General features: G+C 48.3%; 1 protein-coding gene across 1 annotated transcript; it reads left to right on the forward strand.

Annotated features, from left to right (window-relative positions):
- Positions 1-9,513: 9,513 nt before the first annotated feature.
- Positions 9,514-91,720, forward strand: ONECUT3 (one cut homeobox 3). The gene is made up of 2 exons (XM_037885761.1): positions 9,514-10,546; positions 91,356-91,720. The coding sequence occupies exons 1-2, from the start codon at positions 9,514-9,516 to the stop codon at positions 91,646-91,648; spliced, it is 1,326 nt and encodes a 441-aa protein (XP_037741689.1). The 3' UTR covers positions 91,649-91,720.
- Positions 91,721-111,211: the final 19,491 nt, after the last annotated feature.

The raw sequence follows: 111,211 nt of genomic DNA on the forward strand, positions 1-111,211 counted from the left end.
ATCCCCATCCACCCCCTTTATCTGTCTATCCCCATCCGCCTCTTCTATCTATCCCCATCCACCCCTTTATCTGTCTGTCCCTATCCACCCCTTATATCTATCTATCTATCTATCTATCTATCTACCTATCTATCTATCTATCTATCCCTATACACACACTTCTATCTATCTATCTATCTATCTATCTATCTATCTATCTATCTATCTATCTATCTATCCCCATCCACCCCTTCTATCTATCTATCTATCTATCTATCTATCTATCTATCTATCTATCTATCTATCTATCTATCCCCATCCACTCCCTCTCTCTCTCTCTCTCTCTCGTAAAAAAAGCTCCACAATACTGTTGCATTTTCTTTCCCAGGTGTTGGGCAGTATCCACGTTACATTATTTGACGCCGACTGTAGGGTTTCCTTCCGTGCGTTAACCGGGTTTTTGAAATATACTTATTTAAAAAATCTGTGGCTCAGAGGCACATGAGCTGTACATGGGAACACAGCTGCCTGGGCGTTGCAGACTGGAAAGGGTTTCCAATGAAACCTGTTTGCAGCAGGGAAATCGAATTAGCTGGAATCCATTCGAGCTGGGAGGGCCGGAGGGTTAGATTGTCCGGGTCACTGGCTGGAATACACCGTTCAAAGAGATCCCTTACACGGGGCCTGATCCTGGGGGAGTCTGGCTACAGGGAGCAGCCACAGTCTGGCCCACCCTGCCAAATGCTCAAGTGCTGTTAACGCGAGGCAGGGCTCGGGCACAGGAGAAGAAGTGGGGAGCCAGCGTCCACCGGGGGGGCCTGAGCAGCAAACAAGGTTCTAATCAACACTCCCCCCGCCCAACCCAGCCTGCTTCCCCTGGGCCCTGAGACGAAGGGCAGGAAGAAACATCGGCCCAACCTGCTCAGAGCCAGTCTCTCTCCCACCACCCCGACCCCTGAGCATTGTGCAGGGTCCGCAGCCTTTGAACAGCTACTCTCAGCCCAAGGGTCTCCGGACCACGACATCTCTGTCCCATGAAACACGGCCCTGAGCTTTCGGCCCCACGAGCCCAGCCGCATCCGTCTCTTGCAGCGGATCCGGCTCCAGGAAGGGGTCTCTGGGCTCCGCTTGGTGGGAGGCAGCCCCCTGTGGTTCACCAGGCGATCGCCTCTGGTCCAAGGTACAGGACAAGGCCCCACTGTCTGGGAGGGAGGAGAGGGGGGAGTCGTGTGTGACCGCGGACGTGTTTCAGAAACTGACAGAGTTTTCCGAGGCACATTCAAGCCCCCCAACCCAAAGGAGAGCAGCGCCGGATGAATTAGCTGTTCCCAGCAAGGCGGAAGTGGGGAGGACTCTCCCCCCTCACCCTGCCTTGGAGCCAGGCTGTGAACGGCGGGGGAACCGGCCTGTGCCCCGCAGAGGAGGGAGGGAAGGGCAGTCGGGGCGGATTTCTGGATTTCTGTTATGAAAAAATGCTCCTTTAACCAAAACCCCACAGGCTGATCACCCCAGACTTTCCAGCGCCCTGGACAACTTCTGGTGATCGTTTTAATGACTCCAACCCCACCCCCCCAGGTTACCAAAGTAGAACTCCCCCAGACTCGGGCACCCCCTGTGACACACACCCCAGCCCGCGTTCCGCCTCTCCTGGGTTGCCTTTCGGGGGGGAGGATTTCACGGTGTTGCAGAAATCCTGCTTCTTCCTAAAGTTCCCCTCTCTCTCCTCCCCATACGTCTGAGAACATTTGCCAGCCTTTCGCCTAATGAGATTGTATTGATTGTGAAGGCGCGATGGGGTGTCTTGCAGAGTGGAGAGACGCGCTAGCATTGCTCAATTATATTTTACTAATTACTAAAAGTCCTCTTGTGAAGCTCCAGCAGGGGACAGATCCTTGACGAGCAGTCCCAGAGTAAAATGAAGAGGTTTATTGCGCAGAAGAGAAGCTCCCGATTTCTGGCTTCCCAAGAGACCAGGAATTTGCAGGAGTCTGTTTGCAGCACTCCAGGGAGACTCTCCAGGCGATTAATTAAACAAGCCGTGTGTCCCGTTGCGTGCCACCATGCCTAGCCACGCACGTCCAGACGCATAAAACACACACACGAGATGTTTAGGGCCAGATCCTCCTGTGGTTACTCAAACAAAACTCCCATTGAAGTCCATGGAAATTTTGCAGGAGTAAGACTGCAGGTTTGAACCCGTGCTAGACAGAGACAGAGATTTGTTATTGCTGTTGTATGATACTCCATGTTTTCAAAACACTGATAGGTTTCGTTTTTTGTAAAGTTTAATAAAACCCTCCTTCCGGAGCTGCTCTTGAATTAGGTTTTGGATCGTTATGTGTCTTGCGTTTATTCCGATTTCCCTTTCCCTCCCTCCTCGTTTCTCACTCCTGTCTCTAGCTCTCTTGCATGCTTGCTAGGAATTCATTAGGCTTCCAATCAAAGTTTGCCATCTCCCTGGCTAAGGGGTGTAATTACGCTGCTTGGGAAAGGTTTTTCTTTCACGGGAAAAATCTCTGTAACTAGCCCTGAATGAAAAGGGGGGAGGGCTGTCAAAAATATTTGCATAATAAATAGAGAACCTGTAACAACTCTCAATCTCGCGGGCCACTCTCCTCACCCCCACCCCCACCCCCATATTCACACAATGGCCCGAGACTCAGTACTGGGTTTTGTCCCATATTCCTTCTCGTTGGGGTGAGGATACCCCCAACTCCCCAGATCTACCCTCCTCCCTTCCCGTCTCTGAATCACAAGCCGGCCGTTTGGAAAATCTTTCTGTCTGAAATCCATTTCAAGATCAAAAAGTGATCTCAGTATGTGTGTGTGTGTGGGGGGGGGGGGGGGGGTGTATTCCTTTATGCTACAAATCCTCCGTGTTGTCTCCTTAAAGCAAACACCATTTCATGCCGGATCCACGGGATACAAGCGGCATTTCTCTGAGGACCTGGTACTCCCTTTGATAACAACCGCACACCTCTTCTACAGGGCAACCTTCAAACGCATCTGAGATGCTTCCGTTGTTCCTACAAGAGTCAGAACCTTTTGTATCCAGCCCCTACCCCCTTGCTAACAAGGATGCCCACGGGACTCTCCTTGCATTAATAAAAAAGTAAATAATTGATTGATGAGATAAATAAATAAAAAGGAAAGTGAAATTGACGATAAACAAATGGAAATTGACCAGCCTCATACCCCAGTTGAGAAACCAGAAGACTGAGAATTACAGATGACTGGGAACAAGTTGGGACAAGGCTGAGGAAAGGGACTGGGGGTTTTCAAATGAAATTTACAGACTAAAAGTAAAGCTTGCAGGTGGCATGAAAAGGGGAAAGAGATCGGTGGCCTTGCAACATGGTGATGGGAGGCAATGAGAGTTATTCATTGATTATTATTAGTAGTTTTATCTCATGCACCAGCGTGACAATCTTGCATTCTGCATGGTCTCCAGCTAGCCCGGGACCTGCCAACCTACGGCAAGCTTCGCAAGTGTTTTCTTTCTTTCCTCTTCTCTTTTAAACGATGCTTTATTGGCGAGAGGAGGAAACATCAAAGCAACTGTCCAACGAGCCCTCTGTCAGCGTCTAGAAAAGACGGGGTTGGTTTGACCTTACTGCGTTTGCTGGGTGGCTCTGCTCCACCAGAAGGGAGCTTCAGAGAACAACAGGGAGAGCGCGCTGCTCTGATTTGGGGCACACTGGTGTCAATCCGCATTTAGACCAGTAACGGAACAGAATTCGGTCCAGACCCCTCTCAGCCCCACAGAGCTATGCGCGGAGTGCTCCTTGTGCGAGACACACTCATTAGAAAGTAGTCCCTCCTCAGGTCTCCCACCGCCAAGATGTCTCACCGCCGTTCATTTCCCTTTTGCTCCGAAACGGGGAAGAAACGCCCAGACCTGCTGGCGGAAAGGCTTAAACTGCTACCCTGAGACCACGTGAAAGCCTGAATAAAGATCCGGGGCGGAATGATCCGTTCTCTGTGCCCAGCAGGTAGGAGCGGGGCATTTTGCGCGGCGGGGCACACGCTGGCTGCGAACTTTGCAGCGTGCGGGGGATGGTTCTGGGTCTCACGGGCATTGAGGGGCCCTGGACTCTCCCACACAGGCTCCTTCAATAGGAGGGCAGCTCTCCTGCTTCTTCTGCTCCTCCCCCAGACTTCGGAGGGACGATGGGAGCTTTCCCTAGAGCAGTGTTTCTCCAGCTGGGGTCCTGACCCAAAAAGGGGGCCACAAGACTGTTGTGGGGGGGTTGCGAGAGCGGCAGCTGCTGGCTGGGTGTCCAGGTCTGAAGGCAGCGCTGCTTCCAGGAGCAGCACTGAAGTAAGGGGGCATGGTATGGGGGGGTCATCACTTGCGGGGGGGGGGCTGAAATATTTACAAAGGGTGTTTCAGCAAAAAAAGTTTGAGAACCCCTGTTCTAGAGTTATGACGTGGGGAGAGCGAGCCCAGACATCAGTGACCACCTGCTTGTGACCACCCAGACAAGGGCCTTGGGAGGCCTGTGGGTCTAGGTGGGGCCTACATGCCTTGCCTTGCAGGCTGGAGAATTGTGGGGAGAGGTGGCATGCGCTTCCAGGACTGTAGACCTCTCTGCTAGATCTTGGGGACTTTTCAAATGCCCTTCTGTTCACACACCTGGTGCTTCAGTGTCATGACCCTGACATGTTCTCCAAGACTTCAACACTCCCATTTCCTGGGCGGGTGGGAGAGAAGAAAGTCCAAATCCTTGAGTCCCTGTTTCATGATGTCTCTCTGGGCCACCATTGACATCCTTGCTCTGGATGGAGAAAGGATGCAAGAGTTGTTCCACACACCCTTCCCTTGTCCACAACCAGTTCTAGGGCACGGCGGGGTTCGGCCACCTATTAGGTTCACACCAGTGGAGCGGGAGGGGTCTTGGCAGTTGGTGGGTTGTAGGGAAACCATCCTTCCTTGATGCCTGGTCTCAAGGACACTTCAAATGCTTTAGGGACACCTACAATGGGGGTGGGGAAAGGGATGCAAAATCATGCTCTGAAATGACTAGCCTCTTGTTTGCCAGAAGCTTGGAATGGGCTACAGGGGATGGATCACTTGATGATTCCCTGTTCTGTTCATTCCCTCTGGGGCACCTGACATTGGCCACTGTTGGAAGACAGGACACTGGGCTAGATGGACCTTTGGTCTGACCCAGCATGGCTGTTCTTATGTTCTTATGTTCATTCTACAGGACAAGAAGTTACCACTTCAGTAATGGGGGGCGGGGTGGGGGGAGTGCATGAACCAGTATCTCCTTTGCCCTTTGAGGGCATCTCCTGCCCAGCTGAAGAGTAGAAATTGATGGTACAATCCATCTCAGGTTTCTTCCTTCTCAATGAGGTCTGGAAAACAATGAGCCTCCCTACCACTTCCCTCCAGGTTGCTGCTGTTGTTTTGCAAGTAAGTGGCCTACCAAGGACTAAGAAAATGGCTGGCTCTGGGATTGATTTTATATTGCAATCTCAAAGAAAAAGAAAAGAAAGAGTTGTATTCAATCTCACAGGTTCTATAGTGAAAGCAAAAGTATTTCCAGATGACAATTTTTAGCAAGAAGGCTTTTCCCTTTTCTCTCTACAGGGAAAAAAATAAAGCCAGAGTCTATTCATACTTTCAGTTTTGAATATTTTGCCTAGAAAGTTTGGTATAAAGTAGTAATTGAATATTCATGGAGCTTGTGGAGTGGCTGCACTGAAGCAGAGGTTAATTTTATTATTATTTATTATTATTATTATTAATAAGATGAAGACTCCCTTTGCCATTTCTGACCAACACTTGCATGCCATAGATCAGCTCTTACATGAATTCAGTCATTTCCTGCTGTGGAAGATGAAATGTCCCTGCAGCTCAGATGTGTCTGGAGATCTCTGGCATCCCGAAGTCCAAAGCGAAGGATGCAGGACCCGCAGCAGGTGCAGGCAGGAAACGTGCCGTTTGGAGCTTTTTGTCAAGGTATTGTGGCGACAGTACTGCGACATGGCCGGCGTATTACCAAAATCGCTGCAGGGATATGCACCTTAGATGAACGCAAGGATATCTGGGGGCTCACAGTCACATAGGTGCTTTCAGTGGACATGTCTGGGGGATTCTGAAGCTCACGAAACATGCGATCGACACAATGTAACCCCTAACCTCTGGGTGCTTGCTTATCTTCTTTTCACTTCTCAGAGGGTTGCCTTCCAGAGAGAAACTGACCAGGGATTCCAAGGAAAAGGACTGGATCAAATGAGAAAAACTGGCAATGATGAAAATAAAATACTGCCTGTCAAAATGACTTTTCTCCTACATAAATTGCATTTGTGGTGTTGGTTTGGGAGGGCAGTTGGTGCACTGCATCTGGGTCAATAGCAGCTAAATGGAGACCTCTATTCCCCCCTCCCCCCAACTCATTACAATGATTTGGTCTCATGCAGGCTACGGTAATAGATTTAGAGGGTTGGAGGATGATTTCCAAAGGAATAGGCGTGTTCTTTATTGATGGCGCTTATTAAATCCAAAGCTTCAGAAGAGTTAGTAATGCTTTAAAAATGGTAAGCCAGAGATTTTTTTTACCTCTTCCAATGAAGCTTTGGAAACCAGCATGTATTGACCCGAAAGGACTCAGAACAGACTGAAAATACTGGAACTGTCTCAATATCAATTTAAATATTAACCAGAGGCTCCATGGAAGCTAAATTCTCTGTTCTTTTTTTTATCTGCTCTTTCTCTCTTTTTAGCCAAAGAATGTTCTCAGATTTCATTATTGCTTTTTCCCTAGAAAGGCGAGAGATGATATGTTGTTGTCTGCCCGTCTGGCTAGAGCTAAATGTCTGTGTTTTATTGTCTCTCACCCACTGTCTCCCTCTCTCTAAGATTCTATTTAATGCATGTGTCTGATCTGAATGTAAAGATCAGGAGTTTTTAAAGGGAGAGGGGTGTGGGTGTTATTGCAATGTCTGTACAGTCCGTTGGTTCCTTCCAGTCTTTGATTTCCAGAGAGCAGTCTAGTTCTGCGGCGGAAATATTGTATTTTTAATTTTGCCAGCTTTCGTGCTGTTGGCAGGGGTCACACATAAGAGTCTGTAATATTTTGCAAGTAAGTTTTAAAGATGATCAAAACACTGATTGGATCCGGAAAACCAATTGCCAGCCTTTCTTTCTTTCTTTCTTTCTTTCTTTCTTTCTTTCTTTCTTTCTTTCTTTCTTTCTCCACACACCCACTCTATCTATCTATCTATCTATCTATCTATCTATCTATCTATCTATCTATCTATCCTCCCACACACCCACTCTATCTATCTATCTATCTATCTATCTATCTATCTATCTATCTATCTATCTATCTATCTATCCTTCCACACACCATCTATCTATCTATCTATCTATCTATCTATCTATCTATCTATCTATCTATCTATCTATCTATCCTTCCACACACCATCTATCTGTCTATCTATCTATCTATCTATCTATCTATCTATCTATCTATCTATCCTTCCACACACCATCTATCTGTCTATCTATCTATCTATCTATCCTCCCACACACCATCTATCTATCTATCTATCTATCTATCTATCTATCTATCTATCTATCTATCTATCTATCTATCTATCTATTCTCCCACACATCCACTCTATCTATCTATCTATCTATCTATCTATCTATCTATCTATCTATCTATCTATTCTCCCACACACCCACTCTATCTATCTATCTATCTATCTATCTATCTATCTATCTATCTATCTTCTCTTTCTTTCGTACAAGGCCAAAAACCCGATTACCCCTTGGATTCTGTGGCGCAAACGCGTCAGGAACTCTGTCTGTGAGTGGTCTTGCGGAAGTCCGTAGGAATACTCACCTGAGTAAAGTCACTGCTGTTTGCAGGTCGCCTGATGGTATGTGTGATATGCATGCACATTATACATGTGCGTGTCTGTCTATACATGTGCGTGCGTTGCAATCTCACACACAGACACACACCCCTGTGCAGTCGCCGGGCGCTTCCAGGTGAGCCTATGCCATGGCAGTCACCAGGGATTTCCTGACAGCCACATCCCAGTGCGGGTCACCACGTTCCCTAGCCGGTGCCCTGGGAGTGTGAACACCCCTTTCTGCCTCGGAGCGAAGCGGAGTGGCGCTAATTGGCAGGCCAGCCCGAAGAAGAATCCGGTGCCCAGAGAACCGGAGCTGACCCGCTCCTTTCCCCCTGGCTTTCCCCAGGAAGCCTTTGGAGCTAACGACTCAGATAGCCAGGAGGTATTTCTCCTCCCCTCTTCATCTGTAGCGATCGATACCTTTAGGGATCAGACCGGTTATGGGGACAGAGCCGAGATTGCCCGCGAGCCTGCAATCCCCAGAGGGCGAGCTGTAAGGGGGTGAATCTCTCTGCAGAAAAGCCCAGGTGGGACAATCCCGTTAGCCTGGGGTTGTCAGAGGGCACCACGGTGCGTGTTTTTCAACGCCTCCCCTTCCGCAACAGAGCCCCGCCCGCCTCCCCAGGAACACACGCAGGGAAAGAGACCATGAATGCATGTAGACACAGACACACACACTGACAAACACACACACAAACGCACACACACTCTGGCACACTCACACACATCTCTATGTAATTGCCTGCATACGCAGCTATCGATCGATCGATCGATTTAGAAATTAGCTAACGTAAAAGCTATATATGTGATATCCAGTTGAGTCTGTATGGTCTATAACAAACAGGGAACGACGCTAACTAAAACCGTGTCCACAATTGTCAGCTGGCTTTCTCCCGTGCACATCCCTTTAGAATTAATTTTCCCTCCACCCCCCTTTGCTTCCGGGCATTAACCATCGATTAATCGTGTGTGTGTGTGTGTGTTACACCAACGCAGCACGTGTGCAAACGGTCTCTTGGCGATCTACATTTTTCTATACATTTCAAAGCCGATCAGTTCTCCTCTTTGACACACGGCTCTGGGCTTGCACTCAGACACGCCTGGGCTTTGTTGCACACGGCGGCGGGGCGGGAGGCGAGGCAGGTTGCACTGAAGTGTGCACGGCTGGGGGGAGGAAGGGCAGAGCGCTAGGTGTCCAGGAAAGCAGAAGTTCATTTATTTTCCCATTGCACGTTGCCACCAAGTTATAGTTTCACCGGATGAGCTGGGAGGGAGAGAGGGGGCGGGGGTGGGGGGGTTGGGGGTGGGGGGGCTGTGTGGCGAGCCAGGAGCTGCTGACGTCAGGCCCGGCTGGCTGTGAGATTGAGGCTGGCTGGGGCTCGGGGATTCAATGCGATCCGCAGCTTTCCCGGCGCCGGCCGCAGAGCGCGGAGAGCCCGGGCTGCCACAGCCAGCGGCCGGGGGAGAGCCCGGGCGAGCGGCGCGCACCCACTGAGGCCGGGCGTTGTATGGCGAGGGGGTGGGGGCGGGAGGGGGGGCAGCCCGGCGCGCGGGAGGGAGGCCAGGCGCCCCAGCAAACCATGCTGGATTGACTGCGAGCGGGGGGCGGATCGATGGCTCTGAATTAAGCCGGGCAGCGCGGGCGGCGGGGGGGCCAGCATGGAACTTACCATGGAGAGCCTGGGCAGCCTGCACGGGGTGCCCCACTCGCAGGCCGGGGAGCTGATGAGCCCTGCCCACGGCCGGCCGGCCGCCCACCGGAACCTGGTCCCCCACGGCCGGCCGGCCGTGGTGCCCAGCATGGCCTCGATCCTGGAAGGCGCCGGGGACTACCGGCCGGAGCACAGCCTGGGGGGTCCCCTGCACCCGGCCATGAGCATGGCGTGCGAGTCCCCCTCGGGCATGAGCCTGAGCAGCACCTACACCACCCTGACCCCGCTGCAGCACCTGCCCCCCATCTCCACCGTCTCGGACAAGTTCCACCACCACCACCCGCACCACCACCCGCACCACCCGCACCAGCGCCTGCCCGCCAGCGTCAGCGGCAGCTTCACCCTCATGCGGGACGAGAGGAGCCTCTCCTCCATGGGCAACCTCTACGGCCACTACCCCAAGGACATGCCGGCCATGGGGCAGCCGCTCTCCCCGCTGCCCAACGGCCTGGGCCCCTTGCACAATGCGCAGCAGCCGCTGGCCCCCTACGGCCCCGGGGGGCACCTGGCCAACGAGAAGATGCTCTCCCCCAGCGGCTTCGACTCCCACGCGGCCATGCTCTCCCGGAGCGAGGAACACCTAGCCCGCGGGCTGGGGGCTGGGGGCGCCGGCATGATGCCCCCCCTGAACGGCATGCACCCGCACGGGCACCACCACGGCCAGCCCAACGGCTCCCTGCTGGGCGAGCGGGAGAGGCAGGCGTCCGCCTCGGGCTCGCAGGCCGGCAGCTCCGGGCAGGTGGAGGAGATCAACACCAAGGAGGTGGCGCAGAGGATCACGGCGGAGCTGAAGCGGTACAGCATCCCCCAGGCCATCTTTGCCCAGAGGATCTTGTGCAGGTCTCAGGGCACCCTGTCCGACCTCCTGAGGAACCCCAAACCCTGGAGTAAGCTCAAGTCCGGCCGGGAGACCTTCCGGAGGATGTGGAAGTGGCTGCAGGAGCCTGAGTTTCAGAGGATGTCGGCGCTGAGGCTCGCAGGTAGGGGGGCAGAGGGGGCGGGGGTGTTAGAGGCATGGGTCTGTGCAGGGGGGATGGCTGGCGGCGCTAGAAACCCCGAAGGACCGGTGCGGGTCTGCACGGGCACCCTCTGCACGAGCAGCAGTGTGTGACACATCGGTACATATTGCAAAAATCCAATCAGTGCTTCTCTTTGGACACACACACACACACACACGGTGTGCTCTCCTTTCATGGCTCTGCACTGGGTAGCTGTATCCTTATTTTTTCCTCTCTCTCTCTCTCTCTCTGTGTGTGTGTTACCGGTTGTTTCAAGTCTTTAACAGATCGCATGAAAAGGAAATCATATTTATCATAAACCTCATCCTTTCCCCCTCCTCAAAATCCCCCCCTCCGACCAGTCTGAAATATAAAGATCCTAGGTCAAAGCCATCAGGGGTGTAGATGCTATAGGTTACTTAGACTCCTCTCTATCTATCTATCTATCTATCTATCTATCTATCTATCTATCTATCTATCTATCTATCTATCTATCTATCTATTCACATACACCCCTTCTATTTATCTATCTATCTATCTATCTATCTATCTACCTATCTATCCCCATACACCCCTCTCATCTATCTATCTATCTATCTATCTATCTATCTATCTATCTATCTATTCACATACACCCCTTCTATTTATCTATCTATCTATCTATCTATCTATCTATCTATCCCCATACACCCCTCTCATCTATCTATCTATTCACATACACCCCTTCTATCTATCTATCTATCTATCTATCTATCTATCTATCTATCTATTCACATACACCCCTTCTATTTATCTATCTACCTATCTATCTATTCACATACACCCCTTCTATCTATCTATCTATCTATCTATCTATCTATCTATCTATCTATCTATCTATCTATCCTCAGACACCCTCTCTCTCTGTCTATCTGTCTGTCTATCTATCTCTACCCAGCTATTTAGCTACCTACCTGCTTTTCTCAGCTTTTTTTGCTCCATTGGAAGGGCTTAATACTGAGCTGGATTCGCCACCCTAAATACATAGCGGTAAATCAGTTACCCCAGCCAGGTCTAAACGGTCTGTATGCACAGAAACCCCCAAGGCCTGCTTCTTCATGCTGCTGAAGGAGTCAAAACTCAGCTGTTCCCCTCCTCCCTCTCCTTCCCAATGGATCAATATGATAGCTCCTTCATTTTACAAATGGCACCGCCAATCAATTCTCTATCGCCCGGGCAATGATTTGCATTTGGGATCTATCTGACGCGGTCCTCTCCCAGTCTGGTTTTCTTTTGCAAGCAAAGGGGGCTTTGCTAGCAGGGAGACGCTGCTGTCTGGCTCTGAAACCGAGGGTACGCAAACCATCACGGCTCAGATGCTGACTCAGTCCTGACTGTATTTGAAATGAATGGACAGTCACCGAAAAATAAATGCACCCACGCGGAAGCGGGAGGAAAAGGCCTGGTTTTAGGACGGGGGGACAGGACACTTTGCCTCTTGCGCTCCAGGGCACAATAGCGCTGAGCAGAGAGACCCCAGAGACCGAACTGTAAACTCTGAAGCAGGTCTGTGCACCCTGGGAGAGGTGGGGTCTGGTTCTCTGTGTTAAGATTTAGGTTAAAAATTACGCTGATAGAATTTCTCCGCATTCCCCTCCCCACCACCACCCCGGCGAGAGTGAAACTCAGGCGTCCAGTCTAAAGCCCGGTGTGAATTTCATGATTATAAATATGGCTGTCTAGAAAAATACATACACACCTTCTGTATAATATATATCATACCTGATGCATAGAGCAAAACATACAGTCCCATGAAACGTGTATTATAACTATATATACATATTTATATGCATCATGTGTTATGTACATTATAAAGAATGTGTGTGTGTATATATACATATATATATGTATACACACACATTCTGTATACACACACACACACATTCTGTATACACACACACACACACTCACTCATAGTCATAGTCTTTGTGTGTTTATAAATGATACAGTATGAAGGCAAAGTGTGGCTAAGTTCCTCTCTGTTCTGCATACACATACATGTCTCCTTAGATATGTCAAGACAGAGACAGTTTCTTTCTCTTCTGCTTGTGTGTCTGCACAACAGAACCGTGGGTTTTATGCTGTGTGATCATTTATAATGCCACGTAAGCACAGATGCAATTCTCCTGTAGTTCGCATAGAATACAAGGTGAAATATATTTACCCAGATCGATTTCCTACATATGGAAACACAGTGATCTCTTCCATATATCCATAAGTAAGATGAAAACCTCCATGTGTATCATCGACTTTCGCTTTCTCTACTCGTTGTGTGGAGAGAACATTTTCCACAGGGGCTCGGGGTTCTCTGCAGTCTCAGGAGTATTTCTAGACATGCTGAAATAAGATGCCCTCGGCTGTGGCAGCCATGGGGATGCTATACACACCTGCACTCACCCCCCCGCACCCCCCCTCCCCCAGTTCTGTATACTCAATCTTGCTTCTGACCATTTTATTTCCCCGTGCCCTGTAACCCACCTGCCTTGCTGCTAAGGGAACAGGGTTGCTTCATAGACTAAATGACAAGCAAGTCCTCTGGTTTGGACTTCAGAACCGCCAGACGCTGGGACTGGACTACAGGGGGGATAAATCATTGGAAACTGCCCGGTTTTGTTAGTTCCCTCTGAAGCACCTGGCACTGGCCACGGCCAGACAGGAGACTGGGCTAGATGGACCATGGGTCTGACCCAGTAGGGCCGTTCTTATGGATATTTTGTGTCTGGTGGGCTCAAAGGGGGTGGATTGGGCTATTGAAACAAAATTCCACATGACCTGTGGGCCATCTAGTGTCAGTGTATCTGAGCTCCAAGCAGATCCTAACAGAGCCTGGGCGAATGGGATGAAGCACTCCCCACCTATAGCAAGATGTCTGGGGTTATTTATGGGGGGATAGTAGTATTCATATGTATTTAGTGTAATTCAGTTGCTCTTTAATTAGGGCAAGATAGTGGCATCCTTTAGTTCCAGTCGATGCCCTATTGAAAAGCAGTTAATAGAATGCAAATTGTTCCTGCCTTTACAAGGTTCTGGTAAATAAAGATTTAAACACGGCCACAATTGGCTTTTTAAGTACCCCCGTTGTTCAGTCTAATTGAGCAGTTGGTTGTTTTATTTCTGACTCACCAAAATAAAAAAAAAAACAACAACTTCAAAGCTGGAAGATTCAAGGGGAATCTGTGAGTAGATATATGGCCCTGGATTTTACCTAAAAGACTCAACAAAAACCCTCCACTAAATGAACTCACACTATTGTTGGAACATGGTCACTCTTTAGTATTGTGTTCTGAAACCCTTTGCTGAATTTTGAGTTGAAATGAGGTTTCGAGTTCCTCTATAAACTTTTTGGGGGGAACTAGGAGGTCATTTGCCCTGGGTGATTTTGACTGATTTAAATCAAAATCTGTTGGATACTCGTTTAACGACCGTCTCTGTTGCATATATTAGAATATAGTCCTGCTCAAAGGAAAAGTTGTGGTGCGAGATATGCAAAATGTTGCACTGGATTTTAAAATACCAGGTATGTTACATATATAATACAGCGAGAGGAAATGAGCACGTCTGTATTGCATGACACAGAAATATCAAACATTTAAATATCAGGTATGTTACATACCTAAAATAAAACACACGAAAGAAGGGGGATTACAACCAAAATGCTTTGCTTTGAGCAGGGGGTGGGACTAGATGACCTCCTGAGGTCCCTTCCAACCCTGATATTCTATGAAAATCCTGCATCATAGTAAATGCCCTGCATTGTAAATATACACGACAATTCTAAGAAAGGGTTTTTGTTTGTTTGTTTGTTTTTTTCGGGAAGGTTTTGGTTTGTTTCCAAATTAGCAGGAACATGCCATGTCGTTTAAGCAAACAAGTAAAACTCACTGGGTGTTTCTGGAAACTAGAATATGAAAATCGCAACCCAAAGGCGAAATGAAATGGCTCTCTTGCAAATGGCATTTGTCGATCAGCTAGGGAAGGGATTGTCTGTCTGCGTTTGGGGACACTCTGCCAGTGGATTTGGGGATGTGCAAGGGATCTGGGGAGAGCTTATTAACCAGTACTAAAGAGGGTGAGACACGGAGTCGCTGAAAATGGCAGCCAGCGCGCGGCAGAGGCATTGTGTACTTAAAGGGCGAGGGCGTAATTTCAAAGGGCACCTTTCCCCTGCGCCTGATTTCAAAACGATGTTGGAAGAATTGTCGGGCTCAAGAAAGGAAGGACTGAAAGAGAGTTACTGCTTTGGTACTTGTTTGGGGTGGGGGGGGGGGGAAGAGAACCCAAGTTCCTATATGTCAAACGCTCGCTAGGCAGATTAGATGGGTACCCGTGCACCAGGTAGGGGGGGAAAGGGGGGGTCATAAAAGCACACACCCATCTAGAGCTTCATTCTGCATTCCTAGCACTGCCAAAGTTCCCATGGAGGCCAGTGGGGCCTAGTGTGACTACCTATGCGTGTATGTTACGGGCACACGAGTGTGCAAAGGCAGGAGCAGGGATCGTGCCCGCTGAGCGGGAGATCGACCTGCTGTGGAGAAGCACGCACCCCCAGGGGTTGTTTCTGTTTCTACGGATTTCCCCCGTGTTTTCTGGTCGGTCGGTCGGTTGTTTTATTCTTTTGTTCAGCAGTAGTGACTTTTGTCCCTCCTGGCTTTGCTTCCCCCGAGGCTGATCTGCATATCGTCTGCATGCGCCTGGAGCGCATTACCCTGATTGCCTCTGAAAAGCGCCATTATATAGCAGGAGGACTTGGGCTGGGGGCTGGGGGCGCGGGGGCGGCACGCCGATCGACGCCTTCGAGTTACTGTCCCCAGTTCATCACCGGCACCCCCACCCCACTGCGCTTTTTTAATGGCCTTCAAATATTGTTTAAATCGCCGCTCCAGAGCACACCTATACGGAGGGGGGGAGGGAGACGGGCTGTGACATTGAATCACACGTGGCTGAGAGCTGCGAGCTACAGGGTATAGAAAATCAACAGCGGAGCCAAAGTACAAAGCAACAGACATTGCACCGGGCTGGGGAAACTGCAAACAGGGGATCGAAATATTCCAGATCCCGGGGGTAGGCAGCGAGGCCCCTTCGAGCCGGGACACATGAGGCGCTTGGGAATCTCTATTTCCCCTCTGCCCCGGGCCAGAGCTCAGCGCGACCCGACAGCCTCCCCCTCGCCCCCCCCCCCCGCCCCGGGGTGGGCGCGGACCCCGGGCCGAGAGGCGAGCCGGGTGCTTGGGGCGGGACCCGCAATCCGGGCAGGGCCGGAAGCCAGCAAGGAACGAGTCTGGCGGGGTCCAGGCACCGATCTGTCGCCTGCCACTTGTAGCTAAAGGGAAGAAAGACCCAGCTGAGCAGAGCAACCCAAGGAGAAAGGAGGGAGTTCGATGTGGGCGGAGAGTGGGAGGCGGAAGGAAAGAAGGGTAGATGGAGAGTTGGGGTGTATCTTGGTGGTGACAGAGGGAGGCAGGGTTGGTGTGCATTGGTGGTGACAGACATGCAGGGTGGGGTGTGTTCTGCTGGTGACAGAGGGTGGCACAGGGGGTGTATTCGTGGTGTGAGAAAGACAAAGTGGGGTGTGTGTTGGTGGTGACAGAGGGTGGCACAGGGGGTGTATTGGTGGTGACAGAGAGAGGCAGGGTTGGTGTGCATTGGTGGTGGTGACAGAAGCGCAGTGGGGGGTATATTGGTGGTGACAGAGGGAGGCCCAGTGGGGTGTGTTGGTGGCAGTGACAGAGGGAGGCACAGTGGGGTATATGTTAGTGGTGGTCACAGAGGGGTGCCTAGAAGGGTGTGTTTTGGTGGTGTGACGGAGGGAGGCAGAGTGGGGTGTGTATTGGTGACAGATGGAAGAACAGTAGGGTGTGTCTTGGTGGTGACAGAGGGATGCACAGTGGGTTGTCTATTGGTTGTGACAGGCACATGCAGGGGGTTGTCTATTGGTGGTGACAGACAGGTGCAAAGTGGTGTGTATTTTGGGGGTAACAGAGGGAAGCACAGTGGGGTGTGTCTTGGTGCTGACAGGGAGGCAAAGCGGGGTGTGTACTGGTGGTGACAGGGGGAGGCGCAGTTGAGGGTGTAAGGGTGGTGACAGAGACAGGTGTAGCGGGGTGTGTGTTGGTGATGACTGACAGAGGCGCAGTAGGATGCGTATTGATGGTGACACCCTGAGGCACAATGGGATGTGTATTGGTGGTGACAGATGCAGTCACAGTGAGATGTTTATTGGTTGTGACGGAGGGAGGCACAGGGGGTGTGTGTGGTGGTGACAGAGGGAAGCACATTGGGATCTATGTTGGTGGTAACAAAGGGAGCCACAGTGGGGTGTGTATTGGTGACAGGGGGAGACACAACGGGGTCTGGGGTGTGTTGGTGTTGATCGCTATACAAGGGGCCGTATGGAGATAGTTGTAGAGGACAGTTTGGAGATAGATAGATAGATAGATAGATAGATAGATAGATAGATTAGATGGGAGGAGACAATTTACCTAATACAAATAGTGAAGGAAGGGGAAGGACGGGCCAGCCGGACACAGACCCTGGGGGTCACCCCGCCCCGGGGAAGTGCGTGAAACCGGCCCCTTAACGCCTCCCCAGCAGGAGGAAGCTGCGCGGGGTGTTTCCATCTACCAGGCCTCTCCCTCCAGACCTGCCCCGCGCCCGCCGCCGGGGGACCGTCCCCGGGAAGGGAAGGGGGCTCTGCCATTTGGGGGAGCGGGAGCTTTGCAGCGAGCGGGGCAGGCCCTGGGCCGGGTTCAGGGGTCCATCCTGGTGTATGAGTTAGAGTCAGTAAATAGAAGATCAATAAACAAGCTGGGCCCCCTATAAAATGTCTGTTGGTGCCTTTCTCTTCTTTCCACTCCAGTTCCCCCTTCAGGCCGCAGCGCCTGGCCAATGTGCAGAGGAACCATTAATTATCCAGCTGGGCTCGAACACACCCCGGTCACAGCCGCGGCTCCGAGCGCCAGCCGGCGGGTTTGTTTGGCTTGCGGGGGAGCCAGCTTGCCAGGTTCGTCTCCACTGCCAAAGCAGGTCGGACTCCTTGCCAGAGCGACTGGAGGAGAGGTGGCTCGGGGGGGGTGTGTGCCTAGCTGCGGCTGTTCCCCCCCGCCCCATGGGGTGGTCGGTTTCTTTTAGCCCGATGGACACTTCGCTCGCCTGCCCACCCATCTCTACCTCTGCCTGTCTCGTGGAAATCTTCCCCCCGAAAGACCCCTTTCAAACTTCTGTCTTCTCTACCTCTCCGCACTTCCTTGCCTCGGTCAGATTCAGACTCTGCTTAGGAAGAGAGGGGTGGGGGATAAGGGGAGAGTGGGGCCCTGGGGGTAGTCCCGGGGGTAGGTGCATGTGTTCTGGGCATGGATGCCTTGGGTGTACCCCCACACAGCCACCCTGGCACTCACCTGCCTCGGGGCACACAGAGAGAAACACACATGCACAAACAGCAGGGCTCCCAGATACAGCCGCCCGAGCGCTCACACGCAGGTATAGTGCAGTTCCACAGAGACACAAGTCCACCCCCCTCCTCCAGAGGCAGATTCACTTACAACAGACCCACAAAGACGCGGAGCCTAAGACCCAAGGATACAGACACACACAGAGGCTGAGCAACGTGGAAGTTCTCTCTGTTGTGCATACGTGTGTACTTTGTGAGTGTGCACATATGGATGTGTATGTGAATACGTGTGCATGTGTGTGTGTGTAAGAGAGAAAAGGTGGGTGTGGTAATACCCTTTTATTGGACCAGCTTCTGTTGGTGAAAGAGACAAGCTGCAGGGCTTGAGGAAGATTTAATCTCTGTCGCCAACAGAAGTTGGTCCAGTAAAGACATGCCATGCCCCGCCTTGTCTCTCTCATATCCTGGGACCAACACTGCGAACAACGTGAGTCGAGATTGTAAGAAGAAACCTTACCGTAAGTGTAAACTAAATGTGAACATTCGTGCAGGCCAGCACAGAACAGACACGGAGAAGAATGTTACACACAGAGAACATGTGTGTGTGTGTATGTGCGTGCCTTTGTGTGTGCACTTGCACGTGTGAATCTGAGTTGTGCAGCATGGCAGTTGTAGGATGGTTTCATCAGGGTACATTTGGAAATGTATTTTGTGGGAAAACCTCAAGTGAATTTTCCAGGTCATTCTTAATGAACGTCCAGACGACATGGCATTTTCTCTGTGCATTTGTTTAGATCCTTCGAACCCAAATGTCAAGCTCTGGGGGCCCCTTCTAATGTTTAAAACAATCCGAAAATCAAGTTAGGCGGAACCACCAAAATCCACAGCTGGCTCCCGGTATGATCATAATTCACTCCCACCCCGTCCCTTCATTACACCACCCCTATGAAATTAACAACCCTCCTCATCCCGTCCGCTCCTCGAATGCTATCCTGTCATGTATGTTCTATGTGTCACTCGTGTTACAGGAAAATATATTTTAGAGCGGAGATTACTTTATACTGAGATCAGGCCTTGTACCCCTCTGCCCCACGGAGCCGGCTGTTTTAGAGATGGTCAGTTGGACTGTATGGGCGTGGCAGGAGGGAAACAAGTAAAGGTAGTTATTGGGCTAGATCCGCACCTGGTGTGAGCTAACAGACTTATTCTGGTTTACACGGCCTGAGGCTCTGGCAGGAAATAGCTACGTCCCCTCTCAAAAGGGCCCCACCCCATCTGTCTGGACACACTGATGATACCGATGTCCAGCATCCCCCCCCAAGGGATCCGATCTTACACGGAGAGTGACTCGAACCCAGCATGCCCTGGGCAATAGATTCCTTGGGGAGGGGCCCTTCTGCATTGGGATGGAAAGGAAGAAAACCCGGCCCCTGGCCGATGGATTAATTTGCTTTGAAGCTGCTCAGAGGTTCGGGGTGAGGAGCTAAGTCCCAGGAGATGGATGGGTGAGCAGAGGGTGGGAGCTCTGATGCTGTGACGAACCAGAATGAGAGGAGATGTTCACACGTGCTCACCACAGTCTGTCTGAACCCCCTTCTCCGGGGATCGCCTTAGGGGCGCAGCTCTGCACGGGGCCCAGGGCAGGAGGCAGGGCCCCAGCTCCTGTAACCGAGCCTCCAAAGGCGAACTGGAGAACTGGGGCCCCTGTGCGCTGGAGATTAGCAGTGGCGGGCAGGTCGCCTAACTAAGGTGCCAGGGGAGGGGGCTTTCCAACAGCCCAAGGGTGGGGGGGGGGGAGGGGGTGGAAAAGGTCTCGCAGTTGAAAGCACCCGTAGGGCCGAAGCCGAAGCCCATGGAAGTAACTGGGGCTCTGTCAGGACATCCGCACAGAGGGCAGTGGCCAGTGTTAACCTCCGTGTGGGTGGACGCCTGTGCCCACAGATGACTGTGTAGGTCGGGCAGTGTGCCTCGAATAACCCGGGGCCTCTGCTCCCCTCCGCCCGTCACAGGCACACAGAGGCAGGCCCTTAGCTGCTCGTCTTTTGTCCTGTAGGTCTTCGCTACAGCTGCTTTTCCCAGTCACACACCTCCCCCCACGTGGCCCCTCTGGGGGCAGGGGGTGGGGGGTAGGGTGCTCAGCAGGAAGGCCAGAAGCAGCCCCCGGCCCATAAGAACCACCAGTGGTTCCTTAAAGAGCAAGGAAGCTTCTGCCTTTGTCTGACCTCAGCTACAGATGCCTTCCCACTTGTCTGTTTCAGTGCCCAGTAGAGAGCTAGGCAGGGCCGAAGCCTGTAAATAGCCATAAGCAGTGTGGAGGAGCGGCCTAATCGACACTGGGGTGTTTTCCATGCAGCATATTTAACATTTCAGAAAAAAATATCTTCCCCCCCATACACACTTTATGTATCATCTGTCTGTCCACTTACACATCGATCAGTCGATCTCTCTAGCCCCATACACATCTATCTATCTATCTATCTATCTATCTATCTATCTATCTATCTATCTATCTATCTATCTGTCTGTCTGTCTATCTATCCCCATCCACCCCTTCTATCTATCTATCTATCTATCTATCTATCTATCTATCTATCCCCATCCACCCCTTCTATCTATCTATCTATCTATCTATCTATCTATCTATCTATCTATCTATCCCCATCCACCCCTTCTATCTATCTATCTATCTATCTATCTATCTATCTATCTATCTATCTATCTATCTATCAGTTACTTACTCATTTAGTTGACCCGCTCAACGCCTCAGTGGTCTTAGCTGGACCCTGTTGAAAACCCCAAATCTAATAATTCGCCTTCATCTCTTTCTCTCCCCCCTCTGGGATCGATCTCATTGTGTGTCCGCAGAAGTGCTAATGTAGCAGTCCGTGGTCACACCAGCTCCCCCGGGCCCAGTTAGGTATTTACAAGTAAGTTCAGGGCGTGGGCTGGGCTGGGCTGGGCGGGGGGCAGCGGAGAAAGGCACCCACGAGCTTGTTGCCCCCCGGCGCTGGAGCCGGGGCTGGTCTCCGGTTCGGCTGGCGCTGGGTGCCGGTGGCTTCCATTGGCCGACCCAGCCCTGGCCGCACTGTGCGTTGCGGGGGAGCGGATCACAGAGCTGGTTTGAACTGACTCTGTATCGATTCCCAGCCCGGGCTTTGCCTTTCTGTTGGTAAGGCAGCTTCTCCCGCCCCCTCTCCACTCCCTGCCCCAAACCACCCCAGCCTCAACTGGCACCAAAAGGCCTGAAGTCCCAAACCACTGCTCATTACACAGCTAGCCCGGGATGTCACACATCACAATACAGACAGGCCAGGGAAGTGTATAGACCCCTGCAGTGGACTCATTAAGGAATGTGGGATTCCTTTGCCTTGGGAGGGGGGAAATAACAGAGGTCAGTAACACAGAGAGAGAGATTTACATTTATGTCTCTATTAAAATTTAGCTGGTGAGGGTTGATAGACCGCCATGTATATGTATCATTACATATAGATATGGATTGTATGTGCTGAGGTGTTATTCGTTTGTAAGCGTCCTATAACGAAAGATCTAGGCATGTGAGAAGGATTGTTTCATATCAAACGACAGGTCGCTGATCTCCCCTCTCCCTCCCCCTATTGCTCAGAAGCCAAAGTGTCGCAAGTTTAAAAGCAGAAGCGATTTCTCTCCCCAGGTAGGGATGTTTCCCCGCCACCGCTCTCTAGCAAAGAGCAAAAGCCTCTCCGCGGTGGGTTGGTTTGTAAGCCACGCAAAATGAAACGACGAGTGGCGGAACCTAAGCGCTGGCAGGACTCCGAGTTGGGCGCCGAGCCGCAGGAGCAGATATGGACAGACACCCCTTCGAGCCCACACACACCTGGGAGTGGAGGAAGGAAAACGCTGGTTTAACAGGGCAAGTAAATCCGTAGCTGAAAAGGGGGGAATAAGGAGCCAGGCAGAGAGAGATTATACGTCAGGGTGTCTACCATTTTACGGGGGGGGGGGGCACAATTTTAAAGCAAACTCATAAATCAAATACATTTCCAATTCAATATCTCTCCGTCAGCGCCCCCCCTCTCTGCATATGCATATATGGAGCGAGAGAATTGGAAATGTGTTTTACCTCTGCGTTATAGTTTACATTTGGCCTTCCTCGTAAAATTAGAATCTGCTCCGCATTCTGTCTGTACGCCTGTTCACACATACCCATTCATGTCTAGGGAGAGCCATGCCGATGTTACTGTCTCTGCAATTTGATGTGGAAGGATAGTTTTGAAGTACAATAGGTCAATACAATACATTTCCGATGCCATCACGGTTCCTGTCATTTCCACTTTCTCTGGGGTGTGTTTGGTTTGTTTTTCTGTGGGCAGGTTTGGTCGTTACAGGCGGGTATCGGTCATGTCACGGCGGCCCTTTGCTTCTCTGCGATAGGGAGTTTCAGGGGGGCTGGAACAATTTGTAGCGTGGGGGTGCTGAGAGCCACTGAACCCTGGGTGTGATAGAAACCATTTCAAGCCAGGAGGTGCGGCAGCACCCCCGGGACCCCGAGTTCCAGCACCTCTGGGTGATTTACCAGAAAAGCATCAAACCCATTCTGGCTAAAGATTTATTAATAGACCCAGAAATAGAAAATTCACTTGCGATTATTATTGCGAGGGGGGAAAAGTCAATAACACGGTTGTTTCCTTTGAGCTACCCAATCAGTCCACCATCTCCTTATTTATTTGTCCTTAACTTGAATTAGCGCTCAGCTAATAAATCATCGGGCGTTTTCTCTCCTGCTCCTATGAGATGCACTTGCATGCAAGAAATCAAAAAAGGCTTTCTAAACCGTTTGATCTGCAGATCGGATTTATGAGCAAGTCAATAGGGTTTTTTGTTAAAATGCCAGCGCTGGAAAGAGATAGTCCGGGCTTGTTATTGGGTTCTCTTTATTGTCCCGGTTTCTCTTTAAGAGGGTGGTTTTGAAGTTGATGATACTGAATAATACTTGAAAAAAATTAAATTCGATATATTGACAGGTCATATTCGCAAATCATTAGCGAGCCATCGAAATGCGCGTATTTTAGAAATATACACTGGCGGTGTGCGTTTATACAAAACTTAGATCTCCTGCTTACATGCAGCATAGTTCCTTCTCATCTATGCATGTGAGTTGTATTCCATGGTATGGTGCAGGCATCTATGAAAGCGAAGTGCTGTGTAAATATTAAAAAGGTGCGTGTACAAACTATGTAATTATATCTAGGTAACTATATATTAAACTCACACACTGTGAAGTATATATAATTATATATGACACATGCCATTAAATCATGTATATACCCATACACGTATATACTCTCTCTGTGTGTGTGTGTTTTATACTCTCGGGAATGGCATTGATTTTGTTTATGTGTACCTATTCCTTCCGTAGCGTAGGGTACATTCATGCGCGTTTACCATAAAATAGACATAGCCAGGGGAAGCGGTTAGGCTGTCTAGGGAGAGAAGCCTGCTTCTATTAAAGGAAATACTTTACATAGCATATTTCAAAGAAAGAACGTGGAAAACATGAGTTAAGGAAGAAAGAAAGAAAGAAAGAAAGAAAGAAAGAAAGAAAGAAAGAAAGAAAGAAAGAAAAGCCAGCCATATTCACGGACCTCCCTCTGGTAACATTCTGATCCGTGTTTTCTTCCTGCCTCCCTTCAGCCCAGCGGGATCTTTACCCGAGCTCACGAATGATATATACTACGACATAATCACCCCCTTTTCAAAATGCTCCGTTCACCTCTGGGCTTGCCGCAGCAACGCCGTGGGAGGGAGGTGGGCGATTGTCAGCACCGCAAAGCAACACACACGCACAGCGCGGGGGGAAAAAACCCAACAACTCCCAGCCAGGAAAAGCCGGTACTTGGGGAAACTGAGTAACGTTAACACGAGCCTATTGCGCGCACAGTCACACGCGCCAGGTGGGCACGCGTGTGCGCACAGACAGACAGACCGCCGCCACCTCGACCCAGCCCACGACCAGGCTCCCCCAGGAAACACGAGCGAGGCTCTCGACCCCAGCGGGCTTCCCACCGGAAACACTTGTGTGTCCGCAGTTGAAAGTTGTGGCGCGGTTGGCTAACAGAATTCTAGGCAATCCCTGAGCGAGCCCGCCTTTCGCACACGTGTGTGTAAGAGCTGGGGACGCGGGGGGCGTTTGCACGGGAATTGAAAAGATAGATGTGTGCGTGTGATCTGTGTGTGTGATACATAGATTTAGATCAAATATTCCACATGACCAGTTATTGCACACACGAGAGTGCGTGTGTGTGTGTGCGTGTGTGTGTGTGTGTGTGAGGGGGACGAGCTAATGCACGCAGACCGATACATATTTCGAATTTCGCTTTTAATTAACGGTGGCCTCCGATCAATATTTCCAAAAGGGCGTCAATTTCTGTGCTGTATCTTACAGGCTCCGCCAGCTGGGAGAGGAGGGGGAGCCCCGAGGGGCTCTGCCCGCTTTGACAGACCAGGGGGGTTGCCTGCACTTTCCCACCGGGAAGACTGGCAAAAAAGACTGACCCTGCAGCTGAAAAACTCCCAGCACACCCTGTTGGCGTGTGTCCTCCGGCTTACACACCAACAAACCAGCACACAGAGTAAGAAAGGAATAAGCAGCTACTCCGATTACCGTGTGAACCCAACTACTCCTGAAATATTGGAGTCGATGGCTCTAAAGAGCGCCCCCCCCCCCCCCATACACCACTTCCTGTGCTCTAGGAGGGTAATGTTCACTCCTATTTTCTCTAATCCAGTCCCTTTTGGGTTTGGGATTTCACCAGCCGAGCCCCAGAAAGCCCCTCTTACAATTCCTGCCCCGGAGCCCCTTCCCGCTGCGCTGTTTTTGAAAAGATATTTGACTTATTGAAAATGGAGAAAAACACCTGTTTTGATCGAACGCCGGTGTAAACGAGTCTCCCAGTATCATCCGGATAGCGAGGGCGCAGTTACCCAATTCGTGTGTATGGAAATCTCGGATTGCTACCGGCTGGCCAAGCAAAACGTAAACGGTCGGGTTGCAACAGATTTTCAAATACCAAGCGCTTCTGTATGTTAGATATTTTAGTTTGAGATGGGGCGTGTATATATGTAAAACACAGACCACAGACCATTCAGTGGGTTGAAAATATATATCTCACATATACACACACACGTTTATATATATATAAACTATAATATATATATATTTATATATTTATTTATATATATTATAGTTTATATTTATATTTATTTATATATATTTATATATTTATAAATATATATATAATTATATATAAATTATAAATATATATATAAATTATATATATACATAAATTACATATATATAATTTTATATATATCTCACATATACACACATATTTTAATATATATATGTAAACGTGTGTGTGTGTGTATGTGATATATATATTAAAATATATAATTTTATATATACACACACACGTTTTAATATATATATATGTAAACGTGTGTGTGTATATGTGAGATATATATTATATATTTGCAACCCATTATATATATGGCATTTATATAGATCTAGACATACACGTTTTTTTTATCGTAACAGGTCCATTACCCCAGAAATATATTCTTGTCCTTTTATAGATTTTTATTATAATTCTCTATTATTGAAATATGGGCTTGATCGCCCAGGTGTGTAAAAATGTGATCGCTATATGTAAACGGATTAAGGTATTCTATAATATAATTCTAATTAATATAATTCATGCCATTTTCATATTTCCCGGTGCAATTCTTTATGCATCACACCCCCCCCCCACAGCCCCCCGAGCTATGTCGCAGGGTACCCCGGTAGCCCCAGAACTGTGTTCCGACTCCGGATCATTCCACCCCGCCGCTGAACTTTTGATCGAAATACGCTCAGGCAAAAAGGAACCGGGCTCTTCGGGAATGGCGTCATTAGGCCTTTTCTTCACTAGCTGACGCGGCACTGGAGAGCCCAAGGTTTTATGCGCCCCTAATAAACGCAAACCCGGGTCCTGGGCTGATGGCGGGATTTTCCCCGGCTTTCTGGACCTTTTAATTTGGCGGCTCTGGAGGGAAAAGGTCGCTGGGCGGCGTGAAATATTTAATCCACTTTCCAAAAAAGAAAGGAAGGCGAGATTTGCCAAAGCGAAGCGGAGGTAACCGGGGCGCGGGGATCTGGTGCTGAGCCGCAGCAAGCGCGCACGGTGGGAAACGTTTCGCTCCTGTTTCCTCGCTCGTGCAATTTACAAGATGCCGGAATAAGCCCCCAAGATTTTAAATCTGCCGATTGCAAACCCGAGAGTCCCCGAGCCTGAAAAAACCAATTCACCCACATCGCACTTTTCTATGTTCTTTCTTTCTTTCACCCACTCCCCTTGCAGCTGGGGTGGCTGATTTCTTCAGGGAAATAATAACGAGCAATACTCGCTGTTGTTTTTTTTTAAACGATTTTCAAGCGGACATGGATCCATTTCGCCCCGATGCCGGTCTCGGAAGAATAAAACACTGAAATCTGCTTCTTTTCCTGCCCACTGCTGTGGAAATAGACCGATCAGACCCGTAGAAATGTTGGAACATAATTCACCATAACTGATAAATAATTAAGAGCGAAACCTCTTTATTTAGCCTGGGTCAGTCTCGCCGGAGGATTCGCCCTACATTTCCCTTCAAGTAAACACACCGTAGGTCGGATCCAGAGCAGCGAGTCTGCCCCCCATGTTTTTCTGTACATTTTATCTTGTTAGTTTCAAACTCCCGTCTTCCAGGGCCAAAGTATTTTCTGTTTGCTGATCACAGTGGCCAGAAGGAGCCCAGTAAAAGCTACTGTGAGTTAAATATTAAATCTTTTCCCCCCCTCTCTACAAGGAAATCGGCTCAATCCCCCTAAAAATAATCTGATCTCAAGCCTTTTCTTCCCCTCAGCCTGATGTGTGTTGGTTTAAATTAGAATCCACACTATGCTTTTTCAAATGTCGTTGTTTCCTGAGAAGACTCGTGGTTTTCCCCTGCTTTGGTATTAATCTGAAAACCCAAATATTCCACCCAAAACGTTCATCTCGTTGGTCACATTTATTTGAAGCAGCCCTTTCATTTACTGCTTGTCTCAAAAAGGAAACACATTCCCAAAATGTGCCAGAAAAGTGGATCCGAATTCTCCACATTGTATTAAAGTCAATGCAGATTGTTTTGTGCTGTGTCATTTTGGGGTGCAGATTTTTACAGGTTGTTTGGCTTTGTGTGGTTGTGAGGTTTATTTTATTTTATTTTATTTTATTTATTTTCGCCGATTGCCACTGAAACCTTAAGGGAGAGATAACAGAGAAGAGAAAATTCTCTGAGTGACCTTTGAATCAATTTGAAAAAGCTCATTTAACTGATAAGTCTTGAAAGCCCCAGAACTAATTTGAAAATACGTCTATTAAAACCCCATTGCTGGTGCCTAAGTACTGGTGTGGAGGAGTTGCAAGGCAGACTTCCTGGGGTCTGGGGATATCTGTGAACAGCTCTAAGCAATGGTCAACAAAGAAATTGCTTCATGGCATGACAAATTATGAGGCTTAAAAAGAATAGTCCCTCCCCACCCCGGCTATCATGGAAAGGGAGGTAGATTTGCAGGGCGAGGAGCATTTCCCTAGCATAACCTTCGAATCAAAAGCGACAGAGGCTGGAATCGCAGACAGAATATTGGATTTTTCTCTTGAAAACAAATCCAATATTTTCTCGTTTTGTTCAGTTCAAACGGCGAGGCAGGAGAGTCTGAGGTTCTCAGTATGGGAAGCCGTGGCCTGAAGAAGAGGTGGAGGCTCTGGGTTGGAGCTTTTCGTTATTTTCAGATGGCTTTATCTCGCATGATCCGGGTTTGGCTGGAAAACGTGGCTACCCGAGCAGCAGGGGATAACTGACAAAACAGGGTTATGTTGTCGTTATGTTTCCTGCATGGTGCCAGCCCTGACTGCGCAAACAGGTTTTACTCATGCGAGCAGCCTCCTGGACTTTAACAGCAATTGTCAAATTCAGGTCGGTTGTTAACTCTTAGGACCAGGGACTGTCTCACACTGTGTCTGTGCGGCACTTGGCATAATGGGCCCCTGATCCTGACTGCAATCCACTGTCATCCAAATAACACATAGGGATAAAGGTTGCGGGATGGCATCTGTCTGCTGCAAGAGGAAAATGCAGGACTTTTGCCAAGACCAGCCCTTTGATCCTGGCCTGCGGGTGGTTTGCTGGTCAAAATGCCCTTTTAGTTTTGGTCTGGCAGGAGAAGTGATATGGCGGGGCAGTGCTATGGACGGGACTGCAAGAAGGAGTTTTGGTCCTTGTCGATTTCGAAACACCCACTACAGTAGTGAGCTGGGAGGGAGATAAGGACTTGAGACAACAGGAGAGGACCAGGAGATGAAGCTTTCTCAGGACAGGCCCAAGACTGTGCAATGAACTCCCCCAGGAACTAAGGATCATCACAAACCTCAGCACCTTCTGCTCCACAGGCCAGACCTTTGTTTGATCTTGCCTTTTCTAACATAAATATATAGCAACGTGTATGCACACACCTATCCACCTACCTATAGATATATATAATCCAAACCAAAACACTGCCCGGCAAACACTTGTCCCCCTGGGGAGAGGAGGAGAGAACAAACATGTGACAGATCTGAGGCACATTGCTTTTTGTTATGGCTCAGATACTATGTGTGATGAGCGTGGTATAAGAACTGACAGAATAGACTAGAACTAGGAGGGGGCGGCCTACTGAGCCGCGCACAGGTTTCTTGCGGGTCCAGGAGCCGGTGAACCGGCCCGGATGGACACACTGCTTGTTGCACGGGGACAAGGGCCATTTTCCTGTCCTGTCCTGTCCTGTCCTGTCCATGGGCAGAGAGGAATCTGGCCCATGACCCGTGCGCACAGGTGGTACCTTAATGCAAATAATAAATGACAATATAAGGACCATGTTATATGGCCTGATCCAACACCCCATGATGTCAGTAGGCATCTACCCAGGGAGCCACCAGAAATTTTTCACATGGTATAAACCCCCTTGTGCCTGCCCAGGCTGGTTCCCCCACGCGGGTGCTCACCGCAGCTCCCCTCCTGTTCCGTGAGCAAGTCAGGCTGGCACAGCAGAGGAGACATGGGCTGGCAGAAGCGGGACAAGGCCAGGCAGGCCCTCGGGGCGGGGGAGCCTTGATGCAGGAGCTGGCCCCAGGGCAACAGCAAGGAGGAGCAGTGCTGGCCCCTGCACTGGCCACTCAGATTTGGCCCAGCCCCTCCCTTGTGATGGGTGGGTGGGGCCAAAACTGAGTGAGTGGCATTGCAAACTGGTGCACGGGGGTCCCAGCACCTCGCAGGTCTGGTCCTGCGGCCCCTCTGTCGTGACTATTCTCAGTGGTAGAAGAGGACAGGACAAGGAGTAATGGTCTCAAGTTGCAGTGGGGGAGGTTTAGGTTGGATATTAGGAAAAACTTTTTCACTAAGAGGGTGGTGAAACACTGGAATGCGTTACCTAGGGAGGTGGTAGAATCTCCTTCCTTGGAAGTTTTTAAGGTCAGGCTTGACAAAGCCTTGGCTGGGATGATTTGATTGGGGATTGGTCCTGCTTTGAGCAGGGGGTTGGACTAGATGACCTCCTGAGGTCCCTTCCAACCCTGATATTCTATGATTCTATGACCCGGGGCCCAGGCTGAGTGAGCAGTCGGGTGGCCAACGCTGCTCCTCCTCGACTTGCCAGTGGTACGCATCTTGTATACTGTGCGGTGCCCCCGAGTCTTGCCAGTAACTTCAGTGGGTTTTGGATCAGGTCAATAAGAACTAGCTTTGGTAGCTTCCATAACTCTCTATATTCTTTTTTTCCCTGGGATTAGTCACAACACCAGAAGACTGTGGAGTAGCTCATGTTAACCTCTGTCTTTAAACAGTGGGGTGTGGGGGAAGGTGCGAGAAAGGAAATGATGAGCAAGTTGGTCTGTCTGCAGTCGCAGGTAAAATTCTAGGCCACCATCATGGATAGATCTATTGAATGGTGTGAAGGTGTACACAGGAGTAATGACGGGGAACCAGCTGGGATTCGTGTGAAATAGATCATGCCAGAGACTCTTGCCTGCCTTGAAAATATTGGGTTTTCAGCTCCTTCCAGGAAGCAGGATTAATCCCAAAGGCAATTCAGAGGATATTTTGCAGCTAGACATCAGTAAAGGTCTTTCCAGCAAAGTACAGAATCATAGAATCATAGAATATCAGGGTTGAAAGGGACCTCAGGAGGTCATCTAGTCCCACCCCCTGCTCAAAGCAGGACCAATCCCCAACTAAATCATCCCAGCCAGGGCTTTGTCAAGCCTGACCTTAAAAACTTCTAAGGAAGGAGATTCTACCACCTCCCTAGGTAACACATTCCAGTGTTTCACCACCCTCTTGGTGAAAAAGTTTTTCCTAATATCCAACCTAAACATCCCCCACTGCAACTTGAGTACCACCTAAGCACTTGGTTCTGAGGCTGGGCAGTTTGGGACACAAGTCTATACGTTTGTTAGCAGACTGGCTAAGCCAAAACAAGCAACAACTGAAAAAAACTTGTATATGGCAATGGGCTGCAGTGAGAAGGAGTCACTAGAAGGGTATTTTAATGGTCACTGCTTTTCAGCGCATTCGTTAATGACTTCATGCAGGGCTGTCCCAACAGAGGGGCAGGATTTGCTGATGAAATGGAAATTGGAAATCTTGTTAATAACTCAAGTGATACAGCTCATCTCCGGAAAGATTTAAATCCAGCCAGGCAGTGGCCTGCACAACGGATGATGGATTTTTTAACACGTGTTGGGTCTTTTTTAAAAAAGAAAGAAGATAAAGTGGGATGCTGTCGTGTCTAGGAATTGGGTAGTGCCCCTTTAAATAGACAGGGGACCCCAGAGAAAGAAACAATATTAAAAGTAGGAAGAAACCACGCTGACTCATCGCTACAAATAGACATGGCCGCTCCGATAGGTTCTGGGGGCTTGCGCAATAGAAGACAGGGTTGCCCACTAGAGGGCTCCCAAATTATTTAAAGGGATGTTACCCAATTCCTAGACCCTAGAGAGGTGCATTGCGAGGTGGAGTGCACTAACAACAGAAGGAATTCATTGTCAGCTGCAACAGAGGAGGGGCCTTGAGGGCATCCGAAGAACATGGCAAGGAATATTGTTCTGCCTTTGCCCAAAGCCACGCCATAGCCTGGCCTACTGGACTGTGTCCAGTTTGGGGCACTGCACATCTGAGAAGGTGTACAAATTGGGGAGAAGATCCATGGAGAGCTACCAAATGGATCCGAAGTGCAGAGGGGATCTTAGGTTTGTTGATAGGCCAAAGCACTTATGTCTGGGTGTTTCTGAGAAGAAGACATAGCTCTTTGATCTCAAAGCGTGTGATGTGATACAGCCAGGAGTAGGACCCAGGTCTGCTTAATCCCCATGCAGTGCTAATCACAAGGCTACACTGCCCGGAGGCTAGCTGGTAGCTTCTTGTGGCATACCAGTTCTTTAAAGAGAGACAGCTTCACTGGGGTACTACAGAGCTCCAGTGAGGCAAAGCAGCCGTAAACCCAGCTTAGCTGGCCAACGTACTGGTGAAAACAGTCATCCTCCTAATCAAGCTAAAAAGGGAGAGTAAGGATGGTGTCGTAAAAATCATTAGCATGAGGAAAAGGATGGCCATGTAGTTAAAGCACGGGCTAGTGTATCACAGAGCTAGGCTCAATTCTCAGCTCTGCTGAAGGCTGGTGGTGTGAACGTTGCCAAGTCACTTACATTACTCACTTTCCCATCCAGTAAATGGAGGGAACGGCCCAGGGTTTCAAAGTGACTAGCGACTGAAGAGGGAGGGTGCTCAAAGAGGGAGGGTGCTCAGCACTTTCTGAAAATCAGGTCTCAAAACGGGCACCCAAAATCAATAGTTGCTTTTTGAAACTTTGGTCAATTACCCCTGCTTTCTCCCATCCTTGTCTGTGTTGTCTGTTTAGACTGTAAACTCTGCAGGGCAGGGACTCCTGCTCACTATGTAGCTATGCAGCTCCTGGCACAAGAGGGCTCCGATCTCAGCTGGGGATTTTGTACTCAGATTGTAAGCTCCTTGGGGCAGTGACTGTCTTTTTGTTCTGTGTTTGCACAGCACCTAGCCCAGTGGGGACTCGGTCCATGGCTACGGCTCCTCATTGCTTTGTGCTCACAAAACTAACTCAGAACTTCAAAACACACATAAATCACCAGGCCCCAATAGCTAGCATCCTAAGATACTGTACACTTTGAGGAGGAATTAACCACATCAGCAGATACCTTCCCCTGGTAGCAGGGAGAGCACCTGCGGTTTGGGGAATGGTTCATGTTACTCCCCATTTTAAACAGGGGGAAAGATGTGAGCCAGGAAATTATAATCCAGTGAGTCTGCCAGCAATCACAAGAAAAATTCTGGAGATTGCCATGGATTCATAGATTCCAAGGCCCGTGGTGATCATCTGTATAACACAGGACAGAGAATGTCCAGATAATTCCTAGAGCAGATCTTTTAGAAAAACAGCCAATTTTGGTTTAACAATTGAGAATCCACTATGACCCTTGGTAAATTGTTCCAATGGTTAATCACGCTCACTGTTAAAGGATAGATAAGTTTATTATTAGTGGTGCTAGACTATTATTATTTACTAGAGCTGCTTGATTATTTCTGAGTTTCAAAGTATTGAAGACAAATTTAATAGATGCTTCATCAAAAATAAAACAGGGTGAATTTTTCAAGCAGGGATTGTTATTTATGCAGTAATTGTGTTTATAGAGGCCCTAGCCAAGATCAAGGCCCCATTGTGTCAGGTGCTGTACATGCAAACCCCTAAAGAGCTTACAGTCTAAATAAACAAGAAGGACAAAGAGCAGGAAGAGAAGAGGAGTGACTTGCCAGAAGTCATGCAGCAGGACAGTGGCAGAGATGGGAATTGTATCCTGGCTGCCCTATCTCCTAATCTAATATGATTGTCCTAGAATAGCCTCATAGTACAGGGGTTATAAATGAGAAATAGCAGAAGAAGAAACAGATCATGCAAGAAAAGGGGAAGACAGCAGTTGACCAAAGGAACAGGTACAATATCGCTACAAAGGGCTCATCTATGAAGACACAGGTTTTTCCATCCTGAGAATATTTTTGAGACTTTGGAAATTCTTCCTCCAAATTGCAACAGAAATTAGAAAAATTGAGAAAACTGAATATTTTCTGGTTCAGTCGATAATTTTGATACCTCTTGGTTTGATTTTGACCGTTATAAAATATTATTTAAAAAAATTGTACTGTGATTAGCTTACCTTTAGAAACACAAAGTTGTTTTGAACCAGAAAACTGCAATTTTTTGTGTTTCAAAACTGTCAGAATGGGGCATTTCAACAATTTTTCTTTTTTTTTTTTAATTTCAAAATGTTTTCAAGTGGAGAAATTTGTCAAAACCAACCCTTTCCCCCATGGAGTTTTGGTTTTGACAAATCAGCATTTTTTCAACAAAAAACATTCTGTCAAAAAATTCCTGCCCAGGTCTAATTTATGTGTAGCATCCAAGCACTTCACCAGCATAAATGAATTTATCCTCACAGGAGGTAGGGAAGTATTATCCCCATTTGGGGAAACAGGCGTGACATAATTAAGTGATTTGCCCGGGGTGACACAGAGAGTCTGTGGCAGAGGCAAGAACTGAAGCTAGATCTCTTAGCTCTTAGCCTGAGGCACAAGACCATCTCAGCACCATCTCCCTACCAAACACCACTGCAGCGGTATCTAGTATATCTATCCCTGGAGAGGTATCTAATATCCACTTCCCATGTAGAGACACGAAGTACCCTCCCTCGCTCAGTCCCTCTGGCTGGGAATGGCTATTTTGGCAGCAGCAGGAAGGGGTGTCTCTCTTTACAACCGTGGGGCTTCCAGTCCCAGGAGAACGTGGCTTCTGGCTGCTCGGCTCATCAATGGCAATCACAATAATAGATCCCAAGAGAAAAATTTAAAGGGCAAGGCTCCCCTTTCTTCATGCCTCTCCTGAAACTTCTCCCCCTGCCCTCACAAAAGAACTGCATAAAGGGCCTGAGCCAGAGCCCATAGAACAATACGGCCTAGTGGAGAAAGCCCTGGAGATCTGTGTTCTGTTCCCAGCTCTGCTCCTGGCTGGCTGGGTAACTGTGGGCAAGTCACTTCCCTGCCCCTTGCCTCAGTTTCCCATCTGCAAATTGGGGATCATGACACTAACCTCCTTTGTAAAATGAATTGCTAAAACCACTGACAAAAAGGATGATTACTGGAAGACAATTGACTTCAGCGTACTTTGAACCAGGCTCAAAGTTCCTAGCCCTGGATTCCCCCCTTGGTCAATTCACCTTTGTGTGAAGCAGCCCAACACCAAACAGATTGTCTGTTGTGGGTCCTGAATGCATGGGAGTGAATAGCAATACGCAGGTGCCCAGGAGTGCGTGTGTGTGAGATATGCTATAGACCTAGCTATCCTGCTCGATTCTTTTCTTTTAATCATTCATAGTACAGCCACGGTGGCATCAGGATGCATCACACACAAACGTCAATGTATAAAAGTCCGCCAAGGGCAGGAATGACTATTCATGGTTAGTATTTATTTATTACTTGTATTATAGCAGCACCTTGAGGCCCCCGTCAGGTCCAGGTCTCTCTGTGCCAGGTGCTGTACAAACACATAATAAGAGACAGTTCCTGTGTTGAGAGCGTACAGTCTAGGTGGAATTGGGGAGGGGGAGAAGTCGTCTCTTCATAGCCAGGTGCCAGAGCACCATAGCGGTGGGTAAATTAATCTAAACACCTGGGAAGCAGATGGGGGTGCCACTGGGTTTCATGGAGCACAGGTCTGACATGCCCAGACTGCCTAGTTCTGCTGAGCAGCGGGGCTGCCATCTTCTGCTCCAGAGGCAGCTGCTGAGTGCGGTCAAAGGCGGTCCCCGGCCAGGTGCAGATCACCAGTGCATCCAGCTGGCTGCAGTGAGGTCTCCTTCCGCAAAGAAGGCCTGACCCCTCCAAGGGGACATTGCCCGTGGCCACCGATTGTGGCTCTTTGTCGCCCTCTAGCGGCTCAGGCACATGTCAATATTTAAGCACGCTACTACCTCCGTAGCAGTGGACCTTCGCCATTCAGCTCGAGCAGCAGTGGTCCGAGCTGTTAAAGCCGGAGGTCTGGGGCTTAGTCTTCACAAGTGACCTAACCACAGTTCCCACTGAATAATTATGGTTGGGGGAAAAAAGCCCATGAGAGCCATCGCTTCGCTGTGGGCATCCAAGAGGCCTCAGACTGCCCTGAGACTGAGCATGTGTGTGGGGGTGGGGGGTGCTTCCCAGGGTGTGGAATGGGGTGAGCCCATTTTAGGGTGAACTTGAAAGGCAGCCATGTGTATTAAGTACAAGACCCCACGCCTACAAGTCACCAGTGGGCACTGAAGCTGGGACCTTCAACCAGCTAGGCCCTGATTCAGCAAAGCACTTCGAGGAACATTTTCAAACGTACCTAGTGACTTAGGCACCTAAGTCCCATTTAAAAAAATAACTCAGACACGTAAAAACCTAAGGGAGTTAGTTGCCTATATATCTTTGAGGCCCTACGTGTCTGAGCCCCTTTTGACAACGGGGCTTAGGTTCCTAAGAGGCTTAGAGTATCTCTACACCACGCACTAAGCCAGCCTCTGACTCAGTTAAGTTAGGCGCTGGAAAAAAATTGCCTAAGGAGACTGTGGAATCTCCATTGGAGGATTTTAAGACCAGGTTAGAAAAACACTGCCAGGGATGGTCTAGTTATGACGTAGTCCTGCCGTGAGGGCAGGGGATGGGACTAGATGATCTCTTGAGGTCCCTTTCTGTCCTACACTTCTATGATTCTATGACTCAAGTTTGAGCCCAAACCCCTCTTCTGTCCACACACAAATCAGTCTGACTTTGGTTGGCAAGCACTCAGGACCTGGGTCCTAGCACCCTCTTGGGGGTGCAGGGGGTCAGAGCCTGAGTCCCGCTGTTACTCAGGGCCAAGCCCCATCATTTTGCAGTGTGGACACAGATCAAGCTACAGAACTGAGTCAGAAGGTCTGCCTAGTGCAGTATGCATTCATTAGCACAGCGGTGGGACCCAGGTTTAGTCATTGTAAACCCAGGTTTACAATGCAGCATGGATGCTCAAGCCGTGGTCTTGGCACTATCGAGTCCACAAGCCCGGGTCCCATAGACCCTGGCACGGTGTGCAGTGCAGACACACCCATAGGCACTCCTGAAAATGTCACCCTTAAGCAATGCTTGCTTTAAGCACGTGATTAACCCAACCCCCATTGAGCAAAACACTGAAGTATGTATTTAAGCCCCATTGAAATCAATAGGAATCTATTTAATTTCAGTGGGCCTTTTACACATACTTAAGTTCTTTGCTGAATCAGGGCTTAAAAGCACAGTGCTATACCAGTTGAGCTAAAGAAATAACCCAAGTAGCCAGCAGCAGTAGGAGGCTGTTATCCTCTGTGTGGACCAGCCACTAGAGGGGGACATGACCCACACTTTGCCATTGAGTCAAAATTCTGCTCACCCACTTGCCAGGAGAGTAAATGTTTCAGCTGGGTGAGTAAGAAACCATTAATATTCATCACTGTCATCTTGGGAAAGGGTGCACAAGAGGATTTTGTTTCTGTGGACTGGATAACATTCATGGCAATTTTACAAGGGCTCCTGTGGTTTCCAGCACAATCTGCTTTGCCAGTTGGCTGAAGGTCACCTCTGCTGGGTGACTGATATTCGCTCCAGTGGTGAGTGGTCCCTTAAAAGAGATTTACTGTATATACAGTAGTATTAGCCCCATGGTGAGTGGGTAGCATGTGGGGTTTGACTAGGAAGAATTCCCCAGTTGAGTTTGTTAGCATCACTAAACCAATGTTGCCATTCAGCTGGCAGTTACCATTGTGAGTGAAATCTGATGAAAGGATGGATTGGAAATGACAGTGGTGTTTGAGGAACACTCCCGTGTAATTCACATTGTCTTTGAAAGGAAGGACATCCCAGTGGTTAGAGGCTAGCCTGTGGCTTGGTGTGGAGTACTGAAAAATATTGTGATCTATCACTTTAAATTCTCAGGGTTTTCCTGGGCCTGCTCGCAGGCAAGGGGCTCTGTGGACAGGCATGCGGTATGAGCCCAGCAGTGGCTGCAGTCAGTTCTGCAGCCAGCCAGCTTACAGTTGGGGCGGGTTGTGCCGCTGTTTGAGGGAGCAGCCTGCTTTGTCTGTCTCTGATTTGGGGTTCATATGTGTTACTGCTCTCAGTGCTAAGAAATAAAGTGGTTATGATGTAACCGCCCAGCAAGAGTATTTGATGTTTTTTATCTACCGTCTCTGCATCATGAACAGTTGGGGAGCCTGGGTTCAATTCCCTGCTCTCAACAAACTTCCTGCCATGGCCTTGAGCAAGTCACTTCATCTCTCTGTGTCTCAGTTGCCCATCTGTAAAATGGGGACCTTCCTTCCCCACAGGGATGCTGTGAGGGATGGGGGCTGTCTGAGCCCCAAGGCGATGCACGATAAGGGAGTGGAAATTTTCAAACTGGGGTGCAAAAAGTGAGTCCCCCAAATCCATAGTGACACTGCCAAGGAAATGGTTCATTTTAAAAAGGCCCTGAGTACCCACCAATCCCACTGATTGTAATGGGACCCTGGCAATGACTCTTCACGATGTCCATAGCCCACTGCAGGGTGACGGCTATTTTCAGTTGGGCCCCCTTTCCTGGCTAGAGGGTGCAATGGATTCGGGGTGCCGGTTCCAGGAAGTCACTGGGGCTTATGCCGGAATGGCCAGGGGAGCCACGCCTTGTACCTGCCTATTCCCATTGCAGCAAGGGGGCTTTGAACTTGTGTGGTGTGGGCTCACAACATGCCCTCTGCTGTACCGGTTTGGGGGCGGGGCGGGGGGGGATAAGCACATGAATGTGAGAAAATAATGGCCCCCACTCTGCACCCAGTCTAATGAAGGTGGGTGCTGATGCACCCCAGTCCTGAGCTATAGCCTTCTCCCCTCCCGCTCACTCTCCCAGTCCTGGGCCCCCTCCCACACACAGTTCTGCCAATGCCCCTCAATCCCAACCTGCAGCCCCTTTGCTCTGCCAGTCCTGGGCTCAGACAGGCGTGCACACACACGCACATCCCTCTGACGGCTGAGGCCCTCAATCCTGAGCTGCAGGGCTCCTTCCTGGCAGTCCTGGAAGCCTCAAAGAGCTGACGATGTGCACGAGGCCTCCCTTGTGACACTCCATTATATTCTGACCCTGAGTTTCCTTTGAGTCGTGACCACCAGCACCAATCAAAACCAACGGCAAGAACTGTTCTGAGAGATGAGACCCACCCACCCTCTGACAGTTCCTTCCTTGCGGACCTGTCCCAGGACACCTGTTCCCACGTGCAATCTTTCCTTTGCCGCCCCCTGCCCCACAGCATCAGCAGTATTTATATCGCAGTAGCACCTAGAGGCTCCAACAGAGACTGAGCCCCCCATTGTGACCCCAGGGCCTTACACTCTAAATGGACAAGGCAGACAAAGGAGGGGAGAGGAAGCCAATTGCCCAGGATTACCGATGGTAGACCTGGGACCAGATCCCAGCTTTTCTAAGTACTATGCTGCTGGCTTCTCCCCCCGACAACAGGATGTTGGGAATCATTAAGAAAGGGATAGATAATAAGACAGAAAATATCATATTGCCTGTATATAAATCCATGGTAGGCCCACACCTTGAATACTGCGTGCAGATGTGGTCGCCCCATCTCAAAAAAGATACATTGAAATTGGAAAAGGTTCAGAAAAGGGCAACAAAAATGATTAGGGGGATGGAACGGCTTCTGTATGAGGAGAGGTTAATAAGACTGGGACTTTTCAGCTTGGAAAAGAGACTACTAAGGGGGGATATGATCGAGGTCTAAGAAATCATGACTGGTGTGGAGAAAGTAAATAAGGAAGTGTTATTTTCTCCTTCTCATAACACAAGAACTAGGGGCCACCAAATGAAAGTAACAGGCAGGAGGTTTAAAACACAAGGAAGTATTTTTTCTCACAATGCACAGTCAACCTGTGGAACTCCTTGCCAGAGAATGTTGTGAAGGCCAAGACTATAACAGCATTCAAAAAAAGAACTAGATAAGTTCATGGAGGATAGGTCCTTCAATGGCTATTAGCCAGGATGGGCAGGGATGGTGTCCCTAGCCTCTGTTTGCCAGAAGCTGGGAATGGGCAACAGGATGGATCACTTGGTGATTCCCTGTTCCGTTGATTCCCTCTGGGGCACCTGGCACTGGCCACTGTCGGGCGATACTGGGCTAGATGGACCTTTGGTCTGACCCAGTCTGGCCGTTCTGATGTTTTTATGTAAGACCATGCTGCTTCTAGATTTGCCTTTAAGCTTCTCATCCTCACCTTCAAGGCCATGCGCTGCTCCGCCCTGGCCTGCACCTTAGCTCTTGTTTCCCGTCCCTGACTTCGGCTTCCATGCCAGGCACAATGACAGGACCCACCACCCCAGTGGTTTCCCTCTCTTGCTCAGGTGTTCACCCGAGGGCAGGGAGCCGGGCTCCAATTCAAGGACGCTCTCCCTTTAGCTCAAGTGGCAGGGCCCTGTGCTCCTGGAAATGGGCGTCTAGGCTTATCCTTTGTGACGTGATGTTCTGAGTGGTGGTCGGGCATGAGCTGGTGTCTCATGCGTAACTCCTAGATATTTGTGAGACTGTTAGGGAATGCTTTGCTATTGCAGATCTCTCCCCCGCCACGAGCACCTTTCATTGAACCACAAGGCTGTAAAGGGTCCTAAGCTGAATGAGCCAGAGACATGCCAGGGGTGAGCTCCCTGGGTGTGGCTGTGCCCCGGGGCATCTGGAATGGCACAAAGTCCAGATGTGCACTGACTGTGTCTGCTGCACAGATGTTGCTGTTCTCTTGTATTCAGGCAATGTGGTGGTGGGGGGGATATTCTGATTCCATGGTAACATTTATAGAGACAGACATTTGAAGGGGATGATGCTGATGGTTCCTTTATTTATTTGGATTGCGGTAGCTTCCAGGAGCCCCATCATGGACCTGGATTTCATAGTGCTGGGTGCTCTACAAACACAGAACAAAGAGACAGTCCCTGCCCCGGAGAGCTCACCAAGCATAAGGATGGGTGGGCGCTGGTTGGAGAGAGACAAACAGAGGAATCACCACCTCCCTCCTAGCCTGCCTCAGTTCCTGAATCAGTCCGTGATGCATTCTTATCACTGGTAGACTACTCTGCCCTGCATTTCCTCTCTCCTGCATGTGCCAGGGAGAGAGACAAGGGGAGAGAATCTGCTTCCTGTTGTTATCCCACTTCAAGGAGCCACCAGCTGCTTGCAGGAGCTTCTGTAGCACGGAGAGCAGCAGATTCCAGTGCATCAGAGCCAGCAGCCGTGCTCTGAGACGTTCCAGTGGGGAAGGCAGAGCATACAGGGGTATCGGATGCTCCCCTGTCTGTAGGGCTGCCGTCACTACAGTAGCTGAGAGCCTCATTGGGTGCTGATGAGGCAGCTTGGTCCATTAGAAAGGCACTAAGAAAAGGAGTACTTGTGGCACCTTAGAGACTAACCAATTTATTTGATTAATATTTGGTTAGTCTCTAAGGTGCCACAAGTACTCCTTTTCTTTTTGCAAATACAGACTAACACGGCTGCTACTCTGAAACCTAGAAGGGCACTGGGCTGGGATTCAAGAGACTAGAGCACTCTGACCCTGTGACCTTGGCCAACCACTTCTCTCTGTGCCTCTGATTTCCCGCCTGTCCCTATTTCAGTCTGTGAGCTCTTCACAGCGGAAGCTCTCTCTCACCATGTGTCCTTGCAGCGCCTACCACAATGGGCCCGGATCTTGAAGGGGCTACCGTAAGGCAGTCAGTGCAGCTTGTGAGGCAGGGAAGTAATATCCCCCACACCTTACAGTTGAGGAAACTGAGGCATGGGGAAGGAAGCTGGCAAAACTCCAGATCCCAGCCCACATCTACTAGTTCAGGTCTGGGTCAGACACAAACCCAGAGAGGATCTGTTTTACAGAGATGGTTCAGCTGCCGTTACCCTCTCTTTTTCCATACACATCTCTCTCTATCCCCGTACACATCTGTCTGTCTGTCTAGCCTCTCACTCAGCACCGTGGTGTCTGAGCTGCCCTGGAGGTTGGAAATCTCATGACAGCAGCTCACGAAGTTTCAGCCGGGTTACTCTCCGCTCCCCAGCCCTGGTGCAGCCTCAGACCTGGCCCCCAGTGTCTGCCTGTTCCCACTCCAAATGCTGCTTTCTCCATCCATGTCCATTAATGAGAAAATAATTGTGATCTCAACTGGAAGGGAGGGATAAGGCTAGATGGGACTAAGCCTGTAGTACGTTATGGAGGTAGGAGTTTTCTTTGAGTTAGGGCTTGCATTGTTTCGTGTGTGTGTGTGTGTGTGTTGGCATCATGTTTGTGAGAGTATCTGCATGTGTGCTTGAATGCCCCAGCATGTTGATATGTGGGTCACATGCATGTGTATCTGCACGGGTCTTTGTACGGGAAGGGTGGGAGTAGTATTCGCATGCATGTCGGCATATGCATGTAGATGTCTTTCTCCATACGGGTTTCTGCCCGCTTGTCTGTGCGTACACGCTTGTGCATGAGCGTGCCTGCATGCATGCGTATTGAGAGGGTGGGAACTGGGTTTGCATGTGTGCATCAGCATGTGTCTTTCTGCATGTGTCACGTGTCGGCATGTGTGGGCGAGACTTGGGGTCCGGTTTCTTAAACAAGGGGACGTGGGCTGCTCAAGGTGACTCAGCTGGGGCCATTTATAACGTCACAGAATACTGCCCACTTTGTTATTTTTCTAAAAATTGTCAATGAAATCTGTGAAAGAAAGAAAGAAAGAAAGAAAGAAAGAAAGAAAGAAATGCCATGGGTCAAACTATTGCCTTGGAGTAACAGGTGACTTCAACGCAGTGACACCATGGCTGGTTCTGGCCCCTGATGTGTCAGTGCCCTGAGTCTATCATTCTGAAACTGCAGGAAGGAGCGGTATCTCTCCCTTTTTTCACACTAGAAGTGGCTGCTAATCGATAGAGTCAGGGAATTGATCTTTAATCATGTGTTCTGCATTCCAAGCAGTGTGATTTCTCTTGGAAAAGTGATGTCTGGAGGAACATTTTCCCAGTCTGGAGCCTCAAATTTTCCCCTCGAAATGTTCTGCTTGGGGATCTTTTTGAGAGCACTTTATTTGCCCTTTATATGATCTCTTTGAGATCGGTCTGGGTGGCGCTCGATCTACAAGAGGCTACATCCTGTTGGGATTTGCCATGATCGTGATGATAATTTGATGATGTTCTAATTCTTTCGGGTTAGTCTCATTTGTGTGTCTTCTCCTAGCACCTCAGTGCAGAGGAATGGGGAGATTTAGAGATAATAGGGAATATACCAGTCAACAGTAATGTTACTTGCTTAGTGAGGGAAGGGTCTGAGAGTCAGGACACCTGGGTTACATTTCTGGCCCTGCTGCTAACCCTCTGCAAGGCCTTGGAATCATTTCACTTCAGTGTGCCTCAGTTTCTCTGGAAAAATAGATTTTGGGTTTGTGTTTTTTTCCCCTTCTGTTTTACTTTCCTTTTCCCTTTTCCTGTAAAAAAAAGTGAGAGGAGGACAAAAAGAGATGGGATAAGAAAAGAAGAGAAAGCGAGGAGGAAATAACCCCAAAACACTGAAAACCAAGAGCCAAAATTTCTTACATTTTTTAGTAAAAAAACCCACAAAACCCTGAAAATTTCTACCAAAATGAAAACATTTCATTTTGGTTGAAAACCCTCTTTTCTTTTCTTTTCTTTCCTTTTCTTTTCTTCAAAAAATGTTTCAAGGGAAAAACTTCCAACCAGCGGTAGATTTTGGTGCACTACTTTCTCCACCCTTTGGGGGAGCTGTGAGGAGAGTGGGGAGCCCCCAGGGCAGAGCCAACAGGATCTTTATACGCAATCATAATGGAGCCGCTCCCCTTCCACTCCTGGCCTCAGCCGCCCCCCATCCCCTACGCATGCCGCATGCATCCCATCCGACTCCATCGTTCAGACAGAAATACCCATCCCTAGAAGCCACTTTTCTCTGCCTGCCTCGTTACAAACCTTGCTGCCCGCTTTACAGCCAGTCACGTAACTATCAAACCAGTGTGCCAGCAACGTCCAACACGTAGTTAAAGCTACTCAAGGAGGTGTTCAACAAATTCAACAGGCTCAGGGATCAATGAGCCGCCCCAGCTTCTCCCTGCCCCCAATACACACAGAGCATGAAGCAGAGGGGAGCAGGAAAAATACAGCCAGGCCTGCGAAATGCATGCCGTGGGAAGGGAGGCAGGCTAGAGATCTGATTACAAATCTATCACAAACTTCCCATGATTAATTGCTTCTTTACCGGAAAAAACAGTGTGCACGGGGGTCATTTTTTAAAGGTAGTGTCGGGCTGGAAGTTTCTTTCCAAGCTGCATTTACGACCCCGATTCAATAAAACATATATCACCCGCAGGTGAGACAGAGAGAGAGCCAACCAAACAGAGAGGGAGGGGAAATGAGAGGCTGCATGGAAAAACAAAAGAGAAGGAGAGTGGTTCTGAGACCATTGTAACTCGGAATTATTCTGGATATATGCCTGTGTAAATAAACTCGGAGAAGGCGAGCAACTGCGGAATACCAAGATAACTCTAATGGCAGGTCCACTCCTGAGAGTTTTGCTGATTTAACTACACAGGCATAATACGTAAGGTGACCATCCGTCCCATTTTTAAAGGGACAGTCCTGTTTTTTGGGACTTTTTCTTATATAGGCACCTATTACCACCCACCCCCTGTCCCGTTTTTTCACAGTTGCTATCTGGTCACCCTAATAATATGCCATCAAAACCCTCCTCGGGTAGACACAGTTATATTGTCAGATAGGTTGGTTCTACCCGTGTTGTTTATTTCAGTTCAGGAAGTGGAATAACCTGTGCCAGTATAAGCACTGGTACAGATGTATTCACACTAGAGCTTTTATGGATGGACAGAGCTATGTCAGCGCAAATAGTCGTGTCCCTCACTGGCATAGTGAGAGCAGGAAAACTTTCAAGTGCAAAGCAAGCCTAGGAAGCCCTAAAGTTCCGTGTGCACATCAAGGGGTCCCACAGCAATCGGGGTACTCATGAAACCAAAATCCAAGGGAGCAGCTGGAGGAGCCAAAATCAGAGTCCGGTTGTGCAAGGTGCTGTACAAACACACAGGGAAAGACATTCTCCGGCCTGAAGAACTCTGACAGCAATGGAGTGTGCCTTGCACCTGGAAAAGAATAGGAGTACTTGTGGCACCTTAGAGACTAACCAATTTATTTGGTTAGTCTCTAAGGTGCCACAAGTACTCCTTTTCTTTTTGCGAATACAGACTAACACGGCTGTTACTCTGAAACCTGAAAAAGAATGTGAACCAGTCACTCCTTGATCTGCACAAACTGGCAACTGACAAGAATGACCCTCATTTGTGTGACTTCTGAAGAACTTTCAAGCCTGAGCGCTTCTCTACACTTGAAATACGACAGTACTTCAGTGTAGACACTGCCTATGCTGGCAGGAGGGGGTCTCTCGTTGGCATAGGCAATCCACCGTCCCGAGAAGCAGCAGTCGGGTTGCCGGAGAATTCTTCTGTCTGTCTAATGCTGTCTACACCAGGGCTTAGGTCGGCTTAACTGCACTGCTCAGGGGTGTGGATTTTTCACACTCCCGAGTGACATATCTGGGTCAACCTAAGTTTTTAGTGTACACCAGGCCTGATTCAGAGCAGGGACTTGAACCTGAGTCTTTCACAGACTAGGTGAGTGCCCTAGACACCTGACTATTGACTCTTCTAGGGTGGGCTTCCTGCTCTTTTATTTTTCACAAGAAACGCTGAGAGGTCTTGTTTTCGTCCCAGGGAAGAATGGGAAAAATTCTTGAAAGCTTGCAAATTTTCCCAGGATAAGAAAATTTTCCCAGGATAGTTTTCTATCCGGCACTTGCTAGCATCCATTTGTGTGGGTTCCAGAGACAAGTCCTGAAAGTCAGAAAGTGTTGAACTAGAGCTGGGCTTGAGTGGCAAAATTCAGCTGGAACACCCTCAAATTGTTTAGGGTCCTAGGATCCTTCTGGGGGAGGGTCCAAGCCTGAGTCCTGCTGTGACTTGGGTCCAAGCCCAGTCATTCTGCAGTGTGGACGCAGACGGTCCGTGTGCAGTAAGGATGAATTAGTACAGCTGCAAGACCCAGGTTCTGCAATTGTAAGCCCAGGTGTACAATCCAGTGTGAATGTTCACACATGGGCCTGGAAAAACACCAAGTTCACAAGCTCAGGTCCCACAGACCCAGGTTTATAATGCAGTGTAGACATACCCTTCATCTCTCTGTGCATCTGTCACCTACTGCACAGGGCTGTTGTGAAGATAAATACATTAAAAAGGTTGTGAAGTGCTCAGATATGATGATAATGGTGGCCAGATAAGGACCACAGATGGATTTTATGTGCTCTTGCCCTCTATACTTAGCCATTATCTCTATGTGGAATACACATTGGATACGATTTTCAAAGCAGCCGAGGCCATTTGGACATCCAGTTGCCGTTTGTTTTAATGGAAACTGGGAATGCAAATCTCTTAGACAGCTTTGAAAATATCAGTTTATATCTCCAGCAAGTCTGGTTGGAAAATGCCAAGTATTTCACGCACAAAAGGAATTTCTGCCACATGTTACATGGAATTTTTCAACAAAATGAATCAGAAGAAAATTTTTGTTTCAGTTCACATGAAAAGTTGTTTTGGTATTCTGTGCCTCCCCCCCCCCCCTTTTCCAATCCCTCCCCCACATTGGAAATAAAAAAGAGGTAGGAGTATAAAATATTGAAACAAATTCACTTTGAATTCAGCTGAACCAAAAAAATTCAATTCAAACCTAAAAGAAATGAAATGTTAAACATTTTGAAAGAAATGCAAACTTTTTGCAAAAAAAAATTCATCCTCTTAACCCTCCCCTTAACGTTTGGTTAAAAAACGTGTAAGCAAAACAGTTCATCCAACTCTAGGCTGCAGTTTTGGAATCATAAATTGCATTCTAGTTGATGCTAAAGATAAAGAGATGATCATTTCTGTGCTTACTTACATCCCAATGGAATTGCACGGAGTGTAAGCCAGGGCATAATTTGGCCTAGTGTTTAAAGAAATTTTCAGGGGGCTTGCTATCAGTTTCTACATGTAGCATTCCTCTCTTCCATATATGACAGGCAACCAAGTCTAATTACCGGCTGTGGCATTACCCCCCATATTCTTCATAGAAATATGGTTATGATATGCATATGGCATAACTAAGATATATTTAATGCAAGATGGCTCATGTAAGGTATCATTGGAAAGGTTGTGATTTACTGAATGTGATTATCCAATTTGTAGGCATGTATCATTTCTGTATCTAAAGTTAGGAATATTGACTATGTAACAATTACAACGGTGTGTGCATTTGGGAGACACCCACCAGACAACCAGCCATCACAGCCTTGATGTGCCGTTAGGAAGAAACAATAAGACTGTGAAGATACTAAACTATCCTTCCTGAGAGGCACCCTGGGACATAGCTATGACACTACAAGGTCAGGTGATAATGTCACCTGATGCAAAATACCACCTTGGACACTGCTGGTACTTTTCCTCTGTAGGGGGATGGGGATCAGACAAAGGTTTCCCGCCTTAGGAAAATCCTTTTTAAGGCTTGGGAGGAGGTTAATCTAGGCTCTCTTACATTGCCTACCCAAGAAGAAAGACTGCTGAAAGTACAGGAAGGGACAAAGGAACTAACTTGAGGGGAAAGGCAGGGGTGAGTCCAGACTGAGACGGGGTCCAGTCTGTAAGAAGAAATAACTGGAGGTCTAAGCTACAGAAACTCTGCAACTTGCCTAAAATAACATTTCAGGTGAGAAATTATTTCTTAAAACCAGTTTCTTTAAGATCTTTAGTTTAGTATGAGTGTTTTGTTTTATTTGCTTGGAAATCTGCTTTGTTCTGTTTGCTATCCCCTATGATCACTTTACACTTAATAAACTTGTTTTTGTTTAGTATTAAACCCAGTTTGTGCAAGCCATATCTGGGGGTGCAAGAAGCTGTGCGTATCTCTCTTCACATTGAGGGAGAGTGCAGATTTTTATGAGCTTGCTTTTATGACCTTTCTATACAGTGCAAGACAATATACCTTTTGGTCTGCACTCCAAGGGAGGTGGGCACCTAAGGACTGGGGCAAGTCCCTTAAGCTGAGTCTTCCCAGAGCTGCTCTCAGTGTCTGTGCCTTTCTGCAGCTGGGTGTGGCCCTGCTTGTTTGTGTGCTAGAGGAGGCTTAAGAGCCTGGCTCAGCAAGACAGGCTAAAGGGGGCCCGGGCTGGTGGAACAGGTGGGCTCAGTGGTATCCCAGTCCATCAGGGGCAAAGGATGTAGTTTCTTTCTGCCTTGTGGGGGGACCTTAATGCCAATACAGCTGTCTGTCCTTCCTGTATCAAGCATGTACTTAGATCTTCAGAAAATGCACCTACAGATAATTCAACTGACTTAGTCAGATCATAATAATTTCAAACTGGTGAAATGGTGATCAGTGTATCTAACTGCTCCAATGCCTGAATTCTCAATGCCAGGCAATGTCAGTTTGCAGTCCCCTTATGGGCTTATTGACCACGGATGGATTTGGAGTTAATTTTGTCAAATAGTTTATCATCAGCATAAATCTCTGAAGAACCCATTACAAGCAGTCAGCCAAAAGGGCTAAAGCAATCCTGGGATGCATAAACAAAGGTATCTCGAACAGGAGTAGAGAAGTTACTTTACCTCTGTATTTGGTACTGGTGTGACCGCGGCTGGAATACTCTGTCCAGTGTTGATGTCCAAAATTCAAGAAGGATGTTGCTCATTTGGAGAAGGTTCAGAGAGGAGCCACAAAAACAGTTAAAGGATTAGAAAGCCTGTGATAGACTCAAGGAGCTCAATCTATTTAGTTTAACAAAGAGAAGGTTAAGGGGTGATTTGATTGCAATCTATATCTACTTGGGGAACAAATATTTATTAATAGGCTCTTCAGTCTAGCTGAGAAAGGTACAGCACGATCCAATGGCTGGAAGTTAAAGCCAGAGAAATTCAGACTGTAAAAAAATGTGTAGATTTTTAACAGTGAGGCTAATTAACTATTGGAACAATTTACCAAGGGCCATAGTGGATTCTCCATCCCTGACATTTTAAAATCAAGATGGGATGTTTTTGGAGAAGATCTGCACTAGGAATTATTTTGGGGAAGTTCTCTGGCCTGTGTTACACAGGAAGTCAGACTAGATGATCACAATGGTCCCTTCGGGCCAGGGAATCTATGAATTGTAAAGCGGGCATTTCAAGTATTGTTTTTGTTTTACCTGAATCAGCAATCAGACCATCAGGGTGAAGTCCTGACCCTGTTTTAGTCTTTAGCAGTTTTGCCATTGACTTCAATGGGGCCAGCCTTTCACTGTCTATGCTTAAGACGTAACTTATAGAGGTAACTGCTGGTAAATCAGCTGAGGACTTTTTAAATTTCAGCGTAAGGTGTCTTGCTCGCTGTAAAAAATTGCCTGTGTCTTCCATTGTGTTCTTTAAGGTCCATAGCCCAAACTAAAACATCATCCATTATAACTTCAGCATTTTGTAAATCCTTCACAGATCTGTGCAATTACTCTTTGAAATACCTTGGGAGTAGAACCAATAATGTCAAAACGGTATATTAAAAGTCCCTAGCTTAGAGCTTGACTCACTTGACTGGCCAGTGTGTATGTCCTACACCTCACACCGAGAATAATTTTGCTCTTGAGAGTTCAGCTTTCAGTTCCTCAACAGGTTTATCAGACAACGGTCGCATTTTCTGGCTTTAAGGAAATCATGGAGATAAATGCATATCCATTAGTGCGGGTCAAAAAAAAATTAATTAAAAAGTAATTTTGAGCAAAACCCAAAACTGTTCACGGGAAAAATTTGAAAAATTCAACATTTGCCAGGCTTGGGATGAAAAATCAGAAAGCAACCCCCCCAAATTTTTAATGAAAATGGACGATTTTTACCAAAATCAGGTTTCTCAAAACAATTTTTTCCATTTTAGTTTTTTAAATTGAAAAAAAAAAAGGAGCCAAAATGAAAAAAAGGAGATTTTTAAAAAAGATTTCCTGAAAAAATAATTGGCATTTTTTGATCCGCTCTAAAACTTGGACCTTTATTTGGCTTTTCAGTTCCACTCCCACAAGTGAGCCAGTATGATGGTTACTGGTGTTATAAATGGCAGTCGTGGCCAAAGGCTCCAGTCAGGAGCAGGGCCGCATTGTACTCGGAGCTGTTCAAACACAACAAGAAGGCCTGGTGCCTGCCCCGAAGATCTTGCAATCTCACTAGACCAGACAGGCAGACAGTGACAGACAAACACCGTACAAACAAAGTCTCACAGGACTGTAGCTTGTTAGTTATTTTTTTCTTTTGACTCCCCTCTAGCCATCCACCCCACTCCAGTCTACGCCTCTGTCCAGGTAACCTGCTACAGCACTGCTGAACCAATGGGCCATCTTCCACCAGGCCCAGCCCAGAGAAATGGGTATATTGTTCAAACACGTCCTATTCTATTGCCAGCACTTTTTGTTTGATCGGGGTGCCTGTTGTCTTGTGCTTTCCTGAATCTCCCCCACTCACGTTTCAGCTCTAATTAGCCCCCACTCCCATACCCCGTCACAGTTCAGTCCACACGTTCTACTGGCATCCGAGCTTCTGAACAGAGCTGGTCAAAAATTTTTTTGTCCAGTCAATTTTCCCTAAGAAATGGGGAATGCAAAAGGCCAAGGCAGCCCCTGGGTTGATGTAAATTTGATGGAGGAGCTCAGTAACGTATGTGATCAGATTCTAAACCCAAATCACCATAATCTACCAGCTGCCATTGCTGAGATCTCTCAGGTAGTGTGTATATGTGACTAGTCCAGGACTATTACATCCACTTCACGAGGGTGAATGGTCAAGAGGAGCTTTGGGAACTGCCATTGCTTCTCAGAGGGGATTAGCTTCAGACAAACATAAGAACACAAGAACGGCCATACTGGGTCAGACCAATAGTCCCTCTAGCCCAGGGGTGGGCAAACTTTTTGGCCTGAGGGCCACATCTGGGTATGGAAATTATATGATGGGCCACGAATGCTCACAAAATTGGGGATTGGCGTGTGAGAGGGGGTGAGGGCTCCAGCTGGGGGTGCGGGCTCTGGGGTGGGGCCAGAAATAAGGAGGTCAGGGTGTAGGAGGGGGCTCTGGGCTGGGGCAGGAGGTTGTAGTGCTGGGGGGGGGGGCGGTGAGGGCTCCGGCTGGGGATGCTGGCTCAGGGGTGGGGCTGGGGATGAGGGGTTGGGGGTGCAGGAGGGTGCTCCGGGCTGGGACCAAGGGGTTTGGAGGGCAGGAGGGGGATCAGGGCTGGGGCAGGGGGTTGGGGCGTGGGAGGGGGTCAGGGGTGCAGACTTCAGGCGGTGCTTACCTCAAGCATCTCCCAGAAGCAGCGGCATGTCCCCCCTCCTGCTTCTACGCAGAGGTGTGACTGAAGATCGCTTTCCCGTCTGCAGGCGCTGCCCCTGCAGCTCCCATTGGCCGTGGTTCCCGGCCATGGCATGCATGGAGTGGGGCAAGCCCCAGACCCCACTCCTCAGCTGGAGCTCAAGGGCTGGGTTAAAACGTCTGAAGAGCCAGATGTGGCCCTCAGGCCGTAGTTTTCCCACCCCTGCTCTAGCCCAATAAGCTGTCTTCCAACAGTGGCTAGTTCCAGATGGCAATTATTGAGTGATCCATCATGCCCTGTTGTCCAGTCCCTGGCAGTTGGAGGTTCAGAGACACCCAGAGTAGGGTTGTATCCCTGACCATTTTAGCTAACAGCCATTGATGCATCTATCCTCCATGAACTGATCTAATTCTTTTTTTAACCCAGGGCCACATCTGGGTATGGAACTTTTGGCCTTCACAACATCCCCCTTCACCCACAGTGACTGGGAACTGCAGGGTGACCATATTTCCCAAAGAGAAAACAGGATACTCCCAGCCGCTTGCCCAAGGCACCCCCTCCCCACCCACCTCCCACACACGAGGCTGTCGCCCGTTGCTGGAACCCTGAGGAGAGCCCCTTCAGGAGGCTTTCTCGTGTTGCTGGAACCTTGCAGGGGGCCCCATGAGGAGGCTGTCGCCTATCGCTGGAACCCTCCCAGGGCCCTGCTGCCTGCCAGCTCCAGTCCCTCGGCCCCTGGGCTGAAGCAGAGAATGTCACGGAGGTCTCTGGAAGTCTCAGATTCTGTGATGTCCATGACCTCCATGACATAAACGTAGCTTTATTTATGAATATGTTGAACAGCACAGATCCTTGGAGGACCCCACTAAGTACTTTCTCCATTATGAAAACTGACCACTTATTCCTATCTTTTGTTTCCTATCTTTAAATCAGTTACTGACCCATGAGAGGACCTTCCCTCTTATCCCATGGCTGCTTACTTTGCTTAAGAGCCTTTGGTGAGGGACCTTGTCAAAGGCTTTCTGAAAGTCCAAATACACTATATTCACTGGATCACCTTTGTTGACAGGGCTGTTGACTCGCTCAAAGAATTCTAATAGATTTGTGAGGCATGATTTCCCTTTACAAAAACCATGTTGACTCTTCCCCAATATATTGCGTTCATCTGTGTGTCTCATAGTTCTGTTCTTTATTTTACTTTCAATCAGTTTGTCTGGTACTGAAGTTAGGCTTACTGGCTTGTAATTCCCAGGATCACCTCTGGAGCCTTTTTTTAAAAAAATGGCATTACGTTAGCTATTCTCCAGTCATCTGGTAAAGAAGCTGATTTAAGCAATAGGTTACATACCACAATTTCATCCAAGACCATATTCCACAGAGAAGCTGCTCAGAACAGGGAACATTAATTTTTCATTATGTTCCGTTAATTACAAGTAATTATTTCACATGTATATATTTACATATCAAATCAAATTTAGCATCGCAAGGGTCAGCAGCCTTCATCTCAATTAGCTCCTTTCCATGCAGACGAAGCTTAGCAACTCTAATTGCTCTGACTTGCCCGCATTGTTTGGCCTTGGGATGGTCTCTATTGGTAAATAATAAAAAAGCATTGATTTCCCATGTAGATGAATCGCTTTGGCTCTGAGTATTTCCAGTTTGATGTCCATCCCATGTGCAGATTTACTGGGAAGCCCGAGTGTTTGAGCAGATCGTTTCCCTTATGCCAGGAGTAAATATTCCCATTAATCTTGTTAGTAGCGTCCCAGCCAGACGCCCAGATAGCCAGCTGCTAATCCTTTTACCGTTATGGGTGTAAATGACCCACATTTGTTTTATAGACACACATCAAAGGCCAGTTTATTATTCCTGGCACCCAGAGTGGTCCAGGGCTGCCAACCACATTAACACTTGTTTTCATGTTGCGCCGTGAATGCAGGCTGGGCGACCAGCCAACCAGTGCTCTCCATTCCACGGTGCTGTCCCGAGATTCTGTCATCTGTGTTGGAATAGGGGATATCTTGCATGGGACGTTTACAGCCACTGGAATAGAGGCTGCTGATTGGTTAAGGCTGGGGGCCAAACGCAGGCGTCACCCCACAAGCCCCTCAAAAATGTATGCGAAATGGACCATTCCATTCTAGTGTGTCATGTAGGGGTCTTGGTTAGAATGGTTCATTCCCTTGCATCGTGTGGGGGATGTCAGCAGTAATATTCCGTTCCATTGCATTGTGTAGGCCAGGTTGGCTGGAATACTCCATTCCCTTGTGTAGTCTAGGGGGGTCAGCTGGAACGCTGTAATCCCTTGCATCATGTAGGGGTGTTAACTAGACTGTTCCATTTTCTTGAATTGCGTTGGGGTATTGGCTGGAATGCTCCATCTCTTGACAACATGTAGGGGTGTCAGTTGGCATGCTCCATCCCCATGCGTCGTGTAGAGGTGTTGGCTGGAATGTTCCATAGATTTCCTAGATTCCAAGGCCAGAAGGGACCATTGTGATCACCTAGTCTGACCGTCTCTATAACACAGTTCATAGAACTTCTCATTACTTTGTATCGTGTATGGGTGTCAACGGGAATGCTCCATTCCCTTTTGTTGCATAGGAGTATTGGCTGGAATGTTTCATGTCTTTGAGTTGTGTAGGGGTATCAATTGGAACGTTCCATTCCTTTTTGTTGCATAGGGATGTCAGCTGGAATGTTCCATGCCTTTGTGTCATGTAGGGGTATCAGTTGGAATGCTCCATTCCCTTGCATTGCACAGGGGTGTTCCCTTTACCAAAATAAAATTAAGAGAAAAGAAAAAGCCAAATATAGTGATTTATAACATTAATTAATTTAGTGCATTCAAGCATGGTAATTTTGCCGAGTGGGAGTGACATCTGTTCTTTTCACAGAGATGGATTTGAATGGGATTCACTGGAGTTGGGAGCATTATATCAATAAGAACCTTACTACGAGGGAGCAGAGCATCTAATGCTACCTGAAATTGATCATTGGTCATCTGTTGTTACAGGAGTACTACATAAATTATTCACACATTAGTGGGTTGGGAAAATTGGTCTTATGACCCGCAGAATGGCTTCCAACATCCCGCTCTTAACATCTATTGGCTCAGATCAGGGAACCCCAATGACTGATGTCAAAGGCCTCATAGTTACATACATTTACAAATGAAGTAGGAAGAGTTTTGCCACCAAACCCCTTTCTGTCTGAAGTCAGTTTGAAATCAGGATTCATCTTCACTTCCTTCCTAAATTCTTGTGTGGCTTTGCAGCTGTTAAACAACCCCAGAGGTGGTTGCACTTGATTGGTAAAGGGACGTGATCCTTCTGTTTGTAGGTCCAACTCCTCAAGTTATCGCTCAGTCTTATGACATTGAAATGAATCGGAGTTTGACCAAAATAAGAACTGAATAAGGCGTAGTAGGGATGTGTTCTACAGTGAGTGAAATGTTTTGAGATCCTTGAGGACGGAGGGCACAATATTGAGGTCAGCGTTATGGTTATTTCATGTTAATGCATTAGGTTTGCTTCACCAGTTTTACTCTTTCAGGACTGAATAGCTGCTTTGCCCCAAGCCTGAGGACGGAGAAGTGCACAGGTGCACTGCCCCAGCTACAGAGGTACAGACATGCATAATCTCACCCTGGGTTCCCCCTTTGCTCCAGGGCAAGGATTAATCCATGCCAGCTTTTACTATTTTCTGACCAACTCCACTCCCCAGCTCATCCCCTCCACACCCACTGAGGCTTCTGCTTTCTTTGTCCAGCTTCCTGTTAAGGTTGTTAATTCTTGTAGCGAACTCTCCCGGCTTCCAGTCATCCCCCTGATAAACACCTAGTCCCCAGGAACTTGTGGTTATGACCAGCCAAATCTGCAACGGGACTCTTTCGGGGCGGGGGGAGTCAGCAAAACCCCAGACAGCCTCCTCTGGTCACGCTGTCCTTTGAAAAGCTAAGAAAGGATATAACTGGAAACAGCCCCTCCCCCGCCACACATGCCACGATAGCATTTGCTTGTGATGACCCACTGGGGTATGTTTCTCCTGTGCTGGCGGCTGCTTCCTCACAATGTGACATTGCTATTTGTCATATATAAATAACAAAGTGGAATTTCATTATGAGCTTATATGGGCTGTTTAAGCCTTTGAGGTCTTGGCTCCCAACGGAATGGAAACTTGATTATAAGCCCCTGGGGCCAGACTCATGCCAGTTGGAAGCAGGTCTGGCTCCCACGAAAGAAGTCTCAGGGACAAACTCGCCGGCGATCTTATCAGTGCAATGAATGGAACATGAGGTGCTCCTGGCCTCGCCTTCAGGGGAATAAATCAAATGGAGCTGATCTGAAATCACAATTCCCATCCTGAGGGAGAATGCTGCTTGTCAACACTTGTCCTTGTCCAAAGCTGAGACGAAAAGTTGAAATTTCAGATGTTTTCGCAGAATGAAATTTTCCCAGAAAATGTCCATTCAGAAATGTCAGAATATTTCATTCAAGTCAGGTTGGCCTCATTGTAGTTGCTGCAGTGTCTCATGGGAGTTGTAGTTCAAGTGCCTCATGCCTCCATTCTCCCATTGGGCCAGCCTCCTTGGTCGGACTACACCTCCCATGATTCCCTGCTGTGACACCTCCAGAATGCATCATGGAAGATGTAGTCAGGCAAGGGAGCCTGGCCCATAAAGGACATGAGGGCCCTGAACTACAACTCCCATAAGGCAAAATGACAATTTTGCACAGGTACAAAGTCTCCCTTTCATTCTGGGTGATTTTTATGCCCCTGAACTTTTCATTTTCTTTAGGGAAAATGGGGGGAATGAACAGTGAACTGGGTACAAATGTGAAAAGCCATTTTTGTGCATGACACTGCACTGGTGAAATCTTGAGCAGAAGGGAAAGTGGGGGAAAGCACCTGCTCTTGAAATGTGGGGTAAAGCATAGGCACTGACTCTGTGGGTGCTACAGGGCTGGAGCACCCACAGAAAAATAAAAAGGGTGCTCAGCACCCATTGGCAGCCCTGTGCATCAGCGCCTTCCCCTCCCCCCAACACCTCTCACCCACCTCGATCAGCTGTTCAGAGGCATGCAGTAGGCACTGGGTGGGGAGGAAGAGACGCGGGAGCAGGAAGAGGCGGGGGAAGGACAGAACGGGGCTGGAAGAGGTGGGGCAGGGTGGAGTGGGGCAGGAAGAGGCAGAGTGGGGGTGAGGGCTTGGGGGAAGGTGTGGAGTGGGGGCAGGGCCTGGGGCACAGCGGGGGTCCAGCACCCTAGGGGAAATCACAAAGAGAAGGAAAGGGGTAGCTTGAATCGGGGCAGAACTATAGGTGGGTTGAGATTTATAGAGGGCCTTGCCGGTGAAGAGGAGGCGGATGCCGTATGAAGGAGGAAGCCTGAGAAAGAGGAAGTTTTGTAAGGGCTATCAGCTGTTTGCATGCATCCACGCAGGGCCTGATCCAAAGCCCATTGCAGTCAATGGGCGTCTTTCTTCTTGACTCCTGTAGGCTTTGAATCAGGCTCTTGGTGGAGTACAGCCTTAGGAAGCTGCTGAATCCAAACCCACAGCTCCCTCATCCCCATTGGGGCAAAAAGGCATCACAGAGGATGAGGTGTCTGGGGATCCCGCTGCCCCAGGACAACATCCCTGCCGCCGTCACCTTGCTGCCCTTAAGCCTGCATCACCAACAGACGTATTTTAAATAGCATAAGGCCAAAGTGGAAAGCCAGCTGTGAACCTTGGACCCCTTCTGGACATAGGATGTTGTGTGTGACCTCCTGTGTTCACAGAAAGCTACTGCGCCTGCCAAGTCTTTTACAGAAGCCTGTAAACTGGCTGTGGGTCTGATTCCGCTGCATGGGAGCCACTGAGTTCGGTAAGAGCAGGATTAGGCCGTTATACAAATGAGCCCAGTGACAGGAATACATCCATTAGAGAAATGCATCAGACAAAACCTACAGGGTAGCTGAGCTGTTGCCTTTTCAGATTCACTCCTGATAAGTCAGCCTGGAAAGATTAGATATTAATCAGGAAATGAGGGTTACCGTCAATTTCTCCCACCACCCTCCTACCTTAAAAAAAAAAAAGACACAAATGTTTCCTTGACTGATAATTGAAAGGTGCCAACCCTGGCTGCCAGTTCTCCCCAGAGATCAGTTCAGAAGGACTCAATATGCCGTAGCGATATTAGAATGAAATATGATTATTTTATTTCTCAGGTTGCTATGGCTCACAACTCCTTCCGGGTCAGTAAGAAACAAATCTTGGTGCTGTTGAAGTCAGCGAGACTTTTGCCACTGGCTTCAATGAGAGCAGGATAGTTAATGTTATTACTGCTCTAGCAGTGAGGAACCCCAGTCCTGCACTGTACAAACACAGAATAAAACGGGCCCTGCCCGAAGGAGCTTGGAGTCTAAGTAGGGATGCGAATCAGAGATCAGGGCCCCACTGCTGTACACGCACTTAATGAAAGGGTGATCCCCGCCCCAAAGAGCTTACCTGAATGTGTCAGAGGAAAGACCCAAGGTGCTTATACACACTAGCTGAGTTCATCATAATATCCTTTAAAGCACTGCCAGGTATGGCCGAGGTTAGTTTTTAGAAGCTATTTTACACGCAGCTCCACCTAGTGACTGAGCAGTATAATACAGTTTAGCATTCCACTACATCTCCCCCTTTAAGTTCTACATTTACAATATTTACACTACCACCCTGTCTTTGGAGTTAGTACATATCTGTCTGGTAAGTCTCTCTGAATCGTCCTGGTTTCTAATTACATGACCTGAACGTATAACAACTTGGTCATCTGGCTGTCCATTAGATGCAACAGCTAGCTTTGGTCGGTTTGGAATCCCTGAGGCCTGGTCTACACTGGGGGGGATCGATCTAAGTGACGCAACTTCAGCTACGTGAATAGCACAGCTGAAGTCGACGTACTTAGATCTACTCACCGCGGTGTCTTCACTGCGGCGAGTCGACAGCTGACGATCCCCCGTCGACTCCGCCTGCGCCTCTCGCTCCGGTGGAGTGCCGGAGTCGACGGGAGAGTGCTCAGCGGTCGATTTATCGCATCTATAAATCGACCCCCGCTGGATCGATCGCTGCCCCTCAATCCTGCGGGTAATGTAGACAAGCCCTGAATTGTAGTTTTCTTGTTCTGCATCTGCCAGAGTTTGTTCTGTTGCTTGTTCTTTCTGAGGAACAAACTGTAGATGTCCATGGTTTGCTGATGAACTCTCCACTGTTGGTCTCAATCACATATGATCTGGGCACTGAATTCTTTTTCTGTATGAGAGTTTTCAACCCCTTTTCTCCATCCCATTTGACATGAAGACAGTCACCAGGTTCTAGACCCAGCAGTTCTTTAACTGAGTGACGTCTGGCCATGTTGGAGATAGATTCTTTTCCAAAGTTGGACCAGTAGTTCTGAGTTGCCTTCCCTTCAGGAGCTGTGCTGGACTATATCCCGTAGCTGCTGTTGGTGTCAATCAGAAGAGCAAGAAATGGATCTTCCAGCTGTAGGATTTTCTTGGCTGTCTGTACAGCTCTCTCAGCCTCTCCGTTTGCTTGTGGGTAATGTGGGCTGCTAGTAATATGATCAAAATCATATTTTGTTCAGAATGAGTTAAATTCTACTGCCGTGAATGGTGGTCAGTTGTCTGTCACTAGTTGTTCTGGAATATCAAAGGGAGCAAAAGTGCTCTTCGGTTTCTCGATAACACGGCAACATGTGACGTCTTCCATGTACATTATTTCTTTATATCTGGAAAAATAGTTCACAACAACCAGGCATTGGTGTCCTCTGAATTCCCATCAGTCTGCACCTGTCTCTTCCGAGGTCCGTCTGGTAGGGGTGTTGTTATTAAAGATTCCTTGTGTTGTTTTGTTCTGTTAGCTCTCCAATGTTCACACGCAGTTACTCTATTCTTTATGTCCTTACTGATGACCGGCCACCAAACCGACTGGTTGGTCCATTCACAGCATTTAGTTAATCCCCGATGTCCTTCATGGAGGAGGTTTAGGATTTCTCCTCTCATTTCATTTCAAATTACGATGCAATTTATCATGAGTGCATTTGACTTCCTTAATTGTCCACACACCGCAAAGTCGTCTCTTGCCACTTCCTTAGTGTCCTTTAGATACTTGGGCCAACCGCCCCTAATGTAACTTAGAACTTCTTGAAGTTGCACGTCTGTAGAGGTTGCTTTTTGTAGCTGGAATAGTCTCCTTTCTGACACTGGCCTGTCTTTGTCCACAGCATCCTTTATGTCATCTTTGAGCTCACAGGTAGTTGAATGCGATGCTGGAGTCCATGACAGACTGTCTGCTACTACCAGATTTTTTTCCAGGAACATATTTAGCAATTGGGTTAAATCACATTAACTTTAGTAATAGACATTGGCATCTCAGCACTGCTTCATGCAGGTCTTTTCCTCCGTTGAAGGTTACAAGCGGTTTATGATCTGTTATTAATATAAACGAATCCAGTCCACACGGATAGCTGTAAAAGTTCTCACATGCCCATGTGCTTGCCAGGCACTCCTTTTCAATCTGTGCAGGGCATTTTTTCAGCTTCTGTAAGGGTGGGAGAGTAAGATGTGGCTGGCTTCCACTCAGAGCCATGTTGTTGCAACGATACACAACCTAGGCCATTGCTGCTTGTGTCCACACTTACCACTGTGGGTTTGTGCACATCGTAGTATTGGAGAACTGGATTTGCTGAGATCATTTCTTCTACCTTTTTAAAGGCAATTTTGATTTAGCCCCCATAACCAAGATGTGTTGGATTTTAGCAATTCATTCCATGGTTTTGTCACTGTAGGAAGTTCTTATAGATATCCACCAAGGTAATTTACCATCCCCAGTATATGTTTCTGTTCTGGTACATTAGCTGATGCATTCAATTCTGAATTGCTTTTATTTTCTGAGGGCTAGAACTGATTCCATCTTTGTTTATCATCTGTCCCAAAATCCCAATTTGGGGTGGGCAGAAAATGTGTTTTTCCTTGTTTAGCTTCAGTCCAGACTGATTGATTAGGCTTAGGACTTCATTGAGAGTTTTGTTGTGTTTCTCCATCGAAGATCCATATATTAGAATATCATCCCTGAAAACTTCACTCCATTTGTGTTCGTTAACAGTTCTGCCATCTTTCTTTGGAAAATGTCAGGAGCCCAGGTAATCCCAAAAGGTAATCTTTGAAAGCAAAATCTCCCAAACGGTGTGATAAATGTAATCAGTTTAGCACTTTCTTTGGTTAAAGGAATTTGGCAGAATCCAGATTGGGGAATCCTATAACTTCTTTCACTTTGGGGAGGAAATCATCCAGTGTTGGGAGAATGCATTTTTCTCTCACTCCTGCTTCATTAAGTCTTTTAAGATCTACACAGATTGGTATTTTTCCATTTTTCTTTATAACTGGTGCCATGGGGGCACACCAGGCTGTTGGCTCAGAGATTTTCTTGATTATGCCAATCTGCTCCATTCCCTTTAACTCGGTTTACACTTTATGAAGTTATGGGACACGAATTCTGACAGGTGTTTGTACACTGTATGGTTCACATTGTCTCTTAAAGTTATTTGTACTGGATCTCCTTTCAAAAATCCAGTATCACCAAGTATTCCACCAAGTTCTTCCACCTTTCTCACCAGGCCCATTGTGGCAGCCATGCTGAGAAGCCTACTGCTCTGTGGTCCTTTGATCACGTGCAGTCTGAATGCAAAGCTTTTGTCTTTGTAAATGTATGGCCCCACAGGTGTAGAACCCAGGAATGTAGAGCTACCAGCCAACGAGCATCTCCAAGCTACCACCCAGCAGTAGCCGTAGCCTACTTGGGCTCCACTTCCCATGACCTGCTGTGGACACAGACCCTGAGAAGTTCCACCTCAAGGGGATGACAGACAGCAGCCCCATGGCTCTGATTGGCTCCCTGCCCTACATAACCCCAAGAGGCGTTCCAGGAAGCGTCCAGGTAACAGTGCGGATCTTCTGTAGCTATCATGATTGGTCCTTGCTCTTGAATTCCTGGCTTGACCTTGGCTTGATTTGGACTTCGCCTCCTGATTCAGGCTCTGACCTTTTGTATCAACCCTGGCCTCGACCTGAGTATGAACTCCTCTGCTACTCCCAGCCTCAGGTTTGCCCTGCTCTGACCCTTGGCCCTGACTGCCCTTGTTGGGAACCTGGCAGTAAGTTGTTTCTGTGGTGAACTGGCCCATGCAGTTCAGAATACCTCTAAGGCTAGTCAGTGACTTCACCTCTGGGAAGCGTTGAAGGTGACTGTAAGTCCCTTCTGAAATGACTGTGATGTCACTTCCTGAGTCAGTTTTAAAGTCATTAGTCTTGCCAAGAATATTCAGTTTCAATCTCCAGGTAGGTTCTGTATCTTCACAAGTGATAGTTCCCTTAAATAATGGCTCTTGATTCTGTAATATGAGTTAACTTCCCTGACTACTTTGGTGAGGCAGCAACAGCAAAATGTTCATATTTCATACATTTTTTACACCTTGTGCCTCTGGCTGGACATGCATCATCTCTTGGGATATGACCTTCTCTACACCTTGTGCATGTAGGCTGGAATTTGGCCCTCTTAGCCTGGGAATTCTCTCTCCTTGCTTCAGGGGTTTTCTGATAATGACTTTTAATACACAAGTGTCTGTTTACAGCTTCTAAGCTAGTTTCAGGTTTTTCAAGTTGCTCCTGCCTTTTGTTCTGTTGTTTGTCTAATTCTGACTGCTTTGTTATCTGTATAGCTATGGATAAGGGTGAATCTCTCTTCAGTTGTAGCTGCTGTGAAAGGTTTTTATCTCTTAACCCAATAAGCAGCCAGTTGCTGATATTTTCATGTTTTGCATTCTCAAAATCAGTTTTCAACCAATGGATGCAGAGCTCTTACAAAACATTCAACATTTTCCCCTGGCTCTTGAATTCTCTGGTGAAAACATGGTCTTTCATAAACCTAATTTTCTGGGGTATAAAGTACGCATCAAACATAGCCAGAACCCTTTCATAGTCATCTTTGTGACTGTCTTCAGTAAAGTCTAAGGATTTAAAGATATGCTCTACCTGCTTCCACATACCATAACTTGAAGAAGATACCTGCATATCTCCAGTGCCCTTGTGGAGCTTGTTTGCAATTTGAAATATTGCAAAACACTGCTTTCAGTCTGTCCATTGTAAAGGTTTGTCAAGTTCTCTGGCATATTGCAGAGTCGCATGTTGATGAGATTCTGCAACCTTTGTTCCTTTTGTCTGCAACCTTGGTTGCTATTTTCCCTCTGTTTCTGTTCTTAGTTTACTCCTGACACCATGTCATGTTCCTATACTAGAGGTGGGCTGGCTACAGAGATTGCTTATACACACCAGATGTGCTCATCATCAGATCTTTTAATGCTCTGCAGGGTATCACTGAGGAGGTTTATTTAAATAAGGTATTTTAAAACCAGTGCCAACTAGTGACTGAATAGTATAATATGGTTTAACGTTACATTATGGTAGCTATTGTGAAATAGAAAGGGGATTCTCTATTGAGGATACAGGATAGAGTCATGTTTCCTGACCCCCCAGTCCTGTGCTTGAACTATTAGGCCAGCAGTTCTTAAGGTGGTTGGTAAAACTTCGATGGAGCCATTTTCTGTCAGAATATACAGTTCTCTTGAAATGGAAATGCATCACAAAATTGTGTTGATTTTGCTGAAATTTCCTTTAGCAGAAAAGGCTGGGGGGCCGGTGGTGGGGGGTGGGGGCGGAGATCCCATTTTGACATTTTCAGAATGAACTGTTTTGATTTTTTGTTTTGAAATGGTTTTTCATTTTGGTTTTTCTGTAATATATATTGTAATGGAAAATTAAGTAAAGGTCAAAATCAAAACAAGACATTTCAATGTTTGTCAACCTGAAACATTTTGATCAATCTTAAACAAATGTTTCACCCAGAAGTCTCTTTGGCAGGCAGTTTTGCAATGTTGGGGCTCTGGTCCAACAGGGACTGAGAACAAATTTTGAAATCTCAGAATCCTTCGTGAAACTAGAACTTCTGTCCTTTGGACAGCTCCATTCTCAACCTTTCCCATACTGTGACCCCATGATACAACAGAAGAAAGTTTCAGGCTCCCTCTCCCAATCCAGCCATAAAGAAAAGGAGAGTGGTCCCAATCTCCCAGGAGGGTCAAAATCCACACACTGTGTCTATAGTGACCTTCCTCCCAATATGATACTTTACATCCATCCCCAATAATCCATTTCCCGGGACTTACCTGGGCTCACAGCAGGGGCTGATTTTCCCCTGTAGATTCCGGCGTGTGTTTAGCCATCCCAGGTCCTGGCAGGTACCTTCTGGCACCGATGGACTCGGCCTGCCAAGTCGACTTACTCCAGCACTTTATTAGCACCAATTTGCTCTTCTGACGTTAACTAGCACTGACTGGGAAGACGATAAAGAGGAAGAGCTCAGCCAGCAACGGATACAATGGGAACCTCTATGCAGCTCCCTTCCCCAGTGCAGGGGGATCACTCTACAATGGGGGTCACAATGAGGATTAGTCAATGAATGATTACACTAGCCGCCCCACCTGAGAGCAGGGCACCATTGTGCTAGGCGCTGGACAGAGACAGAATGAGAGACTGTCACTGCCCTGAAGAGCTCACAGTCTGTCTAGACAAGACAGACAAAGGGTGGGACAGGAAACTGAGGCACCGTGCGGGGAAGGGCTAGCATTTTATTTTTATTTCAGGGCCGTCAAAAAGGTTTGTTTCAATTTTGACTCTTTAAACATTTGGGTTTATAATACAGCGCCAACCATTAAAAAAAATTGACATGAAAAATCATTTCCAAAGGAAAAATTGAAGTGGTTCATTCCCAAAGTGTAGAAATGGGATGGGAACCCCCTCTCCCCCCATGCCTCGTTTCCTTCCTAAATGAAATTCCGATGAAATTGACCCCATGTGATCTTGACAGAAGTGCATATTCCGCCAGGATACAGTTCCACCGAAGTTCCTGCAAGCCAGCTCTGGTCCCAGTCCAGCGCCCTCCTGAGTAGAGGTGACTCGGCCTCTGATCTTGGGGCTGCCGGTTGCTCACTGTCCATGCAGATCAGAGAGGACTTGCTATTTCATTTGCAAACATTTTCTTCTGCCACAGTTTACACATTCCCCTGCAGCCCTGGAGACCCAAACACAACAGCACTGGTGCTGAGCCGCTCCGTGAACGGGACTAAATAAAGGGGACGGGAAAGCAACCGACCTCGACCCGCTGCTGAGTTGAGTGATGTCCAGAAAAGTAACCAAGCTCCGTAACTGGTTAAAAATCAGCACCCTGGATTGGCACGTTCCTTTTTGTCAGACAGTGTCATTGGTAAGGTAGGGAGATAACCTGAGGCCTGCCTGGCCCTTTGGGGGGTACAGATGGACAAGGAGATCCCTTGCATAACTTTGGTCCTCATTCCCACACCTATGCTGTCACCTCTCCATCACACTCCCTATCCAATGTCCAGAGACAATAGCAAAGCTAGGAATTTCTCCTTCCCAGTGCCCCGGGGAGGCGCATCCCACCCCAAAGGGGCTGCAGAGGGGGCAGGCTCCTGGCCTTCCCTTTCCCCTCTGCAACAGCCTGGAGAGCAAGCTGCACTTCCCACAGGGGTGGGCAGGTGTCAGACTCCCTCCTGCACACAGAGGGGTCAGGGGAGGGGACTGTACCTCCATCCTGATGCACAATCCACCCTGATGTTCCTGTGAGGTGCTGGAGCCCAATGCCACAACTTGACCATTGTGTTTTGAGATCTATCTGGGCCTTTAATGCCCCGATCTTTAAAAGTAACCCAGTACAGCAATTCCTTCGACCCTAAGAAGAGCATCCTTCATGAAACTCTCCCAGCAGAAGCATGCATTCAAAGCAGCGAAGTTATTCCTTGGGGAGACAAAGCATCTCTGACATGACTAGACTGGAAGAGCACTTGTTTGGATATGAGGCCTTCTGGTCTGTTACAGGGGGCCAGACTAGAGAAGCTAATGGCCCCCTCTGGCCTCGAACTCTGTGAAACCATGGAACACCACATCAGCAGCAATCGAAAGATGTTACCATCTCACAGCTCTTTGGCCAGCTGCTTTTAACGAGCTTGCGGGTCTCTGTGTCACTCCTCCACATCCTAAAAACTCAGGGCAGCTGGCACTGTCTGGCATGCTTTGTGCCCAGCTCAGCAAGAGGCTAAGGACAAAATGGGCCATGCAGACCAAAGTCCCCTCTAGCCCTACGGTGAGACTGCAGATAAGGCACCTTGGCAGGGCAGCGTGATGTTGGGGAATCTTGCCCTGTCTAGGCTGCATGGACAAACGGAGGCCTTCCCTTTCTAGCATCTTCAATCCAGTGCCTTTCCCCAACGACTAAGTTCATCTGAAGGAAGAGACAATACCCACGGCGATGCACACAGGAGCTTTGTGTATCGCCTTACACCCTAATTTGCGGAGTTCAGCGGGAGATTTAAATGCTGCCAATGGTCTGCTGGGGAGAGCAGATTGCCCAGAGCATGCAGGCTGCACACCAGTGACCAATGGGCCCTTGCAAGAATTGGGGCACAACCTTCCGCCACTCCCGGGAAGTGAAGGGAAAATCCCGGGCCCTCACATGCAGGCTGCACAGTTAGAGACACAAACTCAGGCCTCCTAAACGTTTGGCTTCCTAATTTGGGTTTCCCTCAGCTTGCAAAGAAGTTGTGATGGATCAATGCTCGGGCAACTGTCTCACACCAAAGATCCCCACAACTGGAGAGACTCATGGGACCAGATCCTTTCACCCTGATCCAGGACCGGCTCCAGGCACCAGCAAAGCAAGCACGTGCTTGGGGTGGCACAATTCCAGGGGCAGCATTCCGGCCACCCTTTTTTAAAATTATTATTATTATTTATTTTTTTGCTTGGGCAGTTGCGCTCTCGGAGCTTGGGGTGGCAAATTCTTTGCTTGGGGTGGCAAAAAACCTAGAGCCGGCCCTGCCCTGATCCTCATCTGCTTTGTACTGATGATGCAACCAAGGGCCATTAACTGCCCTCCCCCCCGGCCCCGGGAATTTTTTGCAAGCATCCCTGTTTTCTGGAAAGGTGCATGCAACTGCGTTCTGCCTCCCCCAAAACTCCTCCCTCTCTTTAACTGGATATAGGATTCTTCCACCTATCCTAACGTAAGGTCTTGTACAACCTTGCTACATCCAGTTAAACAGCTGTCTTGATCCACCCTGATGGGGCCACATCCCAGTGATGAGTTAAGCGATTCCTTTGCGCTTACCTAGTGTGCAAAGGGCTTCAGAGTGAAATACACTAACCAAATGAAAGATGTGTCTCTAGGGCTTAGACACCGCAAAGCTGGGCAGTGCTGCCACCCTGAGGACTTGTGAGGTGATGCATTTGAACTGCAACAGTGACCCCCTTTACAGCCTTCACATCTGAGATGCTACTTTCCATTTGAAATATGCAATGATCTGTTTTTAGCGTCATGAGACAGGGTCAGATGGTTGAATAATCAAAATTCCTTGCCCTTCTCTAGAGTTTTGCATCTGAGGATCTCAAGCTGTTAAGCAAGTGCAGTGCAGTTACAGGGCACTAGACTGGGCTTCAAGATTCAGCCATTCCCCTGTAAGGTGAACCTTTGAGTCATTTCACCTCTTGATGTTTGTAGCTTGTACTGCCCCAGAAGTAATCACACCTTGCCTGCTCCTTTAAGATATTTATTTTTTACTGTCAGATTAATGATGTGTGTGTCAGATTAATGGGAGTGTGTGTGTGTGTTGAATTAGGTGCAGAACATTTGCCAGGGTTAATCTTCCAGATAGAAGAAGCCAAACTCCATTGTTTAGAAGCTTTAGGAACATCATGGCATCTGGAGTTTGGTACCTTTTTAGGAACAGCGTGAGTTTGGGGACATTTTTGAATGGAAGCGTTCTAGAATTCGGAAACTTTTTAGAACTTCATTGACTGAAGTTTGGAAGCGCAGGGGTTCTAGAGTTTGGGATCTTTTCGAATTTTATGGATTCTGGAGTTTGGAAATGTTTGGTACATTCCATTCCACTGCACGTGTGCGTGGGGGGAAAAGCACGTATTCATTCTAGACATAAATAGTTACAAAATCCCAGATTTCTCCAAGTTTTTTTCCAAGCCCCCAACTTGGTATTTTCCTGGGCTACTTCAGCTGCCCTGCCATGAGGGAAATCTTGTAAGAAGGCAAGAGTTGAACTATGTTTCCCAAATCCCAGGTATTTGGCAGCCCACAGAGTCTGAGAAGAAAAGAGAGGGGGGTAGACTCCTGGCTCTGTTGAAGGCAGTGCGTGTTTTGCAGAGTTATGCAGAAGCACGGACCCTTGGGGACCCAATGGCCGTAGGTTGAGCTGATCAGAATTCTTCATCTTTCAAACAACACTGTCACTATTTAAAATTTTTCAAAAATAAAAAAGCAGGAAAAAGTTGGGAAAAAAATCATTAATTTTTTTTTCTGGGTTTCCCCCTCCCCCAGCTATGGAGCTGGTGGCAATATTTCAGGTTTTGAAAATATTCATAAAACTTTGAAACCATTTTCAAAACAATTTTACTGGGTTGTTTTTTTCCCGGCCAGCTACAGTAAGTACCTCCACGAGAGAGGCAAGCTGGCCCAGTGGTTAGAGTGCTAGCCTTAAACTTAAAGCTAGCCTGGGTTTGAGTCTTTGCTCTAACACACTCTTCTTATGTGGCCTTGGCCCAGTCATTTAACCTTTCTGTGTCTCGGTTCCCCACCTGTAAAATGGAGAGAATAGCAGTGCTCTACCTGCCGGGGGGGGGGGGGGGGCGCGGGGTGTGTGAGAGACGCGTGAGAGACATATTAAAGTTAAGGGGGTCATATAAGTACCATAGACAGCTAGCAGGCGAACCCCTGCTACCTCGAGAGGAGATGAGTAATGGGTACCCAAGAAATACTGTCGCAACACAGAGTGACTTAGATGCTCAAGTGTCCTTGGAAAATCAACAGGGCTAGGCTACTAAATCACTGGGCAGGGGGGTTGAAAACATTTAGCCCCAAAGCATATAAGAAGCAAAGGTTGAGTTCAAATGGAATAGAGGCTGCCCAGCGTTTCGGAAACCCAGCGGACCGCTCCGGGCCTGCCTTCCTATTAGTCACAGAGAGAATCAAAGTAACTGCAGGCTACCCCGGGGACCCCAGTGCGTTACACTGAACACACATTTGTGTGGGGGCTTTCACTGGGTTCGTCTCCACTGCCCAAGACACCCTGGGGCAGCGAGTCTCGGAGCCTGGGTCAACTGGCTGCGCTCAGACTACAAGGCTGAGATAGCAGTGTAGACGTTCTCACTAGCTGAAGTCCCATCCCTTCGCTGGGTTTCAGGATCCAGGCCAAGCCCAACCCGTCTACATGGCTATTTTACCTCCATAGCCCAAGCCTGAGTCAGCTGAGCCGGGCTCTGCAAATCTCTGCAGAGTTGTGTGGCTTTTTGGCTGCCCTGATGTAACCACTGGCTTTTCTGTGGCAGAGGAGGACTTTGCCAGCACCGGAGAGCAGTACAGTGGGGCATCAGCCAGCGAGATTTCCCCCAGCCCTGGATTCAAAGACAGAGCCTTGCCAATTTTTTTTAAATGGAAATTTTTTAAAAGAACTGGGGTTTTTCTTCAAAATTCCCTGTGACTTTTGATTCTTCATGGAAAGAAACAAAAAAAAATTTCATCAAACAAAAAGAACCCCACATTTTACATAAACATTTCTTATCTGTGGAGGGAATGTCTCCGAATGTAGAGGAGGGGACAGGGAGCCAGGACTCCCGGGTTTTAGCATGGTAGTCCCTGGTAGGAGTGTGTAGCCTAATGATTAATACTGGGAGCTGGGACTCCTGGGTTCTATTCCCAGATCTGCTATTGACTTACTGTGTGAGCTCAGCAGAAATCTCTTAAATTTCTCCATCTGTGAAATGGGTATAATGATACACTCGTGTCTGATCGGCCCTAATTCACGTGCTTTGGGAGGCGTGGATGGAAGGTACTGTCTGAGAGCAAAAATGTGAATATACTGCATATAGTGATATGTGAAATATCCATCCGCAACCTACACTGTCCAAACCCCAGCCCTATACCATGTAGTGAAAAGCAGGACTGGAGACCAGAGTGCAAGCTCTCTAGCTTATTATAATTTATGAATTATTATGATTGCACAGAGATGCCCCGGTCATGGATTCATTGTGTTAGGTGCTGTGCAAACACAGGGAAAAGATATTCCCTGCCCCAATGAGCTGACAATCTTGTGGTTTCCCTCAGGTTATGGTGGATAGACATTGAAAATATTGCCATCAAATACATGTGTGTGTGTGTGTGTGAGACAGAGAGAGAGAGAGATGGGATTGCAATGTAATCACTAGTCCATTGCATGACTGCTGGGACCCATCCAGGACTTAAGGAAACTACATGTGCCAGAAATTCCCACAGGTTGTGTCTGTGTCCAGTAGCCTCAGTAAGGAATCTCCATTCATAATCTATTACAACCCAATGTGGTCTCTTTACTACGAACTAAGGTGGAAGAGCCAAGCTAGTTAGCATGCACTAGAGCTGTTGATCCATCGGTACTATCTGTTCCCAGGTATGTAGCAATTACCGTGTCTCTAGACAGATGTGAAGGATGACTGTCTATGCTCTTCTTCAGAGGGAAGTTTATTACTAGTGATGGCTATTGTGCATTCAGGGACTGGTCAGTTTTCTTGACTGAAATCCTTTTCCATCAAAAAAATACAGTTTTGTTGAAACCGAACAGTTTTGCAAAAACAAGCCAATTTCAACAAAATGTGCATTGTTTTACTAACATAATTGGAGGCGGAGGGAGAAATAGTTTCAAATTGAATTTTTTGTTTCATTTTTTTGAAAACTGGGGAAAAAAATCCAGTGGGTTTATTTATTTGTCTGGATTTTAACTAGAAATCGTAGGGATGGGAAGTCTGGTCTGCCTGGGGTTTGCCAGAGGACTTCTTGGAGGTAATATGTGAATTGTGAATGCTCTGAATCATGCCATCATTCAAAAAGAGCAGGAAGGAGGTGTTGCATCTTCAACGTGGACTACTTTTCTCAAAAATATTTATTAGTTATCGCAGTTAAATATGTTTGAACAAAATAAAATAATAAAGTGTTTCAACCCATCTGACTAAGAACCCCTTCCTCTCTCAATTGCTTTCAGTTCCTGGCCTCTTGCGATGTCACCATTTCACTAGCTCTCCAGTCATTATAGTCTTCTAGGGAGACAGGACCTGAATTTTACATGTAAAAAAAGCATATTTAACAAATCTTTTCAGGCCTTCTTGCTACATCATCAGACAAAAAGGGGCACAAGTTGTTTTTCCTTTGCAGCTTCTCTGTTCACTAGAGCCTTTAACCAATCTTGGACTCTACATTTTTTGTAGAAATGCAGATCAAGACTCAAATTTCCCCCAAAGCTCAGGGATCAGATCTGGGCCGGGGGTGGGGGGGTGAGAAGGAGGGAGAGAGTTCATGCAGAGCAGACACAAAGCTTGGATCTCAGATCCAAAGTCTGGTGATCCCGTTTTGAGTTTTGGTTTGGCCCATTTCTAGCATCCAATAAGACCCAATTCTGGCTGGAACAAACCACCAAAATACCCATAAGGAAGGCAGGTCTCCTAGTACAGTCTAGAAGAAATCTGGTCTTCCAAATCACTTAGGTGACACGAGATACATTGGCATTGAGTGCTTGCCTTATAGCAGAGTGGGACACGCTGGCAGCAACTCGGAAAGGCCAGTCACATAGCTGGGGGTTCAGCTATTCGGGATTCCGCTGTATTTCTGAGCGGGCTGTGCCAGAAACCTTACCGGGAAAGCTATTCCCATCATGATTTCCCAACAGAGATGTTCCGATAAACCCCCCTGAGCTTCCGAACACTCATTCAAACCGAAGCTCCAAGGAGATTTCCCCCCTGGGGCAAGTTCAAGCCTATTTGACGGGGAAGAGAAAAGAGAGCCCGGTGTTTTTCTAACCTCACTTACAACCAGCATGTGGGCCCTGAAAAGCTCTGCCGGTCTTTTGTGACTTCAACAAATCGCCAGCACTTAAGCAAAGTGGGCAGAAAATTACAGGTTGTATTACAGATGAATGGAGAAGGAGAGAGCACCGGGGTTGAGAAAACAGAGGCCTGGAAAGCCTCCAGGTATTAGTTAAATGCTTATCGGTGCCCATGTTGGGAGGCATAATCTGTGCTTCTGAACAGCAGCCGTTGGATTGTCTCTGTTATGTCCCTTTAGAAATGATTTGGTGGCTATTTTGCTTTGAGTGGTCAAGGTTAAGTCAAGGAAAAGGCTCCCTCCCCCTGTCTCTGTGACACTCACCCAAGAGCAGAAACCTGTCTGGGGGAAACAGGAGGCAGGTTTCTTTGCCGTTCGTCTCGCGGCACTAGTTCTACTCTGGAAGTTGACTATGGAAATGCTCCTTCGGACTTGCTCCCAGTGTGGTTTTCACAGTCAGACCTGCAGATCTTAATGCCAGAAGTAAGCTTTTACTTTGGAGGGTGGGGTTGCATCTGTTAACCCTGCAGAGACAGCTCAGCTTTGGGAGTGGGAGCTGGCTCCTGTTCCTGCTTGTGTGTGGTCAACAGAACGGCTTGCTAAGTCCCAGTCAGGGACACCTAGCCGAGGGCCTACGGAGGGGTCATGAGGGGCTGATTAGCCCCATAGCAGACCGTTAGTTACATGTAATGATGCAGAAGAACAGAGGCTAGCTCAGCATGTGGAGCCCAGGAGTGTTTGCAGGGGTGGCATTTGGACAAAATATATTTTACTGGTAAGCTGAGAACACTCGATTTGGAGTCACTGAGTGACCATAAACATGGAGCCTCCCAAGGCCATTTTAGAGAGTTCTTTTTCCAGGGGAAAACCACCTTTGAAGTGCTCAATTCTCCTCTCACTTACCCAGCTGTAGCTCAGCGGCATCACTTCTGATTTCCACATTTGTAAGTGAGGTGAAATCCAAATCTCATATTTCCATACTGAACTGCACTGCCAAAGGAGGGTTGTATCCATGTCAGGGCAACTACTAGTAATATCCCTAGCTCTTAGCATACAGAGATCTTAAAGTGCTTCACAAAGAGGTCAGTATCCTGAGGGGGAAACTGAGGCACAGATTGGTGACGTGAGCTGGCCATGATCATCCAGCAGGTCAGAGGCGGAGTTGAAAAAAGAGAACCTAGGTCTTCTGAGATTCAGTTAGTGATCTAGCCACGCTGCCGCCTTATTCTGCACCACCATTGTTCAACTGATTTATTTTGATACAAATGAAACTGTTTTATCCGTGGCATTGAGAAGCCCATTGATAAATATGTGCCTTTGCACAGAGCAGGACAGGTCAAAGACTAAACGCCCCAATGGTGAGATTATTCGCCTACGAAGTAGTTTCCTGGGGAAAGTGGAGGAAGTCTGGTCACCGTAGACTTTTAAAACAAGACCAAACCCAACAGCGGACATGCTAGCTGAGTGGGACTAGGGATCAAACAGCCCCGGGTAGAGGATGGATCTAGGAACTAGGCTGGTGGGTCATAAACATGGCTCAGCCATGGACCTACTCTTTGACCTTAGACAAATCACTTCCTCTGTCTATTTATTTTCCCTCCCACCCTTTTTCTGTCTTGTCTGTTTTGACTGTAAAGTCTTTGTAGACGGGACTGTCCCTTACTATGGGTCTGTTCATCACCCAACATGATGGGGCCCTGATCTTGAACGGATTCTCTCGGTGCTACTCTAAAAATAAGGTATTTTCTCTCTCTGTTTTCTGAAAAAATACTTTCCTCTGCACCAAGCCAAAATCCTCTATGGAAAGAGTGAAACTATTTGAATGGAAAGACTAAACTTCCCATAGTAAAGAGACCAGGTGGGTGAGATAATATCTCTTATTGGACCAACTTTTGCTGGTGAAAGAGACAAGCTATCGAGCTTATGTAGAGCTCTTCAAGTCTGGGAAACTCACTCAGTGTGTCACAGCTAAATACAAGGTGGACTAAGATTGCTTAGCATAAGTAGTTAACACACATCTCAAGAGACCATTCAAGGAAAAGAGGCCAGTGAACAGTCCTGCAGTCATAGGACAAAAAGGGGGTGGCGGGTTAGTGGTTACAGACTGTTGTAAAGAGACATAAATCCAGTGTCTCTGTTCAGGCCATGATTTTTTAGTGTCTAGCAAAGTTATGAATGTAAGCTCCGAGGCTCATCTTTTGAAGGTGTTGTGCAGGTTTCCTTTGAGGATGAGGACTGAGAGGTCTGCTGTAGAGCGATCACTTTGTGAAAAGGATTTGCCCCCAGATGATCTGCAACTTTTGTCTTTTTCCTGCATGAGTTCATTCGAGAGCACAGTGTTAGTCTTGTTTCACCCCCTGGTTGTTGTTGGGGCATTTAGTGCACTGGATGAGGTACACCACATGTTGTGATACTGCCCATACGGTAAATAGAAAAATGCAATGGGAAATCTTTTGTGCAGATATTTTTGTGTGCGCCACACTGGAGTGTCCTATCTATGGTCCTTACATAGCCCCATTGCTGTAGTACCAGGGCATCTTGCAATCTTTAATGCATTTTGCTTCACAACCCACACCCCCAGTGAGGTAGGGCCATGCTATTATGCCCAGTGTACAGATGGGGAACTGAGGCACAGAAAAAGTAAGACCTGCACGAGGTCATACAATAAGCCTGTGGTAAAGCAGGGAATTGAACGTGGGTTGCTTAGGTCCCAAGTTTGTGCTCTAACCACTCTACCATTCTCTCACGTAGAAGAGCAGCGCTGCTTGAAATGAAGACGTATAGAATGGACACCGCTTGTCACAAGTAGCTCGAGGGTGTGACTCTCCCTTGCCCTGCACCTTGTCTCATCCCTTACACCAGTGCACTGTGTACGTAAAACACTGCCATTGTGACGCAGTAAAAGCTAGGTATTCTATTACTTGCCCTGTGTCTGAATAGAGAACTTTAATCTCCAGGGCTGTTTGGTTTTTTCTTTTAAAGAATACCGTTTTGGTGCAAAGGGGGTTTCCTGTCCGTTCCTCTCAACGTTGTCTTGTAATCTAGCAAGTGAGACGCATAAACAGCTAATGGCCAGTGCAGATCCCTTGAGCTTTAAAGCGAGGGTCTGCTTGCTACTAAAAGTGATTGGGGGGAGGCAATCATAGGGCTGCATGTTTCTCCTGCCTCGCTAATTATGATCTCAGTCTCAAATGCACTCAGCTTAAAGGAAGAGGATGTTTTCCTACCTGCCAGCCCTGCAAACTCCCCCTGGGATCTGAGAACCAAGCTGGGCTCGTTCCTTCTCATGCTTCACCACCCATAATGCAGGGTCACCAATGCCCTCAGTGACACCCCAGTCCCTGCAACCTTAATGTCTTCCAATTAATCCCTCAGTGACACCTGTGGTGTCCCACTGCCGCAGCAGATCTGCACAGGTACCTCTGACTGGAAGGTAGGAAAACGTAGCATAGAGTCCAGCTCCTCTCCCAGAGTGCGGCTGGCAGAGCTAACAGCCGTAAAAAGCTGCCGGAGCTTAGATTTCCAAAGGTATCGCCATGTGAGATCCTCTCTGAAATTAGCATTTATTAGGGGGCTGGCTGGATGTTTCAGTTGGTCATGGGTTTGAATCCAGCCTAGCTGTATAGGGACTGAATGTTGTTCCCCTCTAATGGTGGTGTGGTGGCATCCATGAGATGAGTTTGGTGGGTCTCAGTTCCAGCTCCCACATTCCAAGCTGTGCGCTAACGGGCAGGCTCACCAGACAGTCAGAGGACTGCAAGGGGGACAGAGAGTGACCTGCCCCCGATGGCCCCCACAGGAGGTCCCGTCCCCCCTATATTGTGCATGAGGCATGTTGACAGAGGCGGGCAGCCTTCCCTGAAGACATGGAGAGCGCGTCCTTCATCAGGCCACTGCCTTCCACCACCACTAAATCCACACTGCTTTTTAAAGCTGATGTTTATGGCTCTACACAAACTATTTGAGGATATGCAAATTGGCTCCTTAAATAATGTGCCTATAATGTCACCCCATGGCCACAGGAGCATGTGGTTTAATACCATCCACATGCCCGAAACCTGAGCAGTGGAGCCTGATGCAGGTGGGGTGGGGGTGACGGTGCCACAGGGACGGGGAGCAGGGAATCCTCTCCAGCCAGCCCGTGGGGGGCCAGAGCCCCTGAGGCTACAGCACCGAGGCAACCGATCCAAGGAGGGGTAGATCCACCCGCCAGCCCTAGGCTGCCGCCCCATCTGCCCACAGGCAGCAGCGCCATAGAGAAGGGGCCTGAACCCTCCGGGAAATCACCCCGACACACACTTAATCAATCCAAGGCTAGAACTGTGCGTCTGGTGTGGAACGCGCCGTTGCTCGTCTTTTGGAGAGCGGGTTAGGGGCTGTTTGGTAAATGTCAGTGCTGATGAAATGGAGGCAGGGCTGAGCCAGGGACAGTGCCGGGAAAGACTGTACACACAGAGCTCTGCCTCAGTGCCCCTCGGGCCTGACCGCTGCCCCCCGGTATCCAGACCTGGAGCTCCCCGCCCTGCTGGCAGACCAGTTCTGTTGTGTAACGCTCTTCCCTTCTCAGGCACCCACACCGCTCTGCCGGTGCAGGGCAGTTCTGATCTTGCAGGGTCTGTGTACGCAGCCCACGGCAGCCAGCCCGGGTGACCAGGCTCGGGCCCACACCACTGCACCAGAACCAGCTGCGTAGACGTTGCGGCTCAGGCTGGAGCAGGGGCTCTGAAGCTCGGGGGGCGGGGGCAGGGTTTCAGAGCCCCTCCTCGACGTCAAAGCACTGTCCACACAGCTATTTTCAGAGCACGAGCGCCAGCCCCACTAAGCCACGGCTGTCAAGCCAGGCTGTGAGCCTCGCTGCCATGGGCTGTGTAGACGTAGCCCTGCCGTTCATGCCCAGCCATGGGGTGGAGCCACAGGAGACCGACAAACTCATTGCACAGGTGACCACACCCTGATAAAAAAGTCCAGGTCTAAAAAGAGCATGAGGCTCGAGAGCCACCAAGCCGCCGTCCCTGAACTGAAACCATCTCGTTTGCTGGAATTCAGGGACCCCCAACATGCTGTTACTCAGACTGCAGAGACTCAGTACCCTAGTGGTTCACAACAATACCCTTATGGCATCTTTTATCCCATGGTGCTTTGCAAATTTTATATGTACAGGATTCCCTTTACCAACCCCTGAAGCAGATCAGCTCTTTACCAGCAGGCAATGGCACTCTGCATGGCAGACAGCGTGGGCTAGTGGCTAGTGTAGCGGGTTATGAGACCGGCAGTGCGTAGTTTGTGCCAGGGCTGAGTCCTGGCACCTCTGGGCTTGGCAGTTCAGAGCCCCAGCACCTCTGACCTTGCTGCATCAGTTATGAAAGTAAAAAAATTACTTGAGCCCTGGCACCTAATTGCTTGAGCTTTACAAATGAAGCACTGGAGGCCTGGGTTCAGTTCCTCACGCTGCTAGTAACCTGACATGTGACCTTGGGTGAGTTACTTCCACTCTAGTTCCCCTCCCACCCAGTGTCTAGTTAGGCTCTTTGGGGGCAGAGACTGTCTCTTGCGATGTACAGCACCCACCACAACAGCACCTGTAACGCTAAGAAACAAAACAACACTTTGAGACAGGAAGTGAAGAAGAAGCAGAATGTATCCAACTGCAATTGCAGGTTGGTAAAATATAATTCATTACCCAGACTGGTTTCAGAGTAGCAGCCGTGTTAGTCTGTATTCGCAAAAAGAACAGGAGGACTTGTGGCACCTTAGAGACTAACCAATTTATTTGAGCATAAGCTTGATGAAGTGAGCTGTAGCTCACGAAAGCTTATGCTCAAATAAATTGGTTAGTCTGTAAGGTGCCGCAAGTCCTCCTTTTCTTATTACCCAGACTGGAATTTGGCCACAGCCCTCTGCTTAAAGCCCCAATGTTAGAAATTATTATTATTATTTTATTGTTGCATTAGCAAGCAAAAGCTTCCATCAAGATGGGACATCATTGTTCTAGGTGCATATGCACAAGTTGACATATTCTTGCAGCTTTGAAATGGAACTTTAATGGCCACAAGTGGTCCGGACCTGAGTTTTGATTGTTGACCCAAAGGCACCCTGATAAAATAGTGCTGTACAGTATTTAGGGGAACAATCCTCTTCCCCACGGCTTGCGTCAGAGACTGGAGTCAAGCAACTAATTCCCAGCCAATAATGGATTCCGTGAATTTTGCTCCGTTAGGTGAGCAGTTTGCAGCTTTCTCAAACGAACTCCTCGTTACAAGCTATTCTGTGAGTGGCACCAAGTGGCTGATATGGGAACACAGGATCAGCAGGGGATAGGAAAGTGCTGGCTACTGTCTTTCCCCCCCACCTCCCATGCCAGTAACAAGGGACCCTAAATCCAAACAGTTCATCACTATGGTTAGAATTGCAGTAGCATCCAGTGGCCCCAGCTCAGGTCCTGACCCCCTTGTGAGAGGCAGGGCCTAATAGCGATAGTTGGAGATTTTCCAATGGGACCGTTTCTGTTGGAAAAGGCTGATTCATTAAAAGCCAAATGTTTCATGGAAACAGATCCAGTTTGATGAAATTTCATTTTGGGGTGGGGAAAAATGTCTTGAGAAAGTTGAACAGAAAAAAGGGAGACACTGCAGAATTTCCTGCAAAATGGACAATCAAGTTCCCACCCAGCTCTACTGTGGACACAAGAATGGCCATAGTGGGTCAGACCAAGGGTTCGTCTAGCCCAGTATCCTGTCCTCTGAAAGTGACTGGTACCAGATGCTTCAGAGGGAGTGAACAGAAGAGGGCAATTCTTGAGCGATGTCATCCAGTCTCAGTTTCTGGCAGTCAGAAATTTAGGGATAGCCGGAGCATGAGGTTGTGTCGCTGACCATCTTGGCTAATAGCCATTGATGGATCGATCCTCCATGAACTTGTCTGTAGGAATATAAGTATGGCCATACTGGACAAAACTGCCAGCTTTCGCAATTTTATTGCAAATCTCATGCTATTTGGTCTTTTTCTTAAATCTCCAGCTCCTGGAGTTAGATGGAAATCCCAGCATTTAGTTTTTTAAAAGTAAGTTTCTAGCCCTCATGATGGGTGGACCTGAAACCATGACCCCATAACAGTTCAAAAAGCAGAAGGCGAATAACAGGGAACAAAATCTATTTCTTTTTCAAATCTCATTATTTTAAGCTGATCACATGATACTTGAATGCTTGGGGTTAGTAATATGCCATGATGGCCACCCGCTTGGCCAGCACACCAGGCATTGAACCAGATCTAAAAGATTTAGCTCCTACCTCTTGAAATGAAGAGCCAAGCAGCTAGAGTAATGGGGTGCAACAATTCAAATCCTCTGTGGAATGGCACCAAGGGCGACCTAGAGCGCGCACACCAGTGGGTTACATATACACGTAGAACCCTACATTCCCTGTCCCAAAGAGCTTACATTCTAAAGAGATGAGAAGGAATAATGTCCCCATTTTATAGATGAGGAGGGACAGTTATGTGCTATAAGGAGCCTGTGATAGAATTGAACCCAAAGTACTGACAGCTCAGGCCACAAGACCATCCTCTCGCCACATACTTGGATTGCCCCCCATTTGTAAGGCTGGCGAGAACATTAGAGCCCCAAACCTGTCCCAATGTTCTGCATCCCCCTCGCCCGTGCTCCCAGCCACCTTCTTCTGCCCAGGGAAATGGACCGGAACAGCGACGGCAGAACGAGCTATTCAGCACTAGCTATTCTAGAAAGGCTCCCCCCGTGGACATTGTATTCCAGAATCATAGTGATTTTATTCCAAAATATTTACCCCACTTTGTTAGCACAAATAATTCCAGAATGAAGGGGCTTTTATTCTGGAATCGGGTGTCCACTCAGGAAGCTATTCTGGAATAGCTGTTCTGCAAGAACTGTTCCGGTCAATTTCCCCCTGTAGACAAGCTTTACCTTCTTTGTGCAATGACCTCTGTCCTGCCCCCACCATTCCCAGAATGCCACATTTTGGGGGATGCTGCAGCATCCAAAGGCACCGATTGGCTGACCAAGAAGCCCCACCTTTGTGAGAGCTGGGCTTTGTTCCAGCACAGGTTGTGCAAATGTGGCAAACCTCTCCCACTCCCATTTCCACCGTGTTGGTGCGGTATTAGGTCAGGGACTCCTTCTAGACAGAGGACGCCCAGACAGCTCCTGGCAGACAAAGCCTGCCTGGGAAAGCAGCTGCGAGGGATGAGAAATATGAAAAAGATCCATCAGCTTGGGGTTTAGATAGCCATTGTAAATAGACCTGACTAGAGTCACTATTGATTTTTCTTGCACGGAGCTGTAATTAGATTGAACTGGGAAGAGGCATGTTAAGCTGCATCAGCAGAAAAGAAAGAAAGAAAGAAAAAGAAAGAACCAGGGAGGTTCTTTACAGATCTGCTTCACTGCAGCGTCCCTCCTGTCTGTAACCACCCCTTTCATCATGATAAGTCTGGAAAGTGCCTAAGCTGTCCAAATCCCAAAGAAGACAGCGTGATCCTCTCCACGAGGCCCAGGATAGGCAGTCAGGGGAGCACGATTCTATCCCTGGCTCTGCTGCTTGTTCCCTGGGTGACCTTAGGTGAATCACTATGCCTTCCCATGCCTCAGTTTTCCCAGCTGTACAATGGGGATAATGTAAAGCACTTTGAGCTCTCTGGGTGAAAAGTGCTATATCAGCGCTAAGAAGCAAATCCCAGCCTTAGTGACTAGAGGCGGGAGATTTTTCTGACAAATCATAAGCTAGGATTTGGCTTAATTCAGGTTGCCACTATTATGGCCTCCCAGTCCTGTATGGGTTGGCAGCAGGATTTGAACCCGGGACCTTCAGCCCTTAAATGGTAGGCTTCTTTTGAGAGAAAGAAGGTCTCCTGGTTGAAGGAGTGGACTAAGACCCTGGAGCTCTTTGCTCAAATCTCAGCTGGGTCACAGACTTCCCTTGTCTTTCAGGCAGTCGCTGCATCTCCTTTTGCCCAGCTGTAAAATGGGGAGAACCAGCCCTTCATTGTCTATTTAGACTGTGAGCTCTTAGGTCTGGCTATACGGCAGCTGGGCTTGCACCTCCCAGCCTGGCTAGACTGACTCCTGCTGGCAGTGCAGACACTACAGCTCAGGTTCTCAGGCCCAACCAGGCCCGAGACTTTCATTGTTTATAAAAGGAAGTTTCTAGCCCTAATGGTTCATAGAGTCATAGAACATCAGGGTTGGAAGGAACCTCAGGAGATCATCTAGTCCAACCCCCTGCTCAAAGCAGGACCAGTCCCGAACTAAATCTGATTGCCTGAAAACGTGACCCCAGCATAACCTACGAACCTAATGAACGTAATTTTTTTCGGAATCTCATGATTTTTAAGCTGATCTCGTGGTTATCTGAGGCCGGACTCAAGATTTTTGAATGTTTGGGGTGGCTAATACCACAACCGGGAAGCACTGCCATTGTCAGAGGGCCTCAAGGATTAAGGGTTCTTCTGGGCTGTTTTGAATCTGTGGGTCCCTGAGCCAGTCCTATCCAACCACAGGTTGGCAAATCAGCCATCTTTATTCAACTGTCTGTACTTCACTCTTGCCACTAGATGGCAGAATAACATCCGACACCATTCCCTCTAGGCCCGGCTACCTGTATCTCCATGGGGCTGCTCCCATAGGTCAGGTTCAGTTAAGATGCAGAAGAGGTGAGATGCCTGTACTGCTTCCCCAGTGAGTGTAAATCCACCTCAGGGCCCATTTTTTAATAAAAAGGCCCCAGAAGCGATCCTGGCAACTACAAGCCAGTAAGCCTAACTGTGGTATCAGGCAAATGGGTTGAAACCATAGTAAAGAACAGAATTATCAGATGCACAGACAAACACAATGCAGCTTTTTCAAAAGAAACTCATGCCTCGCCAATCTATTAGAATGTCAACAAGCATATGGAGAAGGGCTGATCCAGTGGATATAGTGTACTTGGACTTTCAGAAAGTCTTTGACAAGGTCCCTCACCAAAGCCCCATAAGCAATCATGGGATAAGAGGGAAGGTCCTCTCATCAGTAACTGCTTAAAAGATATAGGAAGCAAAGGGTAGGATTAAATGATGAGTTTTCACAATGGAGAGAGGCAAATAGTGGGGTCCCCCAAGGGTCTGTACTGCAACCTGTGCTCTCCAACATATTCATAAATGGTCTGGAAAGCCGGGTGACGAAATTTAGAGATGATGCAAAATTACTCATGATAGTAAAGTTCAAAGCTGACTGCGAAGAATTTCAAAGGAATCTCACTAAACTGGATCTCTGGGCAACGCAATGAATGAAAGTCAACGAATTCAATTCACATGAAATTCAGTGTTGATAAGTTCAAAGTAATGCACATTGGAAAACATAATCCCAACTGTACATACAAAATGGTGGGGTCTAAATTAGCTGTTACCACTCAAGAAAGATCTCGGAGTCATTGTGGCTAGTTCTCGGAAAATATTCCCTCAATGAGCAACAACGGTCATAAAAAGCGAACAGAATGTTATTAACCATTAGGAAAGGGAAAAATAATAAAACAGAAAATGTCATAATGCCACTCCATAAATCCTTGAATGCTGCAAGCAATTCTGGTCTCCCCATCTCAAAAAAGGATATATTAGAACTGGAAAAGGTTCAGAGAAGGGCAACAAAAATGATGAGGGGGATGAAGAGCTTCCATTTGAGAAGAGATTAATAAGGCTGGGACTGTTCATCTTAGAAAAGAGACGACGAAGGGGGGAGATGACAGGGGTCTATAAAATCATGACTGGTGTGGAGACAGTGAATAGGGAAGTGTTATTTACCCCTTCACATAAAACAAGAACCAGGGGTCACCCAATGAAATTAATAGGCAGCAGGTTTAAAACTAGCATACGGAAATACCTCTTCACACAACACACAGTCAACCTGTGGAACTCATTGCCAGGGGACGTTGGGAAGTTCAAAAGTTCAAAAAAGAATTCAATAAATTGATGGAGGATTGGTCCATCAGTGGCTATTAGCCAAGATGGTCTGCGATGCAACCCCATGCTCTGGATGTTCCTAAACCTCCGACTGCCAGAAGCTGGGACTAGACAACAGGGGATGGATCACTTGATGAATTGCTCTGTTCTGTTTATTCCCTCTGAAGCATCTGCCACTGTTGGAAGACAAATACTGGGCTAGATGGACCACTGCTCTGACCCAGTGTGGCCATTCTTATGTTCTGGCAGAGAGGAGAAATGATGAGCCCAATGTCACACAGACAGAAAAGTATCCGCACCAGAATGAGAACCCAACTCTATTTCTAACCCGCTAGAGCACAACAGACCATGGTCCCCCCGTCCTCAGCATATCACTTCTAATATTGTGTATGGCAAATATATTCAGTAGCAATGCTAAGGCTATACCTTGCTTTCAACAGCAGCCCTGTTTGTAGCCAACCAATCAGCCCACTATATCTGAGGTCTTAGTGATCCAGCGGTGCTATTAGTAATTAATGATTGCATATTGCTATGATTATTAATAATTACTCCTAATAATTGTGTTTGGAAACAAATGCTGGGTTTAAAAACTTGAAACACCGAATAACCAATATTGTCTATGCTTATCCAATACAGCTTGTCTAGAGGATAATCCCTGCAGGCCATCCCCGTTGCTTCACCCAGGGTTAATATGGCCTATTATCTGCCTATGGGAGAGCACACCGACCTCACACATACCACCTGGGAGTTCCTATGCAAACCACTGAGCTACTGTAGACCCATCACATGTAGCCAGAAGCTGGAGGTGTTTACAGCCATACCACACGCAGCAGGAGACACGAGCTACAAGAGGCTGCACAGATTTTCAAAGGCTGCTGGGCATTTTGGGTGCCCTGCCCACCTGGACACACTTTAGACAGACCTGATTTTCAGAGGGCGCGGAGCAGCTGCCCTCTGAAAACCAGGCCCCGAGAAGGGGCTGAATGCTGGGCCCTGAAAACCCACCAGTCTCGTTTGAAAATCTAGACCCTACCATGTACAGAAGTATTTGCAGATAAAAGATATGGGCAGTTCTGCAGCTCTGCCACGTAAAGGACAAGGAGCAAAGAGGTGCTGCAGACATATGGTACTCAGGAGGTCAGACAAGAACAGGATCAAGTCCCTCGTGACCTAAAAATGTATGACTCTATAGCCCAGACAACGGAGAGCAGGAGATATGACCCATAGCAAGAAGCTGGAGCTACGTCACACACCAACAGAGGGCGATGCCGCTGCATTTATACAGTGGTCACTAACAGAAAGTCAACATTTGCCATGCTAGTTAATTCCTACTCTGAGCACAGGGAAGATGTTACATTAGCCCAGAGATTGCTGGGGAGTAACTGTTGGCAGACGGTGACCATTCTATCACAGGTAGCAAGAGGCAGTAAATAGCCTTGACATGCCTGTTATGTCTTTGCTTTCTCCACAACATTAACAATTCCTATACACTCCAATACCACATTGTTATTGCATTTGCACTGTCCCAAGTCCTTTGCACACACCAGTTTGACCTGCTGCACACCTTTGCCTCTGGCTCGTGATGGTAACATTGTCGAGGGTGAGTGGAGGATTGGACAAACGCGTGTCTTGCAGCCAATGGGGAGGTGACGGGGGTGAAGGTGGAGGAGGGAATATTGCCGTAGCAAACACATCACTCACTGTTCCGATTGTGCACATCTGCGGGTTTTTTGTTTGCTTGCTTTGTTTTGGTTTGTTTTGTTTTTTTAATTGGTGTCTGGAAAAAAAGTCAAATTTTCTATAAAAGGTTTCTTTTGTTTGTTTTTTTTGCAAGCATCTGATGGTCATAGGGTAGGTTTTTCCACTACAACATTCATCTGCCAGTTGTTTGACTGAGGTACCTTATGGGACACAGGCTCCACCTGGTACCACAAAGGGTTAAAAATATCTTTGTTGTGTAGGATGTTTGTTTCCACTGAAGAAAGAGCATCTGGATTCAGGGCCTTTTGCAAGGGCCAGGAAAATTATTTCTGTTAACCATTATTACCAGAGAGAAAATGGCTTGAACTGAATATATTTGCTTGGACAAATCTATTGTCTCCTGTAAACCATCTGTCCTAACTAGAGCTAAGCAAATATGGTGCACTCAGCCAATCAGGGGACAGAATCCACGCCATGGGATTTATATGACCAATCAAATCTCTCTGACGGAAGCACTGAATGCATACAGAATCTGTTTGGGAGCAGTCCATGGAGCTAAAAAATGCCTAAAATTAATTGATTAATGAATGAATTTGAGGAAATTACAACCTGCTTGTGTCTATTCCAGGCGGTAGGCAAAGAGGCTAAATCTGTTGGACAAATGATTTGTGACAAATGATTCGCTCAGCTCAAGACCTGCCCAACTTTGGCTGGAAGTGGAGGACCTCAGAAGTTAGCTTGATACTGTTAGTTCAAGGTGGCTGTAATCGGAAGAGGATTCGTACATGAACGGGAACTTAGAAAGCAATTCAGAAAAAGAAATGGGTTTTGCCAGTAATTAGGAGGAACCGATTTGCAATTAAAATGTACTCTCACTATTCCTCGTGTTAAAGGCCAGGGTTAGAAGCAGCTGCATTGAGGCCCGCAATTTCATTTAAACTGGAAACAAGAAGCTCATTTTTAACGGGAAAGGTAATTAACCACTGGAGCAACTTATCTCGGGGGTCTGATGGATTCTCCATCATCTAGGTCTTTAAATCGAGCCTGGATATATTTTAAAACAATATTCTCGAGCTCAGTCACAAACTATCAACCTCAAGGCAGGAATGACTAGGTGGCATTCTCTGGCCTGTGCTATGCAGGAGATTAGACTGGATGATCACAGTGGTCCCTTCCAGCTTTCAAATCTATGATTTTTGCTCCCTCAATAGGCTACATGCAGAGTGCGGAGAGCTCTGCATGCCTGATACGCACAGTAACGTTTTCAAAAGCAACTAAGGGACTGTTGGCGAGCAGGGCACAAACCCCAAACTGGTTGCAAGATCTATACTTAGATTTCACCAGTCACATAACAAGTGTAAACTCCTCTGCCACTATACAGCCTTGCCATGGAGTCCCAGACAGTCCGCAGCCTATCTTGCCACCCTGGCAAGCTTGATTCTGTGATAGACGGTCACATTACGCCAAAGATCACAAAAAGGTCAACTTACTCCCAGTCCCAAAGGACCAGTCACTTACCCTAGGTCCATTTGCACCTTAGATCTCACACCAAAGACAATGCTTGTAGCCCTGCCTATAGTCAACTAACTAAGGATTCGTTAACTGGGAAAAAGAAATGAGCATTATTTACAAGGTTAAAGCCAGGAAGCAAACACACACAAATGAGTTGCAGTCAGGTGTGAAAAGGTAATAGTAACATCTCTAGTAAGCAGACTCTGAATATCCCTTAGGGCTAACCCAGGCAAAACAGGTGGGGGGCTCCTTGCACGTGCTTAGAAATCCCCGCCTCTCAGAGTTCCAGCAGCAGCAAAGGAATAGTAAGTTCTCTCTGACAGGCATTTTAATTCCCTTCCCCCAGCGTTCATGCTGTGATGGGATGGCTTGGGCATGTACCCTCTTCCGGGCTGGGTGGGAAGCAATCAGCAAAGTGTCTGTTCCACAATGGCATGTTTGCATTCACTAGTCCTTCCTGATGGGCAGGAGATAACGCCTCCTGCAGGCATCCAGCACTAGGTGAAGTTTTTCCCTGTTTGGTGAGTTATGTAATTTCAGAACAAACATTTTACAGTAACAGAACAAACACGTAAGTATTACCTTATAGCATGGGAAATCAAGTTTATGCGTGAGATTAATGCATGCAGTGATTTACAAGCATTTCATGAAGTCTAAACAGTATACACTATATGAGTCCAATACCTATCTTAACAATACTAACACACAGGTGAGACAGACGGGTGTCCACCTATTCATTGTTCAGTGAGGCCTAAAAGCCTTGGCATGAGCTGGCACCTGGTCTGCCAGCATTACAATCCCCATTTTACAGATGGGGAAACTGAGGCTCAGAGAGGAGAAGGGACTTGCCTGATGTCACCCAGCAGCCCAGTGGCAGAGTCTGGAATAGAATCAGGGCTCCTGAGTCCCCATCCAGATCTCTGTCCACTAGAGTCATAGAATCATAGACTTTAAGGTCAGAAGGGACCATTACGATCATCTAATCTGACCTCCTGCACAACGCAGGCCATGGAATCTCACCCACCCGCTCCTGTAACAAACCCCTAACTGGTCTCCCCTATAAATGACTCTAATTTTTACATATACCCCCACCTAGGGTTGATCTCCACTAGCCACCACAAGGTTAAAAACGACAATGCGTGTTTTATATTGAGATCGTGTTGCAAGGTGGCTAGCTGGCTTGATGTGAAAACACAGCTTATTTTTTGCAGTGGAGACATAGCCTGAGGCACATTTAAAAATTTTACCCAGTCAGGTGGTTAGATGTCTACATGCAAGTGATCTCGCCTGCAAAATGAAAGGCTCTTTTCCAAAATCAGTCCCTAAGCCTCTACAGATCTTCGGAAAGTGAGCTGGGATCTGAGGGCAGGTCTACCCTTAAAACGCTGCATCAGCACCGCTGTAGCATGTAAGTGAAGACACTCCTACGCCGACGGGAGAGATTTTTCACACCCCTGAGTGCTGCAGTTATACCAATGTAAGTCTGTAGTGTAGACCTGGCCTCAGTTAATTTCAGTTCACCTTTAAGTCGGCCTTAATACAGAGTAAAATCCCATTGTGATTTTCTACCGCTCTGATCTTTGTTGGTGTAGAACACTCCTCTGCTGATCCCGTGGCATTTGACACTCACTTTGTATGGGTGTACGTGACCACACACAAGGTGTATCGCAGTGAAATATCAGCTTCACACCTCTGACCTTTTTCCTGCACTCTGGATCCCTTTACGTCACAAAGCCTGACACAAGGGAGTGCTTGGGACTCGTAGATTAGGGCAGGGGGCAGGCGGCTTCAGAGTGATGCCTTTACATTGGGACTGACCGTATAAAATGAGACCCTCCCTTTCCTTCCCACTAAATATCTCCCCATTTGCACAGCAAAGCTGTTGAGGTCTGATAACATTTCTATTTGACATTAATATATGTATATATATATATATATTGGGGAAATTTGTGAGGCCTTTTTTTTTTTATGTTTCCCCTGTTTTCTGACCAAGTACAGAGGTGATCAAAGCCATTTTGAAATTTTATTTGAAATTTTTGGAAATGAATTTTGAAATCAAAACGGGCAAAACTTAAAAAAAACCTTCACAGGCCCCCCCCCCCCCCTCCGCCCCCCCCCCCCCACAACTTTTTTTAAAATCCAGCTCACCTACCAAAGAGCCAAATCCTCAGGACTTTATTGATTCAGTTTTTGTACTTGCTCGGGCCAAACTACTACCGAAGTTAATGGTAGCTTTGTTGCAATGAGTAAAGCGTGAGTAAGGACCCTCAGAATTCAGCTCCCGGAGAGCTCACTGCTAGGACAAAGGTGATGTGCATCATTAAGTAGAGATGCCAAAATGCAGAGCCACATGTCTGTTATGATGCGATACCTTGGGAATTAGAGAGCTGGTACTGAAATGTGTTGCCCTTCTCACACAATAATCCTGCTTGTTTGTTAGAAGCTCCCGACAAAAAGAATATATTCAGGATTCTAGTGCTCATGACCCCCTCTGACCTGAATTTTGGATGATGGCTCCATAAATGCCACAAGCTAGCGGGTAGTTTTTAGAATAGCATCATGACTACATTTCTGGAGGACGCTGGAACTCTAGAAATCAGATGTTGCATTCATTTACATGGCTGCAATTCTAGAGTAATTCTAGAGTAACTCCTACACTTAAATATTTAATCATGTTTTGAGTCATGTTTTAGCACATGTTAAAGAACACAATTGTAAATTCAGGGGTAGACAGGACAGTTTGGACCAGATTCTCCATTGCCCTGTACCTTGTACAGTCTTTTACACCAGTGCCACGTGGCGCTAAAATCAAAATGGGTTTGTTTTACACCCACTATGAATGGGTGTAAATAACCATTCAAGGTACAGAACGATGGCAAATCAAGCCCACAATGTGCAACTTAGGGCTAAACACAACTAGGAACAAATGTGTGTCATGTCCACACTAGAGTTTACAATCATGTTAGTTAGCACGTGGGAAAACATGACTAGAAATTCCAGTGTAGACAAACTCTAGTAGAGTTCCCTGACATAAGATCCTCGCCAAAGTATTGAGACCAATTCCCAGTGTCCTCAGAAGGTGCCGTTCTGCTGACATAATAGCGCTCCTGAACTGACCCCATAAAACTCTTAAATAACAGGCAAGGAACGCTTTAACCTTTACCTTGTGTCATTGGAAATGAAGACGGATTGGGCTCCTCATTGTGAATCATCGGGAAAAGGAGAGGATACTATTTAAGAGTGTTAAATGGCAGGTGGGCAGGGCAAAGAGGTGAAAGTACCAGACCAGCCTTGCAGGACCCATGATAAACGAGTCTGAAATGGCCTTGGAATCCTGGACACAAAAATGGAGCTTCTTGATTGGCTGTAGGGGAAGTCATACCCATGAAACCCAATGAAACGCACCAGTCTAATTGTTATCCTCTGTTCCTCCTTATTTGGGGTTGATTTTTAAGCGGTTTCCATTTCACAACAGCCGTAGGACACAGTGGGCTGTGCATTCCCATGGGCCCATCTGTCCTCTCAGGCAGTCCAGCTCCCACAGAGTTTTTGACTCCGTAGACTCATAGACTTTAAGGCCAGAAGGGACCATCCTGATCATCTAGTCTGACCTCCTGCACATTGCAGACCACAGAACCTCCCCCCTTCCGCCCACACCAGCTCAGATCCTTGCAAGTGGAACCAGGTGTATCCTGTCCTTCTGCTTCAGCTGGCCAAAGTCTGTGAACAAACCACTCCTGATGATGCCAGCGACACCCAGATATTTTTGATGTGAGGCTGGCACAGGGGCTGATGGCATCTGAGGTCTGTTTGCGTAGGAGCTTAAGGCACGAGCAGAGAGCATGCACATTAGCTGAGCACAAATATCTCATCAGGGAGATCCTCCAGCTGAGGTGTTGAGTGTGTGTGATATCGCACTCACAGGGCTGATCCACAAAGGGCCTGGTACAGCTACAGAGAGAGAGCTCGCCATGTGGTAGGGACCTGGGGCCAGATCAGCAGCAGCAGGAATTGGTCACAGCGCCATTGACTTACATCTTACCCAAGTTCTGGCTCTCGTGTGGAGCGAGGTGCGTCCCCCCAGCTCAGACTCAACTCACTCCTTTGAGCCCCTGCCCTGTCTTCGGCATTTCCGATGAGCTAGCTAAGGAGGGTCCCCGCTCCGTGTGCTGGCTTCCATGAAGGCCTTTTTTAGGCACCTTGCTCTACCCATGCATTGTACAGGGAGCCCGGGTGCCTGACTCCAGGCTGGGTATCCCAGCTGGCAACAGGACACTGCAACGCTGAATCTCCGGGTATGTCTACACTTCCAAAAAGACTCGTGGCAGGGAGTCTCAGAGCCTGAGTCTACAGACTCGGTCTCGCAAGGCTCATGCTACAGCACCGAAACCAGCCGTGTAGACGTTCCCACTCAGGCTCTGAGACCTGGCCAAGGGGAGGGATCTCAAAACCCAAGCGGGAACCTCTGCACGGCTATTTTCAGCGCCATAGCCCGAGCCAGAGACCCAGGCTCTGCGAATCGCTGCCACGGGGTTTCGTTTGTAGTGTAGACACACCATAAGTCCCCTTTGTGAATCCACCCAAAGGGCCATTTTAGAAAAAGGTACTTAGGGCAGGTCTATACCAACAAAGGGTATGGGCATAGGTACCTCTTTCAGGGACATGAAAAATCCACTCTCCTGAGAGATGCAGCTTTGCCGACCTAACCCCCAGTTTAGACAGGGCTAGGGTGATGGAAGAATTCATCTGTCAACCTAGCTACTGCTTCTCGGGGAGGTGCATTAACCCCAGCAATGGGTGAACCCCTCCTAGGTGACCAGATGTCCCGGTTTTATAGGGATAGTCCCAATTTTGGAGTCTTTTTCTTATATAGGCTCCTATTACCCCCCACCCCCTGTCCCGATTTTTCACATTTGCTGTCTGGTCACCATAGCCCCTCCTGTTGCTGTAATGAGTGTCCACATGGCAGTGCCCTGGCTATGCCACTGTAGCGTCTGAAGTGTAGACGCACCCTAAGACTCCTAAATCACTTAAGCGCTTTTGAAACTCCCAGGTAATGTTAACATATACCGCAGAACAATGGCAACCAAAGCCACATATTCTGCTTCAACAAGGGTTTTTTTTTTTTCCCTTAAAAAAAACAAACCAATGGCAAAAGCCAGGGGCGGCTCTACCAATTTTGCCGCCCCAAACAGTCGCCGACGAATTGCTGCTCATGCAACAGTGGCGGAGCTGCCGCCGAATGGCCGCCGCGGGACACGGCCGGCCGCCCCTTTCTGAAGGCCGCCCCAAGCACCTGCTTGGAAAGCTGGTGCCTGGAGCCGGCCCTGGCAAAAGCTTTCCCCAAAAGAGCAAAATCTGGCCATTTGTGCCAATTAAAATCCATATATTTACTGCCTCAGCCCCCGTGCAGAGCATGGAAAATTTAATGGGGTTTTATTTATTATTATTATTTATTTTATTATGGAGGGATCACCTGGGAGCCCCAGTCATGTCCCAACCCCCTGCCCATGCCAGGCACCACACAAACACAAAAAGCGAAAAGACGGTCCCTGTCCAAGGAGCTCGCAATCTGCTCATCCCCTGCCCACAACTTCCGTGTGCCACCTGCAGGGAAACGCACCTCCTGGGGTGACCTATTGCTCAATGCCGAGACTGGGCTGTGGGGAGGATTTTTAACTATGGAACCTGGTTCTGTTGGACTGAAATGAACCGGTGACATGCTGAGAATGGGCTTGAATCCAGCAGGAGAGGGAGCGAAGAGAGTAGCGAAGGCAGTTGGGGAAGTCTAGATTTCCTGGACTGTCGCACAGCCCATTTCACAGACAGAGGGGAAATGAGGGCAAGCCCCATGACAATCCATTCTGGGAGCTGAATGATGGTTGCCTCATTTTGCCTTGAGAACTACTGGTGCAGACCAGGAAACGTAAGCAGCTGTCACAGAAAGTCCATGTAGAAAATTTCAGCTGTTTCCTGCTGGTTTAAGTTGGCATTTGGGCTTAGGGGCAGAGCCACGGGTCTGAGGATCCACTGGTTCACAGGCTTGTTGGTTGTCCAACTGAGGTCAGCAGAGACCAGCAAAAGCCAATGGAGAGCAACAGAAGGTTTCCAGTGGGGCCTACTGGAACCTCTGGTATAGGGCTGCGAGCTTGGCAGAGGATTGCATGCTTCCCTGTATTAGCCCCACTCAGGATTTAGGAATTAGGAGGTCCCAAATTGCCAGAGGGTGAGGAGGGCAAAATCAAGGCATGAGTTTCCTCCAATTCCAGCCTGGCTGCCGGAAGGAGATATTGGAGTGACCCATGAGTTGCAAGTCTCCAAGGGCCTTCCACGTGGTCGCTTGCATTGCATGTCTTAGGCAGGTGGCCCCATCTCAAGAGATGGAGGCAATCGAGAGGAAGGAGAAGGAGACACCTTTGGTCCCATCTCAAGAGACAGAGGCAATGGAGAGGAAGAGAGAGATGGAGAGGTGGCAGAGAGGGATGGGCCGAAAGTGAGGGCGGAAGTAGTGAGAGAGGAGCGCTGGGCACCATGGGCCAGCACCCAATTAATGGCCGTGTTCTTTCTTTTGAACGTCTAGCCTGCAAACGCAAAGAACAGGAGCAGCAGAAAGACAGGAACCTGCAGCCCAAGAAGCAGCGGCTGGTCTTCACGGACCTGCAGCGCCGCACCCTGATTGCGATCTTCAAGGAGAACAAGCGTCCCTCCAAGGAGATGCAGATGACCATCTCGCAGCAGCTGGGCCTGGAGCTCAACACCGTCAGCAACTTCTTCATGAATGCCCGCCGGCGGTGCATGAACCGCTGGCAGGAGGATGCGGGCGCCAACCCTGGGGTTCCCTCATCTTCTACAAGCACTTTCTCCAAAGCATGACGCCCCTCTTCTGTCCCTCCCCGATCCCCAACCACTCCCTCCTCACGACAAAGCCAACCACATCCGTCCCCCGCCCACATCCCACGACAAGCCACGCCAACCTTGGCCATCCAGGTGGGTGCTCTTGGGTGCTGCAGGGAGACCACCTCACCAAACCCATCGTGTGGAGATGCTGTGATTTGTCCTCTGGACCTTGGCTTAGTCCCATGTCTCGCTGCCACACACGAGCCCTGGAAGAAGCTCGCTTCAAAGGGGAACCATTCGGAACAGGGCAGTTTCCTTCCCTTCAGAGCTCTGAGGAATCTCCCCCAATGGAGTGAGTGACCCCCAGGCCATTGGGGGGAATGGGGGCTCCTGCTTTTTGCGGTGGAGGATACTGTGCCCCACCCCTGCCCCCCACGCGCTGCCGCGTTTGCCAGGCTCATCTTTCCATCGCACGTTATTGGCCTTTCCCCTCCCCCTGTAAGATACAAGATTTGAGGGGCAAGTTTCAGCCCCGCGCTCTCCACATTCAGTCCCTGAGCATGTCGGGGGGGAGATTCGAGGCATTCAGGCCCAGCCTGTCGAAGGCACGTAGCGCTGAGGTGCCTGATTCCCATTGATCTCAGTGACTGATTTCATCGGGAGTTCGGATCCGAGGCCCTTCCCAAAACCCCACGAGGCACCTCTCTGCAGCTGTAGGCACCTGCATACATTTAAAAATCTGGCCCTTCGACCCCAGGGGGCAGGTGCCAAGGCACCTGGAGAGAGGGTACACTTTAAAGGTAACTGAGCACCCAAGGCTGGGGAGAGGGTAGGTGCTCTGCTCCCTTTAAAGTGTTATTGCTCGCAGGGAGAGCAGAGCAGTGTTACCTAGCAGTGAGAGCATGACAAACGGGCAATAGGCCTCCCGGGTTCTAATCCCAGCTCTCCCGCTGCCTTGATGTAGGGCTCTTGGGAGAGTCCCCAAGCCCTCCGTTCACCTCCAACACCTGGTGTGCAAATGCTTCCTCGGGGACAGGAGGCTTAAGGGTGCATGTTTGTGTCAAGAGCTTTCAAGACCCCGAAATGGCCAGCGTGAGTGGAGAGCAAAGCACTGGCAGCCACAGGTGTCGCTTATTGCAGACGAGCTAGCCCAGCGGTAGCTCTCCCTGGGGGGCCGGGTACATGAGGACGAGACCTGTAGGCTGTGAGGAAGAGATCGCCCCTCCCACCCCCATTCACTCCATCCACCCCCACCTTGCAGCCAAGAGACCCTACCTAGGGAAGATTATTTGATCTTCTGAGGAGTGTCCAAGGGCATCCATCGCGGCCACCAGTCATGAAGCCAAGTGCACAAAAGAGGTCCAAAAAACCCAAAAAAAACCACAAAGAAAGAAAACCCCCAAGAGGAGATCCTTTCCTCCTAGGATTCCTTCCAAAGATATTCCACGCCCAACGGAAACCGTGGAGACGCTAATGTCACAACACTCCCCCAACCCCTGCTCACCTTGCTCCTAAAGCAGGGGACTCGGGAGCCAGCACAGGAGGCTGCTACATTGAATTGCACTGTGTCACCTAGAGATCAAGCAGGTCAAGAAGCACATTTTAGCGACATAAATCGGGTATAAAGATAATCCTTTGAAAAACCCAAGAGGAAAGACTTCGCCTGAAGGATCTGCTCTTTCCTGGGGACTGGATCGGTGAGGCCAGCCTGGCTCAGCCATGATCTTCACCTTTAGTTCAGTTTTGGTTTATAAGCAAACCCAAACAAAGCACTGTTTTGACTGCTTTGTGTCTCTCCTCCCCATCCCCAACACATGCACTGTATCCTCCGCCCCCTCCCTCCCCACCCCTTTCCTCGTCTCTGTTACCAAAGAAGGAAAATCAAAATCGTCACGGAATTGACACTGGTGCACGGTGGAAAACCAAAAAGATATGGATCCGTTTGCAATATATCTCTATATATACACACACGTGTCATATGTTTGTGTGTGTGTGTGTGTATATATTTATATATAGCGGGGGAGAAATTGAAAAAAGAAAAATAAACCAAATAGGAATTAAAACCAAAAAAAAGAAAGAAAGAAAAAAGCTCACCTAAAAAACCCCCGGCAACTTGCGAAAGACGACAGATTTTTTTGTGTGCCAATTAACAACCTGCCTTAAAAGCGAAATCCTAGAGAGATGGTACTAGCTTCAAAATTATTGTTTCCTCTGAGCTCTCGATGGTGACTTGTGCCATATACAAAGCAATCACAAGGGAAGACGATTAAGATCTGCTACGAAGCAACTAACCCTCCCTCGCATATGCCTCCATGAAAAACTCCAGTGCCTCCTTGGGGAGAGGAGGAGGCGTGGGAGGGAACAAGACGGGGTGGGGAGAAAGGGGAGGCCGCTCCCCACACTGGGAAAAAAAATTTTTTTAAAGGGACAATATTGAATTGATGCGGGTAAAACAGTACCATCTTTGATCTAGCGTTACGGTTTCTTCTATTCACTTTACTTTGAAACATGATCTGTTGTGCAACAGCGAGGCACCTTGTTGGAAAGAATGAAAGATGGGGAAAATATCTAGCTATCGCTAGAGAGACAGCTCTAGACACAAAAACGGTAGAAAGAAAGAAAGAAAGAAAGAAAGAAAGAAAGAAAGAAAGAAAGAAAGAAAGAAAGAAAGAGACCTACAAATAAATAAATAACCTATTGGTATTAGAATGGTCCCCACAGGCTATCGGGACGCCTTGTGACAGTCACACCAAAGCAATCATTGGAAAAGGTGAGGTTGGGACAAACCAAACGCGGGGGGGAGGGGAGGCTCAGATCGATATGGTTATGACCAAATCACACGTAACAATTTACTACGAGAAAAGAGTGAGCAAACGCGAGAGCGGGAGGGACGGAAGGCAAAGGCCAGGCACCACATCATGTTCTGCCAACCAAAAGTCATGGAAAAGCCAACGTCGTTTCCCTCCCTCCCCTGCCACCGAGACTCCCCTAACGTTGTTTCTTCTTGTCTTGTCGTGAAGCGGTGATGGTGATGGATTCCTGAACCCCATCTAGTAGTATTCAAGGGCTGAGAAGCCAAGAAGGGGCCTTGGTTTGGGAAGTGACAAAAAATTGAGTAAAGCAGGCCCCAAAGATGCAAAGACATTTCTAGTGAGAACCCGAGAATAAAGGCTACCTCACTTGAGTTTTCAATTTCTGTGATTTGAAAATCACGTCTGATACCAAAGATTTTGTTCCCCTTGTCTGGTCTGTGCTGGAAATGCCACTTTCCCTGCTACCTTTGCGACAGGTATACGAGGAAAACCTTCCCCCCCTTTCCCTCCATCCCCACCCCAGCCTTCTGCTCCTTTTCTGAGCCCTCCCGTGCAGCCCTTCCCAGCCCCTAGCGAGAAAGAGAGAGAGAACCGGATGGTAGCGTGGTAGACGAGTGCCTTTTTCTTGTACCAAAGGTGTGTGGCCATTTTTTTTTTTTGCTTCTTTGCTTTTGTCCGAGAGACTCACTATTACCTCAGCTCTCTAAGCAGATGGATTCTGGCAATTCTTGCAGCCTTGGGTGTTGGGACAGAAAAATACCCCACCTCCCGTTTCTGCTCCTCATGGGCAGAAACCCCCCCTTACCTCCTCTTCTCCCTGAACCTCTCCCTTGCCCAACCCAAACTCCCTCCGCCATCAACTCCCCCTCACTTATCTCAGGCCATGACCACCACCCCTTGTGCAGGCCTTACGTGACGTCAAGGGATGACATGGGAGCTAGGTTTGTTTGAGGCTCTCTAGTAGCCTAGCAGATGCCAAAGAAACGTAAGTGTGTTTCACTGTTAAAAATTCCCTTCCTCCTCCTCCTGTGTGGGACAGGGTGGTGCATTCCTTGACCCTCCCTGGTCAGAGCCCAAGGAGTAGCCACTACAGAACTTGGCAGGATGAGGCTCCCAAATACCAAAGCTAAAGACAGAAAGAAAGGAATGGGGGGGTGGGAAATTCTCTGCTCAGATCCATCCCATCCATGTTTTCACTGAGAGCCTCCATACCATCGCAGAGGACTCTATACGGGACACAAGAATATCCTTCTAGCAGGACGCTTAGCCTTGTGCCTTTAGCTTTCTCTGAACCTCTCTATTAGTACATGGGCTGGAGCCACAAAATTCAGATCCTGAACCATAGTATGTGGGTCAGGAGATCCCACCCAGGGTATCCTCCATTCCATGGCTCCCCGTTTCTGATAGGAACCGTTAACAATCGAAGCAAGATGGCGCCAAACCTGGGAGGAGTGGAAGGGAATTTGAAAATGAGCCCACCGTTGCATGCGGGCTGGGCAAGGCAATTCCACCCCTCGCCATCCTGCCCTTGTTCCTCATATAACGCCATGCCCCCGGGCAACGTTCCCTCTAATTTTTGACAGGCCATGTGCACAAAAAATGTCTTCTCCGCAAATTGTTGTGCTTCTGTGCAAATGTTTTTGAGTGCAGTGTTTCGCCGTGTGCGCAGGGTTTAGGATCTGTGTGTGCACACACGCACAGCTTAGAGGGAACAGTGCCCCCGGGCTGGTCTCCAACCGGTCTCAAACAGAAGACCTCCGGGTCTAAACGACCCAGTTCATCAACCCCTAGCTGTGGCCCAGCCACCACTAGAGGGAGACAGAGATACTCACTTGTGACCTCACAGGAAGCTCCAAGCGTACAAAATGGTGAGCGCACTATATAGGCAAGTGCTAAGCGCGGAGGAGAATTTTACCCTAATATTTCTCAGCTCCGTAAAAGAACCACAGCAGGAACACCCTATCCTGGCCTTACCCCCTGCCTCTTAAAGCGGCAGTGCTACCAAACCCCCCCCTCCCCCCCCCCCCCCAAAAAAAATCACAGCCCAGATTTGCAAAGGGGCCTCAGTCATTTGGGTATGTTATACTTTCTGGGGAGATGACAGGGCCAGACCCTGATCCCTGGTGTGTTATGCAAGAGATCAGACTAGATAATGGTCCCTTCTGGGCTAAAACTCTAGGAGTCAACTAATGACACCAGCATAAATCAGAATAATTCTCTACTCACTACAGGGGGTTTACACCAGGGTCAGCCAGATCAGAAGCTGGCTCTTAGATTTCATTTGAGGTATTACTCAATGTACTAATATTACCCATGTACTAGATGGGGCATAAAGGCATGTGGGGCCTGATTTTGTTCCCAGGCACACCGGTGGAAATCAGGAGCAACTCTGCTGGAGACACTGGTGTACGTGGGAGTAGAATCAGTTCCAGAGGGTGCATCTGCCAGGGCAAACAATGAGCATTTGCACAAGTTCAGTATTCCCTGGAAAGTCCCCTTCAGGGTGGTCCCCTCATTAAATTACCCCCTTTCACCCACATTTTTCATTGTGTAAATACCCCTGGAGACTTGGTGCCATTAATTTCATTGGCCTCTGAGGATCACTCCCCACCCCTCACTCTGTTTTGACCAGTGAGTGAGAAATAATGTGTTATTCCCCCCTTGGCGCTATCAAAATCTGCAGCACAAACGCTCATGCTATCCTAGGTCACTTGCGACGAGGCCCTCGCTCGTTGAATGTCTCAGGTCAGTTGCACGCACAGTTAGGATGTTACAGGTCTGTGATTCCCAAAGTTCCATCCCCAGCGGGGTGGAAATGTCGGCTTCAGTTCAGGAGAAAAATGCAGCAGGTGCTCAAATCCGCTGACTTCAAGTCAAAGTCAATCACGGGCTTATATCCTGTCCTGAACAGCGGCGCCCTCCTGAACCAGAGCATTAAACTGAGTTCCAGTATGGTGCCAGAAAGAAACGGCTACAATTTGCTTGAGGCCAAACTAGATCAGAAGCGAAACCTCGGCAGGGATCGAGAAGGTGGTTTTTAAACATGGTCCTGCTAACCCTGTATGGTTCAGCTGGGTCCGGGTTTCCAACCCTCAGTTCTTAGCCCAGGGAAGGAGAGGCAAAGACCGAGGCTGAGATATTATCAAAGCAGGCAAACAGATTTAGATGCCCGTTCCCATTGACAGTAATGGCAGCTTTGAAAAAACACAGTCCAAAGCTAATTTTCCCCTTGACCCTCCCAAGGGAAAATGCAATAGGAAGCTCTCAAAATAGGCAGGTTGAGTGATCAGCCTTGTTAAGCCACCCACACCCGATACTTCCCCAACCCCACCCGCTCCCTACAAAGCCTTCCCCTGGCCCTACCCATCCCAGACCTCTTCCCACCAGCCTTCTGCCCAATACCCACATGGCTTTTGATACCAAAGACATTTTTCCATGCACGGGAAAGCCCTTTTTAGGCCCAGCACAGACCTTACAAGCTTTTGACAATGTTCTCTGAAATACCTCAAAATATTTAATGTATAGTTTATGTGATAAAAAAAAAATTACTTAGCTAGTTTTTGGAATTTGTGACTTGAAGCTTTATACTGTTAAATTATAATTTTGCAGAAGACGGCATGTTCTTATTTCTTTGATGCGTTCAATGGCAGACATATTGAATGTTAAGGAAACGAAAGCTGGTTAGTTTCACGATATAAAAAGAGAGAGAGAGAGAGAGAGAGAGAAAGATTTTAAAAAAGGACCCGTGGAGTTTACAGATTTCATATTTAAACAAGTCCTTTTAAAAAAAAGAAAAATGAATAATGATGAGGACGATACCTTTGCGTTGGGATGTGTTACTTTTCTCTGAGTCATGTCTTACGAGAGTATTTATTATATGTGTTCTGTGTTCTAATGTAATTTAAGAAGAAAAAAAGACAAAAAAAAAGACAAGATGAAAATTTGATTTATGCATGAAAAATATACTCTTTCTTGAAGTAATGTAATAATTATTCGTGGGAGGGGGGAGGGGGGTACAATGTGCGTTTTGTCCACCAGGTTTCATTTGACTAGGACTTCTCTGCATGGATCATGTTTTTCAAAATCATGCGCTCATGGGAGACGATTATTTCTTTAGTTTTCTTCTTCTCTTCCTTTCCTTTGTATATAATTGTGTTGTAACAACACCAGGGAGTTTAGAAGAAGCCCCTCCCCCACAGTGAGGGGTCGGGGGGGAAATACTGATCGAGGATGGGGTTTGGACTGAGTCACATGGCAAATCCTAGTGTCCAGCAAACAGGGTAAGAGTGTCTGGGGCACAAGGCCTAGAGCATCCATGAGTGACCATCATGGCAGTCCAACCCATCTGACTCCCCACCCCTCCAAAAAAAAAAAAAACCCAACAACTCTGAAAAAAACCCACATTTTCAAAGTTTTTTCCTTGTAATCTTGAGTCACCTTGTTTTGTTTTAACCAGATCGGTTTGCTCACCTAGTAGCAAATCACAAGTGTCTTTGTGCAGAAGAGAGAGAGAGAGACAATCAGTTACAATGACTCCTGGAGCTTGATCAGCAAGACCCCTGCACTCACTGAGACAAGGGAAACAGCCCAGCCTGGGCCCAAATCAATGAACACAGCAGCAACGGCATCCCCTTTGTTTTAGCCACTTGGGCTCCGATGCCAGGATCTAACCAGGCCAGGAAGACAATTGGGCTGAGATGTTTCAAAGCAACCTAAGTGATTTGGATGCTCAGATCCCATTAATTCCAAATCCCTTGGCAGCTATAGAGACAAAGGGAGAAAGAGGCTCTCCCAGTTCAGCGGGCTTGGAAAGCATTTCGATGCGTTGCAATGCGCAGTTCTGCTTTCATGCTCCAGGATGGACTAAAGAGCCAGTTTTATTCTATTTCAACAGGTTCAGTACTTCTGTGGCCCCATGTAGCACACTATCAGAGCACCTCACAAGCTTTAATGCATTTATCTTCACGCTAGCCCTGTGATGGGCAGGGGCAGATGGGGAACCTAAGACACAGAGACTTGCCCAAAGTCACACAGGAAAGGCCTGAACCTGGATCCACTAAGCTGTAGTTTCACAAACTTCTCCCTCGCTACCCATCTGTAGTCTCCTGATGTTCCTATACCAGGCCTGTTACGCTGGGGTGTGCGTACAGCCATTCTTACATAGCTGTCTCTTCATTACGCATTCACACCAGGAATTATAACCGTGACAGCTGGGTGGCTGTCTCTTTGTTTTGGTTAAATCTAATTATAATTGTCACTGTTTAAACTGATTGCTCATTTTTGCCCTTAACTCAGGGTGAAATTCACACCCCGGTGCCAGCATATGACCCAGATAATACTTAACCCCCTGGGAGGAATTCAGTGCATCACCCTGGTCAGTTTCTAGTCAATTTCCTTTGTGTTCCCTTGCATTAGACCTGGCCACTGCTGTTCTCTTTGGGTGACCACACCCCAGGGGGAATGTTCTAATCTGCTTTAGCTGCTATTTTTTAAACCCTTTCAAACACTCCTGTTCTGGTTCAGCACAGCGCGTAAGCACGTGCTTGACGTTAAGCAGGTGGGTCATTGCATCAAAGTTACAGCTGAATACCTGCTTCGCTGCATGGGGTCTGACAACACTTGACAGTGGAGTGAGCCGTGATGGGGCCGCACCCACTGCAGTGGGAGCTGAGGGAAATAGTCAGCTTGCTCAGTCCCGCTGGCCAGGGGAAGGTTTTAAAAGGCTTAGGGAGAACTCACTTCCTAGCCCATGGGGCAAAATATAACCAGCTCGCTGTCCCCGAAATGTGTGCAGTGCAGCCTGCTTTGCCTGCCTTCCCCATCCTGGTCTGCTCACCCAGCCCCACCTGTCCCGAGATGGGGGTGGAGGGTAGGAATATCCGGGGGAGCATGAAAAGATGAGGAAATAGCCACACCTGGAGGGGGGGGAAAGAGTATAAACTACCTCTTTCTGCTTCTCAAACGCTACAAGAGCCAATGCCTTAAATGACTATTCCCCACCCTCTGCAGGCCCCTCTTCACCCCCACCCCGGAAGACGGTCCCTCTGCCCTGAGCTCTTCTGAACTAGGTCTCAGCTTCTCTGCATTCCACTGCGGCGGGCAGCAGACAGCTTCTCCCCAGACGGGAGCTTATTTGCAGACAGTTCTTAACAGTGCCCCCTATAGGCAGCATGAGACAGCATCTCCGCCACCCACAGGCTCCGGGACCCTGCTGCCTTGTCGCATCTCCTGTGCAGTACAAGGCCCATTGGGTTGTGCAGAACGCCGCAGTTCCGACTTCTAGGGGTCGCGCTGGCCTCTGTTGGGGCTGCCAATGGATTCTCGTTCTTGCTCCCCGGTCTCTTCAATGCCAATTGTTTTCCCTTCCAGCAGCCCCGCTCACTGGAGTAACTCTCCGTTTGCTGCGGTGGGGTTGCTCTGGATTTATGTCAGTGCAAAGGAGATCAGAAGCTTCCCTGGGTGCCCACATGGTCTGGGACTATTGGCCAGGAGGGCGAGTGGCAAACCATTCTCAGGGCAAAAGGGGAAAGCTTTGCCTTCCATTTGCAGCCCACCAGCGATTCCTACCGCTGCTCCCCGTAGTGGCAGAAGCGGCCTTCCTGGCACCTTGGCCTCACTTTATTTCTTTGCTTGTTAGCAGCTCTTCTGGCAGGAGAGGGATTTGCTATCCCCAGTCCCACAGAACACATCTCCTGCCCAGTCCCTCCGGCTGTGCAAGATAGCCTGGTCTGTACCGAGATAGCACATGGCAGGGGGAGGCAGGTCACTGGCCCACACGGGGTTAATTAGGCTAGCTGAATTCCTTCTAACGGGGATTCCTTTAACAACCCCAGCCCATCAAGCAAACCTCCACTGGCCTTGATGCAGCCGAGAGGATCCAGGATCGGTGCCTCCTGGGTTTGCCTTTCCGGCAATTTGCCTAGCATCACCCATAGAGCTGGCACTGATGCTCATTACTGGAGAGACTGGCCCGGCCCCCCCAGCTCCTGGGCTCTTTAAGGGGAGGGGCACTCAAAATATTTTTCTTCCAGCTGCCCCACCCTCACCTTGCAAATAAATGGGATTGTCCGCATCACCGCTCTGCCCCCCCCTTCCCTCCTTTCATCCCCTAATATCCCCAGAGATCCCCAGATTCCTCCCCACCCCCACAAGCACCTTCTCCATGCACAGGGCTTTCCCCCACAAGATCTCATTACCACTTCAGTCCATGTTTCCATCCGCAAGCCGTCCTCACCCGCAGTGCAGACAAGGAGTCGTCTCTGAGGTCACTGAGATGCCAGCTGCTGGGCAGGAATCTTGTGTCCAGAGTTGCTTGGGACACTCACGGCCCATCCATCCTTCCTGGAGCAGGGGAGCTTCCCTGGCATTGCCTAAACTGGGGTCCCTTTGGCATTTAGTCCAAGCCCACATTGCTTCCACGGGGTTAACGGGCCTCCCACATTCGAGACCTCAGCTGGTTCCCACAGCCCGGCATCAAGCAAGTGGCCCCAACAAAGCAGAGTGACGGGCCCAAGGGGGGATTTTGCAGATGTGCTCAGAAGCACTGCCTTTATTCCGCTTGACTCGGGTGGGCGCCGGGGGAGGCCAACGCCGAGCATGCCAGCAAGTCTAGCCGCTGTCTCTCTCCCCTCTTGCAGCCGGTGTTCCCGGCTTTGCCTGGGGGAGGAGAGGCTCTTGTCCTGTTTGCCCAGGCTGAGTCACAGAAGGTTAATCAAACCCGGCACCAGTGCCCTGCTGTCTCCCACAGGGTTCCCCTTGGCGTGGCCTGCTGCCCAGACAGTCACCAAAATGGCTTGAGGAACAACCTTTCCTGATACCAAAGATTCTTCCGTACAGGTAACGACAATCCTAGCTGTGTCCTAACGACAATTCTCTCAACCAGGGGTGTCCCTGAAGAACATTTCCGTGCTGTGGGAAGCAGGCACAAGCGCTGGACCCTGTGGGCAGCCCAGCAGCAGCCCAGGGAAGTGCAATGGGCGGTGACTAGCGTTATATCGTTCCTTGCGGTGGAATTCTGCTGCTGAGCGGCCTGTGGCTTCCTGTTGATCAAACACCATCCCTCCTTCCAAGCTAGTTGTATCCAGGATTACAAGCCGAGGGTGCCAAGCAGTAAGGGGCGCTAGTGATTTCTAAACCTGCCACTGGTACTGGGTTGGGAGCCAGGAGACGTGGGGTCTATTCCCGGCTCTCCCCACTGACCTCTGGGCAAATCATTTCCCTGTTCCTCTCCCCTGTTCTCCACTGTAAATTGGGGCTAATGATGCCGTGTGCAGTGCTTTGAGATCTAGGGATGAAAAGTGCTCAACGGGGGGAGAGCCGAGTGTTGGCATTCCTGGGTCTGGGATCCCCATCCAGACCCTCAGAGAGCAAACAGCTGGTGCAACGTGCTAGCATACTCGCCATATAGCATTGGAGGATGGGCGGAGTGTGGAATTCTAGGGGTGAAATCCTGGCCCCACTAAAACTCAAGCCACTGATTGCAATGGGGAAAGGGGACAGGATTTTACCCTATGCAGCTCTCTACTTCAGTGTCCCCTGGCTGTAGCACTCTTTCCACAGCGGGAATCGAGTGGGGCTTGCTTTCGATCAGCTGATCCCTAGCTTCCAAAATGGCAAGGTTTGTCCTTTTCTGGTCCAATCTGCCCAAGACTGGTGTCCACGTAAGAGTTTCTAGTCTGCTTCGATTTGGGCCAACTTTCTGCAGTGAAAAGGTTTTTAGTAGAAAAATGGATTTGTCAGAAACTTTTTGTATGTGTGTGTGGGGGGGGAAATATCGTTTGTGACATGAACTGAAACATTTTGAAAGTCAATTTTTTTTTTAATTTTCAAAATTGTTCATTTCAAAAGGGTGAGGAAAAAAATCCCATTTTCTTAGTTATTTCCCCCTTCTCTCCTCTGTAACACGGGGAGGTGGGAGGCGTGGAAGGTTGGGGAGGGGAATGCAAAAATTTGAAATGAAATTTTTTGAAAGGAAACAAAAAATGTTGCTTTGTTTAAAATGAAAAACTGAACCCTGTAAAAGAAATTAAACCCTGTTTTCTTTTGAAAAGTTTCGTTTAACGACGTGGCCAGCACGGATCCTGCTGTGCCGACTGTAAAAATCAGAGTGCAAGTTCCCCTAGGTCATCCGATTCAGTTCTACCCATGTCATGCCCGAACAGCTCTTTTGTGACCATGAGTTTGCTAGTTCTCAGTCCAGTTCCCCATGAGAAGAAACTCCCCAGCAGAAAGGCAGGGGTACTTGAGGGGTCCTTGAGCCAGCAGGGTCCTGGAGCGGGTGCCTAACTTCAAGCACCTGAGTAAATGGGATTACTAATGTCCTTCAAGTTAAGCATCTTGCTGAAGCGGGACCAAAAAGCGTGACCGCGCTTGACACCCCAAGCCCTGATTCAGCAAAGCATTTGGGTCCAGTCTAGTCACTGGGATCTGGCCCACAGAGAGGAGCTCTGAGCCTTTGTAGGGCCCCAGGAAGTGGGGGAATGAGTCAAAGACACTTCCAAAGACCCCTGATTCTAGCAGAGCGTCAAACGCGCACCTCCAGCAGAGCAGGGAGTCCTGGCACTTGCTGAGCATATTTGACTCTCCCCAGCGATCCAACGAAAAAGCCCCGGAGCCTTCCCGGATGATGCAATGCTCCCCAGCCCTTGTGTCTGTTGCTTTGCTGCTTGTTCCCGGGCCTGGCACACATGTCGCTGAGGGGGATGCAACTCAAAAGCGTTGGGGTTGATCGTTGTTGTTAGGGGCTTGGCCTACATACTCACCCATGTAGCTGTTTGCTCTCGGTAGGTCTTGGGCAGTACCAGCCGATGCTGGCACCCCATTGGAATGGCAGACACCCTGAGAATTAGACTCAGGGCAACTTCCAGAGCAGCACTTCTCAAGCCACGGGATTCAGGCCCTTGGTAGAGGGTGCGGAGCAGGGAACCCAGGCAGGAAATGAAAACCAAGAATCATTTTCACTTCAGAGCCAGCAAAAGCAGGGAGAACTGCCACTGGACGTGTGGGGGGGGGCGGGGATGGGGGGAGCATGGACTCTCTTTTTGGAATTCATTCTCAGGCACGGCTTCACCATGTCGTGCCTCAGTTTCCCCCACCTATAAAATGGGGATAGTGATCATTCCTCTGCCCTATGGTGAGAGTGAGGCTTAGTTCATCCATGTTTCTAAAGCACTTTGGCCCAGACCCACCAAGGTATTTTGGTTCCTAACGTCCACTGATTTCAGGAGCCTGAATAACATCAAGGGGCTGGGCCTCTGAGAGTCTCCTGTGGAAGGTGCTGTAGGAGGGCAGTTCCAATTGTCATTGCCCCATGAGCTTATAGATGGTCCTGCTTCTGTTGAGCACTGCTTAGAAAACCTAGCAGCCGAGGAGAACCCCCCAGGGTACCCCGCCCCCATGGCTTGACTGCTAATACGCCTCCAGTGGTTTGACTTGGGTGACCACCCCTAGTCTGTAGAGCCGAGGGGCGGGCTATAGCAGAGGAGGCCTGAATGTGTCTTCTGTGCAGGGGCCAGTGGGAGAATATCTCCAGCTCTGTCCATTTCCAGCGATCAAGAAACTTCTAGTCGTCAATCACAGGCCTGTTCCTGATGCCCCTAAGCCAGCCTGGATAAGGAGGGCAGGTTCAGGCTCCCAACTGCATCTCAGGAAAGCAACGCAAAATTTTTAGCAGTTACAGGCCTGATTTCCCCCCCCCCGGTTTAAAACCTGTGTAACTCCACTGATTTCAGGGAAGGCCTGGTCGAAACCTGTTGAAGTCAGTGGACATATTCCCATTGGCTTTAATGGGCTTCGGATCATCCTCCCCACACATACTCTAGATTTACTCTTACGTAACGTCTCATCTGCCTGCAAAGCTGCCAGAGTGATTTTAAATCGGTTTAGTGAAACCGATGCAAACCGCTGTGTGAACCCCCTTAAACTGGTTGACACTCGGTTTGGTTTGCTTCGGGAAATGTATAGGCCCAACCAGACTGTTTGGCCACGCAGAGGTTCACACTGGTTAACTCAATCGGTTTTTACACATTCTAGTTGTAGAAGTGAGTGACAAGAGAATCAGGTCCTGTTTTCTATGCCTTCTGGCTTTGGGATCTATGAATCTAGGACTCATTTCCCTTGTCTCAGGGGACAATTACCCCAAGAAGGCTCTGAGAGTCAGGGTCAGTTCTGGATCCACACAGCCCAGTGTGGAATCCAATTCCTCTTACCTCTGTCTTTCTTCCTTGGGTTTTGTTTTGTTTTTTAAATCAATAAAAAAATTTTAAAAATGTTCCTTTTTTCCTGAAATTTAAAAACAAAAAAAGACGAAGTCAGCCAGAAATCATCCCGAGAACAACCAAAATGGACTATCCCAAACACCTTGAAAAACAATCACTTGTCTTTTTTCTACAGCAATAGGTGACGCTCACCCTGGTACTGCATGAACTTTGGGGGGGTGGGGGGAGGGGATTGCATCTCTTTCATTTTTAAATGGCTTTTTCAGTTAATTGAATTGATTTACTTTGCTACTGTGTCACTGATAATCTCATGGGATCGGGTCTATTCTACAGCGAAATGCAATTGGTACTCCTCTGTGTCTTGCAATTATGTTTGTTTAAGCTATTTACAAAGGTTAAAAAAATAAAAATAAAAAGAGTCGTACGTGTTAGGCACTTTATCCAAACTGTGCGGTATCATCTGGAGTTGGGGGGCTGGGCTCCTTGGGTGAGTCATGCAGAGGGAGGTTACTGGGTATTCTTAACTCCAGCCTGTTAGCAGATTTTAAAAGGGAAAAAAAAAATCTCTATTTGTTCATCTTCTGCTGTTCATGACTGTGTTGTAAGTTTCTGCAGCTTTCTGTTTCTTCAATAAATTATTTTCTAGTCATTCACCCCGGAGCATGTATGTCAGACAACGACACGGCTTTACTCGGCCTTTGGAGGGCGCTGTGCGGTCTTGTGTACGATTTAAATTTTCCTCTGTCTGGTTAAAAAGGAGTCTTTTAAAACTCATGGGCCAGATCCTCAGCTGCTGTAACCTGGCTAGATGCCATAGACTTTTATGGTTTCCTGAGAATCTGCCTAGTGCATATGTGTCACCACTACCCCCTCCACTGGATGGAGTCAGAGCCACTAATCCGGGTACCCGAAATTCCGTAGTCCTGACAGAGAGCCCCCTTTCTTTGGTCACATGCTTGATTTGGTCCCTGTTGCCATGGCATGCTGTGATAAAGGGAAGGTCTTGGTCCATGTGCGTGGGAATCATAGAATATCAGGGTTGGAAGGGACCTCAGGAGGTCATCTAGTCCAACCCCCTGCTCAAAGCAGGACCAATCCCCGATTTTTTTTTTTTGCCCCAATCCCTAAATGGCTCCCGCAAGTATTGAACTCACAACCCTGGGTTTAGCAGGTCAATGCTCAAACCACTGAGCTATCCCTCCCTCCAAGATGAAAGAGAAACTGACTAGAATCAGAAGTGAAACTGACTCAGCTAAAATAAATTTGTTAGTCTCTGAGGTGCCATAAGGACTCCTAGTCCTTTTGACTCAGCCAGACAATCCCCCCGCCCCCCGCACACACACACACACAGGATCCAAATGGAAGGAATAATCCAGGTATTTTTCACCACACACAAAGTCCTATCTCAAAATAGTCTTCCCTATGCAGTGAAAAACACCCGGATTATTCATTTCTCTTGGGTGGTGAAACCAGATGAGTCCATTTCACTTTTGATTCTAGTCAGTTTCCCATGGGGGGAACCACAAGGGGAGTAAGGGGGCAATTTATGCCTTGATTTGGGGCCAGAGGTTCAAAGATATTTAGGCGCCTTGAGGGGTTTTCAAAGGTGCTGAAGTAGGTTAGGCACCTAAATCTCATTGATTCAATAGACATTATGCCCCTAAATACTTTGAGGAACTGGGTCTTAAATATCTTGCAAATCTGGTCCGTGCTCCAAATTTCCAGATGTAGGGGGATGTTTGCAGGGAATTGTATTTAACAAGTGAGTGAAAACATTTTATCAGGTTTGTACAATTGTTTAAAACAAACATTTATGGGCTCAGGCTTTTGGCTTTCTAATGGCCGGAAGCTGAAACTAGAAAAAAATCAAACCAGAATAGGGGGACCAGACAGCAAATGTGAAAAATCTGGACAGGAGGTTGGGGTGCAGGGGGGGGGGGGTAATAGGAGCCTATATAAGAAAAAGACCCAAATATCGGGACTGTCCCTATAAAATCAGGACATCTGCTCACCCTAAACCAGAAAGCAGCAGCAGTGGGTTTGAAGAGACAGGGCTTCTCATCAGTCAAAGAGAACACCGGGATGGGGTGAGTCTTTAATTAGCACAAGCGAGGACACATAAACAGTGGCACCTTCCTCTGTGCTCCAGCTGACTCAGAGGAACAGGTGCCACCCGCTCGGCCAGCTGGTGGATCTCCCCTTCAAACGCCATTCCGGACCAACGCAGCTTGGTTTGGGAGATCTAACAGAAGCGTAGCCCGGGAGAGGGGGGGTGACGCTTAAAGCTGGGGCAGTTAAAATACACACACACACACACACACTCTTCTGGTAACTGCTCCTCTTATTATGGACCCAAATTTGCCTTTGTGGCCTGTAAACCAATTGATGTCTGGCTGGTGCCCGCTGATTGCTGACCTCAGAAATGCAACTCAGGCTGCAGAATTCCTTAGATCTCAACGAGAGGCAAATCTTGCGTTATTCCAGCCTCCCTCGCCCCATCCTGGGCTATTTATTTCAGTCCCTTCCATTTGGGAGACGGATGTCCCACCCTTAAAAAAATCCCTGTGGGCCATAAGAATCCATCTAGTCTGGGAGCCTTTCCCCCATAGCTGCCAGGTCCAAAAAGACACCCTGCCGAAGCAGCCGTGGGCTAACATGGTCCCAAGAGAAAATCCCTTCTGGCTCAAGTAAGAGAGGGCAGCTGAGGCCCTGAAGCATCTGGGTTTATCTCCCTTCCAAAGCTCTTGTTTATGTTTGAATAGTTCTTCTTCCACCTCTGGAAGTTCCTTTAATATGGAGATATACCTATCCTATCTCATAGAACTGGAAGGGACCTTGAAAGGTCATCGAGTCCAGTCCCCTGCCTTCACAGCAGGACCAAGTACCGTCCCTTATTTTTGCCCCAGATCCCTAAATGGCCCCCTCAAGGGCTGAACTCACAACCCTGGGTTAAGCAGGCCAATGCTCAAACCACTGAGCTATCCCTTCCCATGCGGCTTAGAAATATCCGAGCCTTCGCTGCCCCTTGTGAGATTCCACGGCCTTCCCATTGGCATGGAAGGGGCAGTAAAAGTAACACTTTAAATCCCAACCCAGGGGCATTTTGCTTTCTTTAAGTACAAGGAGTCAAATTTGCCTGGATTTTTACCCCACTCCCCCAAAGGCACAGCCCCATTGCAGCCCAGCTCTCACACCCAGCTCCCCTCTTCCCCCCAAATGAGGAGCTGCAGAATTTAACCTTTGCCCCCATGGAGCTGTTGGATGTAATCCAGACTAACCCAGGATGGCTCTTTGCCCCTTCTAGTGGTTAGCGCAGGTAAAGAGATTTTGGAGTTTGCAGCTGTGCATATTCCCATAGGCTTCATCTTTTTGCTCAGGTACTAGAGGGCGATTCAGAGGTTCCAGGTTCAATCCCTGCCCATGACCCTTCCAGCGGCATTGCCAATCCAAAGGGGATTTATTGTGGCTGTTGGACACAGACCCTGTGGTGCTTTCTAGCTCCCAGTTTTAGTACCATAACCTGGGCTTTCGAGGGTCACAATAAGCTGTGTGTCTCTAAGTCCCTGGACCCCAGTCACAGAGTGACCTGGCAACTAGAAAACAGGATCTAGGTTTGAAAGAACTCGGAGTTTGGGGTTGTTTGAATCAGGAACTTGGGTTTAGATCCAAACACTCAAACTGAGCCAGATTTACTTTATCTCCTTCCACTGTTTTTAACTTGGGGGACGTCCGTTGCCTCATCAGACCCCTGCCGAGAAGCAGCAGACTCAGGATATGGATTGTGGATACAGGATGGGTATTTGGGGTGAAATCTGACCGGCAAGGTTCTCCTGTTGTTTCCAGCTCAGCTCTGCAAAGCCAAGAGATGAAATGAGGTTGGATGGGAAGGAAGCTTTGGTTGAATGTACCCTGTCTACCATGCTGCGTGTTCCTGGTTGTCCCCCAAAGAACATGGTTTAAGTCTCACACAAGGGCACGCCCGTTTCACTGCATACAGGTTCCAAAATGCTGTTCAACACCACGCCCAGGGCTCATTGGCTGGGGGCAGCCCGAGCCCGGCTGTTCGTTTGCTGAGCAGCTTGCAGTGAACCAAAAGCCATTGCCTGGAAAATGAAGCTGATGTGACTGTAGATGAAACCACCCCAGGAGAGAGTGTCGCTGTCTCCTGCCCTACCGGCTGGTCCACACAACTGGTTAAAGAGACTGCTCCAGGTAGGGGTAGGATGGGCAGGGGGAGGGGGTCACTGCTCTGTACTCCCTGGCCCGGGCACACAATGTCAATTACCTGCAGGTATCAGCCAGCACTTGATTATTAGCCCCTCCTGCCCTGGTGCAAGATGGAGGCATGGAAGATGTTGCCACTAAAAGGGGGGTCGCTGAGTTGCTTCTCCCAGGGTTCCGTTTATACACCAAGCTATGCTCAGGGCTCTGCCTACAGAACGAGCACAAGTACTGTAAACTGACCTGAATAAAAAGTTTCCATGTTAGATGTTTCTAGGGTGCCAGCTAAGCGGGATTTTGAAGATAAGGGTGTTGTGTAGGTGTTTGTGTGTGTGTGAGAAACACACACACACCCCTTTCCGTTCCTTTTGCCCACTGGTAAAATCAAACCCTCCATTTAATTTGAGTGGAACCCCAGGAATCGCAAGACAAAGAACACAGCTTCCCCCCCCCCCAACCATTAATGTGGATGGCACTAGCTGACAGGGGGGAGAACCATAATGGAATCAGTGGCTAGGTAAAAGCTGCCCTTAGAGGCACAGAGAGGCCAAGGGACTGTTCAAGGTCACACTGGAAGTCAGTAGCAGAGCAGGGAATTAAACCTCGGCTCCTAAGTGCAGGGCTAGAGCTCTGACCACTGGACCAGCCTTCCACTCCAAGCCCAGCCTCCCCATCACCTGATTGATGACAGGATGGGCCACAATTGGGGAGGGGGGAAGAAAATCGAAGAGCCTCATAAACACCGAGTGCCATGCAAAGCAGTGAGCCAGTTTGCCAGTGATGTTCGGCAGGCTGTGACATACGTTTCGTTTGGTAAACACAAAACACATTTCCATTTTCAAATGCGGGTTCCCTAGGGAGGTGGTGGAATCTCCTTCCTTAGAGGTTTTTACGGCCCGGCTTGACAAAGCCCTGGCTGGGATGATTTAGTTGGGGATTGGTCCTGCTTTGAGCAGGGGGTTGGCCTAGGTGACCTCCTGAGGTCCCTTCCAACCCCGATAGTCTATGATTCTATGCGCCCTTTGTGGCCATATGTAAAACACGATCAGCCGCTTCATTAATCCGCCGTTAGAGACGGAGGTCACGGAGATAAGGGCCTGTGCGCCCCGCAGTGAGTGTCCGAACTGTTGTTTAGCCTGGACTCGCTGCACTGCTGAGCCTCACCACGAGGGGGCAACAGCGAACCCAGCTCCGGGCTCACACTATTGATGTGGGTCCTTTATATTCCCCACCCCGCCCCCCGCAGAGGGAGCCTGCCACCCCCGACACGGCCCTGTGGGGGAGACGCACGACACAGGGGGGGTTGCCGGTGACAAGCACCCACATGGCTGGATTCCCAGGGCTTGGGA

The sequence above is a fragment of the Chelonia mydas genome, chromosome 25 (assembly GCF_015237465.2).
Source record: "Chelonia mydas isolate rCheMyd1 chromosome 25, rCheMyd1.pri.v2, whole genome shotgun sequence".
NCBI lineage: Eukaryota > Metazoa > Chordata > Testudines > Cheloniidae > Chelonia > Chelonia mydas.

Excerpts from the sequence above, each read along its gene's own strand:
- ONECUT3 (XM_037885761.1), top strand. The coding sequence starts at position 9,514 with ATGGAACTTACCATGGAGAGCCTGGGCAGCCTGCACGGGGTGCCCCAC. Across the intron at positions 10,547-91,355 it reads GTCGGCGCTGAGGCTCGCAG|CCTGCAAACGCAAAGAACAG; the intron begins GTAGGGGGGCAG and ends TTGAACGTCTAG.